The sequence below is a fragment of the Geotrypetes seraphini genome, chromosome 8, assembly GCF_902459505.1.
Source record: "Geotrypetes seraphini chromosome 8, aGeoSer1.1, whole genome shotgun sequence".
Classification (NCBI taxonomy): Eukaryota; Metazoa; Chordata; class Amphibia; order Gymnophiona; family Dermophiidae; genus Geotrypetes; species Geotrypetes seraphini.
The window spans coordinates 19,663,765-19,796,036 of NC_047091.1; the positions used below are offsets into that span (position 1 = coordinate 19,663,765).

General features: G+C 45.4%; 1 protein-coding gene across 1 annotated transcript; it reads left to right on the forward strand.

Moving 5' to 3' along the window:
* Positions 1-275: 275 nt before the first annotated feature.
* On the forward strand, positions 276-101,661 carry DLL3 (delta like canonical Notch ligand 3). Its single transcript, XM_033953878.1, has 9 exons — positions 276-384; positions 56,788-57,027; positions 58,303-58,360; positions 68,416-68,673; positions 71,123-71,484; positions 78,737-78,953; positions 83,830-84,502; positions 85,079-85,193; positions 100,561-101,661. The coding sequence occupies exons 1-9, from the start codon at positions 325-327 to the stop codon at positions 100,564-100,566; spliced, it is 1,989 nt and encodes a 662-aa protein (XP_033809769.1). The 5' UTR covers positions 276-324; the 3' UTR covers positions 100,567-101,661.
* Positions 101,662-132,272: the final 30,611 nt, after the last annotated feature.

The window sequence follows — 132,272 nt, forward strand, 5'->3', positions numbered from 1 at the left end:
TTGTTTTTTTTTTTTTGGGGGGGGGGATGTCCCCTTTCTGACCCCAGGGAATACGGTTTATACACATTTTCTGGAGTTGCCCGTTCCTCTGGGGAGAAAGTTGTCGCTTGCTGCCGGGGAGGGAGGGAGAGAAGGGAAGGGGAGGGGACATTCGCAGCTTTGGGGATGTGACCGTGCCTGGTATATAAAGGCTGAGCAGCTGTCCCGCTTAATTCCTATTCCAGAGTCCTGGGACGTGCCATAGCTCCCTGTCCAGCGCCCCCCTACCCACCTTTTGGACTAAAACGTGTCAGCTCCGGTGGGGGCCCCCCGGAAACCTGCAGCATGTCCCGGCAACTGTGCCTTGTCCTGCTCGGCTCCATCTCCCTGCTCTGCGTGCAACTGGTAAGTGGGAACAGAGTGGTGGTGGGGGGGGGGTGCGGCGGGGGGGTTACCTTCTTCTCAGAGGTGCCGGAATGGGAGATGCATTTGAGATGAACTATAAGAGAGAGGGAACCCTCCGTCCTCCCTCTCCCCTGGATTGTGAACTTTTCTCCAGGTTCCTTATACACAGGAACTTTCCATCCAATGACACTTTTTTACATGGCAGTGCTTTTGATACGCGGATACATCCTTTGATCCTGCATCTTTATCAGTTTATAACTAGCCCATCCCCCCACCTCCACACACACACACCTGTTATTGCACTGTCTGGTACTGGGGAAAAGTCTTAAAGGATGATCTAGGGGGGGGGTACAAAATCCATCTCAAATGACCCCCCTCCTTGGACAAAGAGAAGGCATCTGCTCAATATTTGGGGGTGCATAAGGTGGTGAAGGGTGAAAACTGAACGTCTTCCTACAATATGAACGGAATACAAACTTGGGGGTAAAGTGTATGAGTGTTGGGGGTCATGAGCCCCCCCCTCCCCGAAGCCTGCCTTATTATTTTATAGGAGGACCCGGGACTTGCCTTAGGATAGTGTAGTTACTTACCTGTAATGTAGGTTCTCTGTGGACAGCAGGATTAGTCAGCCACAAAAATTGTTTCATATCGTGTGTGGGTGGGGGGGGGGGGGGGTCACAGAAGCCCTGAGATGTAATGCCAGGAAAGTGGGCCAGAGTTTGAACGCAGCCGGCCCAGGGCTCTCGAACTTTGGTATACACGGGCCAAGTTAGCTCCAAGTGTGGCAGAATAGAACCAAAATATTTAAGTCTCACGCAGAAAGTGTGGAAGCATCTCTTCCAAGTATGTCTCTCAGCTTAAGACCTTTCTCCTGGGAATGGGAAAGCAGCAACTGGGATTTCCTGCTGCTCCATTTGTAGATTCCGTTCCCAATGTTGCAACATGTTTGGTGGGGTTTTTTTTTTTGTTTGTTTTGTTTTTTTAACATGGAATAGAAAGTCCAGGTATACTTCGGTATCTGTGAAGCAGTAATTTGAGGGTATTGCAAACTTATACATGTAGTTGATGGTATCCCTTTTAAGGAGAGGGAAGAACTCTGGCAAAGGGGAAACCTTGAAGAGAGATCTTACCTAGCTATTGTGGATGGGGCATAGAAAGACAGCCAGGAGGAAATACATAGAAATACCAGAGAGAGAAAGGAAAAATAAAGGGATGCTTTGTTTTATTGGGCTAACAATCTTTTGACAACCTGTGGAAGGCAGACACCTTCGTCGGGTCAGGTATGAGCAAAAGATGACCATATCAAAATATGTGAGACATGAAAAGTATTCCCATGAGAGTCTCGAGGGAAAGAGGGGGGTGGGTGGGGTGGGGGGTTGGAAGTCGTGAAGGATCACAATAAATTTGCTAGGTAGTGGAACCAAGTGTATCCTACTGTTTTTCAAGAGGGTTGTTTTATTGTTTGTTTTGTTTTTTAATCTATCAGCCTAAAAGAAGTCTGCGATCAAAAAACAGTATGAAATTATGTTTAGAAGGTATTATGTTAATCTCTCACATTACGATCGGTGCGACTATGTTATCTGCAGCGGGTGTAAAGTTGTGGAATTCCCTGCCAGGAATTTTGCATTTGTGTGCTACTATACTGAATTTTAAGAAAATGTTAAAAACCCAACTCTTTGAAGGCTTTTTTGAGTTGAAATTTTATATTCGAACTGGATTTGAAGATTTCTGATGTTTATCGACCATTTTTAAGTGGGGTTTTTTTTTTTTTTTTAACAACTGAACTATGTATGTTTGTTTAACATTTTATGCTTATTACTATGGAAACCGTACAGGTAATATACGGTATATAAATTTATAAATAAATAATATAGCACAGATGGGACTAGAATGAATAGAACAGATCTGGCAGCAGTGGTCGCGACAATATTTATACTCGGGAGTGAGGCTCTGGCATTGCCAACCACATTTCTACATTCCTATGTGTCCGCTCACAATACGCTGGGAGAGTCTGTCTCTGCTCCCTATACATTCGAGAGCAACAGTCTCTTCTGCGTACACCGGAGTCACAATCCCTGCTCTTTGTCAATTGAGAAGTGCACGGGAGAGTCTGTCTCTGCTCCCTATACATCGAGAGCAACAGTCTCTTCCGCGTACAACGGAGTCACAGTCCCTGCTCTTTGTCAATTGGGAAGTGCACGGGAGAGTCTGGCTCTGCTCCCTATACATCGAGAGCAACAGTCTCTTCCGCGTACAACGGAGTCACAGTCCCTGCTCTTTGTCAATTGGGAAGTGCAGTCTCTTGCTTCCCATAACCCAGGAGCCACAGTCTCAGGAACCGAGACCCTTCATACCCCAGGATCCCAGTCTGTGCTCCAGATGGGAGCCGCAGTCTCTTATCCCCCCCCCCCCATACACTAGATATTTAATTCCCCATGCATTCTAGTCACTGAAGCTGGTAGTCAGTAAATAGCAGTACCGAGGAAGAAGACATCACCCCCAGATCTATTTCGGCTCTATATGGTAAATCACGTAGTGACAGGCAATTGCTAAAGGCATCCTGAGGCTGGCAGCAGACACTTCTCAAATGCTGTGAAAGCAGGAGATTGCAGCAAGGGAGGGGGGGGACTCAATTCTGGATTGGAGACGCAAAGCTCCAGAAAGAGAAGAAAGGCCAAAGGAAGGACTGGCTCTTAGGAGCTGACAGGATGAGGAAGAGGAAGAGGAAACAACCGTTCAATAGGAGAGCTGACTGACCTCACAAAGCCGATCCGTGCCAGGGAAGAAAGCAGGACGGTGCCAGTTAGCTAAATGCTCTGCCTAGGTAGTAGCAACGCAAAATTCAGGCTGGCATCAAATCCCAAGACTTTACACACCTGGCCCAGAAAGTTCAGCACCCCCTACAGGCGGTTTGGAATTTTCTTCGTCTTCAAGATAAATGCAGATAAAAACTGAGACCTTTGCAACCCTAAAATTCAGCCCAGAATGAATCTGGGCAAAATGCCCATCTCAAGAAATTAAAATATCTGGGAATGTGTGTATCAAATAAGTTAATAGTTATATGACTAGATTAGGAAAACAATTCTCCAGCACCTCTCCCCCCCCTCCCCAGATATTAAAGGGCTCCTTTGATAAAAGTTTTTTTTTAACATTTTGTAAGAGTTTACCGGTCAATATGTAAAGGGCATTTCTGTGAACAAGTTGCATGCAAGTTTGGCTGGATCAGGGCAGGATTAATTTGTCGAGGGCCCCTAGGCACACAAGTACACTAGGTCCCCTACCCCGCCCCACCCCACCATACGCCCAGGCGGAAACAGGAAGCTGCGTCAGAGGGAAGCTTTGGGCAAGCAGCACCACTTGCACAATTACAGTTCCTGTTGCCTTTCTTACCCGCGTTGCTTGCTTGTCTTACTTTCTGTCGATGGGGGGGGCCGCGTTGCCGATCAGGGGGGGCCCGCATTGCCGATTGATGCTGGAGGGGCCCATCGCTGTTTGGAAAAAACAATGTTGATGCCCTCCTTCATCGGGCCCCCCTGACCATTTCGGGCCCTAGGCATGTGCCTACTTGGCCTATTGGTTAATCCTGCCCTGGGCTGGATGCTCCATCTGGCTTGGTTTTTGATAATTCCAGGTCCAATGCATAAGTTAGACATATAGGCACTCAGTATTGGCTCATATGTGTGTGGAGTATGCACACAGTGGGCATCACCCTACAAGGTTCAAATCAGAATTGGTACATCCAGGTTGGAAAATGAGTAAGAGTCCTCCACCTACAGTCCTACCAGTGGGTGGTGCTGTTTCACTATCACATTTTCAATAGTGAGGGAGGGTAAGCTACTCCTGACTCCAGGTAACCTGCCTGTCTCTAGCAATTGAGAACACAATAGTGAAGCACTGCCTCCCACTGGCAGCAATGCAGTTGGAGGACTCCCGCTCAGCTTAGAGACAACACAATGCTTCAAACTGGCCTTCCCTTCTCCCCAACAAGTTCAATGGAAAAAAGCTGAGCCTAACCTTTGAATTCCAGGGATCCAAAGTCTGGAATAGCCTACCTTTAAGTTTGCATCGATTCCCTTCTCTTTGTAATTCACTAGCACGTACCCATTTCTGATCCGAGAAGTCTTACTGTAACTCAAACCGACTGTCCTGTAATTATATCGTAAACCGTAATGAATCCTAGTAGAAAATTGCAGGATATAAGAAACTGCATAGTATGGTATGGATGTGTGCAATTCAGGTACTATTTTATAAAAGGAACTGCCAGCATAGAGTCTTTTATAAAATACATGCAGGAATAGACATATATGGGTTGGCTAGTGCTATAGCAAATACACATTTGGCAATTGTCAAGATCTATGGGCCAATAGTGGGGGCACTAATATTAAAATGCCATGTAAACTAGTAGAGCGATCGATGCTCTAACAGTTGTTAAGCTCACAGGTACGGGGGGGAGGGAGGGGGGGGAAGGAAACTGGGACAATAAGGCAAGCTGCAGCTACCAGCAGAGGAAGAGAGGCTACCCAGGCTTAAAGAGAGAAATGGTGACACCCCCCCCCCACACACACACACACACACATTCATCAACATTCATACTGATAATGGTAAGTTTCTAACTGTACAATGGAGAAGTTGTGAGGATAAGATGTTCATAATTCAGCCCCGGGTGTAAAGTTCAAAGTTCACTTTTTTAGTAGAAGCACTCAAAGACTTTGAGTCTTCGCAGTGCTTCTACCAATAAAGTGAACTTTGAACTTTACACCCGGGGCTGAATTATGGACATCTTATCCTCGTGACTTCTCCAGTTGTGCTGTACGTCCCTCGGCGTTGAGGCCTTTCTGGGTTTTCTCTTCAGTGTTCTCAAGGTTCCAACCGTATCACACAGCAGTGATTCCAAATCATCTCCCAACACTCACTCGATACAAAACGAAAGACAATTTTCTGATGTCAAAACTTCTCTTTGGATCCCAGACAAACTTGGAGAAAGTGAAAGGATCTCAAACAATATGATAACACCTAATTGCAGGGAAAACAGTTCAGTAGCAATAAGTAGGCATTTTAAATGTGATGGAACTATTTTGTGATAAGGTAATATTGGGCCTCAGTTGAAGAGAGGGGTTCAATGTGTGCACAAGATATGAGATACTATTCTGGAAACGGAGTTGTAGTAACAGAGAGACTTGGACCAAAAGGTAGAGCTCAGAAAAGCTTTGATAACAAGCAAAAAAAAGAACCCAAGAGATGAAAATAAAAGGACGGCCAAGTAATGTCAGAACATAAAGATTTTCCAATATATTAAGGGCTCCTTTTACTAAGGTGCTCCAGGGCTTTAACGCGTGAAAAAGCGTATGCTACATTGCTAGACCTTAATGCCAGCATTGAGCTGGTGTTAGTTCTAGAAGCGTAGCACGCGGTAATTTCTTGCGTGCGCTAAAAACGCCAGCGCACCTTAGCAAAAGGAGCCCTAAATTTAAGGGGTCAGAAAGGAAGGGGGGGTCACCCCACTGGACGACCAACAGGTTACAGCAGTGAATTCTGCTCCCAATCTTTGGGAATCACCGATGGGGCAAGTTTACAGGATGTCCTCATTGAATACGCATTGCATACAGTGGAGGTAGTAGGCATGTGCATTTCTCTCATGCATATTCATTAATTAAATATTACTCAAAAAAAAGCTATTAATATTCTCAATTCAAATAGTTAATCGTTTATTATAATCTTCATAAAATTATTTTATTAAATACTAACATGTACAAATCACTTCAACTACATGTAATAGATCACCAACACAGAGCCATCCCAGTTCATTCACCCAATAAAATGTATTATTAAAACTTCCATGAAATGTTCACCCATACAAACGGGTGTAGCAGCAACCATCAAAAGATGTTCTTGAGTTTGCAGTTCTTTATCAGGTATATCCAAAAGTCACTTCATTTCATATATCCAATTGATATCATAGCAGATGGTGTCCAATTCATTCAAGAAATCAAGCTCGACACGATTCCGTGTTTCGCCACTAGGCGTCTTCAGGAGCTAGATCTGATAACGGCTCTGTTTCATTCAACACACTTATTATTCATTATATTTGAACTTATGCAGCAGCATACATGGTCAGAGCTATTGAAAAGTTTTGATAAGTCCTGGTGAAGTTTATTTATTGATGCATATTCATTAGGGATACCCTGAAAACCTTATCTGCTGCTTGTGTCGAGCACAGGGAGTGAATACCAAGGCATTAAAGAGATTTCTAAAGATGACAAGGCTGTTGTGGGTAAGATGAATGATTTCTTTGTGCTAGTCTTCGCTATGGAGGATATCTGGGTGATTCCTAAACCACAGACTTCCCTTAAGGGTGTGCCTCTGTGGTGCTAAAGGACATTTCTGTGGAACAGAGGAAGTGCTACAAGTGTAGATAAGTTTCAAAATAACAAATGTCCTGGAATGAATATTACGCACTCCAGAGTGCCGAAAGAACTGAAAGTAGTGTAAATATATTTACACCGATCTCCAATGGTCAATAACGATAATTACTGAACTAGAGGATGGAAGGTGGCCAAGGTGATTCTATTTCTTAAGAAGGGCTCATGGGAGGAGTTGGAAAATTATAGACGTGTTAGCCTGACATCAACATTGATCAAGATGGTAAAGACATGTAATCAAGAATATAACCAATAAACATATAAGGGTCTTTTTACTAAGGTGCACTAACAGGTGTAGGGGGAATTCATCAACAGTCGCTAACCGCATTAGCGCATTCAAATTATTAGCATGTGCTAAATGCTAAAGACAACCATTATATTCCTATGGGCTTCTTTAGCATTTTACAGGCCTCCACTTGGGGGCCAAAACATGGACTGTGTCGGGTCATTGGCTGGATCCTTTCAATATAAGGACATTACGTCCATAAGACATTTTATACATGTTCTCTTATTTATGTGCGCTAGTATTTATTTTGTGGACCAGGAATACTTGTGCAGACCTCTTGGCATAGTCTTTCCAACCTTGGGATGACTTCTTTAACGTTTAGCATGCACTAATCAGCGCGCTCTAATGCGTTAGCGCCCGTTGATGAATTCCCCCCTTATTGTGCCGATGATTAGCGCATGCTAAATGCCGCACATCTCATTGCATACCTGTGGACTGCACAGCACTTAAGGCCTGATTCTGGAAACAGCGCCTGCTGCGGTAGGCGCGGTGTCAATCACCGGTAGGCGCCATGTCCAGAATCATATCTATTTTTTTGGGCAAATGCCTTAAATGTAGACCAGCGTTTTGCAGGCCTACATTTAAGGTGTGCGACTCACGCCTACAGAAGTGCCTAGGTATGCCTATGGATGCCTAAGGCCACCTCCGGTGTGAACCACACCTACGTCGGCCTTAGGCATCCATAGGTGTGCCCAGAAGCCTCTGTACGCACGTGATTGACACCTACATTGACTGCACCAATTTTTATTTTTTTTTAAAAAAGGTTCCTGATTGGTCCATTAAACAGTGGTAGGAAGCCCTCCACGGCCTACAATCAGGACACAGTTTTGAGAATCAGGCCCTTAACGCACACTAAATCCGTTAACGCACCTTGCTAAAAGACCCACATAGAAAGAAATAGTAGAATTAAGCCCAGCCAGCCTAGATTTTGGGAAGCAAGTCATGTTTCCTAGAATTTTTTGAAACCGTAACTTAGCACACAGTGAACACAGCGTATTTGAAGTCTAAAAGGCATTTGACAAAATATTGTTCAAGAATTAATAATAAATGTGATTTTTGAAACCGTTAGATGTCCCCCCCCCTCCTCCAATTTTTATTTTTTTATTTTTTTTAAATAACCTATTTAGACATCTAGGCCGCCAGGCTGTCCAACCCCGAGGGCACCTAATTTTATACCCCATATTTGACCAAAGGGTTTTGGTGAGAAAAACGTCCAACTGCCCATTTATGCTGTTTTTTTGGACATCTTAATGCAGGGATCTCAAAGTCCCTCCTTGAGGGCCGCAATCCAGTCGGGTTTTCAGGATTTCCCCAATGAATATGCATTGAAGCAGTGCATTCACATAGATCTCATGCATATTCATTGGGGAAATCCTGAAAACCCGACTGGATTGCGGCCCTCAAGGAGGGACTTTGAGACCCCTGTCTTAATGTGTTGAAAATGCCCCTATATGTCTCTATAGCTCTGTTGTGTAGGGTACGCCATGTAGCACTGGTTACCTCATCTCAAAAAAGGATGTGGCAAAATTTGTGAAGGGCAAATCAGAATGGTAAGAAAAGTGAAGCAAGACAAGAGAAGATAGATGGCTGAAAGAGTATGGGTGATAAAGAACGCATTGTTTGCCTTGGTCATAATTTGTAGGACCAAGGGACAACTAATGAAACAGTATGTTGGCAGTTTTAAGATGAACAAAAGCAAATATTTCTGTTCTTAAACTGTGGAATCCCGATAAGAATTTTCTTTTCTTTGAGCCTAAACAACTTTTAAGAATTTATTGGATCAAAAGAAAGGCTGGTAACCATGTCTAGTGATGTATGACCTTCCATCCGGCTGTAGTGCGGGAATCTAATGCCGTGACCTTAAGTTAATTTTCGTTATTTCTGATTGGAAGTTTATTTCTTTTCCTGATCCTAATTTTTGTGGACTAAATAAGTTAGTTAATTATTTCCTTTATATGTTATTTTACATAGTAACATAGTAGATGACGGCAGATAAAGACCCGGATGGTCCATCCAGTCTGCCCAACCTGATTCAATTTAAATTATTTTTTAATTATTGTAAGTAATTTCTAGATTATTTTTAAATTTTTTTTTTTTTTAAATTATTGTAAGTAATTTCTAGATCTGTGCCAAGTAGCAAAAAGCAATGCTTGTATGTAAAATTGAAAAATCTTATAAATAAATTAAAAAAAAACAAAAAACTGTGGAATCTATAATGTATTGGTGACAAGACGCTTAACTGGGTTTTAAAAGGGGTCTGGGTGAATTCCTAGAAGGCAATGACAAAAACCTATAATTAATCACTTAGGCCCACTTTTATCAAGCCGCGGTAGAGTGTTTTAGCGCTGCCCAGTGAAATAACTGCTACGATGGCTCGTTCAATTCCTATGAGCGTCGGAGCATTTACCTCGATGCCCAGCGCTAATGCGCTCTACCGCAGCTTGATATAAGAGGGCCTAAATTGGTCAAATTACCCATCTTCAAATTCATAACACATACTGCTGACATGTGAAGAAACTTTTGTGGGCCTCTTGGCGGTGGCAGTATTAAGTACGGTAAGCCTCTGGCTTGGCGGAAATACTGGACACCAGCAACTGGTCCAACAGTAGAACATTAATCGTTCAGTCATTAGACAAACATCTACTGTAGAAGCCTGAGAGCAAAAAGACACAATCCTTCCAATTCCAAGAGTAACCGTACTGCAAGACTTCCCCATTTTTTTTTTTACCAATGTCTGTGAGGCAAAATGGAATCCTTGTGTAAAATTGTCAAATGATTATAAGCGATCGTTCATAACTTCGAATAAGGAAATGCTCTGCTAACAGTGATTGATTAATGTTGATAATAACATTCCCCCCACCCCCTCAAATAAACACGAGAGAGGGGTGGAACCAGTAAGAAGTGGGGGGCTGCCCGGCTAAGAGCTACACCTTTCTCCCCGCCCCCATTGACTCAGATTCAAAAGATCCACACAGCCGAGGGCCACCAGGAGCCTCTTCCACTACAGATAAGTGACGACCATAATGTTTTTATAGAAGTCTGATATTATATGCACAAAATGACTGTGTCTTATGATGTTAATTTAACACCTAAGGTAAGGTTCTAAACGGGTATGTGTTATATTTGCTTATCGAAAATGAAAAAGCCACAGGAAGATGCATCTGATAATACATTTTATTTTTATTTTTAGCATATAGAAATAAGGTTTAGGAATAGTACTCATTGTCTTAGTAAAATGTTATTCGTTTTTATGTCACCCTAATTTGCAACATTTTTTTGTAAATCGCACCGAAGTAAGATTTTGCGATCAAATCAAAATTTTATTGAAACTTGAAACTTGGAAATATCAGAAATTTTCATGCTGCCATTAAGAGATGTGACAGGCATCTAGAGGGCAGGTCATTCAAGTGCCTAAAATTTGGCATCTAGCACCTTGCCAGCACAGAGCAACTTCCACCCTAGCCAGAGCAGCTACTGGGTCAGAATACATGGTCAAAGAGCTGAAGCCAGGAGCCTACTGCCATGACCGAGGGAAATAGGACCAGGGAAACACCACTGTGCTTGAGAAACCACTGCTGCAGGCTAGAGGGATGGAAGGAGTGAGAATGGATGGACTACGGGGTGGAATGGAACCAGGGAGAAATGGGAGCTAGGGCATGGGGGAAGAGAAGGGTAAAGGAAGTCAAAGCAAAGGCGATAATAATGATGCAAAAATACGAGGGGCTGCTGAAAAGTTCTCAGCCCAGCCATGAAGAAAATGATGTGGAGCCATGAAACGTACAAGTTATTCCACACTTTTCTTTGATACTTTTCATTTCATTGAAGCGAAAAGTGTCAAGAAAAGTGTGGAATAACGTGAACGTTTCATGACTCCACATCATTCTCTTCTTGGCTGGGCTGAGAACTTTTCAGTGATCCTTCATATTGTGATGTCATAATGCCTCATTCCGCCAATGCCTAAGAGCCAACTTCATTGATGATGTCACAATGGCTCGGTTTCCCTGTCCTTGTGCCCATTTACTAGATGCATTTGCCTCACTGAAACGAAAAGTGTGAAGAAAAGTGTGGAATATCTCGTAAGCTTCATGGCTCCACATCATTGTCTTCTTGGTTGGGTTGAGAACTTTTCAGTGGCCCCTTGTAAAAATATAAAAAGAAAACTATATTTTTCCCTGACTCCAAAAACAGAAAACACAGACAAATGTGGAGGGTCCTGAGAACAAGCAGAGAAATTGTAGATTCTCAGCTTCAGCCGGACCATGCGGAAAGAAAGCCAGAAGACTAGTTCCCCAATTCTATACATGGTATCCAAATTTGGGCACGCTGCTGAGATGTGCACACAAATGAATTGGTTAATGATCTCTTAACCATCAATAAAATGCCAAGTACCGATTCTTGATGTTAATCGGCACTCATTCAAATTTGCACATGCATCTGAGTCCTCGCTATTCTATAAGGCAGGGCCACCTAGTGGGGTTTTGGTGTGCTCATCACTGCGACCCTCCTATGCCCCTCTCAGACCCATGCCCCCCTTGAAATTGCACACTCTGGAATTTGAGCATGCAACTTATAGAATAGTGACTAGGGGCAGTTCACATGTGACTGCTTTTAATAGGGGTCAATAGCACCAATTAAGGCCAATAACAGCAAAAAACAATTTTAAACCCAGTTAACAGCTGATTATTGAATGAAGTTAAGCTCATAAAGTGTAGTTACTTACCTGTAACGTAGGTTCTCCGTGGACAGCAGGATAGTCAGCCACATATGGGTGTTGTCCCAACACCTCCCAATTTGCGGATAAGCTCTCCAATAGCTCAGAGAGATTTTTTTTTTTTTTTTTTTTCTCTGAGCATGTGCAGTGACCGGGCCCCACTGGGCATGCCCGAGCCCTACCCATTTCCCCCTGCTTCCCCCTAATCCCCAGGATGTTCCTAGCTGTGGCCGGGTCAGCCGTATGGGGAGGCGGGTGGGTTGTGTGGCTGACTATCCTGCTGTCCACGGAGAACCTACGTTACAGGTAAGTAACTACACTTTCTCCTAGGACAAGCAGGATGAGTCAGCCACATATGGGTGACTCCCTAGCCGAGGGATGTTACAGACTGGACCTGCGCCTTAGCGCTTTGTGCATCCCTCGCCTGGCTGTGGAGGCCGAGCCGGGCAGGGTAATCAGGCAAAGCAGGTAAAGTTGTGGAAACAAGGTTTTAGATAAAGTGCTGTGTTAACTGAACAATAATACTCACAGAACAATGAACTGGTCAATGACAATCAATGAACAGTGAGAAACCAACTGGTCAACAGTGACCATTCGTACTTGCATGTGAGAATTCATACTTGCCTATTCCACATTCAGTCTAGACAGGAGTGCTGGAAGACCTACTTAACTCACAGAACAGCGAAACTGGTCAATGACAATCAATGAACAGTGAGAAAACCAACTGGTCAACAGTGACAATTCTTAACTGGTCAACAGTGACAATTCGTACTTGCATATGAGAATTCATACTTGCCTATTCCACATTCAGACTAGACAGGAGTGCTGGAAGACCTACTTAACTCACAGAACGGCAAAAACTGGTCAATGACAATCAATGAACAGTGAGAAAACCAACTGGTCAACGGTGACAATTCATAACTGGTCAATAGTGACAATTCGTACTTGCATAAGAGAATTCATACTTGCCTATTCCACATTCAGACTAGACAGGATTGCTGGAAGACCTACTTAACTCACAGAACAGTGAAATTGGTCAATGACAATCAATGAACAGTGAGAAACCAACTGGTCAACAGTGACAAATCATACTTGCATGTGAGAATTCATACTTGCCTATTCCACATTCAGTCTAGGAAGGAGTGCTGGAAGACCTATTTAATCAATATCTATAACACCCTACTTGAACAGTGTTTGTCGATATTTATAACACCCTACTTGATCAGTGTTTGTCAAGGCTGTGCTAGTGGTTGCTGTCCCTCCCGGGAGGGAACCTGTGCTTGGTGAAGGTGTGCATGGAGGACCAAGTGGCTGCATCGCAGATGTCCCCTATTGGTGTGTGGTGCAGATGTGCCGTTGTGTTGGCTATGGTTCTGTGCTGGTGGGCGTTGGCTCCCACCTGCGGTTGATGCTGCGCTTTTCTATGGGTGAAGGGGATGCACTCTTATATCCAGCGCGTGCGCCTGCGTTTGGTGGCCGGAAGTCCTGGTCTGTTTTGGTCGTAGGAAATGAACAATTGAGGCTTGTCTAATCTGCTGCATAGTCAGGGCCCGCACACAGTTCAGGAGGTGTTGCTGAGGTGGCGGTGTGCCTCCCTGTGGGGAGATGTAGAGTCCCGGGAGGCAAGCTGAAGCCGCCTTCGGCAAGAATCGGGGGTGGGTTCTGGGTACCACCCTGTTCTCATGAGGGAGTGTGTCGGTAGACACGATGGTCAGGGTTTTCCCAGCCAGGAATACGGGATCTGCCTCCCCCAAAGGTTTGAAGGGGTCGAGGTGAGATGATGCGGCACCAAGTTGAGGTCCCATCTTGGTGGTGGTCTGACCGGTGGGTGCAGATTGGACAGTCCCTTCATGAAATTTTGTGATTACTGGATGCCTCGACACTTGTTTGCTGTCTAGGCCAGCGTGGTATGCCGTGATTGCACTTAGGTGGACCTTGATAGAAGTGGGTTTTAGGTCCCCCTGAGATAAGCTCAGTATGTACTGCAGGTTGTCCGGTATGGGGCAGTTGTAGGGGTCTCGCTGCGTGTCTGTGCACTGGTAGCGGAACCATCTCCCTTTCAACCCATAGCGTTTTCTGGTTGAAGGTCTTCTGGCAGCCATAAGAGTGTGCTCCACGTCTTGTGGTAGTTTCATCCTCTCATCATCCATGCGGTCAGGGCTAAGGAACGCAGGTCGTGGTGGAGGGGGTAAAGAGAACTGCACTGATCTGGAGCGGGGAGAGGTGGGTGAACCGCTATCCCTTGCCGGAACGGGAACCCTGGTTGCAGGAGTCCGATCAGGGCAATCATGATCACCGTTGCTCTGTCCTGAAGAATCTTCTGCAGGACTTAGGGTGTTCCAACTCACAGACAGACCGTCGGGGCTGAGATGGCGATGGGTTGATCTCTTTGCGCAGAAGGTCGAGTATTTTGAGTTCGGTTCGGTTGCAAACAGGTCGATGCTCGGTGTGCCCCAGGTGCTGAAGATCTTCTTCATCGCCGCTGGGTTGAGACACCACTCATCGGGATCCAGCTGGTGGCTGAGTCTTTCTGCCAGGTCGTTCTGCTCCCACAGGAGGTAAGTTGCTTGGATGGTGCATTGAATGGAGTTGGAGAACTCCCACATGTGGCAAGCTTCCTTGCATAGCGAGGTCGACCCTGTCCCTCCCTGTTTGCTGATATAGTGTGAGGCCACCTGGTTTTCTGTTTGGGTGAGGACTGCCCTGCCTGTTTGAAGGTTTCGAGGGCATTCCCTAAGGCCCTGAGCTCCAGTGGGTGGGTGGTCAGAGGTTGGGTACACTGGTCCCAGTGACGTCTGAGGTGCCCTTACAGGGATCACATGAGTAGTCTAGTGTGCTGCACAACAAAGACCGGAGCGTGCTGACGATGAGCTGCTGGCAGGGATGCACTGGGCCAGGGATGTCATGGCGTCGATCTGGTAGTCCCGATGGGACGGCCTTGGTCTGCGTGGTGTCGATGACTGCCCAGATGAACGATATCCCCTGGGTGGGTATCAGGTGGGGTTTCATGTAGTTGATGAGGAACCCCAGTTCTTGGAGGAGGGTTATGATGGTTGACGGGGCTGCCAGCTGTCGAGATAAGATAGGACGCGCACCCCTTGAAGGCGAGGAAGTGCCATTGCCACGCACTTTGTGAACGCTCTTGGAGCCGTTGAGAGTCCAAGGGGCAGGACCTTGTACTGGAGGCGTCTGTCTTGGCTTTAGAAGCGACGATGCCTCCTGTGGGCTGGGTGCATGGGATACTAGCCAATACTCGGGCTGTAACAGGGCCAAGACTGTACCCAGAGAGTGCATCTGGACCTTGTGTATGCATCTGTTGAGCTTACAGAGATCCAGGGACGAGCGTTGTCCTTGTCCATGGTGATGCGGGTGTTCCTGGAGTAGAAACCCCTTGGTGATCTCCTCTGTTCGTCACCGCCTCTATTGATTCTGCCGAAGCAGGTCCTCTCCTTGCTGCAGGAAAGTTGGGTCGTCAGATGGAGGGTGCCCCGCCTACTCGGGGGGGGGGCGGGAGTGGAGACGAATTCGGAATCCCTGCTTGATGATGCTGAGGGCCCACTGGTCGATGGTGATCCTGGGCCAAGCCTTCGCAGACAATCTGATCCTGCTGGGCCGGAGGGTGGTCAAGGTTCTGTTTTTGTCTTGGGGAGAGGGCTGCCCTTGGATGCCCCCGCCCCTCGGGCGGTGCTTGTTTGCGTAGCAGTTATGTTACTGTTGCGAGCGCTGGGGCACAGACTGCTGCCAGTGTGGACTGGCTCAGTTGTGAGCTGGAGTCTCTATTTTATTTTATTTATTTATTTCCTCTCACTGGCCTCCTGATAAAGCCGCATCTGGAACTGGAGCGTAGCAATTCGTGCGCTCAGCATTGCGCCCTCGAAGGTCTTTTTCCCCGTGGAAACCAGGGTTTTTCAGGTCCTTCCCTGACGGGGGTTGGAGTGGGGGGTCGTGCTGCCCTGTTTCTCTTAAGCTACCGCAATGTCCATGTATGGCTGCTGCGGGTTGTTGAATCCCTGGGCTGGAAAGATCTGGTACTTCAATCCCAGTCTCCTTGATGTTGGTTGCCCTGAGGAGGGAGTCAGCCAAATCTCGTCTCTGCAGTCCAGGAGGTTCTTGTGGACTGGAATCGCCACTGCCTGTGTGAAGTACTGGCACTGGTAGTTCAGGCCTTGTAGTACTCTGTCTTGGGTACTTGTTGTCCACCCACGTGGATCTTGAGAAAGGCTGTGAGTTTCTGGAGGGACTTGGGGTGAGTCCTCGTTTGTGGGGTTTTTTGTTTTGTTTTTTTTAGTAAATATTTATTTATTTTTGTGGGTGGTGACTCGCGGTGAGGCTGGAGGCTGGTGTGTAGCTTGTTCCTCCGTTGCTTGTGTGCATGGCATGCCGCTGAACTGCGCCATGTTGTTGTGCGTGGCTCCCTCTAAAGAGGGACATAGTGGGGAGTGTAGCCCGCTGAGAGAGGAGTGGGTCAGCAGGAGGATTAACTGTGGCTGCTGGTCCCACCCCTGGTGGTTCGCAGGTTCATGTGCTGCTCCACTTGACTGGTTGGGTGGCTCCATGTACCCCACCACCCTTCTCTGTCCTTCTTGAGAGGGGGGGAGAGCCTGCAGAGCAGGGGCAGGATGCACCCCTTCATCTGTGCCAGTGCACCTGGCTGCGTTTCCCACTGTGCCTGGAGGCAGAGAAAAAGGAGTGATAATGCCTCTTGAGTGGGCTTCTGCTGCTGTACTGCCTATTGTATATTAAACTGTACAGCGCTGCATATGCCTTTAGTGCTATAGAAATCATGAATAGTACAGAGTCCCTCATGCTAGCTGGAAAAGCACTCTGCCTAGGTTTTATGAAGAGCAAACAGCTTTTTAGACTGAGGAGTTTCAAACCCCCACCCTTGGAGAGGCATGGTCTGACATGCCGCATCTCTGAAGATATCAGCACCCTGCTGAGAAAGGCAGACTCCTCGTTCCCAACCTGAGAGGGGGAGGGGGGCGGGGTGGGAAAGGTGTGAATTGTAGACTCTGCAGGACCCCAAGAGGGAAAGAAACATCGAGTTGTTTTTTGTTTGGTTTTTTTTTTCAGCATGTCCTTTATAAGCTGAACTCTGGGGCAGCATGTCTCCTACTGGGGGGAGAGGTCTGCAGGTCCCCTCCAAGGGAAAGAAGCATGGGAGATTCTTTCTCCTTAAATTCAGATTGGGAGGAGGGTGGGGCAGAGCCCTCGGGGCTGCAACAGATTATCAGAGGTTTTCCCAAAAACAAGCAGATAGGACTTACCTTTGAACCCCAATCGGCTCCCTTCAGAGGCTGGCTGTAAGAGGCAGCATGCCGTCTGGAGGGTGAAAACCCCGATCTGTTGCTTGCAGAGGCTGTGGATTTACGCAGCAGCATGCAAGACTCCTATCGGCTGCCCTGCAGAGGATGGCTGCGTGGCAACATGCAGGGATTCCTGGAGAGATCTCTCGGTCTGGCGAGACTCCTATCGGCTGCCCTGCAGAGGCTGGTTCTAAGCGGCAACATGCAGGGACTCCGGGAGATATTTCTCTACCGGGCCAAGTGCAGGCGGGGGGATTAGCTGAGCCAGGGCATCCTGGAGGCTCCTTGCCACTGTAGCATGTGGATCCCCCGCTGCTGCATTCTGATGAGGATGGCTGCTGGAGGAAGATTCTCGGTCCTCACTTCTCTTCATGCCCTGCGTAGGCTGGCTGTAAGCAGCAACATGCAGGAACTCCTGGAGAGATCTCTCGGTCTGGTGAGACTCCTATCGGCTTCCTGCAGGGGCTGGCGGCTAGCGACAGCATGCAGGACTTCCGGGAGAGATTTCTCGACCGGGCAAGTTGCAGTCGGGGGGGTTGACTGAGCCAGGATGTCCTGGAGGCTCCTCACTGGATTCGTCTGTGGATCCCCCGCTGCTACGCTCCGATGAGGATGGCTGCTGGAGGAAGATTCTCGGGCCTCACTTCTCTTCATGAAGTCTCTCAGTGCCCTCTTCCTTAGCTTGCGTGCACGTGGTGACATGTGCGCACAATGCAAGCCACACGGAAACCTCGAGCGCCGGATCCAATCAGTGGGCGCACAATTCATGAGGATCCAGTGTGTTCATCCTCCTCCTGCATCCCAGTTGTTTCTTTAGATGATTCAGGCATCTTCAAGTTGAGTAGAAAAGTTGTAATGGAGAGCTGTAGAAAAATCCGACCGATGGGAACGGGCGGAAACTAAAGACTGGGGATTAGGGGGAAGCAGGGGGAAATGGGTAGGGCTCGGGCATGCCCAGTGGGGCCCGGGCACTGCACATGCTCAGAGAAAAAAAAATTAAAAAAAAATCTCTCTGAGCTATTGGAGAGCTTATCCGCAAATTGGGAGGTGTTGGGACAACACCCATATGTGGCTGACTCATCCTGCTTGTCCTAGGAGAATTGACCTTATCTGAAATTTGAGCATGCAAGTTTATAGAATTAGGAGGACAGTGGCCTAATTTCAAAAGCATTTATATATAAGTGGTGCTAATTCACTAACATAGATGAAAAAGTGGTTTTTTCCCCCCACTTTTCAGACGAAAATCAGAAATGGGAGATTAAGGAATTGTTAAGGATGTGTATTTGGGTTGTACCAACATTTCTCTTGTTTTTAACCCAAAACAAAAAGAATAAACCACAAAATGATAGGTTTCTTTTCAGTTTCATTAAGTTTCGGAGTCCCCTAGCCCCAAGTGCTAGGTGTCAGGTCAAAAGCGCGCCGGGACAAAGGCGCGCCCAGACAATTGAGCGCAGCGCGGAGGCGCGCGCCGCTCAAAATTACTGTTTTTAGGGCTCCGACGGGGGTGTGTGGGGGGGAACCCCCCACTTTACTTAATAGACATTGCGCCGCGTTGTGGGGGCGTTGTAGGGGCGTTGTGGGGGGTTTGGGGGGTTGTAACCCCCCACATTTTACTGAAAACTTCACGTTTTCCCTGTTTTTAGGGAAAAAGTTAAGTTTACAGTAAAATGTGGAGCGTTACAACCCCCCAAACCCCCCATAACGCCGGCGCGATGTCTATTAAGTAAAGTGGGGGGGTTCTCCAACAAAACCCCCCGTCGGAGCCCCTAAAAACAGTAATTTTGAGCGGCGCACGCCTTTGTCTTTTGCGCCGTTGTCTATGAACCCAAGTGCTAATGGCTATCAGGCACTAGACAGCCTTGAGATATTCTGCCTCTTGAAGGTCTGCTATTCCCACCCCATAGTAACATAGTAACATAGTAACATTGTAGATGACGGCAGATAAAGACCCGAATGGTCCATCCAGTCTGCCCAACCTGATTCAATTTAAATTTTTTTTTTTTTTCTTCTTAGCTATTTCTGGGCGAGAATCCAAAGCTTTACCCGGTACTGTGCTTGGGTTCCAACTGCCGAAATCTCTGTTAAGACTTACTCCAGCCCATCTACACCCTCCCAGCCATTGAAGCCCTCCCCTGCCCATCCTCCTCCAAACGGCCATACACAGACACAGACCGTACATTTAGAATCAGAAAATAATATTAAATATTGAACTAGGCCAGTTCCTGGGCAGACTTGCACGGTCTGTGTCTGTGTATGGCCGTTTGGTGGAGGATGGGCAGGGGAGGGCTTCAATGGCTGGGAGTAAGTCTTAACAGAGATTTCAGCAGTTGGAACCCAAGCACAGTACCGGGTAAAGCTTTGGATTCTTGCCCAGAAATAACTAAGAAGAAAAAATTAAAAAAAAAAAAAAAAAATTTAAATTGAATCAGGTTGGGCAGACTGGATGGACCATTCGGGTCTTTATCTGCCGTCATCTACTATGTTACTTTGAGTGAAGAAATATTTTCTCCAGTTTGTTTTAAATCTACTATTTCGTAGCTTCATCACATGCCCCCTAGTCCAAGTATTTTTGGAAAGAGTAAACAAGCGATTCACATCTACCCTTTCCACTCCACTCAGTATTTTATAGACCTCTTAATCACTTAAAAAAAAACATAAGCTGACAGAAAAACTCAGCTAAACTTGAGTCTTTCTTGAAATGACACGAATAAACCCCCCAAATGACCGGTTTCTTTCCAGTGTTGTTGAATTTTGCATATGATTCTAATATTAATGGCTACAATACTAAAATCAGCCTTGCACCAGTAACCTTTCTAATGGAAGACAACTCATTTCCAAGAAAATTTATCTCTTAAGGGGCTTGCTACAGCCGGCCTATGCCTAGCTGTGTCTTGAATTTCTGGTAATCTTATTTCATGACTAGCCCAAAAGGCATCAGCTCAGGGCAGACCTGTGCATTTCTGCCCTGCGTCTGTGCTTGTCTCCCGTTGCTTCAGTGTTTCTTGCTCAGTTGCGCTCTACGAAAATTTATTAAAACACAACAATTTCTAAAAACAAAACTAGACAACATAAGCAAGTCTGCAAATGACACACGAAACTAAACAAAATGATTATTTTTATTTTTTTTTTTTTTGCATGCATATCCCTAAAAACTACATCCTTAATTCCACATGTACCCACCTCTTTACAAAGCCGCACAAGCAGTAACAGCTTGGACGCTCATAGGAATTCTATGAGCGTTGGAGCTGTTACCGCGGCGATGGGTGCTAAAAACACTAGTGTGGCTTTGTAAAGGAGAGGGTTAAAGCCTTGGCCAAAACGAGTATTTTTATAAAGCATATGTGAGCTTCAGAGCTGGCAGGGATATTGTGTCTAATATATTCAGCCTGCCCTAGCCATGCCCAGAACACACTCCCTTGAAATAATGCATACTGTGGAGATAGCCTCTCTAAAATCACCGTAATTGCTTCTATAATGACCTCTTTTATCTATTAGATGACTGATAAATATTAGTAAAACTAAACTTCTTTATCTGTAATCCAAATCATTTGGCTGCAGTTGCAAAGAAAGTGGTTATCTCTTGAATTTCTCGGAGTGCGTGAACAATTCCATGGAAGCCTCTAATACATTCTTCAAGCACCCTTAAACTGGCACATATTATAAAGCGAGCATAGGGTCTGTTTTACTAAAGGTCAGCACATATTATCTGCCAGAGGATCCATTTTAATTCCTATAAGCCCCGCTGCACATCTTTACATATCTTTCTTAATTTTTCATTCTAAACACAGTGCATAAAGGAATGCATACAAATAATTTGAAAAACAGCACTTACATCCAGTTCATAGACAACCCCGCGAAAGACAAAGGCGCGCGCCGACAACTGAGCGCAAGACGGAGGCGCGCGCTGAAGAAAATTACAGTTTTTAGGGGCTCCGACGGGGGTTTTTGTTGGGGAGCCCCCCCAGTTTACTTAATAAAGATCGCGCCGGCATTGTGGGGGGTTTGGGGGGTTGTAACCCTCCACATTTTACTGTAAAGTTAACTTTTTCCCTAATAACAGGGAAAAAGTGAAGTTTTCAGTAAAATGTGGGGGGTTACAACCCCCCAAACCCCCCACAACGCCCCCACAAAGCGGCGTGATCTCTCACGCCCCCCTGTCGGAGCCCTAAAAACAGTAATTTTCTGCGGCACGTGCCTCCACGCTGCGCTCAATTGTCTGCGTGCCCCTTTGTCCCGGCGCGCTTTTGATCTGACACCCTTACATCTATCAATAAATACATGAGAAACCATTTTCTCCCCCCTCCCGCCCACCCTAATTCCAATGTATACAATAAAACCATACAACAGTGCATGCATGTAATGAATAAACAAATCCTATTAATTAATTGCTGCTTTATTTTGTAAATTGTTTGATAATATGTTGCACTTGTTGGTTTTTAAAATGAATAAAGACTTGGGATAAACAAATCCTAATATAATAACATAACATGCTCCAATCTTCAGTAAAAGATCCCTAAAGTCTCTTAAAATAATCTGATTTTGCAGCTAAGAATATGGTAGAAAATGTAATAGGAAAGGATGTGACCTTGCCTCAAATCTTGTCTTTCTTGCATTTCTTTGCATTTCTTTCTTGCATTTCTTGCATTTCTTTGAGGGGATAAGTAAACAATTGGACCAAGGTGACCCCGTAGACATCGTATATCTAGATTTCCAAAAAGCCTTCGACAAGGTGCCCCATGAACGCCTACTGAAGAAACTGTGGAGTCACGGGGTGGAAGGGGACGTGCACAGATGGATCAAAAATTGGCTGGCGGACAGGAAGCAGAGGGTAGGAGTAAAGGGGCACTACTCTGACTGGATCGGGGTCACAAGTGGTGTTCCGCAGGGGTCAGTGCTGGGACCACTGTTGTTCAATATATTTATTAATGATCTAGAAACGGGGACAAAGTGCAAAGTTATCAAGTTCGCGGATGACACAAAACTCTCCAGAATGGTCAGAACTGTTGAGGAATGCAAAGACCTGCAGAGCGACCTGAACAAACTGAGTGAGTGGGCAAAAAAATGGCAGATGAGCTTCAATGTGGAGAAATGTAAGGTCTTGCACATAGGGAAGGGGAACTCCAGGTACAGCTATACGATGGGAGGGAGGGTACTCGGGGAAGGCAGCCAAGAAAAAGATCTGGGGGTATTGGTGGATAACACAATGAAGCCGGAGGCGCAATGTGCAGCGGCCTCAAAAAAAGCGAGCAGAATGCTGGGCATTATCAAAAAGGGTATCACTACCAGAACGAAGGAAGTTATCCTGCCACTGTATCGAGCAATGGTGCGCCCACATCTGGAATACTGCGTCCAATACTGGTCGCCATACCTCAAGAAGGACATGGCAATACTCGAGAGGGTCCAGAGGAGAGCAACGAGGATGATAAAGGGTATGGAGAACCTCTCATATGTCGAACGGTTAGACAGGCTGGGGCTCTTTACCCTGGAAAAGCGGAGACTGAGAGGGGACATGATAGAGACTTATAAAATCATGAAAGGCATAGAGAAGGTGGAGAGGGACAGATTCTTTAGACTAGCAGGGGCAACTAAAACAAGAGGTCACTCAGAAAAACTGAGAGGAGACAGATTCAAAACGAATGCAAGAAAGTTCTTCTTCACTCAACGGGTGGTAGACACCTGGAACGCGCTTCCCGGAGAGGTGATAAGCCAGAGTACAATTCTGGGGTTCAAAAAGGGACTGGATGACTTCCTGAAAGCGAAGGGAATAACGGGGTACAGATAGAGGTTTACCTCACAGGACACTGAGCAAATAGGGTATGGACTTTTTAGGTTAGGTAGGGAACATTTTCAGGTCATGGACCTGGAGGGCCGCCGCGGGAGCGGACTGCCGGGTGCGATGGACCCCTGGTCTGACCCGGCAGAGGCAATGCTTATGTTCTTATGTTGTCATATGTTGAGTGAGTCAGTAACATAACATTTCCTGCCCCAGAAACTGTACTAGTCATCCCAACATAAAATTTTACTATATGGGTTTCTGCCAGGTACTTGTGACCTGGATTGGCCACTATAGAAACAAGATACCAGGCCAGATGGACCATTGATCCAACCCAGTATGGCTATTCTTATGCCCTTTAGCAAATTGATCTGGACAACCATCAAAGTTAAGCGGTCTCCTTCCGTATCCATTGTAAGAAACTCTGGCAAATTATTACAAAGGGCTTGATGCTGTTCATTGATATTTTTCTTGTAACTGTTGCATAAAGAAAATCGCACCATTGGTTGGATTTTCTTCACGCAGAAGCCACAGTAACATTGCAGAAGAAACCTCTCTGATTAAATCTGTTCAGAAATATTTCAGAAGGTCTTCCCAATAGCTGATAATACTGTATAACGATGCCCTAATGATTAGCCTAGGTCAGCAGCTTTTGGGGTAGGGGTTAAGGGCAGCAAGGAGCAACTTTTGTCACAGCAAACCAATCGGTCCTGAGGGCCACACCAGCTCAAAGGCACAGTCAGATCCGGACAAGAGCAACAACCAACAATTGGTAGATTGCAGACAAACTGTAGAAAGCAATTTTGGGCAAAGCATATATGAGGGGCCACTGAAAAGTTTACTATATGCAAGGTGTGCCTTCTGGGATTTTGGTTTAACTTACTGTATGTTTATCACTTTTTTGTCAGCTATCATGGATTTGACATTTGTGTTGTGTGTGTGTGACCAAGGTAGGGGCTGTTCTCCCTGGAAAAGCGGAGACTTAGAGGAGACATGATAGAAACCTTCAAAATCCTGAGGGGCATAGAGAAGGTGGACAGGGACAGATTCTTCAGACTGTGGGGAACCACAAGTACAAGGGGTCACTCGGAGAAATTGAGAGGGGACAGGTTTAGAACAAATGTGAAGAAGTTATTTTTTACCCAGAGGGTGGTGGACACATGGAATGCGCTTCCAGAGGTTGTGATAGGCCAGATCACACTACAGGGTTTCAAGGAAGGTTTAGATAGGTTCCTAAAGGATGAGGGGATTGAGGGGTACAGATAGAAGCAGAGGTAGGTTACAGAAATGGTCAGGAACCACTTCATAAGTCACAGACCTGATGGGCCGCCGCGGGAGCGGACTGCTGGGCGCGATGGACCTCTGGTCTGACCCAGTAGAGGTAACTTCTTATGTTCTTAGTCTGTTAGCATGATTTTTCTATATAGCATTCTGTAGTAAATTTGGCTTGTTCAGTTTTCTGGATAGCGGAGGAGATATTTATGAGAGGGGAGGGGAGACAGTTTTTGTTGACCCTTGTTCTGTATTATTTATGAGTTATAAAATGACGATTGTACGGACTATTGCTTCTTTTTAATCTGATGTCAATATAAAATCATAACTCTTCGAGGCGTGTGTGGGATGGGATCAGACAGGGTTCGAAGGGGGACAAATCTCACGGCGATGGGGCGAGGACAGGGACCGAGCTCACAGAGACAGGGCAAGGACGGGACAAACTTCAGGGGGGGTCCTTTACTAAGGTGCGCTGGCCAATTTAGGGGTGCTTTGATCAAGCCGCGCTAGCAGGGTTAGCGCGTCGGACATTTCATCACGCGCTTACCCCCGCGGCCGGCTAAAAAGCTAACGCCTGCCCAATGCAGGCGTCAGCGGCTAGCGCGGCAGGCGGTTTAATGCGCGGTATTACGTGCGTTAAACCCCCTACCGCAACTTGATAAAAGGACCCCTTAGTGCGCGCTAAATGCTAATATTTAGCGCATGCTAAAACGGCGAGCGCACCTTAGCAAAAGACCCCCCCTTTGTCCACCCTTGTCATTCTCAACCCCAGCTTCGCATTTTCTACCTCTCCTAGGATCCAATTGCATTCTTCAAAAGGTGTTCAACGCAGAGGTTCTGTTTATATTGAAGATCTTGTGTGCTGCCATTATTATTACCAATAGCAGAAAAGAGAGTCGGTGAAGATTTTAAACATTTTCCCCTCAGGGAAAAATTAGTCACAGAATGCTCAAATTTGTCACAGAGGAAGAAGTGTGTGCATAAAAGCAGACGGCGATTTCTCAATTAACAATAAAAGCTGCATCAACAGATGTCAGCTGAATTGTAATCATCGCACCCGATGTCTGTTCTTTCACTGATTTCTTTTTAAAGCACTTAGGATAAGAACATAAGAATTGCCACTGCTGGGTCAGACCAGTAGTCCATCATGCCCAGTCTAAGACCAGCGCCCTAACTGAGACTAGCCCTACCAGCGCACGTTCTTGTTCAGCAGAAACTTGTCTAACTTGGTCTTGAATCCCTGGAGGATGTTTTCCCCTATAACAGCCTTTGGAAGAGCATTTCAGCTTTCTACCACTCTCTGGGTGAAGAAGAACTTCCTTATGTTTGAACGGAATCTATCCCCTTTCAACTTTAGAGAGTACCCTTTCGTTCTCTGTACCTTGGAGAGGGTGAACAACCTGTCTTTATCTACTTTGTCTTGAGTCCCTGGAGGGTGTTTTCCCCTATGACAGACTCCGGAAGAGCGTTCCAGTTTTCTACCACTCTCTGGGTGAAGAAGAACTTCCTTACGTTCGTACGGAATCTATCCCCTTTCAATTTTAGAGAGTTCCCTCTCGTTCTCCCTACCTTGGAAAGGGTGAACAACCTGTCCTTATCTCCTAAGTCTATCCCCTTCAGTACCTTGAATGTTTCGATCATGTCCCCTCTCAATCTCCTCTGTTCGAGGAAGAAGAGGCCCAGTTTCTCTAATCTTTCGCTGTATGGCAGCTCCTCCAGCCCCTTAACCATCTTAGTCGCTCTTCTCTGGACCCTTTCGAGTAGTACCGTGTCCTTCTTCATGTACGGCGACCAGTGCTAGACGCAGTACTCCAGGTGAGGGCGTACCATGGCCCGATACAGCGACATGATAACCTTCTCTGATCTGTTCGTGATCCCCTTCTTGGTGTAACTGTGTATCGTGTAAGGCCCCCCCAAAAAATAAATAAATCACCGAAATGAGCAAGAACAAGAAAAAAAAATTACAGGTTTAAGAAGCTCTTTTGCTAACTCACGGTAAGCATTAATGCATGCATACTGCAGGTTAAAATGCATTACCGGGGGGGAAGGGGGTGCTCAGATGTCCCACAGTAGTTTTAGAATCGGTGTGTGTGACCCATGCACTAAAAAGATCCTTTTAGCAATGGGGGGAGGGGGGTTGTTTGAGGGGTGGAGAGTGGGCACAGCTATGCTAATCAGTTAGTGTGTGGGCATTGCTGCGTACTAACTGATTAGCGCAGGATTAGCTCGCAAACCTCGTAAACCCCTACAAAATAGGTAGCTGTAAGGGCTTACACACTAATGGGGAAATTGGTGAGCAGCTATTTTCAGCAAATAGAAATATCTTCCTTTTATCGGCAATGGACAAGCAGGTTTAGAACCAATGCTAGGAAATTATTTTTCACTCAAAGGGTGGTGGACACCTGGAATGCGCTTCCGGAGGTTGTGATAGGACAGAGTACATTACGGGGTTTCAAAGAAGGATTGGATAAATTCCTGAAGGATACGGGGATTGAGGGATAAAGATAGAGGTAGAGATAGGTTATGAAAGGGTATAGATAGAAGGATAAGGAGGATTATAGGGTTTAGACAAGGATCACCTTACAGGTCATGGACCTGTTGGGCCGCCGAAGGAGCAGACTGCTGGGCGCGATGGACCTCTCGTCTGACCCAGCGGAGGCAACTTCTTATGTTCTTACATAGGATCTCTAAGGGAGAAGAAAGGATAGCAGATGGTATGATGGGTAAGACTGGATAGGCTGTATGGTCTTTCTCTGTCATTATTTTCTCTGTTTCTGTTTTTCAGCTTCTCCTAAAAGTTATACTGAGGTACAAAGTGCATTTTTTAGAAATGATGAGTGAAACCTACCGATGACATTTATTCAATCAACTTCTAGCTTCAAATAGAGCAAGGTACTAGAAAAGGTTTAAAGCAGAACGACCAAGATGATAAAGGGGATGGGACTCCTGTTGTATGAGGAAAGACTAAAAAGGTTAGGGCTCTTCATCTTGGAAAAGAGATGGCTGAGGGGAGATATGACTGAAGTCTACAAAATCCTGAGTGGTGTAGAAACAAGTACAAGTGGATCAATTTTTTTTTTTAAACTCAAAAATTACAAAGCCTAGGGGACACGCGATGAAATTACCTGGAAATATTTTTTTCACTCAGAGAATAGTTAAGCTCTGGAACACATTGCCAGAGGTTGTGGTAAGAGCGGTTAACATAGTTGGTTTTAAGAAAAGGTTTGGACAAGTTCCTGGAGGAAATGTCAATAGTCTGCTATTGAGACCGACAGGGGGAAGCCACTGCTTGCCCTGGATCGGTAGCATGGAATGTTGCTACTGTTTGGATTTTTGCCAGGTACTTGTAACCTGGATTGACCACTGTGAAGACGGGCTACTAGGCTAGATAACCCAATATGGCTATTCTAATGTTCTTATGTAGTTATATTAATTTGCCAGCAAACAGGGAACTGATCTGAAAGGGAGATTTATCTCTACACAGCAGTGGCATAACCACAAGGGGGCCTTGGGACTCTGGGCCCACTCACCTTTCACTCAGGCCCCCTCTGCTTTCATGGCTGGTGGTGATGCCAATCCCCACCAGCTAAAGACATCTCCTGCATGAGTCCCACCTGTGCTGAACGACCAGCACATAATTCAGCAGAGGCGGTTCGACAACCAATGTTGGTTATCTCAAGCATTCTCAGTTACACCTGAACTGAGCATGTGCTCATTTATAGTTGAAAGTGTGAATCCACCAAAACCAACCAAATCCCTACTATACTGCCATATAGATGCTACCTGTAACCATGGGGGCTATTAAGGTAGTATTCAGGTGGATATAGTAGGTTTGGGGGGGAGGAGTTTTAGAGAGCTTACCATATATAGAAACATAGAAACATACACTCAGAAGTACTTTCTGAAATCACCATGAAACTTCCCTCCCCTGGGGGTTATGGTGAGATGTACTTTTGGCACCCTTTATGGGGTGAGGGGGTGCTGGAGGGAAGGGAGAGAGACACTGGACTGGGAGCAGGAGGGGAAGGGAGTGAGGGTGCTGGACCCTTAGGGGGGTGCTGAACCTGCAGGAAGGAGGAGAAGGGAAGGAAAGATGAATGGTGAGCATGGAGAAAGAAGAAAAACGTCAAATGGGCAGGAGACCCTGGAGAGCGAGTTAAAAGAAGACAAACAGAAATCAGATACTGGGAGCAACATGATTTGAATAATAAAATGACCAGACAACAAAAGATAGAAACAATAATTTTATTTTCTATTTTGTGATTACAACACGTCAGATTTGAAATGTGTATCCTGTCAGAGATGGTGTTAGACAGCGAGCACGAGCTAGGACCTAACAGTGTTTGTTTTGTTTGCATACGACAGTGCTGGTGTGGGAATGGAGAGGGCAAAGGGGGGTGGGGTGGGTGAAGAGACTGGCAAAATAAACCTGCCAGCTAATTTTAAAGCTATATCATAGAAAGTGAATCGAATCATATTGAATTGAAAAATCGATTCAATTGGCAAAATTGAATCAAATTGAATCGAACATTTTTTTTCCCTGTATGTTGTCCAGTCCATTACGACGCTGGCCCCTTCCACGTCCAAATGGTTTGGATTTGGACATTTTGAACTGCGGTTGAAAATGCCCCCCAAAATTAGGTATCAGGTTGGATGTCCTGATAGACAAGATAGGGTTACCAGATTTTCCATCTGGTAAAAGAGGACGTGTGGCCCCACCCTGTTCCACCCCCAGCCCCGCCCCATTCCGCCTCCCAAACCCAGCCCAACACAAACCTCGTCTCTTTGGGCTGGGGCCGGAGTGCATCTGCACAGCCCCGGCCCTGATCTCACCAGACAAAGTGCCGGGTTTTGAAAAGCCCTCTGGACGTGTCCTCTAAAAGAGGAAATCTGAACATCTGGTAACCCTAGGTTAAGAAATCTAAGTATGCGATTTTTTAAAAAAAGGACTTCTAGTGGTTTTAAAAATGAATGTTTTCAGAATTCGGATTTTGGACGTGCTTCTCAGAACGTTCAAAGTTGGACTTAGACGCTCTATCTAAAATGCCCCTCCATGGGTCTCCTTCTATTCCTAGGTCTATGGGAGCCCTTCTTACTACCCCTTGACAAGTCTCACAATGGTGACGGCCTGTGTGGAATTGTTGAACCCCAGGATTTCGGCAAAAAATAATTAATAATCCATACAATATGTTAATGGTGGCAAAGACCTCCCGGATAGAAATGACACCATCGTGTGATTGATTCACTATCGGGGGCCATTTCTTAGGCAGCTGACGATGACAACACCGTTTATAGAATCCGGGCCTTTAAGTCAGAAGTTTTGACAATTGGCTCTACTGTTTATCTCCACCCACAACAACATGATTTTATTTTTAGGAATCAGTGGCATATATTCCACTCAAACTGCCTCGGCCGTGCAAGGTGGCCCAGGGAAGGAGAGACCACTTATAACCACTCCCACATCTTCTGAGATGGATCCACCCCTGCACTGGAGGTCCATACACTTCTCGGTTCATAGACATAATCGTGGAAGACAAAGGCGCATGCCGACAACTGAGCGCAAGACGGAGGCACGCGCCGAAGAAAATTACTGTTTTTAGGGGCTCCGACGGGGGTTTTTGTTGGGGAGCCCCCCCACTTTACTTAATACAGATCACGGCGGCGTTGTGGGGGGTTTGGGGGTTGTAACCCCCCACATTTTACTGGAAACTTAACTTTTTCCCTAAAAACAGGGAAAAAGTGAAGTTTTCAGTAAAATGTGGGGGGTTACAACCCCCCAAACCCCTCACAACGATTCACGATCTGTATTAGGTAAAGTGGGGGGGGTTCCCCCCCACGCCCCCTGTCGGAGCCCCTAAAAACAGTAATTTTCTTCGGCGCGCGCCTCCGCGCTGCGCTCAATTGTCTGCGAGCGCCTTTGTCCCGGCGCACTTTTGACCTGACACCCACTTCTCCCTCCGTATTCGCTGTGATAGGGGATTAACAGAACCGCAAATACAGAAAAACCACAAATAACTTTTTCATATGTTATTCGCTGTTTTCTTTTAAAAACCATCGTGAACGGTTGTTAAAACTTTACTTTAAAAATAGACAAAAAAGTTTTCTTGATCACAAAATACAAATGTTTCCAGATTTGGCACGGGAGACGCAAAGGCGCCGCCGTGAATTTCTTCTTTTGAAACCTGGGGTTTTATCTTTGGGGGCAACTTTTTATTTGAGACACCCGTGTAAATGTATTGTGTGTTACCGTACTCTCAAATATGTTTTTTGAACCATCACAATTGACAAATTTTGTGGCAATGTCTCGTCTGAATGCAAATAATCTTTGAGCCCTATAATTTGGATATTGATGACCTCACCTCACTGCTATAGCTCTCAGTCTCTTATGTATTATTATGATTTTTCCTTATTATTACGCCAATTTTCTTTAATTCTTGGATCTTAATTTGAGGACTTGAGCATAATAGTATATCTGTTAATCTAGGATTTATATTTGTGTTGTATTCGATATCTATTCTATTCTTGCTTTCTTTACAAGTGTAATACTTGGAATTTAAATTGAAAAATAATAAAAACCATCATGAATATGGTGAAACCGTGAATAACATGGTGGGAGACCTGGGCTGTTCCTGAAGGAGAGGCAACACACAGAGAAGAAAGTGCTGGGAATCAGCGATTTCTCTATGCAAGCTGACATAATTGGGGGGAGGAGCCAGCAAGCTAAAAACCGTGAATAATCGAAACCGCGAATACGGAGGGAGAAATGTAATTTGAACTTCTGCCACTACTAGGTATTGAATTCCTAAAACTCGATTTTACTGAAGAACACAAAGATAAGAACCATGCACTGTATGCGCAGAATCTTTGGAGACATAATTATGTTTACTGCAAGGTACACAAGGAAGAGAAATTAAGCCAAGAAGTGACATCAAACTAGTATCATTAATTCTGGACAACTATTATCCTCAATTAATGCACATTGTACATCTGATTTTCAACTTTACCTTCCCCCCACCCCTGACATTCACTTTTCATTTTCGATCATGTGCACCATTCCATTCCAGAGTTGCCCTAAAGAGCCCAGTTAGATCATGAATTCACCAGAGGGGATAAGGTGACACAATCGATGAGGGAAAAAGCGATATTGGATCTGGTGCTCACAAAGGGGGAAAGTGTCTCAAAGGTACGAGTGGGCGCTCACCTGGGCAGTGGCAATCATCAAATGGTTTGGTTTCATACAGCAGCTAGAGTGGAAGGTGGGCACACAAAACTCAAAGTCCTGGATTTCGGTGTGCAGACGTTAGGGTTGCCAGACGGCCGGATTTCCCTGTCCGGGTTTTGAGAAAGCTTCCCAACATAATCGCATTGGGAAGGGGCATGCGCAGATGCTGTCTGGGGGGCGGGACACAGGCGGAACTGGGCGGCCCGGTGGGGGGGGAGGGGGGCTTGGCCATGGGCCCAGATTTTCACAAAAGAAACTCTGGTAACCCTATACTGAGAAGACTTCTAAGGTCTGGGGCCCAGAAATAACAAAGAAAAATACACTTTTTCATGAAATTGTAATGCGTGTAATTATAAGGCAGACTAGATAGGCCAGTGTTCTTCAACCACCGGTCCATAGAAATTTCCTGCCGGTCCACAGGGCCAGCACGTGCATCAGGCCCAAAACAGTGTTCTTCAACCGCCGGTCCACGGTGCGATCGATGCGGTGTTATCTTCGAGCCAGCTCCCTCTTCCTGATTCAGTGCACAAAGCCACGGGCAGTGGCTCCTATGGGCATCCTGTGCCTGAACCGGAAGCCTTCACTCTGACGTTGCAATGTCAGAGGGAAGGCTTCCAGATGAGGCACGGGACATGCAAGATGCAATTAGTACTATTATGGGGGTGGGGTCTGGGGTGGAGATCGGGTAGAGATGGGCGGGGTTTGGCCCATGATTTAGCCCAGTGTTCTTCAACCGCCGGTCCACGGACCGATGCCGGTCCACAGAATAATTCTTTTATTTCTGCCGGTCCATAGGTGTAAAAAGGTTGAAAAACACTGGGATAGACCATTCAGGTCTTTTTATCTGCTGTCATTTACTGCAAACCGTTCTGAGCTCTCCTGGCAGAACGGTATAGAAAATTGAATAAATAAATAAATACCGTGTTACTTTGAAAGCAGAAGAATGCCAATAGGTAGCGAGAGGAAGCGATACTAATGGTGAAGATGAGTGGAGGAAAAAAATGGAGGCTGACGGGCTGGTCGGGATGGTTGGAAGGAGAGACTGCTGGGAACCAGCTGGTACAGAGGGAGAGGCTAGTGGCAATTGACTGGGATAAAGGAGAGAAAGTGGAGGGAACTTGAATGGGGGAGAGAGAGAGACCTGGAGGGAAAGGAACTGATTGGGGGACTTAACGGCGACTGGTGAGGAGGGATTGGCTAGAGGGGAAACGAAAGAGTAGTGGAGACTGGTAGGGGGAATAAGCTAAAGAAGGTTGAAGGGAAGGACGGTGTGGATGAACTGTCAGTCCTTGAATGTTTTTTTAGAAGTTAACAAGGGTGCACACAACCCAAAAAAAAGGTTGGGAACCTCTGATCGAAACATCCCTGTTTTCAATCCCTTCTTAAATCTCTCAAGAATCAACTCACCCTGTAACTTTCGTAGCGTACCAAAACGTAAAAGCAGGGACTGCCTCTAGGAAAATGCTGGCAACACACATGAAGATTTTAGGTTGTTTTTTTTAAAATCAGTATTTTCTAACTGAAGAGGAGATCCAGCTACATCTTGAATTCTGAAGAACTAAACTAAACTAAACTAAGCCTTAAGTTTATATACCGCATCATCTCCACAGAGTGGAGCTCGACACGGTTTACAAAGCTTAAAAATACAAGAAGAGAGGGGAGAGAGAGTTTACAAGAGCATATGAAAAGAGGGGAAGTAAACAGGAGAAGAGATGTTATATATTAGAGAAAAGCCAGGTTTTCAGTTGTTTTCGGAACAGTTGGAGGGAGCCCAGGTTCCGCAGCGGGATAGTGAGATCGTTCCAAAGGCCCGTGATTTTGGAGAGGAGGGATCTTCCCAGTTTGCCTGCGTGGAGGATGCCATGTAGAGAGGGGAAGGATAGTTTATGTCTGTGGGCTGATCTGGTGGTGGCAAGCGTTAGGGCAAGTAAGAACAATGCTGGGTTTTTGAACTGGAGAATTTAAAACTAAGTGGGCCTCTGTGGTGAGACTGAACAGTAATTTCATCCTTAATCCTTGGCGTTCTGCATTACTGTTCATGTGTGTTACATTTATTTGCCAGTGTTGTATGGATATTATGAGTGGTAATGTACATTGCCATAGAGATAGTTCAAACTTCAGTCCATTCTGTAGAACCAAATCTCCTATTCTGATTGGTTCCCTGTTTGCATGACATCTATTTCTTGTATTTAAATACATACATGCACCCCATTCTTTGAAGCTAGAATATTCATCAGGTGATTTCAGCCATTTCAATGATATGAAATGAAGTGTCAAGAAAACCGTGGAATAACTTGTAAATTTCATGGCTCCACGTCATTCTCTTCTCAGTTGGGCTTAGAATTTTTCAGGGGTCCTTCCTATTGTGATGTCATAATGCCTCATTCCACCAGTGATGTCACAATGGCTCGGTTTCCCAATCCTTGTGCCCATTTACTACATGCATTTGCCTCACTGAAACGAAAAATGTCAAGAAAAGTGTGGAATAACTTGTAAGTTTCATGGTTCCACGTCATTCTCTTCTTGGTTGGGCTGAGAACTTTTTAGCAGCCCCTCGTAAAAGAGCCCCTTTGTTTTAGGACTTAAAGCATCTCTTTTACTTTTGGAATTGTTTTTTTTTAATGCATTGTGAACAGTAGTGATAACTATAGTTTGCTAAAATAAGCATTATCGATCAGTTCAACACTGTTTTCCTAGGGGGAGAGTGTTTGGCTTTTTTTTTTGTTTTTTAGCTAAAACATGGACTATTTGGGCATTGTTATTGTTGACAATGTAAATTTCCCCAGGAAGCAGCTGGCGAAGCAAAACACAGGCTGGTGATTTTCTGCAAGGTCGTTGACCTGGAACCTTTTAGAATTTGTTTCCTGATCCCCAAAGCAAGAGGAAAAGTGTGTGAGGGGGGGTGTGGGTACCCTCTTCTGCCCTGAACTGGTGGCTTTCTTTAAAATAAAATAAAAAGTATCACTGGAAATACAGCCAGCATCAGAGCCAGAGAGGTTTATAAAACGTAGCCAAGTTATACAAGGAAACAACTCTGGTGATTTAAATATCTATGCTTTTCTTGATTTTATTTATGAAACTGTGTCATATCTTTTTGGAACACCTATGACACACAATGACTCCATTGCAACAACTTTAAAAAGCAGTGGCATACCAAGGGTTAGGCAGTGGGTATGGCCTGCCTTAAATGCAGGCAGAAGGGGGTGCATTGAGCAGTCATGGAGTTGCAGTGTGTGGTAAATGTGTGTGGCTGTCAACTCTGCTGGTTCCCTGCCTCCTCTGATGCCAACTTCCTGTTCCGGGGCAGGGAACTGGCAGAGCCAACAATTGCATGCATAAAGACTATGGCCCTATGAGTGCTCAATGCACCCCCTTCTAGGGTTACCATATGGCTCCAGAAAACGGAGGATGGATTGAGACATCCGGATTTTGCTTCCGTTGCTTTCAGCTGAAGTAAAACCCAGATGTCTCTATCCATCCTCCTTACTTCCACTGCTTTCAATGGAAGTAAAACTTAGATATCTTAATACATTCTCTTTTTTATTCTGGAGCCATATGGTAACCCTAAGCTTGGAGGAGGGGGGTGTGATGCACCTGAAGGAGAAGGGTACTTCACCCTGAGTGGCAGGCATGCTAGACACACCACTATTAGAGAAACAGAGAAATTGGATGCGACATTCACAATTTTGCTGACATCTACTGAAATATTGGTTTTTATGTGAATGCTCCTATTTGATTAATTTGAGCATAAGCCTGACTTACATGTTATTATTTTCATTTTGGAAAACTATTTCCTCAGACTGCTATAATGTAACATATACATTCTGCAATTCCTTTTATTGTAAATCACATTGAACCTGTTTAGGCCTGGTGCAACTCAGTAATACTAGATTAGATTAGATTAATACCTATAGGGTCTGACTGCAGAGACTGTAGATTGCTTGCCACAGACAATATATGTTGACAAAATGGGCATCTGTATCCATCTTGAGATGGTAGCCTTAGATGCCGGTCTACCATGGCAAAAAATGATGGGACCATGTGCAAGGAAACTCCTGCCTCCATGAGCTTGAGGAAAGGATCTCATCCCTACATGACAGGGCTTGCAGCTCCAAGACTCATCTTGCTGACTAATGGCCATGAGGAAAATGGTCCTGATGGTAAGATCCAACAAAGACGACTCCTGAATAAGCTCATAAGGAACCTGACTGAAGCCATGAAAAACCACGTTAAGGTTCCATAATGGAAACTGTTGTTTTACTGGTGGTCTGAGCCTTAGTGCTCCCTTTAGGAACCTGGCTATGTCTGGAGGAGAAGCACGGGAAGCTTTGCATCCAAGGGGTTTGAAACATGAGAGACCCGCCACATGTACCCTGAGCGATGCCACTTTGAGGCCTTTATTGAGACCTGCTTGGAGGAAAGCTAGCAGCATTGTGATTGGAGCATTAAATGGCTCCACCTTCTGTTTCATGTAACAGTGTTCAAATGTCTCCCATGCTTTAGCATAAGCAGAGATCATCATAGGCTTCTTAGCCCTGAGGAGAGTAGCAATGGCTACCTCTGAGTATTCTTTGCTCTAATGTTGCATGTTCAAAAGCCATTCCATAAGAATAAAGTGATCCAGATCTTCTATGACCACTGGGCCTTGAGTCAGAAGATCCTGCTGTACCTGCAGTCTGAGACCCTTGTCCCTCTGAAGATGCACTAGGTCCATGTACCACAGCCTGCATGGCCAATCCAGTGCTAAGAGGACTTCTGTCTCTGAGTGGATGCTATTCTGTGAAGAATCTGCCCTATAATGGGCCAAGAAAGAAACATGTAAAAGAGCTCACTCTTTGGCCGCAGCTAGACTAGGTCATCCAGGCCTTTACTTCCTTGCTCAGATTGTTGACTGAAGAAGCAGTCTACCTTCTTGTTCCTCACCTCAAAAGCTGCTGCAGATAACATCCATTCTCTCAGGTCTAAGGTCTGTCTGCTGAGGAAATCAACCTGGACATTGTCCCCCACCAGCTACATGTGCTGCCCACCGGAACAATAAATGGGCTTCCAGGCTCAGCTGCAAATGCTTAATGCCTCCTTGGCGACTGACATATGCCACTGCTGTAGCATTGTCCATATTCCTCTCAAAAAACTTTAAGATCGAATGAACAACTTTTATTGGTTATTCCCACCCTTAAAATGATTAATACACAAAGGCAATACATTTTTACTGTTACAGCACCACAAACTTGGAACTCTCTCCCACTTTACTTAAGACAGGAGAAAAATTTTGATAAATTTAAAAGCCAACTCAAGAGCTTTCTTTTTAAAGACGCTTTCAATATTTAATTGAAATGCCAATTGCTCTTTATAGTTGTTGTCCATTTTGTTCAACTGTGTATAATACTCCCAATAAACTATTTTGTTTTCCCTTTCCCTTTGTATATTACCCTTAAATGTTCTTCCTTTCCTATCATAAAATGTATTTCCTTCCCTTCTATCCTAGTGTTTCCTGTTGTAATTTGTCTATTTTTAAAAGATTTTATATTTTTTATATATCTTTGTTTTTGTTTACCTTATATTTATATTTTATGTACATCGCTTAGTAACTGTGATAGGCGATTAATCAAATAACGAATAAACTTGAAACTTGAAACTTAAGACTTGGACTGCCTGTCCTTCCAGACTCTTCTTCAGTTTCTGTAATACCATTCAAATAGCTTGAAGCTCCGGTCTGTTGATTGACCACTTTCTCTGGGAGACCAACTACCACCCCTGGACTGGGCGTCTCTTGCAAAGGTCTCCCCAGCCAAACAGGATGGCGTCCATTGTGAGAATCACCCATGAAGATATTCTGAGGGGCATGTCTCGTAATAACAACCGTGGATGGCGCCACCAGCTCATACTGCGAAAGGATTCTGGAAACCACAGGAGAGTCATTTGAAAGGAGTCTGTTTGTGGGGACCACTGAGACAGTAGTGTGTTCTGAAGAGGACAAATATAAGCCTTTGCCCAAGGGACAACATCTATAATGGCTGCCATGGAGCCTAGTACTTGGAAGTAGTGCCACACAGACGGAGTTGACTTGGCCATCATGTCCATTATCTGAGCACAAAGCTTCTGTCTGCGTATTTCTGAAAGATAGACCCAGCCTTCTGCCATGTTGAAGAGTGCTCTCAGGTATTCCAGGGATTGAGACAGAACCAGTTGGCTCTTTAAAAATTCACTATCCAGCCCAGGCTCTACAAGACCTGGACCATTTGAGCCACTGCTTGTTCCCCTTCTAATAATGAAGGACCTCTGATTAACCTGCCCTGTGGGGATGTGCTGCTACCACCACCATTACCTTGGTGAATGTGTAGGATGCTGTTGCCAACCCAAAGGAGAACACCAAAAACTGATAATGTCTCTCCAGCACATGGAATCTCAGGAAACTCCTGTGTTTCGAAAATATGGGAATGTGCAGGTAGGCTTCTGCCAAATCTAGAGAAGCTAGAAATTCCCCCCAGAGCTACCACTGCGATAGCTGACTGCATGGTTTCCATGCGAAAGCATGGAACCTGCAGGGCCTCGATGATGTAGAAGGGGTCTCCAATCTTCTGAGCTTTACTTGGGCACTATGAAGTAAATGGAATATCTGTCTGAGCATGATTCGTCTGGCCTGATTCTTCTAGCTCTATAGCCTGAATTTCTACAAGTCTCTGTACTAATACCAAGACTCTGCATGACCTTTCTGGGCACCCCATCAGGGTATCTACAAACCAGTCTGTTAAGGGATGGGTGAACTCATGCTTCTTCCCTCACCAAATGATCTCCAGCACCCAGCAGTCTGACAAGATCTGCATTCAGACTTCTGCATAAGCTGAGAGCCTTCCTCCTATCCTTAGGGGGGAGACTTTGGCCCGATGTCTTTGCACTTTCTTGGAGACTTCATCTAGGTCCTGTGAATCTCTGTCTTGATCCTAAACCTACCACCACATGGAATCCCCAATTCTTCATAAAATATCAAAATTACAACCACCCCCTAAGTCCCCAAACCTTCACAAAATATTTAAACAGCAACCCTTTGAACCCACCTCCCACTCCCCAATTTCCAATCCTTCACAAAATATCAAAGTGACAACCCCTAAACTTATCTCCTATCATTTCAAAATAAAGCTCAAGTCCCTATGGCCACAGACCCCTGCCTCTGATCTTTTCAGCAGTCTTAAAGTAAATTTCCTTGGCTATACATAATATAATAGAATTCTATAAATGGTGCCTAAAATAACTGGGGTCCTCGTCATCTGTATTAAATGTAACAAAAACCCAAGAGTTTCCCTTCTTACAAATACATTTATTATGTCAAAAGATTCTAAAATTGTGGCATGTCTTCTAAGGACAAATCAAAATAACTAGCACAAACTTTTCCAACCACTAAGCTTTGGTTTTATTGGACATTTAAGGTGGCCACAGGCTACCATTTGGCCACTACAGAAATAAATTTTATGTACTAAGCCAGTGGTTCCCAACCCTGTCCTGGGGGACCCCCAGCCAGTCAGGTTTTCAAGATATCCCTAATGAATATGCATGAGAAAGATTTGCATATAATGGAAGTGACATGTATGCAAATCTCTCTCATGCATATTCATTAGGGATATCTTGAAAACCCGACAGGCTGAGGGTCCCCCAGGACAGGGTTGGGAGCCACTGTGCTAAGCTGTGATGGCTGTGACAACATATGTTCTCATAAACTGAGTATGAAAATCATCACCTGATGTGTCAAGGTGGCAGAAGATAATGGGACTCATTTTTGAAAAAGAAAAATGTCCATAAAGTGGCATAAAGGGGTTGATGGATGTTTTTCTCACCAAACCTTTCCAATTTGCTATTTTCAAAGCCCATTTTCTAGACTGATTTCTATGGGGATTGTCTGCAATGTAGTGGGAGGTTGGGTGCAGTTTGTCCCGGGTTCAGCCTATAAAAGGTTGCTCCAAGGGCCGGCATCATTGTCGGGAACTTCTTCTCTGCCGGCGTTGGGCCTTCCTCTCTTTCGGGTCCTGTGTTCACAGATGACAGGCAGAGAGGAAGTCCTGATGCCAGCAAGAGCAGCGAGTTGTGAAGGCTGCACTGCTGATGGGGAGGGGGTGACAAAGAAAGAGAGAAAGAGGGAGAGAGGTACCCCTTGGGGGAAGGAGAGGAGGAGAGAAATGCCTTACCTGATTAGAAGGAGCGAGAGAGGGAGAAGGAAGACCAGGGAAGGGAGAGGAGAGAGAGAGAGAGATGCCAGACCATGTGGAAGGGAGGTAGGGAGGGAAAAGAAGGAAGGAAAAGAGATGGCAGATAATGGAGAGGGAGGAAGGGATGCTAGGGCATGGGAGGAGGAAAGAGAAGGAGACAGTAATACCAGACAAGAGGTAAAGGAGAGAGGGAAGGAAAGTAAGGAGAGGAGATGCCAGATCATGGAGGTAGAGGGAGAAATGGAAGGGAAGGAGAAGAGGGAGATGCCAGGGATTGGAGGGGAGGAAATGGAAGGGAAGGAGACAGAGATGCCAGACCCTGGGGGGGTAGGGTGGGGAGGAAGGAAATGAGGAAAGGAGAAGAGAGAGATGCCAGAGCATGGGAGAAAGGGTGGAGACAGAGAGGGAAAGAGAAAGAGTAGGGATGAAGCTGAACTGAATCTTATATAAAGGAGAGAAGGAGCACAGGATAGACAGTTTAAGGGCATAGAAATAGGGAAGATACCATATGGAAGTGGGAGAGCAGACATCAGATGGAAGAGACAGAAGGGGTGGACAGTGAATGGAAGGGGCAGAAAGAGAGGGCAGACTGTGAGTGGAAGGGGCAGAGAGTGAAAGCGGACAAATGCTGCATGGAAGAGAGAGAGAGGACAGATGCTGGATAGAAAGAAGAGAGTGAAGATGATTAAAGCAGAAACCACAAAAGGTAGAAAAAAGAGTTGTGGGGTTTTTTTTTGTTGCTTTAGAATAAAGTAGTATTGTAGCTGTATTGATAAACTTTTATAAATAGAAAACAGAAATAAGGTAAACATTTTGCTGGACTCATTTTAATATATTTTTTACTAACTTTCAGAGACCAAATTCCCCTTCCTCAGGTCAGGACAGGATACCGGAACAATAGTATACTGTACTGACCTGAGGAAGGAGGTTTTGGCCTCTAAAAGTTAATTGAAAAATATATGTCCAATAAAATGGTAATTTCTTATTTCCACTTTATATTTTATTTCTATTTGTTAATTTGTAAAGTGATGATTATTAGTCATTTTTTTTTTCAAATTTACATCTGCTAACTTTAGATTTTGCATAGTGACATGTTTCACTGTTTCTGTGGTGTTGCATTGAACGTAGAGTCTAGCTTCTTAGCAGTTCAGTTTAACTTTTGTCTACATATTTCTATTTTTAGTTTGTGGTAACTTATTCCATACTGGGCGAGGGTGTATCTGTGTGTTTGAAAAGGACATGGTTTTCTGTTAGCATTGACTGTGCAGGATCATAGTCATATAATGCTTGCACTTTTACAAGTGAAATGCTAGCCAACATCGACATATCGGATCAAATCTGTGATTTTCTTGTGATTTGTAGTGTTATTCAGCTTTGCACAGAGCCACCTTTATTAGTTTTCACTTTTATGAGGAGGTTTTTTATGCCCATGAGGTGTCGTTACCACACTATCTCCTTCATCCAACCTCTGTAGGGTGGGGGCAGGGATCTGAGACTTTTTCCTCCTCGTTTTGGAAAAATTTGGTGACTCGTATGTGCACTGGCATAATTATACTTATTTACACACACATACACACTGTGATGGTATTTTTAGGTTGGACTTCATTTATATATATATATATATTAATACCTGTAACCCTGTTTATGATCTACTGAAAAGGGCTTATGATTTGAACACCAGCCAACAGTGCAAGTAGGAAGGCATTTTTAGTTTTGCTGAAACACGGCCCGTGTTGGGTCACTTGTAATTTGATATTTTATTTGTTTTTTTACTGTGTGTCTTTTGCGACTGTTTATATCCTTTGTGGATTGTTTTTGGGATGTTTATTCTACTACAACTGGTACATCCGATCCCGTTCCACAATTTATGTTGTTTTCCTGTTTCATTTCTCTTGGGGAACCCTTTGGTGCTATTTGCATTTTGTTGTTTTGTCTTTTGGAGGGGTTTTTGGTTGGTTTTTGTTGGGTTTTTTTTTTTGCAATATAATCAAACATTTTAGAAAACATCCAGGGCACAATTTGGACATTTGGGGATAGACCTTTTTTAACGAGTAACACTCTTTAATAGTGACTTGAATTTATCTTTCAAATCTGGCATACTTTGTTGCACAGAAGATGGTCCAACCGAGGGTTGCCTGTTCGTTTCGCTTTTCCTGCTGCTTCAGGGCAAATTGGACCAAGCGAACTGCAAAAAGCAAACAACCCATTTAAATTTATTATGTGCAAAAATAACAGTGAGTGATAACTCAGAATCGAACACGGTCCCTTTGCATAACCGTTCAGTACTCAGCTTTCAGTCCTCCGCTCATGTACCCAAAATGTTTAAACAGGCTAAAAAAATGACTGACAGTTTTCAAGGCTTCATAAGAAACAGTAGGCGGCATCAGCTAAATATCATTAGCGCTTTTACCCCCTCCTTAACTAACGCGTAGCGCGGGTTTTAGCGCTGGCAGCGGCCGTAACTGCTCCGACGCTCATAGGAATTCTATGAATGTTGGAGCAGTTACCGCTGCTGCCGGCGCTATAACCCCCAAAGAAAAAAATGGTTTCTTATATGTTTTAAACAAAACTGTGTATGACAAAATAAAAAAAAAAATGTTTTAATATTGGCTTCTTTCAAAGAAAACTTATGAACCAATCAGAAAAAAATAATGCCAGTCATTCTTATTATTTAAACCACCCGGCTCCTCGGTGCCCAGTTTAGAAATCCATTCTTGCTCACATCTCAAAAGCAATAATTTCATTTTTCAGTTCAAATTTCTTTTATTGAATTTTAGAATTATAGACAACAGCAACAACATACAACAATATCCCAATATAACATCCTGAAAATCAGGTCCCCAGTTTGCTCAGTAGATAGAACTCCATCAATCCCCACACCCTTTTAAAATGAATTAAGTTACACCTTTTTTATTTTTTTTATTTTACAGCAGCAGTCTCAGATAATACAGAGCTATTCTTCCGTTCAGTTAAAATATGTTGTATTGTTAACCCCATTCATATATCAAACAACTTTGCGTCAGATCTGTGCAAGATTTGGGGTAAAGCCACAGAACGCAAAACTAGGAGCTTTCAAGTAAGTGGAACCCTAAAATGAAAAGTACAGTAAAACCTTGAATTGCAAGTAACTTGGTTTGCAAGTGTTTTGCAAGACGAGCAAAACATTATTAAATTTTAACTTGATATACAAGCAAGGTCTTGCAATACAAATGCATACAGTATACACACATCACAACTGAGCCGATGGTTCTTCTTTCTCTGATGCTGCGGGAGTGTAGTGACTCTTCTAAATGAGCAAAGTCTTGTAATACGAGTACGTATAGCATTTTGTATTAAAGTTTTTGGGTTGTGGAACAAATCGTCCGAGTTTCCATTATTTCCTATGGGGAAATTCGCTTTGCTATACGAGTGCTTTGGATTACAAGCATGCTTCCGGAACGAATTATGCTCGCAAACCAAGGTTTGACTGTATTTTCAATTCTCATTCACACACTTATCCAAAACTGTTGCATATTGATGCACGCATATAACATTTGTTTAAAAGTTCCCACCTCCAAATGGTTTTTAGTCCCACCCCTTGACAACGTAGACACTTTATATGGTGTCCAAAGTAGAGGTCGGCACGGGAATGGGGATCACGGGAATCCCGCGGGAATCCCCCCTATCCCACGGGACTCCCACGGGGACCCCCCTCTAGCCAATGGGACTCCCACAGGGATGGAAGGCTTTGGAAGCAGGGTTCGTCCATATAATATAATGGACACGTCAGCCTTAGTAATAGAGGGGGTTTATAAGTTAATTACCTGAACAGAAAACAAAAAAAAGGTTCCACCAAAGAGATTCCACAAGGAAAACAGCAGCGGAAACACAAAAGAAACTGTGGAATTGATGATTCTGTCAGAAGTAATTGCTGCTTTTTATGGGGACGGGCGGGGATGGAGGTAATTCCTTGCGGGGATGGGTGGGGATGGAGAGGATCCTGACGGAGACGGGTGGGGACGGAGAGGATGCTGGCGGGGACAGGCGGGGATGGGTGGGATTTCTGGCCCCGCGCAACTCTCTAGTCCAAAGTGCTCGATGAGCTACATAAAATAAGGTTTGAGTCACAGAACCAGAAAGAGTTGGTCTGCAAACCCTTGTCCAAAAGAATATCTGGTGTCAGGTCAAAAGCGCGCCGGGACAAAGGCGCGCCCAGACAATTGAGCGCAGCGCGGAGGCGTGCACCACTCTAAATTACTGTTTTTAGGGCTCCGACGGGGGGGGGCGTGGAGGGGGGGAACCCCCCCCACTTTACTTAATAGACATTGCGCCGCATTGTGGGGGCATTGTGGGGGGTGTGGGGGGTTGTAACCCCCCACATTTTACTGAAAACTTCACGTTTTCCCTGTTTTTAGGGAAAAAGTTAAGTTTACAGTACAATGTGGAGGGTTACAACCCCACAAACCCCCCATAACGCCGGCGCGATGTCTATTAAGTAAAGTGGGGGGGGGGGGGTTCCCCAACAAAAACCCCCGTCGGAGCCCTTAAAAACTGTAATTTAGAGCGGCGCGTGCCTCGGCGCTGCGCTCAATTGTCCGGGCGCGCCTTTGTCTTTCGCGCCGTTGTCTATGAACCGAATATCCATTCCTCTTCATCAACAGTTTCTTGATTATCTTAGCTCTCTGACAATTCCTTATTCTCCAATGCGCATTCTAAGATCAGTACAAGATAACGGACTTGTCCTCCCAGGAGTAAGTAGAACGAGGTGGGAGTCGACGTGTGCAAAAAGCCTTTTTCCATTTAGCACATAGGGCTCCTTTTACGAAGGCGCGCTAAGTGTTTTTAGCGCATGCAGGAAATTGCCGTGCACTACGCTCCTAGAACTAACGCCAGCTCAATGCTGGCGTTAAGGTCTAGCGCGCGTGGCATTGTACCATGCGCTATTCCGCGCATTAAAGCCCTAGCGCACCTTGGTAAAAGGAGTCCCTCGTCTCTGGAATGGCTTCCCTAAAAACATCAGAGCAGAGACGAACATCAAGGCCTTTAAAACACTTCTTATAGCACATTTTTTTCCAGCGAGCTTTCGGGGCAGATGCTTTAGTAATAGATCGTGTCTATTGAAGGCTTTCAGCAGATCATCTTGAAAAAACACAATGTATTCTGTATTTTGTATTTTAAATTTTGATGATTGAAATTTGTATTTTTGTTGTTGTTTTCTGTGTGCTTTCCTATTTTAACTGGCGTTCCTTTTTGTATTTTATTTTTTATACTTAGCGTTGCTGTAAACCACTGAGAACTTTGAGAAAGATTCAACGGTATATCAAATCTGAATAAACATAAACATGCTCCCGTAGGTGCTCCAAAGCTACACAAGTACCAGCAGTCTTAAACTTAAACTTTCTGTACAATGAAGATGCCTTTTTTTCCTGACCAAACAATCCTACACAGAAATCACGCAAACCTGTATCTCCCTTCTGCACCAATCCAAACAATTTGGAACTCCGCAGCCAATGTCAAAGCTGCAACCACTGGTAATAATATGGCATTTCTAATTCAAATTCCTGCTCAGATTCACAAAAGACTTGAACTTACCACCACTCATGAGCTGAGTGACATATTATATACCCTTATCTTACCAATCAGCCCAATTTATCATATTTCCCTGAATTCATATGTCAGAATTGTGCCATATAGACAGTGGCACCTGGGGCACCTGGGGCGATGGCACCCCTTCCCCGCCCTCATCTCCGCACACCCCCGCTCCTTCCCCAATCCCCCCTGCTGCCGTGCATCCCACCTTCCCTTCCATTGCCCCGTACCTCATGTTCACCGCTACGAGCAACATGAACTTCAACGTGTTCCTCGCAACCCCGTTGTCTCTCCCACCGATGTCACTTCCAGCTCTCATTTTCTCTTTTTTGCATCTTTGTTAATATGTGGAATACATCTGGTCTGGGCTTCCACAAAGGTATTTTTTTAAAAACATCCACTCCTGGTTTACAGTCCTAACCTTTGCCACCGATCCTATTAGTTTCTTCTTCTTTTTTATCAATGAGAGGGGTGTTTTTTAAGCCTGTGACATTATTTACCCCCTGATTTGGAGATTGAAGTTTTACTTCTCCACAGGGGTTCATAGGCTTTTTCTCCTTTTAATTTTGTACAATAAATAAAAACAAAAAAGAAGTGCTTTTGATATTTGGTGAAATGTTTTTGTATATGGGTCAATCTTTATAAAACAAGAAATACATCTGTAGATTTTACTTTCACCCAAGCCCACCCACACCCCCTTACGATTTACACATTATCTCCTCATTCTATAATCTTGAGAGTATAGTTTTATGCTTAACGTTCACAGATTAAAGAATAGCTCCAGTTATGGTATTTAACTTAATTGATAAATCTGATACTAATTGACACTAACCACCAATAATTATTGCTGTTATTGGATTTAATTGATGCTAATTGCCAGTAATTTGAAGTTACACGTATAATGGCACTTTGTAATACTATAACCTTAGTGTGTAAATCCTATAGCACATAACTGCTAGGGTGATGTGGACATGACAGGCATATTGCATCAGAGGCGTGACCAGCATTTATGTCCTAAAATTATACAATAATAACATAAGAATAGCCATACTGGGTCAGACAATGGTTCATCAACTTATTTCCACAGTGGCCAATCCATGTCACAGAAGTTGGCAGAAACTCAAACAGAAGCAACATTCCGGAACCCCAAAGAATATTAAGATTCCAAGCAGAATCTCAAAGAGTAGCAAGATTCTGGAATCCCAAATAGTAGCAACATTCCATGCTACCAATTCCAGGGCAAGCAGTGGCTTCTCCCATGTCTGTCTCAATAGCGGACTAAGGACTTTTCATCCCGGAACTTGTCCAAACCTATTTTTAAACCCAGACATGCTAGCTGCTGTTACCACGTTCTCCAGCTACGAGTTCCAGGGCTTAACGATTCACTGAGGGCCAGATTCTGTAATCGGCACCGATATCTGTGGCCACCTTATAAGTGGCCGACGATCGCATGTCAGTCATGCATTGACGCCAGTTTCAGAATCGCGCCTACAGGAAAGCTAGGCGCCAGAAGTGTAAGCCAGGGTTTTACGGGCCTACATTTCCGTCTCCAATCTTTGCATGAATCACATCTCCATAGGCACTTTAGACCACCTAACACCACTTCCACTGCATTACAGCGAGTATCACATTTCCACTGCAACCATTGAAATGAGAAAAGAGTTCCATTTTTGTAATCCATGAAATGCCTTGCCTCTCTTAAGACCTAACACTGCCCAGTCTGGAAGTATGTTCCATGCCCAAATTCAGTCTCACTTAGCAGGTGTTATACAACTGAATTAAGATGGTTTGGGGAAATCCACTGCTTATTCTTAGGATAAGCAGTATAAAATCTATTTTATTAACTGGAATCTAGCTAGGTATTTAGGACCGGGATTGACCACTGTTGAAAGCAGGATACTGGGCTTGATGGACCTTCGGTCTGTCCCAGTAGGGCAGCTCTTATGTTCTTATGTGAGACAAGTATAGGATAATCAAGCCATTGTGACATCACTGATGAGTTTGGCTGTTAGGCATTGGTGGAATGAGGCATTATGACATCACAATCTCAGCTCTGGAATGTTGCTACTCTTTGGGTTTCTGCCAGGTACTTGGGACCTGGGTTGGCCACTCTTGGAAACAGGAGACTGAGCTTGATGGACCTTCGGTCTGTCCCAGTAGGGCAGCTCTTATATTCTTATGTGAGACAAGTATAGGATAATCAAGCCATTGTGACATCACTGATGAGGTCGGCTCTTAGGCATTGGTGGTATGAGGCATTATGACATCACAATCTCATCTCTGGAATGTTGCTACTCTTTGGGTTTCTGCCAGGTACTTGGGACCTGGGTTGGCTACTCTTGGAAACAGGATACTGAGCTTGATGGACCTTCGGTCTGTCCCAGTATGGCGTCTTATATTTTTATGTTTCCAACAGTTTTCCCAATAGATATTTCTAGCAGAGAATGAGGTGCAATCAGTTCTTTATCAATTTTGAGCAATGTGAATTTACTAGAATCATGGAGCCACTCTGCCAAGAATCTCAGATGACAAAGCAACATTGTATGTCAGGATATCTGGGTGCCCTGTTCCTTTCATTAATTTAATAGAACTAATCTTAGCTTTTTTTTTTTTTTCTTTCTCTATTAAACTTTATGATTGCTCATTTAAATTTGTTCTCATCTCATAAAAAGACAAGACTATTCTCTTTATAACTTACATTACCATTCTGACATTAATCTCATTTTTCAAATTGCACATCTACCGAGTAGAGACAAGTAATTGTCTACATAGTTTTCTCTATCTTTTCTAAGGTCACTCCAACATTGCAGTGATGCACCAGATTCAGGATTTTTGTGTGTTTGTGTAGCTCAGTTGGAACTAGGACTGGTCTTTGGTGCCCTGGGCTACCCAAAGATTTTTCCTCTTATCATATTTTTCCACTGAACCCCAAAGTGAAATCTATTGGTTAGATTTCCATTGTGTTTCCATCTGTTACATGGATCAGAAATAAATCTGCTATCAGTGCTTGAATGACCTATACAGGTGGATGGAGGATGGTACAGAGATAGCAATAATACTTAGATCTTACAGCAACCTTTGACACGGTCAACCACAAATTGTTGTTAGAGCAATTGGATGAGGCAAACAACTCAGGTACGGTTGCAAGATGCTTGTGTATTGCTTGAGTCCACCTATGCAGGGATCTCAAAGTCCCTCCTTGAGGGCCGCAATCCAGTTGGGTTTTTAGGATTTCCCCAATGAATGTGCATGAGATCTATGTGCATGAACATAGATCTCGTGCATATTCATTGGGGAAATCCTGAAAACCCGACTGGATTCCGGCCCTCAAGGAGGGACTTTGAGACCCCTGAGTCCTATGGTATATTGCTAGGGTTGCCAGATTGCCTCTTTGAAAAAAAAAGAGGATGCCTGGTCCCACCCCATTCTGCCTCTGGCTCCATCCTATTCCTCCCCAGCCCCACCTCCCTACAAACCACCCTGAGTTCGAAGGCCACATTTGGAAGCCTTTGCAGACATCGTTGCAATGATGTCACACGCATGCGCAAGTGAGTATGATGTCATCGCAGTGACGGCAACGCATGCGCAAAGGCTTCCAGACATGACCTCCGAGCTCAGGATTTCCATAACCCGCACAAACAGTCAAGTTTTGGAAATCCCTCCAGGCACCCAGACAGTCCTATAACAAGAGGACATGTCTGGGTTTTCCCGGACATATTTTAACCCTATATATTGCAGGGGTCCACATTGTCACTCCATCTGTGAAGGCTCTTGACAAAGTATTCAAAGGCAAGGAAAAAACACTCCAAACGAAGATTCAGACTTGTCTACGCACTCATTTTCTCAGTGGTTAAGTATGGATGCGAAAGCTGGACACTAGGGAAACAAGACAGAAAGAAGATTGACTCATTTGAGCTTTGGTGCCAGAAGAGCTAACAAATTGATCCTGGAAGAGATCAAACTGGCTATGTCACTAGAAGCCCAAATGATGAACTTACAACTGTCTTAGTTTGGCCACATCGTCAGAGATCGCTGGAGAAGGACATCATGCTTGGGAAAATCGAAGGAACCAGGAGAAGAGGGCAACCTGCAATCAGATGGTTGGACACGTTGAAAACAACCATGGGGATGACACTGGAGGACCCTACAGGACTGGCACGAAAGCAATTTCTTTTTAGATCTGTAATTCATCAAGTCGCTAGGACTCAAACACGAGTCAATGGCACCTAACTAACTATATCTGATATGTGAATTTATTACGAAGACCGGGTTTCAAAATCACATAAATGCAGATGATATTCAGATATTATGCCCATTGGAATCAGGCGATGACATAATCTTAGAATTCTTGTTCTACGGATGTCACTGTTTGGTTGGATGTTCATGATCTTAGCAGAAATAATGCTAAGTCAGAAGCATTATGGATAAGCAGAAAAAGGTCTGCCCTATGGAAAAGATTTAGATTTTAGGCATGTCATTACTATGGAGACCTTGACATTCAAATGGATTCGGGCTTGTCCTTGGTGCCTCAGGTGACAGCATTGACACTGTTTCTCAAAATTTCATGATCTTCAACAACTGCAGACTTATGTATCTTAGGAAGATTTAATTACAGTAGCTCCTTCATTTCTTTTTTATATCAGACTACTGTAATGCAGTCGATGTAGATTTTCTATTTGAAACATTAAGACAGTTCTAGATTGCTGAAACTACGATCACCCAGTGGGAGGAGGGGCTACAAAGACGGAATCGTGCTTCCCTTGTTTTAAGACATTGACTACCTGTAGAGTTATATTTAAATTATTAGGGTTGCTTTCCCCCTGAGGTCTGTGAAATCTGCCTCTGCAGCAACCCCATCTAACTTGGGGAACAGAAGGCCCAACTAGATGACCTCCAGCATGTAGGGTTAACATTCGCCCGGGTTTTCCCAAACATGTCCTCTTTTAAGAAGACTGTCCAGGTGTATTTTTTTTTTATATAAATTAGGAAAATTTGTGTTTCTCTGGGTTTTCAAACAACAAGCTGCCTGTCCTACAAGCCCGCTCAGCATATTAATGCATCCTACCTCCCTTCTGAAGTCTGGATCTCTTCCTCTCCTCCAGGCACTTCCTCTCTAGTCTTTGCCTTCCCCCACGGTCTTCCAAGCCATGGATTCGTTACCGGCAGTGTCATTGTTGAGGCGTCGGCTACCAGCCGACTCTTAAACTTTTCTGTCTGTCACGTCTAACTTCCTGGGTTGCAATTTCCTGTTCCTGCGCAGGCAGGACGCGGCAGAGAGAAGAGTTCAGGGGTTGGCCGGTAGCGGGTCTCTCAATCACTGACTCTGCCAGCAATGTGTCTGAGGAGTGGAAGACCACGGGAGAAAGAAGGAGTAGAGAGAAATACCAGACCACATGACGGAAAGAAGATGCCGCTCAAAGGGGGAGAGGGAGGAAGGAAGGAAGGAAACAGAGAGCTGGCATGGAGATTGGAGAAGAGGGAGCAGGGTGGAGCAGAGAGATCAGACGAGGGAAAGGAGAGAGAGACAGAGGCATGAGAGAGCTAGATATTATATTTTGTACAATATTTTGTGACGTGCTTAAGTATAAGCGGATTAAAAGTTTTTAAATAAATAAAGTATTCAATTTATTTCAAAAAGGTGGATTACAATATGAAAGCAAATCCTTTTAACAATCTGAGGAAACATTTCATAATATAGTTCAGCGCCAGCAATATCAAAAACTTGAGAGTTTCTAGATAAAAATATGTTGTTATAGCTTTGCAAAACCGTAAATAAAATGGGAGATCATGCCAAATTCTATAATTACGCTTGTAACCCACAGGAACACTCTCGATCCACCCTTGACCCTCCCATTTCCCTTCCCCCATGGGTAAAATTTAGGTGTGGATCCTGCACTTAAAAGCTAACGTGTGTGTCTTTTAATTAAAATTAATTTGCACTAATACGGTAATTGCTTGTTTAGATTCCAATTATTTGTACTAATTAGCTTGACAGTCATTTAATTTAGGTGCGCAAATTGGGTATGCGCCCAAACTTGCAGGCGCAAATTATAGTGCTTTTTATAGAATTGAAGGCAGATCATGCTCAGTATTTAAATTCTAAGCCCACTAAAAATAAGTGTGCATAACACATCCAAATGAAAATGCTGTCACTTTCTTTCTTAAAACCAAATGGTTCATAGACAAGTCGGCGAAAGACAAAGGCGCGCGCCGACAACTGAGCGCAAGACGGAGGTGCGCGCCGAAGAAAATTACAGTTTTTAGGGGCTCCAATGGGAGGGTTTGTTGGGGAGCCCCCCCCAGTTTACTTAATAGAGCTCGCGCCGGCGTTGTGGGGAGGTTTGGGGGGTTGTAACCCTCCTCATTTTACTGTAAACTTAACTTTTTCCCTAAAAACAGGGAAAAAGTTAAGTTTTCAGTAAAATGTGGGGGGTTACAACCCCCCACACCCCCCACAACGCGGCGCAATCTCTATTAAGTTAAGTGGGGGGGGGTTCCCCACACACGCCACCCCCATCGGAGCCGCGCGCCTTTGTCCCGGGGCGCTTTTGACCTGACACCAAACCAAATGCATCCTACACATTGCTCAAGGATTCCATAATTGAAAGGGCTCCTTGAACCTCCTCTCTGTAATAGCATTTATTAGAGGTATGCAGCCAAAATAATTTCTTTTTTTTTCATATATCTTTATTAATTTTCAAGTATGAACAGTGCAATATATATATACTAGTGTTTAAGCCCGTTACAATAACGGGTGCTAGAGTAGATGTCCGTATGTCTGTTTTTTTGTTTTTTATTTGTCTGTCTGTCATTGTTTGTGTCTGTGTCTCTCCCTGGTCCCCTGTCTGTGTGTCTTTCTTTCTGTCTGTCTCCCTGGGCCCCCTGCTTGCCAAAGCAGCCTCCTTTCCCTCTCCCCCTGTTGTGCAATGCCTGTCTGCTTAAACAGGAGCGGCAGCGGTTGGGGGGAGTCGTCGACTTGTTCCCTACCGACACTGCTGCGGCGCAAGGGGATCGGGGCCATGCTGCCAGCGGGACAGCCCCCAGCCCTCTCCCTCCTCCCCTCGCGGACTGGGCAGATAAGTAATTCCGCGCTGTGGAGGCGATCGTTGGCTGGCTGCGGTCCCGGCTTGGAGAGGGCAGGGAGTGCTAGCAGCCGTGTGAGGCCAGACCGTAAGCTGCGCATGCGCACTTCCTATGGGTCGCTACAGCTCACGGAAAACCGACGCACGCATAGGAAGTGCGCATGTGCGGCCTAGCGTTTTATTATATTATATATATACACGAATACATAATAAGCACCTTTAATTTACAGAATTTAAAGTCATCATTTTCCCCCAACCCTGTTACTAATCAATGATGTAAACAAAATTATTCATAATATAATAAAATACCATCCGCCTCCCCACCCTCCTAGATATGCATATGTATAATAAACAAACCTATATTAAAGAGAGATATCAATTATATAGATGCAGTAAAATCTGCCAGTGGGCCCCAAACTAATTTAAACACCTTATTAATCCCTAACAATTACATAGAAACATAGAAGTCGACGGCAGATAAGGGCCAAGGCCCATCCAGTCTGCCCACCCTAATGACCCTCCCCTGCCTTTACTTTGCGAATAGAACCCATTTGGCCTTAAAATCAGGCACGCTGTTGGCCTCAATCACCTGAAGTGGAAGACCATTCCAGCGATCCACCACCCTTTCGGTGAAAAAGAACTTCCTGGTGTCACCGTGCAGTTTCCCGCCTCTGATTTTCCACGGGTGTCCTCTTGTTGCCGTGGGACCCCTGAAAAAGAAGATATCTTCTTCCACCTCGATGCGGCCCGTGAGATACTTGAACGTCTCGATCATGTCTCCCCTCTCCCTGCGCTCCTCGAGCGAGTATAGCTGTAATTTATCTAACCGCATTCATTTTTTCATATTTGTAACTAGAGCATAGATTAGCCCACCAGAAAGGGAAGTCGAGACGATCAGAGTTCTTCCAATTTCGTGTTATCGTCTGAATGGCTATCCCTGTCATAATCAAAAACAGCCGACATTTATAGCGATCCAATGGGGGTTTGATATGCGACAAGGTGCCACATATGACCATCTCATATGTCACTGGAAAAGATGAATCAAGTATTTCGTTAATCTGTCCCCCAAATCGACTTCCAGAAGCTGAGCATCAAAGGACAGAAGAGCAGCTTAGTTTAACAAAGAGCGTGAACGTTTTCCAAAGAGCGCACAACATAGTACAAAAAAGACAAAATTTGAGGGGGGGGTAGAAGAACTTGAAAATCCGGAACTTTATTGCTTAAACTGTGACTATTTGTACTGCTTAGTTTTTTACTTCTTTTTTTTTATTATTATTATTATTATTTTTGCTTATGTTTTGATAGTTTTATGGCTGGTCTCCTCTCATGCTCATGAATGAATTGAAAAGGTTTCTTGTATCATTTTCTCTTTGGTCAACGTGGTTTTGATTTCGGTGGGGGTAACATCCCGAGCCCATCTGCTTCAATCCATCACCCCTGTCCTCTAGTTTAAACACCTGATGATGTGGTGTCTGAATTTCTCACTTAAGATCATTTTTCCGGCCACAGAAAGATACAATCCATCACTACAGTACAGCCTCTTGTTGTTTCATGTACCACCTACTGGGGCATGTTTACATTGGAGGAGGAAGATGGTATGGTCAAACCTACAAGGGGGTTTTCAAGTTTCAAGTTTATTAATATGTTTGATGAATCGCTTATTAAAATTACTAAGCGATGTACAAAAATCAAAATAGAGAATAATGCAAAGAAACTAACATTTTAACAATATACTTTCATAAAATACAAACATGAGTCGGGAGGGAAAAAGCAAAAGTTACAATTTTCAATTTTTGGTAGAAAAATGGAAAAAACAAGAGGGTGAGGGATGGTTAAACCATAGCATGATTTGAAACCTCACTAAAAAATTTAAATATTAAAAGCATCTTTAAACAGATAAGATTTTAAAGATTTTTTGAATATTGTGACATCTTTTTCGTTTCTAATATATTGTGGCAGAGCGTTCCACCATTGAGGGCCCATCACAGAGAACATGTCAGATCTTCCCACTAATATTCTACCCACTCAAACAGAAGATGTCCACACTATGTTTCAAAGCCAGAAGCATGCATGCACTTCAGGATTATAGCCACTGGTGAGCCTGGGCTCACCCACTTCAGGTTTAGGCCCACCCAGAAGTGGCATGGTGGTGGGGATCTCCACACTCTGCCAGCTGAAAACCTCCTTCAGTCTTCCGAAGACACCCAACAGCCCAGAATACCATGCTGCCAAACTCTGCAGTCAGCTCAGTGGCAGCATTTCTGAGCCTGACCTGGCACCTTCAGAGGACTGCAGGAGATCTTCTGCTAATGAGGCACCCACCAGCTTAGGTATTTATAATGTAGGGTTAGCAGATCTCTGGGAAAACCCAGACATGTCCTCTTTTTAGAGGACTGTCTAGGTGCCTGGAAAAATTTTCAAAACCTGGCAGTTTGTTTGGGTTTTGGAAGGCCCTAAGCTTGGGGCCGCGTTTGGAGGGTCTCCAAGCCCGCACTGAGATCACGTCGCATCTCTGTAAGCTCAGAGATCCTCCAGACACGGCCTGGACTCGGAGAAGAAGAGACAAGGTTTGTGTGGGGGCGGAGCCAGGGGTGGAACAAGGAGGGGCTACTGTGTCCTCTTTTTCTTGAACAAATCAGGTGAATTGGTGGAGAGACACCAGGTGCAGGGAGAGAGTGGAGAGACAGGGGGATGAGGAACAGATTCATTACGTATGAAGCCATTTTAAAAGTGCAAATGAAAGTAATTCCAACTCTCGAACATTTAAATAAGATTGATAAATAGTCACATAAAATGTTCCGAGCCCACAAAAAATTCTGAACTTTTGTGAGGCTCCTGCAGATTGTGAGGCCCTAAGCCAGTGGTTCTTAACCTTGTTGGAGGTACTGAACCCCACCAGTTTCATATGCGTGTTCACCGAACCCTTCTTTATTGGAAAAATAAAATATGATTTTTACAAATTCAAAACATAAGTATACAGTGAGGGAAAAAATAATATCAATTTTGAAAACAAAAAAGTTCTCCTATATTTCGAATAATAATAACATAATAATGAAATTTACTGCAAATCAGTGTGACTTCTGCTGTTGATTGATAGATCAAGAAACCGAGTACACGATCAGTCTTGATCAAAATCACTGAATAACTGATAGATGATTGAACGTGATCGAAGCGCTATATGAGTCGGAGGTGTGTTTTGACCTCCGCCGAATCCGCGAGACTGACTCACCGAACCCCTGGGGTTCGGTCGAACCCAGGTTAAGAACCACTGCCCTAAGCTGTAGCTAATTTAGGTCTGCTAATTGGCATGAACAACTAAATGGTTTTAATTGGTGTTAATTAGAGCTAATTGCCACTAATTAGCAGTTATGCACATTACTACCACTAGTAGGTATTCTTTAAACTGCTTGAGCAAAATCCAGAGTGAACAACTGCAAAGGGATGTGGACCTGGGAGAGATATTAGAAAGTCAGAGGTGTATCCAGCAGGCACGCAGCAGGCTATAGAATACTATCCATTATATGTCTGGCTTGGTTGCCACCTGGAGTGGAGCACCCCCTCCTCCAGGCATTGGGAGGGAGGGAGGGGGCGCGTGGTCATGGGACTGCAGATTGCATGTGTGCGATTGTTAACTCTGCTGGTCTCCTGCCCCAGAACAGGCAGATGACATCTTAGGGGCAGGGGACCAGCGGAGCCAATGGCTCCACACATGTGGACTGCGGTCCCATGGGTTCTCCATGCACCCCCTTACTGCCTGCACCCAGGAAAGACCATCCCCACTTGGTTCATAGACAACAACGCGGAAGACAAAGGCGCGCGCCGACAACTGAGCGCAAGATGGAGGCACGCGCCAAAGAAAATTACAGTTTTTAGGGGCTCAGACGGGGGGTTTTGTTGGGGAGCACCCCCAGTTTACTTAATACAAATCGCACCGGCGTTGTGGGGGGTTTGGGGGGTTGTAACCCCCCACATTTTACTGTAAACTTAACTTTTTCCCTAAAAACAGGGAAAAAGTGAAGTTTTCAGTAAAATTTGGGGGTTACAACCCCCCCAACCCCCCACAACGCGGCGCAATCTGTATTAAGTAAAGTGGGGGGTTCCCCCCCACGCCCCCCCCCCGTCGGAGCCCTAAAAACAGTAATTTTCTTCGGCGTGCGCCTCCGCGCTGCGCTCAATTGTCTGCTCGCGCCTTTGTCCCGGCGCGCTTTTGACCTGACACTGTCCCAACTACCCCACTCTTGGTATGCCAGTGCGCCTAACTGCTTACAATCAGGCGCAAACATTCACTCCAGCATTTGATATGGTGCTAGTGCCACTGATATTTCAAAATGCGCAATTGCTATTACAGACTTTGCACTTAGCGCTCATCTCCTGGCACCTAACTTTAGGTCAGTGTTTCCCAAATCAGTCCTGGAGCACCCCCTTGCCTGTCAGGTTTTCAGGATATCACCAATGAATATGCATGAAAGAGATTTGCATACAATGGAGACAAATGCGCATTCCTTCCCCCCCCCCCCCCCTTGCATTCTGCTGCTTTCACATGCATCTCTTTTGCTTTGTCTGCAGGTCAGGACTGCTGGCATCTTCGAGCTCAAGGTTCACTCTTTCAGCAGTTCTCGGAGTCTTTGCAGGAGTGGTCGTCCGTGCCGCCTCTTTTTCCGAGTGTGCCTGAAGCATGCCCAGGCTGTGGTTTCTCCAGAACCCCCATGCACCTTCGGAGCAGCCTTCAGTGACATCATCTCAGCAGACCCTGGCTCTATTGCAGCCAGCAACCCTATCCGTGTACCCTTTCACTTCAAGTGGCCGGTAAGAGAGAGAAAAAAAAAAAAGCTCTTGGGAATGGAGGCGTTGCCTAGCGGTTAGACCTGAGGTTGTGAGTTCAGTTCCCACTGCAGCTCCTTGGGACTCTGGGCAAGTCACTTAACACTTTATTGCCCAGGTACAAAATAAGTTCTTGTCTAAAATTAAGTTTTTAAGTTTATTAGGATTTTATAGACCGCCTATCAAGGTTTTCTAAGCGGTTTTTACAATCAGGTACTCAAGCATTTTCCCTATCTGTCCCGGTGGGCTCACAATCTATCTAACGTACCTGGGGCCATGGAGGATTAAGTGACTTGCCCAGGGTCACAAGGAGCAGCATGGGGTTTGAACCCACAACCCCAGGGTGCTGAGGCTGTAGATCCAACCACCGCGCCACACACTCCTAATATGCAAACTGCTTTGATTGTGTAAACCACCCAGAAAAAGCAGTTATATCAAGTCCCTATTCTTTTCCCCTACATGAGAAATAATTGCCTCCTTTCTCCAGGGGGAAGCAGTACTGAAGAATTTAAGAGCGTGCAAGAATTTAAGAGCAAATGGGATGCCCATGTGGGATCCCTTAGAGGGTTAAGCCAAGGGAACCTGTCACCAGGAGTGGGATCCCTAGGATAGTAGACTTGGGGGTGGGTCAGTAGAGTGGACAGACCTCATGGGCTATGGCCCTTATCTGCCGTCATCTTCTATGTTACTGGGTAGCCTCCACCTCAGAATAACTATCAGGGAGTGAAAATTGTTGTGGAGGGATGTTTGTGATGGATTTAGGAGTCCGTTCTTGAAATGATCATTGGGGAAACTCTCTGGCATGCCTTTAAGAGACGGAGATGAAGTGTGTCTCAGATGGTTCTTGGGTACAAATAGTTGTCGGAGTTTTCTTTGGTATGATATCCTACAGCATAAGGTTGATCTGACTGCTATGACTTAGAGATGGGATGGAGTTTAGGGAGGATAGATATTGGTGATAGATATAAAAGGGGTGGGTTGATGTGTTTATTTTTTTGGAATTGTCTGTAACACAATTGATATATTATTTTCTTTATTTGATGTTGTTCTTTTTATTTCTATAATTGATCCTTCCTTGTATTATTTTAGGATTGTGACCCACCTAGGCCGCTTGTAGAGTGTTATGTGGGATATAAATGTTGATTTAAATGACATTAGATGTGGTTCTCTCTTGCATAGCACTGGGTAGCAGGATGCTGATGGGAATCTCTCTGGGATAGTCTGTACCTGACTGTTTTATTTCTGTTTTCTACTTTTCAGGGAACTTTCTCCCTCATCATTGAATCCTGGAATACAAACACAGCTGATGCATCCACAGGTGAGGAATTCCCACTCTGGTCTTTTGCACGGGCATGACCTTGGAATTCATTCCACTAAATTAGGTCTGGTCCCCGTTCCCGCAGGGTCTCAATATCCCAGTCCCATTCCCCTGAGTTCTGTCCCTGCCCCATTCCTACAAGCTCTGCCTTAAGCGCTCAAGCCTCACTCACTTATGATTTTAAAGTGTTCGAGGCTTGTGCAGATAAGGACGGAGCTTAGGCATTGGTGGAATGAGGCATTATGGCATCACAATCTGAGCTCTAGAATGTTAATACTTATGATTTTAAAGTGTTTGAGGCTTGTACAGATGAGGACGGAGCTTAGGCATTGGTGGAATGAGGCATTATGACATCACAATCAGCTCTAGAATGTTGCTACTTATGATTTTAAAGTGTTTGAGGCTTGTACAGATGAGGACGGAGCTTAGGCATTGGTGGAATGAGGCATTATGACATCACAATCAGCTCTATAATGTTGCTACTTATGATTTTAAAGTGTTTGAGGCTTGTACAGATGAGGACGGAGCTTAGGCATTGGTGGAATGAGGCATTATGACATCACAGTCAGCTCTAGAATGTTGCTACTTATGATTTTAAAGTGTTTGAGGCTTGTACAGATGAGGACGGAGCTTAGGCATTGGTGGAATGAGGCATTATGACATCACAATCAGCTCTATAATGTTGCTACTTATGATTTTAAAGTGTTTGAGGCTTGTACAGATGAGGACGGAGCTTAGGCATTGGTGGAATGAGACATTATGACATCACAATCAGCTCTAGAATGTTGCTACTTATGATTTTAAAGTGTTTGAGGCTTGTACAGATGAGGACGGAGCTTAGGCATTGGTGGAATGAGGCATTATGACATCACAATCAGCTCTAGAATGTTGCTACTTATGATTTTAAAGTGTTTGAGGCTTGTACAGATGAGGACGGAGCTTAGGCATTGGTGGAATGAGGCATTATGACATCACAATCAGCTCTAGAATGTTGCTACTTATGATTTTAAAGTGTTTGAGGCTTGTGCAGATGAGGACGGAGCTTGCAGGAATAGGGCAGGAACAGGGATAGAGAGATCCTGCAGGGATGGAGAAATCTTTGTCTTCTCTTTCCCCAGCCATCAGAGGCATTTATTTATTTATCTACTTCAGTTATAAATCCCTCAACTCTTTGCAAGAACTCAAAGCAGCAAAATGACCAGACATATACACATAAACAATCGGAGCCTTGAGGTAGGCATCATTTAGGTGCATCAAAATTGCCACTAATTGACAATTAGACACCTATATGCACTAGGCACTGTTCTTTAAAGTAGCTCCTAAGTGCCATAGCACCTAACTTCAAGGGGAGACGTACAGTACATTGGTGGGACATTGGTGTCTCTCAGATAGGCACATACTCCCCGAATTCTGTCTATGGCGCCTTAAGTTGTGTGAACAAATTGGTGCGCACAGCTGATTTGCACGCACAACTTGATTAATTGGCCTAACCGGTGCCCCTAAATGGCGATTATCACTTCATAATTGAAACTAATTGGCTCTAATTAGAAGTTGTGTGCACAACTCAGAAAGTGCAGTTCCCGTGATGGAGCGGGGATGGGTGGAACTGGGTGGGCCTGAGGGCGGGTCTAAGGGGTCCGGATTTTCCAAACAGAAAATCTGGTACCCCTATATATATAGAATCAGGCCCAAGGTGTATAGAATACTGTAAATTACGCAAGTCACATGGTGCACTTAGGCCTACCAGCTTACACCTGTCATTAAGGATGTGCCTAAACGTGGTACACCAATACCAACATAGGTTAGTGTTCTGTAACAGCATCTTGGCACCAAGATGCCATTATACAAGGCGGTTGCCTAAACTGAGATGCCAATTCTTAATGTTGCCCAGATCATTAAAAAAAAAAAAAATCAGAATTTATATTTAAAATGGAAAGGGTAATTGCCATGCAGCAGGGGAATTTTTTTTTTTTTTATAATTCTTTATTCATTTTTGCATCTTACAACAAGTGAATTAAACATAATATAAACAATTTCCACATATCACTTGTATTTACAATCAAATATTCTTATATGATAAATTAAATACCCCCCTTTTTATTCGCAATCCTATTCCAAATGATATATATTCCCCAACCCACCCCCACATATATACTACCCATGTGCTATGATATCTGATCATTAGAATAAATAGTCAATGGTCCCCATATTTTTTAAAAATTATGAATATTCCCTTGTTGTAACGCTATCATCTTTTCCATCTTATATATGTGACAAACTGAATTCCACCAAAATGTATAGTTTAATTTAGTATAATCTTTCCAATTTTGAGTAATTTGTTGCATGGCGACCCCTAGCAGGGGAATTTTAAGAAATTTCAGGATATTTGGGAGCCATTAACAAAATACTGTAATGAATGAATATCATTTTTTCCCCTTAAATACGCACATCCAAGATGGAGGGAGAAGGGTGGGGGGGTATCTTATGAGTGCAAATAATGTGGAGAGGGGGGGTATTATCTGTCTTCTTATGTTTGATGAAAGTTATTGAATATGGGGGAGGGAGAGATATGGGATCTGAATTAGATTTTAATAGGTTATTAAGTGATGTATTTAAGTATAAATTGATGTTATATGCTGTTGCACTTATTGTAAGTTTTAAAAATGAATAAAGAATAAAAAAAAAAAAAAGAATTAATATATATATCTAAAACAAAAGTGGAACAGAATCCCTGTCCTTTCTTATCCCATACACCAGAGGAAACCCTTTGGCCTTAACAGCATCACAGAAGTCCCCTCCTATTGGGATAAGTGAAGTTGTGTGAGTGTAGTTGGTTTCCTGTGTCCATTCTTCCCTTCTGGAATCCTCAAGACATCCGGATTTACCCGGACATGTCCTCTTTTTGGAAGCCATGTCCAGGCGTCCAGACAGCTATTCAAAATCTGGCACTTTGTCCGGGTTTTTGAAAAGCTTCCAGCTTCCAGCGGGAGGGCATCTGCCGCAGACGCAGATGCAACGCGGTGATGTCATCATGTAATACCAGTACCTGTGCTGATGCCCTTCTTATTGTCTTCATCGATTCTGAGGCCAATGTTTTCATCCTGCTCCCAGAAACCCCTCCACATGTTAGCATCAAGCTTTCCAGCAGTCAACACCAGCAAGGTCACCAGCAAGGTCAAAACATCTGGCCTTCCCATGCTTATTGGAACATGGGTTTTAGCCATAGGGAAGTGTGTGGTACAGTGGTTAGAACTACAGCCTCATCACCCTGAGGATGTGGGTTCAAACCCCACGCTGCTCTTTGTGGCCCTGGGCAAGTCACTCAGTCCCCTGTTGCCCCAAGCACATTAGGTAGAGTGTGAGCCCACTAGAGAGTTGCATGGGAACAGAAATCTCGCCCGTCCCCGTCAGGATCCTCTCCATCCCCACAAGGAATTACCTCCATCCCCACCCGTCCCCATAAAAAGCAGCAATTACTTCTCACAGGATCATCAATTCCACAGTTTCTTTTGTGTTTGCGCTGCTGTTTTCCTTGTGGAATCTCTTTGGTGGAACCCTTTTTTTTGTTTTCTGTTCAGGTAATTAACTTATAAACCCCCTCTTTTACTAAGGCTGACCTGTCCATTATATTATATGGACGAACCCTGCTTCCAAAGCCTTCCATCCCCGTGGGAGTCCCGTGGGCCAGAGGGGGGTCCCCATGGGAGTACCGTGGGCCAGAGGGGGGACCCTGTGGGAGTCCCGTGGGTTAGGGGGGATTCCTGCGGGAAACCCGTGATCCCCGTTCCCGTACAGACCTCTAGAGCCCACCAGGACAAATAGGGAAATATGCTTGAGTACCTGAATGTAAACCACTTAGGCTATAAGTGGTATATAAATACTAAAAAATATATAGTCACTCCATGCACCTTCTTAGAAGCCTGAAACAGCCATATCGCTGCTCTTAAAACTAACTGCTGCTCTGTGCTTCCAAATCTATGACCTTTGTAGACAAATAGAGCCAGGCATAGGCAACATTCCCTGTACACAGAGAAAGGAAGAAACCAAGAAGCACACTGGCCATTGGTGTAATTTCATATGATTGATGAAAACAGGTGGTCACGCAGGTAGAAAACAAGCTTCAATATTCCTAGCCCTAGCCCTGATTCTTTGGGTATCCTGGCAATGTTCCCGCTCCTGATACCGCTGTTCCTTCCCTGTTGTTCCCGATTTCCTTGGTCCTGTAATACTGCTACTATTTTTTTTTTTGCCTTTGAGCATGGATTAAATTTTTAACTTAGTTGTCACCCTTCTTTCGTCTACATTCCTGCCGAGTCTGCTCCTCCCTCCCTATAAATATTGGGTTAGAAACTTGAATAAGATTGATCTTGAACCCATAAAGGGGCATTATTGACAGTGCGTCTAAGTCTGACTTTGGTAATTTCCCGTAAGACAGGGATGTCAAAGTCCCTCCTCGAGGGCCGCAATACAGTCGGGTTTTCAGGATTTCCCCAATGAATATGCATGAGCTCTATTAGCATACCATGAAAGCAGTGCACGCAAATAGATCTCCTGCATATTCATTGGAGAAATCCTGAAAACCCGACTGGATTACGGCCCTTGAAGAGGGACTTTGATGTCCAAAAGTCAGGGCAGGAAAACATCCATTTTCAAAACCGCTAGACATCCAATCCCTCCCCCACCCCCACCCACCCCAAAAAATGACCTATTTAGACATCTTGGCCCTTAGGACATCTAAATTTTATGGCCATTTTCGAATACAAAAATATTCAAGTTCAAAACATCCAAATCAAGCCCATTGGACGTGGGAGGGATCAGCATCTTAGTGGACTGGTCACACAGAAATGCCAACAGGGCAGTGAGGCATCTTAGGTGGTACTAGTGTGAACTAGAGGTCTGCACGGGAACGGGGATCGCGGGGATCCCGCGGGTCCCGCGGGGATCCCGCGGGTTCCCCCCCTGGCTCACGGGACTCCCACGGGGACGCCCCCTGGCCCACGGGACTCCCACGGGGATGCCCCCCTGACCCACGGGACTCCCACGGGGACGCCCCCTTGCCCACGGGACTCCCACGGGGATGAAAACAGCCTACCTAAATTCTGGCGATGCAAGATGCAGCTTACAAGTCTGGCTTCGCGTCGGGAAATAGCCATGTTGAGCAGTGAGCTCAGCACGTACACAGATGAAAGCCTTGCTTGCTGATTGGTCCGGCGGCCCCGCCCCACCGTGCCGCCGGACCAATCAGCAAGCAAGGCTTTCATCTGTGTACATGCTGAGCTCACTGCTCAGCATGGCTATTTCCCGACGCGGGCATTAGGCTGTTTTTTTGTCATTTCGGGTGGGGGATGGCAGCGGCAGCAGCAGCCTGAAAAAGAAATCATCCTGGCCGGGTTCGGTGTCATGCTCCGGAGCTTCTACAGCCTTCCTATCTCCCTCTCCCTTCTACCTGCGGCTCTCTTCGGCAACTTAGCAGCAACGATCGACACAAGCTTCTGGCGTCGGGGCCTACCCTCTGCGAGTCCCGCTTGTTTCAACTTCCTTTTTCCACAAAGGTGGGACTCGTAGAGGGAAGGCCTCGATGTCGGCAGCTTGTCTTGATCACCGCTGCTGACGAGTTGCTTAAGAGAGCCGCGGAGCAGGGGGGTGTTGCCAGGTGCAGGTAGAAGGGAGAGGGCCAGATGCAGGACTCGTGGGTGAGGGAGGAGAAGAGAGAGGGGAGAGAAACAAAAGGAAATATTTCATACTGGGCTGGGCCGGAGTGGAGGGAGGGTGGAAAGATTCTGGCTACAGGGTGCAGTAACAAAGGAAAAGAGGGGAAAGCTGAAAATGGAGATAGTGACACAAAGAAGAGAAAGGGTAAGCAGGACCTTCTGAATAAGGATAGAGATACAGAGGGGACATGAAGAGGAGGTGAAATAGAGACATAGAAGTAATGCTGAAAAAGTGTGTGTGGGGGGGGAGATAAAGACATTGAAAGGGCAAATGGTGAATATGGGGTAAAGACAAGGACAGAGACAAATGAAGATTCTGAAAAAGTGGTGAGATAGGGATATAGGTGAGATGGACACAAAGAAGGGTGATGCTGGAAAATAGGTGGAATGGTAATTCTGACAGACACAGAAGGGAAATGCTGGATCAAGGAGAGATGGGGCTCAGGCTGGATGGAATGAGGAGAAATGCCTTGTTGGCCCGGAACTTCCTCTCCTACGTCAGAATTGACGTCAGGGAGCGGAATGCTGGTCAGCGCGACGCTTCTGCAGGGAAAGCTTGGGACAGCGGTGGCTTGGGGACTATTCCCCGATGGCGGTGGCAGCAAACCGAGTGGCTTGGGGGAGGGCACGGAGAAAGAAAGAAAGGGGGCAGACAGAGAGACAGAAAGAAGGGGGAACAGGGAGACAGAAAGAAAAAGTTGGGGGAGAGAATGAGGTCTGGAGGAGAGGAAACATACAGGAGGCTGAAAGAAAGGAAGAAAGATTGGATGCACAGTCAGAAGAAGAAAGTGCAACCAGAGACTCATGAAATCACCAAACAGCAAAGATAGGAAAAATGATTTTATTTTCAATTTAGTGATCAAAATGTGTCTGTTTTGAGAATTTATATCTGCTGTCTATATTTTGCACTATGGCTCCCTTTTACTAAACCGCAATATTGTTTTTTAGCGCAGGGAGCCTATGAGCATTGAGAGCAGCGCGAGGCATTCAGCGTAACTCCCTGTGCTAAAACCTACTATTGTGGTTTAGTAAAAAGGGAGGGGGTGTATTTGTCTATTTTTGTATTTTGTTACCGAGGTGACATTGCATAGAGTCATCTGCCTTGGGAAATGTATATGGCAGATATCTTTGTTTTGTGTTCAAAAGAAAAGGAAATGCATTTCTGGTTTTATTTCTACAGTGTTGAAGTACTTGTTGGCCCTTGCTGTGACTGGTGGGGATCCCCAAGCACCGCCAGCAGAGGACCTCCTCTAGAGATGGTCAGAACTCCCCTCCACCAAGCGCAGCAGTCGCTGGCAGCATCCATGAGCCACTGAGGTGCCAGCATCTGTGACTCAGGGACGCTACTGCTGCCTGCCAAGCTTGGCAAAAGGGACCCCAACTGCAAAGGAAGTCCTCAGCTGACAGTTTGTGGGTTCTCATCAGCTGAGTATTTATATTTTATATTTACATTAGAGGTTCTGGTAGAAACCCATTTACAAAGTATGTATTCTTCCCAATTAATATTTCCAAATTAATAGTCTCTTTGCTTATTTGTAAATGGGTCTCTACCAGAGCCTTTAATTCAGTAGCATAATTAAATAAAATAACTATTTCTGAAGTTTATAGGGAAGGATGGTGACGGAGGGGATTCCTCGCGGGGACGGGTGGGGACGGAGGGGATTCCTCGCGGGGACGGGTGGGGACGGAGGGGATTCCTCGCGGGGACGGGTGGGGACGGAGGGATTCCTCACGGGGACGGGTGGGGACGGAGGGATTCCTCACGGGGACGGGTGGGGATGGGTGGGATTTTGGCGGGGACGGGTGGGGACGGGTGGGATTTCTGTCCCCGCGCAACTCTCTAGTGTGAACCTCACATAAAGGATGCCAGGTACACCTGTTTGCTGCTGTACTATGATGTCCCATAAGATCTGCGGCTGTCATAGAGGCTGGTATATGAGTGTCGGAGCTGTTACCATGGCAACCGGCGCTAAAAACACTAGCACAGCTTTGTAAAGAAAGGAGTTAGCTTTCTCACCTCCTCTCTTTCAGGATTTCCTAAGATAGTTCAGATGGATTTAAATTAAGAGCTGACAACTATCAATTATTCCAAATGATCTGAATTAACTTCCAGTAAGCGGGAGAATTAAAATGTTTGGAAAATTGGAATTAATTAGACCTCTATTCACTTATATTTAGGGGCCTACATATCACCTAGCACTGGGAAATCGAATATGTTTCCCCTGAGGTGACGCTACCCTCGGTCCCACAAGTTTTTCAGATGCTTACATTTAAGCTCCAAATAAAAGTACGCATCTAAGTTTAGGGGCTCACTGAGGGGATACCACTAGGTACCTCAGACCTTGAGTTCAATCTTTTGAAAGCAATCTGATCGACATAGTTGGCATATGAGAGGCCTGGCGAAAAGAGGATAACCAATGGGAGACCGTGATACCAGGGTATAAAATATATACTGAAATGACAGAGTGGGTCAAACTGGTAGCGGAGTGGTTGAAGGTGAATTTTTCTGAGTATGAATTAAAAATATCACCAGCCTAAGAATGATTGTGGCTCCCCTGTGAATATACAGTATATTAATGGTAGGAACTCAGCCCTCACTGTGTAATAAGGACAGGCCAAGAATGACACAGGATCTCAATAGCTCTGTCCCTCTCCCTGTCCCATTCCTGTAAGCTCTGCCTTAACCGCACAAGCCTCGAGCACTTATGATTTTAAAAGTGTTTGAGGCTTGTGCAGATGAGGACGGAGCTTAGGCATTGGTGGAATGAGGCATTATGACATCACAATCTGAGCTCTAGAATGTTGCTGCTTATGATGTTAAAGCATTTGAGGCTTGTGCAGATGAGGACGGAGCTTAGGCATAGGTGGAATGAGGCATTATGACATCATATCTGAGCTCTAGGATGTTGCTACTTATGATGTTAAAGTGTTTGAGGCTTGTGCAGATGAGGACGGAACTTAGGCATTGGTGGAATGAGGTATTATGACATCACAGCCTGAGCTCTAGAATGTCGCTACTTATGATTTTAAAGTGTTTGAGGCTTGTGCAGAGGAGCATGGAGCTTGCAGGAATGGGGCAGGGAAAGAGGTTGCAGGGAAGGGATGGGGGATAGACAGATCCTGCGGGGAGGGGGAAAATTTGTCCCCGTGTCATTCCCTATGAGTCAGATCCTACTGCACAGTAAAGGACAGCAATCAGCCCTCTCGCTTTAGGAAGACTAGTACCGACTTCCTGCTGTGCTATAGGAATCTCTCACTTTGTAATTAGTGCAGGAGCCAGGCTGTCACTGTTATAATAAGCACAGGACCTCCCACCCCCACCCCCATATCTGCTCTGTGACAAGGGCAGGGAATGACCACCTACTCTTTAATAATGAAAGGAACTGAGTTACTAGGACAGAGGTACTGGAGTCCAGGCTTCGAGTGTGCAAACAGCCAGGTTTCAGGATATCCTTAATGAATATGCATAAGAAAAATTTGTACTATCCATGTATATCTATCTCATGCATATTTATTAGGGACAGCTTGAAAATCTGGTCTGGCACTTCAGGCTCAGCTCCTATATGTATGTCCTAGGACAGGGATCTCAAAGTCCCTCCTTGAGGGCCGCAATCCAGTTGAGTTTTCAGGATTTCCCCGATGAATATGCATTGAAAGCAGTGCGTGCACATAGATCTCATGCATATTCATTGGGGAAATCCTGAAAACCCAACTGGATTGCGGCCCTCAAGCAGGGACTTTGAGACCCCTGTCCTAGGAGTTCCTTCTCGCTCTTATTCCTGTCCTCTTGTGCCTGCTACGGTGTCAAGTCAAAAGCGTGCCTGGACAAAGGCGCGCGCAGACAATTGAGCGCAGTGCGGAGGTGCGCGCCCCAGAAAATTATAGTTTTTATGGCGTGGGGGGGAACCCCCTCCACTTTACTTAATAGAGATTGCGCCGCATTGTGGGGGCGTTGTGGGGGGTGGGGGGGTTGTAACCCCCCACATTTTACTGAAAACTTCACTTTTTCCCTGTTTTTAGGGAAAAAGTTAAGTTTACAGTAAAATGTGGAGGGTTACAACCCCCCAAACCCCCCACAACGCCAGCGCGATCTCTGTTAAGTAAAGTGGGGGGCTCCCCAACAAATCCCCCCCGTCAGAGCCCTTAAAAACTGTCATTTTCTTCGGCGCGTACCTCCGTCTTGCACTCAGTTGTCGGCGCACGCCTTTGTCTTTAGCGGGGTTGTCTATGAACCGCCTGCTACTCTGAGGATGGAGTTCAGTCTCCATTCTGTGTTGTTCAGTTGACTGTGTTTGGGGCTTTGCTTCATCTCTGAAACATGCTTCCTCCCCACTGCACCCCTAGAGAATGCAGAGAACCTGGTGAGCCGTTTGGCGACACGGCGGCGGCTGGCCGTAGGTGAGGACTGGTCCCAGGACGTCCACTTGGGTGAACAGAGTGAGCTGCGCTATTCCTACCACGTGATGTGCGATGAATACTACCACGGCGACAGCTGCTCCGACTACTGCCGCCCCCGAGATGACCCCTTCGGCCACTACAGTTGTGCTGAAGACGGCACCCGGCTCTGCCTTGCTGGCTGGAGAGGAGACTACTGTTCTGAGCGTGAGTATCCCTCTAACGCAGGGGTAGGGAACTCCGGTCCTCGAGAGCCGTATTCCAGTCGGGTTTTCAGGATTTCCCCAATGAATATGCATTGAAAGCAATGCATGCAAATAGATCTCATGCATATTCATTGGGGAAATCCTGAAAACCCGACTGGAATACGGCTCTCGAGGACCGGAGTTCCCTACCCCTGCTCTAGCGTGTCCTCAGCGTTGCAGAATCTGCCACTTAGGGGTCCTTTTACTAAGGTGCGCTAGCCGTTTTAGCGCATGCTAAATAGCACGCGCTAAACGCTAATGTGTCCATTATAGTACAGTGGTACCGTGGAATCTGAACTTAATCCATTCCAGAACCCCGTTCGAGTTCCAAGACAGTTTTTCCCATTGAAAAGAATAGAAATTGGATTAATCTGTTCCTTGGTCCCACAAACTCTGTAAGATTGGGCCTATCTGGCAGAAACAGCAAGATCGGGACCCCCCCAGCAGCAGAGGAAACAAGACAGCAAGATCGGCAACAGCAGCCGCAAGTGGTGTTCAGCCCAAAGCTTCCCTCCCAGGCGGAAACAGGAAGCTGCGTCAGAGGGGAAGCTTTGGGCTGAGCACTGCTTGCAGTTCGGATTCCAAAGCAGCGTTCGGATTCCGGGGCGAAAATGAAGAAAAAAAAAAAAAAAATAGTTCGGATTCCAAATCGTTTGAGTTCTGGGGCGTTCAGATTCCACGGTACCACTGTATGTGGATGCGTTAGCGTTTGGCGCGCCTTAGAAAAAGGACCCCTTAGGCTGTCTTGCTCAGAGTCCTGCTTCTGACAGGGGAGATGCAGGGCTGCTGCAATCGCATTACACACACTAAAGCAAACCTAGCCTTCCCCCTCGTCTATTATCTTTCTAGGCCCCACACCGCAAGATTTTTAATAGCCGTAGTCCACAATTTTTAATTACCTGAGCGACATCTCTTCCAGAATGACCCTAGTTGGACCTCATATTTTAAGAATTAAACAATTCCCAATGATTCGCTGAATTTGCGTGACTGTCAAAATCTATTTTGCTTTCACCTCCACCCTCCCCCAGAAAGTGCTGCCCTCGGCAACCACCTGCTTTACCTAATGGTTAAGCCAGCCCTGGGGGAGTGTAAAAAGAGCAAGGTGTCCTGTCTAAAGGTGGCCGTCAAGTTTCCAGCAATTATAGAAACACAGAGAAATGAAGGCAGATAAAGATCATACATTAGTGTGACCATATGGCTCCAGAAAAAAGGGGACGGATTGAGACATCCGGGTTTTACTTCCATTGAAAGCGACCAAGATATCTCAAAATGTTCTCCTTACTTCCATTGCTTTCAATGGAAGTAAAACCCGGATGTCTCAATCCGTCCCCTTTTTTCTGGAGCCACTAATCATATTGCTTATCCAAACCACAGAGTTACCATATGGCTCCAGAAAAAGGAGGACGGATTGAGACATCCGGGTTTTACTTCCATTGGTTTCAATAGAAGTAAAGCCCAGATGTCTCTATCTGTCCTCCTTACTGCCATTGCGTTTAGTAGAAGTAAAACCCGGATGTCTCGATCCGTCCTCCTTTTTCTGGAGCTTAGATCCTATATACATAGAAGGCAGATAAAGTCATGACTCGGGGATCTCCTAAGTTGGGGGACAACCGATGGATGGAGCCTTCGGAGGCTATTAATCACAACTTCCACAAACTTCTCTCCCACCAAATATCGCAGGTTAACCCAGCGTTGTGTGAAGCACTTTCTTTTTTTTTTACTTTGTTCTGTTTCCTGAAGCTTGCATTAAGAAGCGGCAGTGAATAAATCCTTCCCCTCTGCCACCTCATCCTGTTGCTCATGGACATGCCATCCAAACAAAAGCAAGCATGGGCCTTTAATTACTGTACAAAGTGTCCTGAGCTTCAGCATATGGTGGCTGAGTTATCACACCGGGAAGGGGGGAGAGGGGGGAGGGTGTGCTGTATTCAGGCTGTGATCCCCTGAGACCCTCCTTCAGTCCCCCAGCAGCCTGTCTCCTAGGAAGGACAAAGCAGAGGGGTTTGGGGGAAGGAATGTTAACCAGCTTTCACATCACTCCCTTTTGTCTGAACTTGTGGAGGGAGGGAGGGGAAGATGTTTTCCCTGGCAGCCTCTGTTCCTGAGGCCTGCTTGTTAAGCTGAGTGAGTGGGATTGCAAAGGGGGTCAGTCGTTTTGCATTCAGGCAACTGCCCAGACCCCAGGCTGCCATTGTCCCTAGGACAATGGAGGTGGGTGCGCTGAATGAGGGAGCGTGTGAGCTCAGGCTTCCCTCCCCCCCCACCACCCCTCTTGTGCCCGCTGACATGTGGCCCCTTTGTTCAGGCACCAAAGGCGGCAGGTGCCAGATGTTGCCCTGTTTAACATGTTAAGATCACACTAAATTTCTCTCTCTTGTTCTTTCTTCTTTCTGTGTTTACTATGTTCACAGCCATTTGCTTGCCCGGGTGCAGTGAGAGCCATGGCTACTGTGAGCGGCCCGGGGAGTGCAAGTGCCGCATTGGCTGGCAGGGCCGAGCCTGTGACCAGTGCGTTCGGTACCCAGGCTGCCTCCACGGCACCTGTGTACAGCCGTGGCAATGCAACTGTCAAGAGGGCTGGGGAGGACTCTTCTGCAACCAGGACCTCAACTACTGCACCAACCACCGGCCCTGCAAGAATGGAGCCACCTGCACCAACACCGGCCAGGGAAGTTACACCTGCAGCTGCAGGCCTGGCTTCACCGGCATCAGCTGCGAGATCGAGACCAACGAGTGCGACAGCAACCCCTGCAAGAGCGGAGGCAGCTGCAACGTCAGTACCAGACCCTTTAGTCCCTCTCTGGGATATATCCCACCTTTCTGAGTTATGAATGTCTCTGTGATTATAAAAGAGCTGCCAAGTTACCCAGTTCTAGGAGCAGTGGCATAGTAAGGGTGAGAGGCGCCCGTGGTGATGGTTGCAAGCTGTGAATGATATGGGATCGTATCTATGAAAACTGTGCTTAAAGACACATTGTTTGCCATTTTTTTGAAGACTGCAATAGAGGAGTTTTTTTGACCAATGACTGGAGAAGCTCCTTTATAAAAATATATATACTGTATTTTTTGCTCCATAAGCGCACTTTCCCCCCCCCCCCCAAAAAAAAAAAAAAAAAAAGTGGGTGGAAATGTCTGTGCGTCTTATGGAGCGAATATAACAATTTTTTTAACACCCCCCTCCCCCGATACCTTTTTTTAATTCTGGTGGTCCAGCACTGCATCGGCAGGAGCTTTACACACTCCTGCCCCTCCCTCGCTGCCTTCTCATCCCTTGAGGCCAGCGGCATACAAGGCAGGCGCGAGCTTTTAGCACTCTTGCCTGGCCCCTGAATGGCTGCCATCAGTTCTCGCGGGACTCGCACTCAATAACAAACTATGGACTTTTCCATACATTTTTGAAGTTTGTTACTGTTTTTGTCTCCATCACCTCTCACAGGAGCGCATTCCAGGCATCTACCACCCTCTCCATGAAGAAAAAAAACAAACTTCCTAACATTACTCCTTTCTATCATAGTGCATTATGGACCCAGATGCCAATAATTCTAACTGGGTAACTTTGCAGTTCTATTACAATGACAGAACTGTGATACACTGGTTCATCATAATTAATGGGACGCTCTCAGGTTTCTCTACTGAATTACTGGTACTTCATTAACTCCCCTCCTATAAAGAGCTGCACTAGCATTTTTAGTGCCGGCTGTGGCGATAAGAACTCTGATGCTCATAGAATTCCGATGAGCATTGGAGGTCTTACCATCGTGGCTAGCGCTCAAAACACTAGCGTGGCTTTGTAAAGGAGGGCCCAAGGGAGCAAACCAAATATCTCCAATCCAGTCACAGAAAACTTTACAGCAGGGTTTCCCAAAACTGCCTCGAGGATCCCATAACCCAGTCTACAGGACACACCCAGACAACCGAGGATAATCACAATGAATAATCATTGTAGACACTTGCCTCCATAGTAAGCAAAGCTCTATCATGGATATTCATTGGGGATTCATTGCCCAGAAATAGCTAAGAAGAAAAAAAATTAAAAAAAAAAAAAAAAAAAAATTAAAATTGAATCAGGTTGGGCAGACTAGATGGACCATTCGGGTCTTTATCTGCCGTCATCTACTATGTTACAATGTTAATATGATATCCTGAAAACTTTATTGGCTGGATGAGCACCAAGGGCTGGGTTGAGAACCTTTGCCATAGCCAGTCAGATTTTCAGGATATCCCCAATGAATATGCATGAAAAAGATTTGTTTGTAAATTGATCTCATGAATATTCATTGGGGATATCCTAAAAATCTGACTGGCTGGGGCAGGTTTGGGAATCTCTGTCCTACTGGATTACCAGTTATATCAATTTATTTCTTACATGTTTTCTGCTTTGGGGGGTCTCCAATATAGCATTGTAAAGTATAATAGGCATGCCTAACCAAGACTGATAATTAAATTGAACAATCATGACCACCCCACCCCCTAGAAAAATCCTGTAATAAATTCACCTTAGTGCATCACTAGGTCAAATATTCAGCTGGGATGGTCAGGGATTGCTGAGACTGAAATAAATCCAGATCTTCAGCCCCAGTGTTCCAGATAGCAGCTGGAGCTAAATATCCAGATAGGGGGGTCACTGCCAGTACCATCCAATTAGTACAGTATCGATATTCAGCTCTCCATCTACATAACTCCAGGAACCACCCTTCTTCCATCCATGGATCACCCCAGTGCTATTCAGATAGTGTCATTGCAATCAGCAATGATTTTCAGTGGTATTATCCAGATAATGCCACTGAAAATCAGTGATTGAACCTGATTAGTCCTGGTTTTGAAGCATAGATATCATAATGAGGGCAGATCCTAAAAGACAATTAACTGGGTACATAGTTTATTTGAAAATTGCCCACCTCTTTTGTAGCTAAAAATATACAGTTGCTGTCAAGACCTATTATTTTTGCTTTGATTCCAGCTGCTTTTTGCCACTCTAGGTGACTACCTAGTCTGCCTAATGGTTAAACCAACCCTGACTATACCATATGCAGAAGTTGAAGTTGAGGACCACGATTGGTCGAGTCCTATAACATAGAAGGCATTGATTGGCTGTTGATGGTTTAGTTCTTGAGCATGTTGGGGAATGGAGTACACTTATTGGCTGATATATGGCAGTGGTTTATACAGTAGTTACTAGTGATAGAGAATGGAAAGTACTGATTTACTATGAATCCAGCAGTGGCTTATGGTTCTTACTGTTGAGGAATGCAGGGTGGATTAAGTGTAGTTACTTACCTGTAATGGGGGGTCCTCCGTGGACTGCAGGATAAGTCAGCCACATATGGGTGATGTCACCGACAGTTCCAATTTGTCAGATAAGCGCTCCAGTAGCTCAGAGAGGGGTCTTTTTTTCTCTGAGCTTGTGTAGTGCTGGGACCCCTTTGGACATGCATAGGCACTTCCCCTTTCCTTTGCATGTCTCTTTCCTTCTTCAGGTTGTTCCTAGCCCCTGAGTTCCAGGATGTTGATATGGAGTGATGTAGCTTGAGGGGACCATGTGCCCCCTGTGTGAAGATGGAGAAGATGTGCCTCTATCCATATTTGGAGGTGTCCATGGTGATGACTAGTTGGCTTGGGGGTAGTCTGAATAGTTTCCCCTTTAATATGTTGTCTCCGTTCATCCACCATGCCAGTGCTTTGCAAATGGATTGGTGTATTGGGACTCAGGCTGTCAGCGGCTTCGTCAACAGAGGTCTCATGTGTAATCTGGTGTGTTGGACCATGAAGATTGCTGCCACTGTGCCACTAAGTGGCCATGTTGAGCTGGAGGATGAGATACTTTGGGCAAGGATGGTCATGGTGTTGGTGCACTTGACTGGCAGGAAGGCCTTGGTCTCACTGGTGTTGATGTCTGCTCCAATAAATGTGAGTGTTTGCGTTGACTTTAGGTGGGACTTCTTGTAGTTTATGAGGAATCCCAGGTCCTGCAGGAGGGTGATGGTGGCCCTTAGTGAGGCTTGCATCTCTTGAGGTGAGTGTCCTACTATCAGCCAGTTGTCGAGCTAGGGGTGTATGCAGACTATCTGGAGGCAGAGATGTGCCGCTGCCACTGCAATGCATTTCGTGAATACCCTTGGTGATGTCGAGAGTCCGAATGGAAGGACTCTTTGTATTGGAAGTGTTTGTTCTGAATCTTGAAGCGGAGGTATTTTCTCTGGGATGGGCGTATTGGTACATGTATGTATGCCTCCTGCAAATCTAGGGTGGCTAGCCAGTCGTTGGGTTGTAGTAATGGTAGAACTGTTCCCAGTGAGTGCATGTGGAAGCATTCCTTGTGGAAGCATTTGTTTATGCATGGGTCCAGGATTGGGCAATTGATGATGTTCAGGACCCACTGGTTGGTGGTGATCTTGGTCTAGGCATTCACAAAAAATCTGATTCAGCCCCCCACTGGGATGTGTGACCCTGGTGGGCAGTCAAAGGCTCTGATTCTGCTTTGGGGTGTTGGTTTACCTCTATGGACCCCTGTCTCTTGGGCATCTCTTGTTTGCATAGGAGTTGTGAGCGAGGGCAGTTGGACTGCTGCCAGTGAAGCGCTGTCGAGTATTGCCTGGGGGGGGGGCAGGTGGGCTTGCAGAGATAGCTCTTCTGTATCTTCTGGAGTGTGCAGCCCTTTCCAGACCATCAGTGGCCAGGGTTTGGAGGGTTGTGCAATTTTTCTTGGAGGGGTTTGTGGAGGTCCTCGTGGAATGACAATCCTAAACTCAAATTCCCGATTACTATTAAAGATCATCCACTACAAGAGGTAATTAATATTAAAATATTAGGAGTTATTTTTGACCACAAACTTTCCTTTCATAACCATATCAGCTATGTTATATCATCATCTTTTTTTAGGCTTCGCCAAATTCGATCTGTAGCACAGTTCCTCAATAATAATTCCCTTAACATTCTCATCCACTCACTCATTATCTCAAAGATAGATTACTGTAACGCTTTGTTCAAAGGCATAGCCCAAAAGGAAATTAAACGCTTACAGATTATACAAAACACTGCCGTTAAGCTTATCTTCAAAGCAAAAAAATTCGATCATGTAACTCCACTCCTTAAGGAAGCTCATTGGCTTCCCGTTGCTCATAGAATCATCTACAAACTTAGCCTACTTACTTTCAAATCTTTATCTTTTAAAACTCCAGCCTTTATCTATAATCTTCTAATCCCTTACATAACGAATAGGACTCTCAGATCAACAGATCAACATCTGTTAACAATCCCATCTCTTAAAATTATAAATACACGACGTCAATACATTTTCTCTGTGACCGCACCACAAACCTGGAATTCATTACCTTACTATCTAAGACAAGAATCTAACCTAGAAAAATTTAAAAGTAATCTGAAATCTTTTTTATTTATTGATGCCTTTATAAGTCAACAATAATTTCACGATAAAATAACTTCAAGAATAGGTTTTCCCCCCAGCCTTATGTACTTTCCCTAAATGTTTTACCCCTCTTTTTATGAAAATGTAACTTCATTCCCTCCCTTACCATAATTGTTTCTAGTATTGTTAAATAAGTTTTGTCTGTTTCGTCCACATTCTTAATCTGTATCATTTTAATTTGTAATTTTAATTTTACTTTGTACATCGCTTTGAATTTAGATAAAGCGATTAAACAAATCCAAATAAACTTGAAACTTGAAACTTGCACAGAGCTAAGCAATACATTGGGCAGAGATGGAGGTTCTTCCTGTACAAGCTGATGTCTCAAATGCGTAAAATGCGGATTTGTAGAGATGTCTGCTGCATTCTTCCAGGTCGTGAAGGAGGGGTGTCTATGTCCATGGTTGCATTTGCGGCTGTGCCATGAGGTAAAGGAGGAGGAATGGTGCTGATGCCTCCTATGTGGGCTTCTGCCGCTGTGTTGCAATGTTCTGTGCCTGGGAGATCTGGTGGAATGTTATATGAGCCCATTTTGCCGGCTGTAGGTGTCTGCTGAGCCCAGGCTGCCGCACTTTGCCAGTATTTGTGAGTCTTCTGTGAGCAGGAAGTCTCCATTGGCTGCGGGGATTCTCTGTCCCCTTCAGGAGGATGTGTCAGAGTAGGCCGCATCATTGGTGATGTCAGTGCTGATGTGTACAGGCCCCTCCCATTGGAGTTTCCATCATGGCCAACATCTGGAGCTTGTGAAGTATGAACATGGGGGGAGGGGGGAGCGCGAGGCCTGAAGATGCGCTAGATGGGTTCTCTGATGGAGGGATCCCTGCTGACGGTGCCGCTGATGTAGGCTTGCGGTCTGCCTGCCAGGTGCTGGATTTCTCCTGGGCTTCTCTCCTTTTGAGGAAATCCTTCAGCACCTGTCATCGGAGCTTGCATGTGCATGGAGACATGCGGCCACAATGCAAGAAAGGCTGGTCCTCATGTGTCGCATCCGGGCAGCGGACGCATAAATCGTGAGGATCCAGCGTGCTCGTTCTTTTCCTGCAGCCAGGACACTTCTTTGATGATTCTGGCATTTCCATGAGGTGAGAAGAAGATTTGGTGGAGAGCTGTGTGACGAACTGACTGTTAGGAACATAGAAACTATAGACTGAAGAAGGAAGGGGAAGAGGAAGTGTCTCGGCATGCCCAGAGAGGTCAAAGTACCACACAAGCTAAAAAAAACAAAAACTTCTCTGTGCTATTGGAGTGCTTATCTGATAGATGGGAACTGTCAGCGACATCACCCATATGTGGCTGACTCAACTTTCTTGTCCTAGGAGAATGGCTCTTAAAAAGTTAAGTACCTGAGTGCCATCGAGGGGGGAGGGGTTGGGTTGGGAGTGGGGGAGCTGAAGATGTGTTCTTGCTGTAATGTTTGGTTATTTGAGGAAGTGCTTCACCAGTGGGTTTGCTGCGCACTGGTAGGTTGAAAGGGGAGGGGGATTTACACTGTATGAAAAATATTTTGAATGACACAGTTGCACTGTTTGTATTGATCTTCTGGCTTTATTTGTTGTCATCAGTAAAAACTGTTTAAACATAAAAAGTTAAGTAGTTGAAGCTACTAAAACTGGCTTGTAATTCTCAAAGTGCTAGGGCAGCAATTCTCAAACCAGTAGGATTTTCAGGATATGTCCAATAAATATGCTTCCTGGATATGCAAATCTACATCATGCATATTCATTGTGGCTATCCTGAAAATCTGACATTCTGGGTATGTTCCAAGGACTGCATTGGGAACTTGCTGTTAGGGAATATAGCAGAACTGTCAAGTTACCCAGATCCAGGAGGGAGACCTTTTGACTAGTCCTGATTTTATATGCACACCCCAAAGCAGTGTGGGATTTGTAGTCCTTGATCTCTGAAATCAATGCTTCATGATCCCAGTGTGCAGAGGTCCTCAAATCCAGTCCTAGAGGTCCACAACCCAGCCTGGTTTTTGGGATTTCCGCAATAAGTATGTATGAGATCTATTTGCATGCAATAGAAGCAGTGGATGCAAATTAATCCCATACTTATTCATTGTGAGTTGTGAAACTCGAGGATCCCTGCAAAAATGCATCACGATGAGGTTGGCAGAAATCCAGGACTATGCTAAAATCTCTCTCCTGGAACTGAGTCACTGAACCTTCATTCACATCTACTGCAGCACCTCCTCCTGTTTTTTTAAATTTTCCTCCCAATTTGGCCAACCATCATAGTGGCACTCCTTGGCTATAGCCCACAAACCAAGGGTCCTTCTAATGTGGACCTTGAGTCTGGCCATTAGGTAATGCCGTTAAGCATTGGCCAATATTTCACACCCGCCAGGGATTTAAATACTGCCTCTGCAGAATCCACAGCCCCCACCAATGTTGGGAAGTGCTGGGTGCTGATTGGCCAGTGGCTTAGTAATGATTTCTAGCTCTTAAATGTTAAGTAATTGAGGCTTCTGATCATGATATTGCTCTCAGCCCTAAAGGTGGGATTTGGAGGATTCCGATGGTTGGTGGTCCAATGATGTTGACTGGTGGCCCATTAATTGCTCCTCACTATATTAATGGTTATGTCTTTCTTCCAGGATCTGGAGAATGATTATAAGTGCACCTGCCCGCAAGGCTTCTATGGAAAGAATTGTGAGATCAGCGCGATGACCTGTGCTGACAGGCCTTGCTTCAATGGCGGCACCTGTGTGGAGAAACCCAGCGGTGGCTACACCTGCCGCTGCCCTGTAGGCTACCATGGCTCCAACTGCGAGAAGAAGATTGATCGCTGCAGCAACAACCCCTGCCTGAATGGTAAAGATCAGTTTTGTTCTCTCTGATGCCAAATATGGGTTGACGGACTGCAGAGCACCATGGAGGAATACACTGAGTAATAGTAGGGTTGCCCGATTTCCTCTTTTAAAAAAGGACACCTGGCCCCGCCCCATTCTGCTCCAGCCCCGCCCCATTCTGCCTCCAGCTCCACCCCATACCACCCCCGGCTCCACCCCCACACGAACCTCCGGTCTCCTTCCCCGAGCTCTGGGCCGTGTCCGTAGGGCCTCTGCACACGTCAACATAATGATGTCGCGTGTAGGTGGGCATATGGCGTCATCGCGTCAACATCCACGCATGTGCAGAGGGCCTCCAAACCCGGCCCCAAGCTCAGGGACTTCGGGTTTTGGAAATCCCTCCAGGCACCCGGATAGTCCTCTAAAAAGAGGACATTTCCGGGTTTTTCCGGCCATCTGGTAACCCTATGTAATGGGTACAAAGGACAATGAAATTCCATGCCATACAGGATCCCCCTTTTATACAAGTGACAAGCACTGTAGCATCTACCTGCAGTCATGAGATACTTCTCTTTCTGCCTTCTGCCTGACCATAAATTGTCAGAACAAGGGGAATACAATGCATACAGTACATCTGTGCATCGTCCGTCCCAGATCCAGGGAACCTGGAGTAGGAGCTTGAGGTGGGCAGGCTGGGGCGACAGTGATCCCTGCTATTTGTGTATCATTCAAAGCATATTAATATTATTATTCTTTTATACCGCACTTACTAGACAGGTAGATCTATGCTAAAATAATACCTTAAAAGAATGGAATGCCAAATAAAACAGGGCAAGTCAACAATTATTTAAGGTCAAATATAGAGAACATTTACGGTGCCACTGGTCATTCCACCACCAAGGGAGTGCCTGCTCACTACATCTTATAGGCTAACTTTAAAAAAAAAAAAAAAAGAGTCTTAAGTAAAATCTTAAATTTGAGTACATGGGTAGGAAGATTTATTTCCATAGCGTCCTTCCAGACCAGCACGGTACACCGACAAATCCATGCAGGCAAGTGCGCCCCGACAATTGCACACAGGACAATGGTGCCCCGTCAATTGCGCCCCGTGACTGAATAGAAACATAGAAAGATGACGGCAGAAAAGGGCTATAGCCCATCAAGTCTGCCCACTCTTCTGACCCACCCCATTAAGTCTGAGTGCTAATGACCCAGTTCCTTAACTCTACCCTCGTAGGGATCCCACGTGTATGTCCCATTTATTCTTAAAGTCAAGCACGCTGGTGGCCTTGATCACCTGCATTGGAAGCTTGTTCCAGTGATCTACTACCCTTTCTGTGAAGAAATACTTCCTGGTGTCACCATTAAATTTCCCTCCTCTGAGTTTGAGCGGGTGCCCCCTTGTGACCGAGGGTCCTTTGGGAAAGAAGATGTCGTCTTCCACCTCGACACGTCCTGTGATGTATTTAAATGTCTCAATCATGTCCCCCCTTTCCCTGCGTTCCTCTAGAGTGTAGAGCTGCAATTTGTTTAGTCTTTCTTCAGCCATAACTTTCTTCTGCCATACCTTGATATCTGGAAGGCCCTGATTAGCTCAGACTCCTCAGGCCCCTCCCAAGGGATGGAGCCTGAGGAGTCTGAGCAAATCAGGGCCTTCCAGATAAACCTTACCCTCAAAGAGACAAAATAGTATCCACTGTTGGGGTGCATTTGACAGGTCACCTCCCATCCAGTGCTTGCATTTGTCCTGCGCGCATTTGTCGGGGCACGCATTTGACAGGTCACCAACCAAGCACAGATGGGTATGTGCACCCCGACTAGCAGATAAAGACCGTGAAAAACTACTGTAAACTGAGATGCCTGGCTATGTACCAGCTGTGCAGTCCCTGAAACAGCCAGTTGCTCTCAGTCTGCAGAAGGTGATGGACATACCTAAGCAGCCCCAGTCAGGTACAGAATTACAGCCCAATAGGGGAATTGTTTTTGGTTACCTATATCAACTGCGACTTCCCTTTTTGTTCCAAATTTGCGCTGTACTGGGGTTCAGGCCCAAGGGGGCTCTCTAGCCCTGGGGGGTGCCAAACCTGAGTGGCCAGGTCCCTCTTCCCCTTTCCCCCACATCTCTTAGGCGATCGCTCTTAGTGCCTCGACTGGGCTTCTCTCCTGCTGGGCAGACAGTCAGTCTGGAGAGCTGGTGGGGGGCCTGCTCTTTTCCATTAGAAAAATCGATCCACTTGTACCCGCTCTACTCCACTCAGGATTTTGTAGACATTCGCATGCATTGTTTATCTTTCCATTGGTTAAAGGGTGTAAACCTAAAAGGTGACGGGACTAAATCGCGCGAGACAACGGCGCGCTGACAACTGAGCGCAAGGTTGACGGCGCGCCGAAGAAAAGCACTATTTTAAAGGGCTCCTACAGGGGGTGTGGGGGGGGAACCCTCCCACTTTACCGGATGCGGATTTAGTTTCTCTAATCGTGACATCTTGCTCTTACCAATTATTTAGGAGACATCTGAAAACGTACTTGTTCTCCAGATACTTAGGTGATTAAAACCTTTCATTCTGCTGTATTATTTTTATTTTGTAAACCGCTTAGAGCTTGACGGTAAAGTGTAGTTACTTACCTGTAACGTAGGTTCTCCGTGGACAGCAGGATAGTCAGCTGCAGAGCAGCAGCGCATGGCAGGGCGTATTTTGTCAGCCTGCCTTCTTAGGCCTCATCAGCTTTTAGAAGGGAAGCGTGGCTGGTATATTTAGTGCAGGGGTCTCAAAGTCCCTCCTTGAGGGCCACAATCCAGTCGGGTTTTCAGGATTTCCCCAATGAATATGCACTGAAAGCAGTGCATGCACATAGATCTCGTGCATATTTATTGGGGAAATCCTGAAAACCCGACTGGATTGCGGCCCTCAAGGAGGGACTTTGAGACCCCTGATTTAGTGGGTTGCTTGGCTATTCATGTGCTGGCTGGCTCAGGGACTGCACAGCTGGTATATAGCCAGGATTCACAGTTTAATTTTTCTCCGTCTCCACCTGCGGGTCAGAGTGCACATACCCATCTGTGCTGGTCTGGAGGGACTAAAGGAAAGCAAATTAGCAGGTAAGGTAATTTATCCTTATTTCCAAGTTTATTTATTTAGGGTTTACTAGACCGCTGATTGGGCAAGCCATATAAGCGGTTTGCAATCTAAATAAGAGCAATCGAGTACAGCAGGGACTTCATCAGTGGGGGGGAGGGAACAATATAATGAACTATTGTACAATATTGGATAGGAAAGGCAAGACAGATAGCAGGATAAAGGGAAGGGGAGGTCTACATGTATCCCACAGGTTGCCCCTGGAAGGAGCGTGGTGCCTAATTTAGCTGAATGCGTTTGTAAATAGTTGAGACAAAGTTCTGGAGGGAAACATTTTGATGTGACAAGATGAAGCATTCCAAAGAGTGGGGGCAATAAATGAGAAAACAGAGGGATGTGTAACATCGCAAGTGATCTGTCTGAAGGTGGGAATAACCAGAAGATTTTGTTGGGTGGATCTCAATGGTCTCAAAGGAGTGTAGGGTGTCAAAAACAGATTAGAAAAACTGGAAAGCCTGTCTGTCTAATTTTGAAAATGAATAGAAGTATTTTATAGATGATTCGATCATTTCAAGCTCTGAGGGATAGAAAAGAGAACTCCGACCTTCTAGTGCAGGGGTCCCCAAATTCCCTCCTTGAGGGCCCAATCCAGTCGGGTTTTCAGGGTTTCCCCAATGAATATGCATTGAAAGCAGTGCATGCACATAGATCTCGTGCATATTCATTGGGGAAATCCTGAAAACCCGACTGGATTGCGGCCCTCAAGGAGGGACTTTGGGGACCCCTGTTCTAGTGGATACGCATACCTGTGGAGTCCTTTCCCAAAATAGCTTATACTTCGGTACAGAGAAATGTAGAAACAGAGTAAAAATAACAGCAGATAAAGTACATATGGCCTATTCAGTTTTACCATCCTTACCATCTATTATCCCTTCCTCTCCCTTAGAGATCCTAGGTACTTGTTCCAAACTTTCTTGAATTCAGATACAAATTTCCATCTCCACCACTTTCACAGGAGGCTTTTCTATGAATTCACCACCCTTATTCTCGAGTCTGTCCCTTTCATCTTCATCCTCCTGTACATTTATACCATGTCTCCCTCATATCCCCCCTCTCTTCCCAAATATAAATACTGATGTTTTTAAGTCTCTCTCCATATGTTTTATAACAAAGACCACTGCCTTCTGGACTGACTCCATTCTGGTTATATCTCCAGAACTGTACACGTTACTGCAAATGAGGTCTTACCAGAAACGTAAACAGAAGTACTATCACTTCCTTTTTCCTGCTGGTCATTCCTTTCCCTACGTGTCCAGACATTCTTCTAGCTTTTGCCGTTATCTTTTCCACCTGTTTGTTCACCTTAAGATCATCACATATGATCACCCCCATGTCCTGCTCTTCTTTCAAGCACTGAAGTACCTTGCCCTCTATTCTGAACTGCTCCCACGGCCTTCTGCAGGCCAAATGCATGATTGTGCATTATTTTAGCATTAAACATGGAACCTATTTCATATCTCTGGGTCAATTTACTATCTTGATTTAGCGAACACCTTTTTAATACTAGCTCAAGGCAATTTACAATCAGGTATTTCTCTGTTCCTGGAGGGCTTACAATCTAAATGTGTGCCTGAAATGACGGAGGGTTAAGTGACTTGTCCAAGATCACAAGAGCAACAGTGGGATTTGAACCAGGCTGCTCTAACTATTATGCTATTCTTTCTAATCCCCAGACTCTTCTGACCTGGTATTGTATACTCTGTCCGTCAGAAAGCCTGCTGTAGAGGTATACTTAATTCCTTTGCTTTTGTCTTGGCCTAGGCGGACACTGCTTGGACCTGGGCCGGAGTATGGTTTGCAAATGTCGTGCTGGCTTCAATGGCTCCCGTTGCGAGCTGAACATCGATGACTGTGCAAGGAGCCCGTGCGCCAACGGCGGCACCTGTGTGGATGGGATCAATAGCTACACCTGCTCCTGCACCTTGGGTTATGGCGGCAAAGACTGCAGCGTGCGCATGGATGCCTGCGGCAGCAACCCTTGCTCCAATGGTGCTACCTGTTACACACATTTTTCAGGACACGTGTGCGAATGCCCTCCAGGCTTCATGGGCCCCAGCTGTGAGTTCAGGGTCAAGGACCCCACCCCATCCCCAAGCCGCCAGGCAGCAGACGACTCATTCCCAGTTGCCCTGTCTATCTCCTTTGCCCTGGGGCTGGTGACTTTAGCTTTGATGGTGTGTGCTGCCATTCTGGTCCTCAGGCAAGTAAGGATGAACCAAAAGCAAGGAAAAGGGATCAGCAAGGGTGGCCTGGAGACGATTAACAACTTGAAGGAGAGGGATTCTTTTCTTATTGCACCAGGGCGTTTCAAGATACCCAACAAAGAGCCTCGGTTCAGCACAGACTGTCTCAGTAACAAGTTCAACTACAAACAGAAACTCCTGGAGCGGAACATCACAGAGGGACAACCTGCTGGCAAAAAGAAGCAGGAGAAGTGAGTTTGCGCCCACGCCGTTGTCATCTGATCCACAGGCTTTCTTTACTGTCTTTTTTTCCCTCTCCTTATTTCACCTCTCTTCTGCTTTCCTAGTGTATGTCACTTTCTTCTTTTCTTGCATTTTCTTTTTTCTTTTCATTCTCTCTCCCTTATTGGCCAAAAGAAAGCCAGTATTCCTACATGTCCCTCTCCTCTCCTGCTCTTCTTGCCTTGTCTCACTTTTCCTTTTATGCTCCTTCATTTCTCTCCTGCTCTTATTTCCTCATCTCATCTCCTTCACCTCTTAGGGTTACCACATGGCTCCAGAGAAAGGAGGACGGATTGAGACATCGGGATGTCTCAATCCGTCCTCTGTTTTTCTGGACTCATATGGTAACCCTATCCACTTCTCCCTGTTCTTGCTTCTTCCTCCTTCTCTCCTGCTCCCGCTGTCCTTTCCACTCCTGCTCCTTCACTTGTCCATACATTTCCTTCCCTCCTAGGGTTAAGTCAGGCCAGATGCAGCTCTATTTCTCTATCTGCTCCTAGTCCTTTGTGAATATATTCTAACACACCTCACTCTTTCTATTGCAGTAAAAAGTCTGAGCAGAGACACTGCAGCTCACCTGTCGGTTACCCTAAAGAAGGGGGCTACCACCCAATTTATATCATTCCAGACCCCTCGGAACAGTGCATTTTTGCAACAGAGGTAATGAATCTGTATGTGCTTTAACTCCTGCTGTGACCAAAGCAGGACTACTCAGTTAATTCTGTTTTCTTTCAGAGTCTTGTGCAGAGCAGCCTTACCATGGCTGCCCAAGCTCCGATACTCTCTGCACGGATCCTCAGAATGTACTTGCAAATTTGGGATATTTGAGGCACTGGGGATTTGGGGGGGGGGGGGGTGTAAGGGCATGCTACCCATTGCTGTGGTTTCCAATCACTTCCAAAGACATGAGGCCCTCTACAGAATGGAATCACACCAAACTGTAACCCTACTCCCTTGGCCCCATTCCAAACTATGGAAAAGTTTAACAGCAAAAAATTAGTCAAACCAGCAGGTGACACCAGATCCAGAACTGATCCTCTAGTGGCAAAGGTCACAGGAATGGAATGCAAAGGTCAGGAGCTGGGTCTGTCGGGTAATGCTATCCGACTTCGGCTATTGCGGGAACTGGTCTCAGAGGTGAATGAAGCTAGAAAAACAGGGGTGTGTTTTAGTCATCAAGCTGAGCAGATATGGACTTGTTTCAACTTTCCTTTGAGGTTCAGCTTCCAACTCTACCCATCCTACTTTCCAGCCCCCCTCCTAGAGCCAAGTCTGCAGACTAATCACTATTCGTGATCTTAATGTAAGGCAGTGTTTATCAAGCCGGAACATGGATTAGATAAGTTTGCATGAGGTGCCTCCATTCCACGCAGATCAACCTAATGCAGGGGTAGGCAATTCCGGTCCTTGAGAGCCGGAGCCAGGTCGGGTTTTCAGGACATCCACAATAAATATGCATGAGAGAGAGTTGCATCTCAAGGAGGCAGTGCATGCAAATCCATCTCATACATATTCATGGTGGAGATCCTGAAAACCTGACCTGCCTGTGGCTCTCGAGGACCGGAATTGTCTACCCCTGTCCTAATGCATATTCAGTGTGGATATCCTGAAAACCGGACTGATGAAGGGTCTTGCTGATGTACCTGTGGGTAGCTGGGATAGTCTCCTCAGTTAGATCCTGACATCTATGTCCAACTGGTAGCATCCCTCCCAAAGAAGGGGCTTCTGGGAGGCCTTGAAAATTATCATATTATACTTCCATGCTGAGCACAGACAATGAGGATCAGACGTCGCAATGCATTAGGAGCTGTTTTCAAAGGGTTTCTCTCACTCTGTGTCCAAACCATAGCTTTTCTGAGAAAAAGTGCCCAGGTATAATGCATTATAGGGTCAATTCAAGAAAGACTGCATAAAATAAGGCTCTAGACTATCCCGCTTAAGCGCAACTTCTATAAGAGCAATCACGTGTATAATTGCCATGCTACAATACTGGCATAAGTTTCAACTTTATTATTACTTGATATACCGTCTATCATGGATATCTAAACAATTTACAGTAAAATTTTAAAAGAAAACAACTCTATTAAAACTAGGTACACCGACGAAAGCGCATCGACACCTGCGTGCAGGACAAAAGCACGCCACCGGTTCTGCTGCTTTTATGCCTTACTGTTAGAGTTCTGAGGTGAGGTGGGGTACGGAACCCCCCAGTACACTTATAACTGTTCACACTCCCATTGTGGGGGTTGGGAAGGGGGAAACCACCCCCGGTACAGTGAAAACTTCCATTCTCTCGCTATTCGGGAGTGTTCAGGAGTTTTAAGTGTAGCCCCCTCCCCCCCCCCCCAGTGGGAGTGCGAGCGGTTATAAGTATAATGGGGGTTCCCCCCACACATCCCCTCAGAACGCTATAGGTAAGGCGTAAAAGTGGCGGAACCGGTGGTATGTTTTCGTCCTGCATGCAGGTGTGGACATGCAATTGTCGGCATGCAAATGACCGACGCGCTTATGACATGCCACCTAAAACTATGGGGATATTACAGACTAATCAAAAAGATAATGAAAAAGAAAAATTAACCACAGGTAATCTTAGAGCCACAAAAGGTTAATCAAAGTAGAGAGAAAAAAAGCCATATGAATAAATGATTTAATTACTACCAAAATGAAGGAAAGAATCTCAGAATTGCCACTCCAAGGATCATAATACTATCATCCATATAAGGAATTGTGGCTAGGGTTTCTTTCATAGATCCAAAACCTTCATATATTAACTTGACTTATTCCGTCATTCATTTATAAATATATAACTTCACTACTCAATAATTTAAATTTTGATTTTTAACTTTTTTAGCTTAAATTAACAAAGCATTTTTTTAATTTAAGCGCCATTTTCTAAAGAGAGCTGTGCTATAACAAACTGATTGGTAACGTTAAAACCCGTAGCTCTCATAAACCCTGAGGAAGCCGCTGGCTAAGCGGCGAAACGGGTTCCCGTTGGATGTGATACACAGGGCTCAAAGCGGAGGTACTTCTATGCTGCTTTACTGCTAATGTCAAGCTGAAAGATAAGTGCTTTGCTAAGGCTGTAAAGTTTTTTTATATAAGTTATTTTGCCTTTTGCATAGTTATTTTGCACAACTTTGCATTTTTGCACTAATGTTAATGCTATTTGCACAGTTTTTGAATTTAAAGAGCTAAAAAAGTTAAAAATCAAAATTTAAATTATTGAGTAGTGAAGTTATATATTTATAAATGAATGACGGAATAAGTCAAGTTAATATATGAAGGTTTTGGATCTATGAAAGAAACCCTAGCCACAATTCCTTATATGGATGATAGTATTATGATCCTTGGAGTGGCAATTCCGAGATTCTTTCCTTTATTTTGGTAGTAATTAAATCATTTATTCATATGGGTTTTTTTTCTCTCTACTTTGATTAATCTTAACATAACTAACATGAAGCCAGGAGGAAACAGAGGGAAAGGATTACATAGTCGACATTTAGGTGCCAACGTTTAAGTGTGAACATTTATGCCATATCGACAGGGCCAGCTCAAGAGATTATGACACACCAGTCCATGCACTGCCTCCATTCCATGCCCCCCCCCCCTTGCCAGTTTCCTCCTCCCTCCTCTGATGCTACTGCCCGGTCCCTGCAAGATGCGGCTTTGTATGCCAGCCTCCATGAGTAGGGAGGGCAAACGTCAGTGTCAAGCAGTAGCGTCAGAGGAGGGAGGAGGAGGAGGAGGAATTAGTTTAACTTATGAGCCAGTGACATCACAGCCCCAGGCAGTTTGTGCCCTTTAGCGCCGACACCCTTGTCTACAGCCTCACCTGATCCGTAGCTTAAACCAGCCCTGCGTGTCAATAGCTGGTGTAAGCGCTTGCTCCTAAACGCAACAGTTGCATGTATAAATGAAATCATTCTATACAGTCAGGTGTAAGGGCTAGACACGCCCCTTCCATGCACATGCCCCTCCCACATGTATGCCCTCCCTTGCAATGGCGTGCTAACGTTACAAAAGCAGGGACTAAGTGCAGATTCAGGCATAAGTTTAGCTTAGTGCCAATTAGCGCAGATCAACAGCAACGAATACCAATTATCGATTGCTAGCTCCAATTGTGGCCTAATTAAAGGCATCTCGCGCATAACTGCTAGTAGGCTATCATGTGCACGTGCAAACTTAAGCACAAGGGCCCTGATTCTGGAAACGGCACCTGCCGTGGTAGGTGCCTGCAAAACGGGCACCTACCGCGTGTCAATCACCGGTAGGTGCTGCATCCAGAATCGTGTCTATTTTCTTCTGCAGACGCCTTAAATATAGGCCAGCGTTTTACAGGCCTACATTTAAGGCGTCTGACTCATGCCTATGAGAAGCGCCTAGGCACGCCTACAGATGCCTAAGACCACGGTCAACGTAAAACACGCCCAGGCCAGCCTTAAGCATCAGTAGGCGTGCCTAGGCATCTCCGTATGCAGGCAAACGCCTACATTGTAGGTGTCCTTCATCTATTTTTCTTTTTTTTTTTTTAAACACACACTCCGAATGGTCCAGTAGACATCGGTAGGATGCCTACCGCTCTCTATAATTGGGACGTCATTTTGAGAATCAGGCCCAAGGTGAGTAAATTTGCACACAAGATAATAGAACGAGTGGCTATATACATCTCACACAATACTTTGCTTACATTTTATGCTTTGCTTTGTACATAGGAACATATTTTCTTTCTTATTCAAAGGGTGGGATCCTATGCTCCCTGCAAACTCGTTCATGCCCACCGTTGGGCCCAGTGTAAAAATTGCCCAAGTAGTCTGTGGGGTTGATCTCTGAGGACCACCCCAGGCTCCTTGTTCAGAGGTTCTTCTCACCTTCAGGTATCAGTTGGTCCCAGGTGCTCTCCAAAGCTCATGCACACAATTGGCTTTTGATCATTTTAACATTTGTGTCCCATGGAAGGTAGCATAGTGGCCTCCAGAATCATTTATGATGCTGGGGCTTTTCAAGCTGATGCAGAATGAAAACTAAAGAGCATACATACATTGCAAACAAAAAAAAAAAAAAAAAGTCCTTTCAGATTGAGACTCATTCTGAAAATGTCTCACTGGGTGTTATTGAACACTGTGAATCTTTGGGTGTCAGGTCAAAAGCGCGCCGGGACAAAGGCGCGCCCAGACAATTGAGCGCAGCATGGAGGCGCACGCCCCTCAAAATTACTGTTTTTAGGGCTCCGACGGGGGGGCGTTGGGGGGGAACCCCCCCACTTTACTTAATAGACATCGCGCCACGTTGTGGGGGCGTTGTTGGGGGTTTGGGGGGTTGTAACCCCCCACATTTTACTGAAAACTTTACTTTTTCCCTGTTTTTAGGGAAAAAGTTAAGTTTACAGTAAAATGTGGAGGGTTACAACCCCCCAAACCCCCCATAACGCCGGCGCGATGTCTATTAAGTAAAGTGGGGGGGTTCTCCAACAAAACCCCCTGTCGGAGCCCCTAAAAACAGTAATTTTGAGCGGCGCGCACCTCCGCGCTGCGCTCAATTGTCCGGGCGCACCTTTGTCTTTCACGCCGTTGTCTATGAATCGAATCTTTGGGATGACAGCGACCTGTACAGCACTTCCCTTCCCCTACCCTCCCCACCAACTTCTGGAAAGCAGCAGACAAATCATTCATTGGCACCCACTTCCTTCCAGCCTAAATTCCAGACAGGATATTCATTCAGTAAATGTCCCTATCTAGAGTAGATGTTTGCTATTGTAAGCTATAATATGTTTTCTATTAGATTTTTTGAAAGGTCTTAAATATATGCTATTCTTCAAACAGAAGTGTAGATTAGAGAATGACACGGGGACAAATTTTTCCCCATCCCTGCAGGTTCTTTTCCTGTCCCTGCTCCATTCCTGCAAGCTCTGCCCTCATCTGCACAAGCCTCAAACACTTTAAAATCCTAAGTAGCTCAGATTGTGATGTCATAATGCCTCATTCCACCAATGCCTAAGCTCCGTCCTCATCTGCACAAGCCTCAAACACTTTAAAATCCTAAGTAGCAACATTCTAGAGCTCAGATTGTGATGTCATAATGCCTTATTCACTAATGCCTAAGCTCTGTCCTCATCTGCCCAAGCCTCAAACACTTTAAAATCATAAGCAGCAACATTCTAGAGCTCAGATTGTGATGTCATAATGCCTCATTCCACCAATGCCTAAGCTCTGTCCTCATCTGCACAAGCCTCAAACACTTTAAAATCATAAGTGTTCGAGGCTTGGGCAGTTAAGGCAGAGCTTACAGGAATGGGGCAGGGACAAGGACATCGACAAAACTCATGGGGACAGGAAAGGGGAAATTGAGTTCCTATGGGGCCAAATTTGTTCCTGTGTAATTCTCTAGTGTAGATCTCCTTAGCAATTAACTGTCTTTTGTGGCCTGGTGCTCTTTGCCCCAACAAGTCACTCATAATACAATGGACTAGTCCATGTGATGTCATTACATCAGTGTTTTCTGCCACTGCAGGCCTTTGATAGCCAGTGTCACTATATACAAACAAGTGGGTTCACCAGTCATTTTCTGTAATTGCACCATGGCAGACCCTCTCTTGGCCAGACTAGGTCATGATGAAGTGGTGTCATGCGCCCTGAAGGTAAATCATACGCAGTGTTTCTTACAACACCCTTCACATGACGGACACATCATGTCCCTCTGTTACTTTTCACTTCTTCCCTCTGTTACTTTTCACTTCTTCCCTCTGTTACTTTTCACTTCTTCCCTCTGTTACTTTTCACTTCTTCCCCTCTCTCTCCAGCTGGTTCATGTTATAAAGCAGAACCGAACCAATTCCTCAATTATTTTCTTCCAAACAGATTTAAACTAGCATTAGAGCTATGGGCCATCTCTGTATCTCAAAGACAGATGAGATAAGCCCTCTTTAAAGGCATCAGGACCCACTGGGTTTGTGTCAGCTGCCTCGGCTCGGTCATGGAGAGCTAGAAAAGTACTGTATATTTATTAGGACTGGTTCAGATGATAATTGTTATGCACAACCTTACAGAGGGTTCATCTGAAAACCTGGCTTTTCTCAAAAAATGTAAGTCTCCCTCCAACTTAGGAATCAAGGAAACTCTTATATCTTGGCATCCTAAGTCCTGTAAATTTTCTTCCCACTTCTACCTCTAACCCTCTGTTGTAGTTCCTTCCTATTTCTCCTACTGTAAACCGCGTCGAGCTCTACGAACGTGGAGATATTGCGGTATACAAACCTAAGGATTAGATTAGATTATTCAATGCCTGGGTTGGGAGTTTTGCTCCCTGGTTTGGCCAGGACCTTGGGGTGCTACAAAAGGAGTATTCCCAGCATCCCAAGGAGAGGTGGAAGAGGGAAGAAGTTGTGGTGATTGTATTGGAATGAAGCTCAACGACTAGACTCAGGGCCTATAGCGATAATGCTATGAAAGAAGACAGGATACATGGCCCTGGCCCAACCCAGGATGGTTGCCGCCATGACTCCCTACAAATATGATTAGGGAAATATAGAATAAAAGGACAGATATTTCTAATTATTATGTAATTATTGACCAAACTAGGTCAGTGGAGGGTGTCGGTGGTAGCGTCCGATTGGTATGAGGCGATAGATTGAATAGCTTTTCTAGAGATGTCTTAAGACGTCATTGAAACCAGAACACTCTTCTGGCTACTTTCTCTACGGAACAGGAGAAAATGAATTTACAGAAGCTTTATTTTCCAATAAAAGACCTACAGTTTTGCAGCCTATTTGGATATTTCATAATGTGGCACGAAACTCTCAACTGTGCAGGAAGGAGTTATGGAAATTGAAAGATACGATTGGAGGTTCCTTTTATCCACAGTTTCCTTCTAAGGGCTCCTTTTATAAAGGCGCGCGCTACGCCTTTCATCACGCGCTAACCCCCGCGGCAAGCCTAAAAACTAACACCTTGTCAACGCCTACCGCACCTTGATAAAAGGAGCCCTAAATGTTTGATTAAGGTTAATGATGTTCAATATGTTTATTTTGATCCACACCAGCTTCAGAGATTGGACGCTGATGGTTGAGAAGCAGTTAGCAGGATTTCGAATTTAATTTGGCAGTTGGAGTGGATTTGCATTGGTTTCTCTACATTTTTTTTGATTCACCTTTATCGTAGCGTTTCCTTTCATGTTAACTGCTACCATTACTGTTGACAATTTGTATTTCTGGATTATTTTAATGGGAATGTAAAAAGGAAAAAAAACCAAAACATAAAAAATTCCCAGGCAGTACAAATGAAGGCTGTTGGTTCCAATTCCCCTGTTGGAGCAAGAGACAGTTGTGCTCAAATAAGTCAAGAATGTTCTGGTTTTAACACTATGATTTATGGTGGGATATTTCATACCATAATTCTCACAATATCACTTGGTCTTTTGGGGGTCACTAGTTCAGCTTTGGTAGTTATAGATGACTCCTAAGGATAAGCAGGTCACTTCACTCGGGCAGATTTGTGTGGCGGAGTGGGAGTGTGGAGATTGATATCATCTAACATTTCTCATGGATCCTAGTGAAGGTTTGAAACCCCCTTGGGCAAACATGCTAGTTTTCAGGTTCCGAGGGCATGGGGGAGTAGCCTAATGGTTAGAGCAGTCAACTGAGAGCTAAATCCAAAATCTCTTACTTCCCCTTGATCAGTCTTTTCTCATTAGAATCCATAATCACATAAAAACATATAAGAACATAAGACCAATGGTTCATCTAGCCCAATATCCTGTTTCCACAGTGGCCAATCCAAGTCACAAGTATCCGGCTGAAACCTAAATAGTATCAAGACTCTGGAATCCCAAACCGTAACAAGATTCCGGAATTCTAAAGCCTAGCAACATTCCATGCTACTGATCTCAGAAGATGCAATGGCTTCCTCCATGTCTGTCTCCAGGAACTTGTCCAAACCTTTTTTTTTTTAAAACCCGGCACATTAACCGCTGTTCCCACATCCTCTGGCAATGAATAAGAACATAAGAATTACCGCTGCTGGGCCAGACCAGTGGTCCATCGTGCCCAGCAGTCTGCTCACGCGGCGGCCCTCTGGTCAAAGACCAGCGCCCTAACTGAGACTAGCCCTACCTGCGTACGTTCCGGTTCAGCAGGAACTTGTCTAACTTTGTCTTGAATCCCTGGAGGGTGTTTTCCCCTATGACAGACTCCGGAAGAGCATTCCAGTTTTCTACCACTCTCTGGGTGAAGAAGAACTTCCTTATGTTCGTACGGAATCTATCCCCTTTTAACTTTAGAGAGTGCCCTCTCGTTCTCCCTACCTTGGAGAGGGTGAACAACCTGTCTTTATCTACTTTGTCTTGAGTCCCTGGAGGGTGTTTTCCCCTATGACAGACTCCGGAAGAGCGTTCCAGCTTTCTACCACTATCTGGGTGAAGAAGAACTTCCTTACGTTCGTACGGAATCTATCCCCTTTTAACTTTAGAGAGTTCCCTCTCGTTCTCCCCACCTTGGAGAGGGTGAACAATCTGTCTTTATCTACTTTGTCTTGAGTCCCTGGAGGGTGTTTTCCCCTATGACAGACTCCGGAAGAGTGTTCCAGCTTTCTACCACTCTCTGGGTGAAGAAGAACTTCCTTACGTTCGTACGGAATCTATCCCCTTTCAATTTTAGAGGGTGCCCTCTTGTTCTCCCTACCTTGGAGAGGGTGAACAACCTGTCCTTATCTACTAAGTCTATTCCCTTCAGTACCCTCTGCTCGAGGGAGAAAAGGCCCAGTTTCTCTAATCTTTCGCTTAACTATTCTTTGAATGAAAAAAATATATATTTCCTCCTATTTGTTTTGAAAGTATTTCCCTGTAACATTTCCAAACTCCACTCCACTCCTTGTGCCTTACAATATTGCTTTGTTGTCGTCTCTCTTTTATGCAGCAGAAGCTGTGTCTTTTCCTTTTCTACTCTCTTTTAGGTTTTTCAGGGTTGTCAGTTGGCCACTTTTGTGTAGGGTTACCAGATTTTCCGTTCGGGGACAGGAAATAGAGAGAGATCTTACCAAGGAGGTGCAGGAAAGCTGTCCACAAACGTGAAGGGATATAGGAGGAGCTTTCCAGAGGTGGATTGGATGGATGTGACAGGCAAGAGCCTGGAAAATGTGTTCTTTGTCAGTACTGTTGGATAACATCACCACCAACATCCCATCACGACTTCTTATCCTTTGCCAGAAAATACAATACCCTTTACAAATAATAGGAACATAAGAACTGCCATACTAGGATAAACCAAAGGTCCATCAAGCCTAGCTTCCTGTTTCCAACAGTGGCCAACCCAGGTCCCAAGTACCTAGCTAGATTCCAAGTAGTAATATGGCCTATGGACTTCTATTTTAGGAAATTATGCAAACCTTTTATTTAAACCCTGCTAAGCTAACTGATTTCACCACATTCTCCAGCAACGAATTTCAGAGTTTAATTACACATTGTGTGAAGAAATATTTTTTCCAGTTTGTTTTAAATCTATTACTTAGTAGCTTCATCGCATGACCTCTAGTCCTAGTATTTTTGGAAAGAGTGAACAAGCGATTCACATCTACCCTTTCCCTCCACTCACTATTTTATAGACGTCTATCATATCCCCCTAAGCCGTCTCCTCTCCAAGCTGAAGAGCCCCATCTGCTTTAGCTTCTCCTCATAGGGAAGTTGTCCCAAACCTTTTATCATTTTCATTGCCCTTCGCTGTAACTTTTCTAATTCTGCTATATCTTTTTTTTTTTTTAGATACAGTGACTAGAACTGCACACAGTATTCAAGGTACAGCCATACCAAAGAGCGATTCAAGGGCATTATAACATTTTCATCTTTGTTTTCCATTCCTTTCCTGATAATTCCTAGCATTCTACCTGATTTCTTGGCTGCCACCACACATTGAGCTTTCAACATATCCTCAACAATGACACCTAGATCTGTTTCCTGGGCAGTGACCCCTAACATAGAGCACAGCATCATGGTGTCAGGTCAAAAGGCGCGCGCAGACAAATGAGCGCAGCGCGGAGGCGCGCGCCGCACAAAATTACTGTTTTTATGGCTCCGACGGGGGGGGGAACCCCCCCCCACTTTACTTAATAGAGATCACGCCGCGTTGTGGGGACGTTGTGGGGGGCGTGGGGGGTTGTAACCCCCCACATTTTACTGAAAACTTAACTTTTTCCCTGTTTTTAGGGAAAAAGTTAAGTTTACAGTAAAATGTGGAGGGTTACAACCCCCCAAACCCCCCCACAACGCCGGCGCGATCTCTATTAAGTAAACTGGGGGGGGGGGCTCCCCAACAAAAACCCCCATCGGAGCCCCTAAATACTGTAATTTTCTTTAGCGCGCGCCTCCGTCTTGCGCTCAGTTTTTAGGGGCTCCGACGGGGGTTTTTGTTGGGGAGCCCCCCCCCAGTTTACTTAATAGAGATCGCGCCGGCGTTGTGGGGGGTTTGAGGGGTTGTAACCCTCCACATTTTACTGTAAACAACTTTTTCCCTAAAAACAGGGAAAAGTTAAGTTTTCAGTAAAATGTGGGGGGTTACAACCCCCCACACCCCCCACCTTTGTCTTTCGCCGACTTGTCTATGAACCCAGCATCATGTAACCATAGTTCAGATTCCTCTTTCCCACATGTTTGCACTTGCTCACAATAAACGTCATCTGCCACTTTGATGCTGTCTTCCAGTCTCACAAGGTCTTCTTGCAATTTTTCACCATCCTCTTGCGATTTAACAACTTTGAGCAACTTTGTGTCATCATCAAATTTAATTATCTCACTAGTTATTCCCATCTCTAGATCATTGATAAATATGTTAAAAATCAACTTTGATTTCTCTTGGGATAGGTACCAAGATTTTCAAAATGATCGAGGGTAGGTACCAAACACGATGCAAATCACCCATCCCTGGACACAATGAAGGAGTTTGGTCAAAATTGGAGATGATCAGCTCCCACTGGCACCCACAGAATTGACTCCTCTATCTCTTGGTGTCCTCATTCATCCTTTTATGGCTCTCAGTAGTCACTCAATGGGCAGTTTCACTCATCTTTCTCTCTCTATGTGTCACAGCACTTTCTCAGTGACAATATCAGTGGTTAAAGCTATAACCTCAGCACCTTGAGGTTGTGGGTTCAAACCCACGCAGCTCCTTGTGACCCTGGGCAAGTCACTTAATCCTTGTAAAACACACTCAAAAATACAGGCTTGGTGCAAGAAACCAACAAATCAGTAACAAAAATACTCACTGCACAAAAATGTTTTTATATTTATGCCATATTGTAGCTTGGACATAGGATTGCTGTACTGAAGGAAAACCTCAGGTCCCTGTTTGCTGCTAGCTATTTCGACTTAGCTTGCAAACCATAGTGGGACAAACATCATTGGTTAAAACCTCCCCCTACCATTTACCAGTTTTATTGTAGCTTTTAGCTTCTAAACTTCTAAATTCTTCAAGATATATACTGTATAATTCAGTACTTAGCTTTAGCTTTTATGCCAGACTTTTTTGCCCTTGTTATAAAGTTGGTGCTTTATAGTCAACTCTCCGTTGCCGACGAAGGCCGCCCGCGTTTCGCTCTGCTGCGTCAGGGCTCCAGACAGAACAAGCAAATTCAAACTGGCAGTCATTCTTCTCTGCTCATTTCATGAGCATTATTCCAGCAATGCCTGCGAATAAATTCGTGTAAACCGTTCTGAGCTCTCCTGGGACAACCGTATAGAAAAATGAATAAATAAATATCTAGACCAGTGTTTTTCAACCTTTTTACACCTATGGACCAGCAGAAATAAAATAATTATTCTGTGGACCGGCATCGGTCCGTGGATCGGCGGTTGAAGAACACTGGACTAAGTCGTGGGCCAGACCCCGCCCATTTCTACCCAATCTCCACCCCAGACTCCGCCCCCATAATAGTACTAATTGCACCTTGCACGTCCCATGCCTCATCTGGAAGCCTTCCCTCTGACGTTGCAACGTCAGAGAGAAGGCTTCCGGTTCAGGCGCAGGATGCCCGTAGGAGCCGCTGCCCGTGGCTTTGTGCACTGAATCAGTGAGGAAGAGGGAGCTGGCTCGAAGATAACGCCGCATCGATCGCACCGTGGACCGGCGATTGAAGAACACTGTTTTGGGCCTGATGCACGTGCTGGCCCTGTGGACCGGCAGGAAATTTCTGTGGACCGGCACTGGTCCGTGGACCGGTGGTTGAAGAACACTGATCTAGACTCCCCTTTCTTTCTTATCTCTTCTCCTCTCAAAAGCAGTCATGATTGCCGATCGTTTTAATGAAAATGGCTGACCTTTGCTAAACTGAGCACTGTGAGTCATCGCTGCTGGCCCTGCCGTACAGTGGACAGCAGTGATGGCTTACACAGGTCTTCTCAGTGCTGCAAATGATTTGCAATGTCAAAGAATCTTACTCTGGGATCGAGTTTCAAGTTTATTTAAAATTTCGTATACCGCTCAATCAGAACTTCTAGGCGGTGTACAATACTAATGATACATTGAACAAGTACAATAAAATCAGATTTTAAAATTAGCAGAACTGGACATAACTGGGGAATGTTAGTACAGCAAATAATTTCACTTATAATAATAATAGCTTTATTCTTTTATACCGCCATAACCAAATGTTCTAGGCGGTTTACACTAAAAAGAGCTGGACAATCAGCGAAATACCATAATACAGTAAAAAATACAAATATTTATAAAATAGAATTTCAATAATAAAACTCACTAAGTAATAAACTTATCGAACAAAGTGGTCTTAATTAATTTCCGAAAGCTAAATACATTTGCCTAACCAAAATTGTTGCCTACCAGCTTGAAACGCTAGGGTCCTATCTAAGAAGGTCTTATATCTACACCCATTAATTTTTGGTTAAGCAAATAAGTAGAAGTTTCTAGTTTCTCTTGATGGTCTATGCAACACAAAATGAGGAAAAAGGTAAGCTGGAGACAATCCCGATATCAGCTTAAAGCAGACACAGGAAAATTTGAATAATACTCTTGCCTTCAAAGGCAGCCAATGAAGTAAACGATAATATGGACTAATATGGTCGTTCTTTTTTAAACCAAAAATCAATCGAACAGCTGTATTCTGAATTATCCTTAATGGACATACCTCAAACATACATATGGGGAAATGGGCGAGAACTACAATATTTGGAGAAAAGAACACAGAAAAAGGAAGAACGATAGGATGGATAAAAAAATATATATATAACAGAAGAGAATAGTATTGTCCTTGAAAGGATGGTTATTGTCCAAAAGCGTCATGGAACAAGAATGTTTTTAGCTTAGATTTGAATTGACCCTAATGAGAATCCTTGTGGGTGGGCAAAGGATGCTTCCATTTTAATTCTTCATGGCCTTTCATGATTTCCCACACTGGATGCTCATAACTTTTTCTCTTCATCGGTTCACCAGGTGACTGGGTTTAGCACATCTGTCACTGGGGGCGCAAATCACAAGGAGCTTAGAAAAATACTAATGGTTCCTCATGCTGTCCTGAGGTAAATAGTTATCATGAGTGATCCAGGGATTAAAGTCACCTCGCATTCTGAATGCAAAAAGCAAATCCATGAAATAATAAATCTTCTTCTTCCTCCAACAGATGTTCTTTTTCAAATATGTTAGCACTGATCTTTGGGGACTGCCAGGGGAGGGGGGTCACCTGCAGTTAAGTTAAATGATGTTAAGAGCATTTCTGGTAGGCAAATAAAGCAAAGTTCAGCTCACTCCTGAGGAAGCTGCATGGTTTGAAGGGTAACTATTTCAGCCCTTCTGATGGTGAGGGATTGATCCCAATTGGTTAGTCATGATAACACTGTATTCCTATTTCAGAGTAATGAGCAGTTAGGTTGCTGAGAATTTATTGAACATCTGCTTCCGTTACCCAATTTTCCAAATTTTTTCTGTAGCTTTCTAATAAACCATCAGCTAGCATGAAGAGAGTTATTTTAAGGGTAACCGTAACGTCAACCACAGAAACCAGTGGAAATGGCGACATTTTACCTATTAGGGTTGTTTTCTGTTACAGTAATATACCAGAGACATATTTTCAGTTGAGAGAAATGCCAGCAGCAAATATAAAAAGGCCAAAAGACATGATTTAATTTGAAACTTGTATAACGTCATTGATGATGTCACTTGTAAACAAAATGGCTCCCCCCCACCCCCCACCATGATGCGTTGCATAAAATTTTGGAAAATGGGATCGACTTTAGTTTGACTGCATACTTCCAAAGAAATGCACACCACTCTCACCAGGAAAGGTGGGACTTTAAATCCACAGTGCTCTGAGGAGTTTCACCTTTCCGCTCCAGGGCTAAACACTGATCTGTCCAGTCAAGTCGTGTAGAGTCTGGAGGATCAGCAGCCACTGGCAGCATGACACATCTGGAAATGTGCTGTCATACTAAAGAGATGATCTTGTTGACCACAGAATCAGTCTACAACAGTGGTCTCAAACTCAAACCCTTTGCAGGGCCACATTTTGGATTTGTAGGTACTTGGAGGGCCTCAGAAAAAATAGTTAATGTCTTATTAAAGAAATGACAATTTTGCATGAGGTAAAACTCTTTATAGTTTATAAATCTTTCCTTTTGGCTAAGTCTTAAAAATAATACTGTAATTTATAGCTAAAGAGACATATGATCAAGAAACTGTTTTATTTTACTTTTGTGATTAGGATAAACATACTGAGGGCCTCAAAATAGTACCTGGCAGGCCACATGTGGCTCCCCGGGCTGCGAGTTTGAGACCACTGGTCTACAAGGTATACTACAGTGGTAGTGGAGGGAAAGGGAAAGATTCCTCTCCTTCTCAGACATTTAGGAAGGACCATAAGGGACAGAATAAGGTTGACAACTGATTTCAGATTTATATGACACGGTTGATCTTATGCTGGGTTTATCCTTTGCATGCTGGGAATTGTAGTTATGGTTAGCAATTCTAGAAGAGGGGCTCCTTGCAATGTTGTGAATTTTGTAGAAGATTTTTTTTTCTCATGTCTGTTCTTTTTCCTAGGTTTGAAGATCCCACTTTGGGTCTGAAGCCATCTGAGCTCCCCAGCTAAAGAATGTTTACAGCCTTCCTGGACTTGGGAGTTTTATATGAAAACAGACTTTTTAATATTTAATATTTATTTCTGCTGCTATTTATGGAACAGATGCACCATCTGAAAACCCTGGCTTGAAGCTCACTCTGCTAAAAGTTTGGATATGTGGTGTAGGCATCAGACAACAGGTGGACATGTGGTGTCTGAGACACCAGGTGGTTATCCAGTAAGTGTTAGACAGCAGGTGGATAAATATGGGTTATACTGGACTTGTAAGACAGAAAGTGTATGGACAGTAGGTCTCTTGGAGGCATGAGATGGTTGAAGAACGGATATGACTGTCCACGTCAATGGCCGATGGAGCATCTGGAGTTGCACGGAGCTTCAGGAGACACAGGTGAAGGAAGGCTGGGAATAAGTTGCACTAGGAGCACAGTTCCAGAATACTCCAAGGTCTCATCAGTTCTGGCTTTGAGAAAGAGGCTGGTCCTTTTTCGGCAGAGGTAGCAATGGAACCAACCCCATCATGCATTCTGTCGGTCAAGGCACGCTGCCTGCTGCTCTTTCAACTCATTGAAGAAGCAAGAAGCCCCCCCACCAGAGCGTTTGCTGGTGCGGGGGGAGGTAGAAGGAGAGTGGGGAGTGCAGCGAGCTCTTTTTCTTCATTATGGAGGAAAAAGGATGTTGGAAGCTGGTGGTGAAGCAGTGCCCCCTGCCTCTCTCCTTGAGACAGAGGGGAAAACCTGGAACCGTACCATCGAATGCAAAGTGTCAAAAGCAAAACCCAGGAAAAAAAAAAAACAAACTATTTTATATAATGAACAAAATTTTTATTGTTGGAGAGAAAAGCTCAATTTTCTTTTTTTTTTTTTTTAATTATTATTATTATTTAAAACAAAACAAAATGCAGTGTACAGAGCTTCAAAATGCCCCTTATTATATCTTCTATATAAAGCTATTTAAATGTGTTCATATTTATAAGACATGTGTGTACGAGTTTGTTCACATCTTCCAGTCTATCTCTTTCTGTATGTCCATTTCCTATGAACAGGAAGCAATAAAATATATATTTTGCCCAAACCAAAAAATGTCTACATTGTCAAATGGGTTTTATGTGTCTGTCGAGGGAACATGTTTGCTTCTCTGTTGTGCTTCCCTGCCTTTCTTTTTAGATTTTCAACGTGATTAAAACCACCTTTTTCTTTTGTTAAAGAAGGACCCCCCCACCCAAAAAAAAGGTTAAAGAGCCATAAGCAAAGCTTGTTATCCGTCAATACAGGAGGCTTTGCTTTAGAAAATGAAATCTGTTTAAATCATGTACCGTATTTTCACGCATATAACGCGCGCGTTATACACGATTTTTACAAACCGTGCATAACCTTGCGCGTTATACGCGTGAGCGCGTTTTACAATGTTTTTTTTACATAGTTCCCCCCCCCCGACGTCCGATTCACCCCGCAGGACCGCTCGCACTCCCACCCCGAAGGACCGCTCGCACCCCCACAGCCTCCCCACCCCCCACCCCCATCATGGAGAAGCTCCTACCATTCTCCTGCTGCTTCCTCTGCCGGCGGTCCCGGCCCTTCTGTGAGCCCTGCGTCTGAAATGCTTCCTCTTCCGGCGGTCCCGGCCCTTCCGTGAGCCCTGCGTCTGCGCTGCTTCCTCTTCTGGCGGTCCCGCCCATTCTCTGACATCAGAGAAAGGGCGGGACCGCCGGAAGAGGAAGCAGCGCAGACGCAGGGCTCACAGAAGGGCCGGGACCGCCGGCAGAGAAAGCAGCAGGAGAACGGTAGGAGCTTCTCCATGATGGGGGGGGGGAGGCTGTGGGGGTGCGAGCGGTCCTTCGGGGTGGGGGTGCGAGCGGTCCTGCGGGGGGGGGTGAATCGGACGTCGGGGGGGCATCAGGCTTTCAGGGTGGGGACAGGACTTCAAGGGGGAGAGGAGAGTCGGGGCGGGCCAGAGGAGAGTCGGGGCGGGCCAGAGGAGAGTCAGGGCGGCCAGAGGAGAGTCAGGGCGGCCAGAGGAGAGTCGGGGCAGGCGAAAGAAGAGTCAGGGTGGCCAGAGGAGAGTCGGGGCGGGCGAAAGGAGAGTCGGGCGGCGACGGGAGAGTCGGGGCGGCATGCGCGGTATACGGGTGTGCGCGGTATATAAAAATTTATTACATAAATTACAATGAAACAGTATATACCTGCCTGTATGGCAACTTCAGTTGTTATGGCCAATCCTAGTTAAACAGCAAGCAGCTTCCTGCAGTAACCTGGTGCGCGATGTAGTGAACCATAGAGATGGGGACCAGGTCAGCGAATGGCATGAGGACAAATTTGTCCCCACCCCTGCAGGAACTCAATTTCCCCATGGGTTTTGTCGCTCTCCCTGTCCCTGCCCCATTCATATAAGCTCTGCCTTAACTGCACAAGCCTCGGACACTTAAGATTTTAAAGCGTTCGAGGCTTGTGCAGATGAGGACGGAGCTTAGGCATTGGTGGAATGAGGCATTATGACATCACAATCTGAGCTCCAGAATGTTGCTACTTAGGATTCTAAAGTGTTTGAGGCTTGTGCAGATGAGGACAGAGCTGGCAGGAATGGGGTAGGGACAGGAAAAGAACTTGCGGGGACAGGATAGGAAAATGAGTTCCCACAAGGATGGGGAAAAATTTGTCCCCATGTCATTCTCTATCTCAGGCCACTATCCCACTCTAACTACTGCACTGTGAGCCTTCCAAAACCCACCCCAATCCCACTGTACCTACATATAGGTGACACTTGGAGGCATAAGGGCTAGTAGTGAGTTTACAGTTGGGTCCAGTAGGTTTTGGGTGGATTTTGGAGGGCTCATCATACAACATAACGGGGTTATGGTGAGATGTGTACCTGGGCCTTTTTATGTGATGTTCACTGTAGTGCCCCACTTCTCTGCTGGGATGTTTGTGTGACAAGTCTACTAAAAATGCTGGCCTCTCCCAAATCCCAGTGGCTTGTATTGTGCAATTTTCTTTTGGATTTTTTATTTTTTTTTCTTCAAATTTGGTTCTAAAAGATCAACGCACTATGCACAAACGCATCTCAGAAATGGCCATTTTCGAAACAAAAAAAGATGGACGCTTTTCTGTTTTGAAAATGGTCATGTTCGCTACTGGTTTTTTAGTGTGCGTTGCGCGAAACGTCTAAACTCGGATTTAGGCGTCGTGTCAAAAATGCCGCTTCACATCTCCCACCCGTGCCAAACCCTAAAAGTAACAGTGGAGGGGGGGGGGAGGGGAAGCTAGAGTGCAAGCAGAAGAACCAGCATTGCTGTTCTGCCATCACCCCCCAAATTCTATTGATGGTGCTCACAATTGTACGTGCAATTTAATTGTTCAATGGGCCTGTTAGCGCCCATAATTGGGCGCCAGCAATCAGTTAGTGGCATTAATTTGCAACAATTTGGATTTACACATGCATCTTGCCGAGGGTTATTCATGTACGGCGACCAGCGTCGGACACACACACACAAAAGCAGGGTTCTTGGGCTGGGGATTCTCTGAACTCCCTGAAGGCCTGATCTGAATTTGATTGGCTCAGCAGCATCTGCCTGTTGCCTGCTTAACCAATCTTAATTCAGAGCAGTGCCCTCAGGGCCTTTTGGGGGGGGAGGCGGTCGAATTCCCCAAAGGCCCTGATCGTGATTGCACACCACTGAACGACGCCCAACTCGGAGCACCGTTCATCAAATGGTGCTCAGCATGCTTTTTTTTTTTCCAGTGCCCGTCTGGGCTCCATTTACTGAATTTCGTTTCATATCTCCCAGCCATCCCAAACCCTAAAAGAAACACTGATAGGGGGGGGGAGGGAGGTTCTCCAAAGTGTCAACATAAGAACATAAGCAATGTCTCCGCCGGGTCAGACCTGAGGTCCATCGTGCCCAGCAGTCCCCTCACGCGGCGGCCCAACAGGTCCAGGACCTGTGCAGTAATCCTCTATCTATACCCCTCTATCCCCTTTTCCAGCAGGAAATTGTCCAATCCTTTCTTGAACCCCAGTACCGTACTCTGCCCTATTACACCCTCTGGGCACAAGTAAATGAGTAGAATAGTGGTGTAAATACTAATATCCACGCTAAGCGCTATTCTATAAAAAGTTGTGTAAATGCAATGGCGTGCTGTCTGAAGGTTGGCAGTAGCATACACATAGGCAGAGCACACAGTTTTACACATACTGTAAATGATAGAATATTTCTTTATTAACTGTCTTTTTCATGAAGAGATTCACCCAAAGCAGTTTACAATGCAATGAATGGTAATCAAGAATTTTCCCTATCTATCCGTGCAGGCTCACAACAATCTAACTGTAGTACCTGGGTGGGGCAATGAAGAGTTAAGTGATCAAACTCACAACCTCAGTGTGCTAAGTCAACAGTTCTAACCACTAGGCCACCCCTTCCACCATTATAATGTAGGAGCATGTTCGAGCAATTTAGGATCCAGCCACGTCTGGAGGGCCTGGGGCATGCCACGGATGTGTTGTGACGTCGTCCACGCGGCTGGAGCTCATCGGGGCTTTTCCAAAACCTGGACAAACTGCCGGGTTTTGGAAAGTCCATCCGGAACCCCGGACGGTCCTATAAAAAAAAAAAAAAGGACACGGCTGGGTTTTCCCAGACATCTGGTAACCTTCGGAGAACCACATTTAAATTCAATTTGCAGCCATTGTCGGCCTACGGGTTGTTTTCTGCACTAGTGCCTTCTGCGCACATTAATGCTGGCGCTAGTCTGGCAATAACTGTCTCTAGTACCGGCGTTAGGTTCTGAGCATCAGGGTCCAAATTTGTTATAGCGTAAATTGGTAACGATGCACCTAATAGAGAATGACACGGTGACAAAATACTTCACCGTTCCCATCCCCACAGATAACTGCAGGAAACCATCTTCGTGTCATTCTTTAAGGAGAGAGGGAAGAATCGGAGTATGAATGGCCACAACCACTGACCCACAAGCTTTGCTTTGAAGAATGCTGGTGTAGAAGGACTGAGGTTGAAACAGACACTACAGAATGACAGTCTCTGGTATCCAGAGCAGATATTGTGATGTCATAATGCCTCATTCCACCAGTGCCTAAGAATCAATCACATCAGTGATGTCACAATGGCTTCATTATCCTTGGCTCACATAAGAATCAGAGCATGAATGGCCACAGCCACTGACCCTCAAGCTTTGCTTTGAACAATGCTGGTGTGAAAGGACTGAGGTTGAAATAGACACTAAAAATTGACATGGGATTATTTCCCGCAGTTATCCGCGGGGACGGGAACGGTGATGAATTTTGTCACCATGTCATTCTCTAGCACCTAAACTTAGATGTGAATGCTATAGCAGACATCAATGCAGGGGCGTAGCCAGACACCCAATTTTGGGTGGGCCTGGTTCCCAGTTGGGTGGGCAGAAGGTCCCATCTCTCCCACCAAGCGAGGCAATGTGGTGCGGTGCGGTGTGACCCCACCCCCACCCCACTGCTGCTGCCTACCTTTTAAAGAACTAATCTTCACCGGATGTAAGCAGCATGATTGATACACACTGCTGGGAAGGGGTAAAATGCGGACCTCACGGACCTCCCGGATCTAAACCCGCACGTCCTTAAAAATCTGAGGTCCGTGTCACTTGTAGTTAGTTTCTGGCTCTAACAGACCTCGATGACAATTTAGCGCTGACGGATCCGTCTCAGCATAGGGAGGGAAAAGTATTAGGATCTGTCAGCGCTAAAACGTCACCGAGGTCTGTCAGAGCCAGAGACTAGTGCTGGAGCGGCTCTAAAACGAATCTTTTAAACCGGTTTCCTGCAGCCCCGGTAAATTTAAAAATCTGAGGTCCGCGGCTCTGACAGACCTCGATGACATTGTAGCGCTGACGGATCCTAATACTTTTCCCTCCCTATGCTGAGACGGATCCATCAGCGCTAAATTGTCATCGAGGTCTGTCAGAGCCAGAGAGTAACTACAAGTGCCATGGACCTCAGATTTTTAAGGACGTGTGGTTTTAGATCCGCGAGGTCCATCAGGTCCGTGTTTTACCCCTTCCCCACACTGCTTGCACCAGCCCCACAGCCTCCCTTCTGATGCAACCTCCTGTTTCTGCAGAGACGGAGTACCGTCAGAAGAAAGGCTGTGGGGCCATCGTGCGTGTGTCAGTCACGCTGCTTGCCGCCAACAAAGATCGGCCCTTTAAAGGTACGCGGGAGGAGAGGTTTTGGAAGTTTTTAGCTGGTGGGGCTTGGGGATCCCTACCAGCTACCTTATAGATGTGCTGCTACTGGGTGGTCCTGAGCCCACCCGGGCCCACTCGTGGCTACACCAGTGCATTAATATTTATGACTAAATGCAACTACAGTTATGCGTAGGTTACCAGATTTTCCAAACGGAAAATCCAGACCCATGGCCCTGCCCCAGGCCTGCCCCGTTCCGGCCAGCCACGCCCCTTTCCACCCCCCACGCCCCACCCCCTTGACCTGCACAAGCAATGAGTGACGTCGGACAGCATTTGCGCAGGCGCTGGTGTGATGCCATTTACATCATGCGCAGGCACGTGACATCATCACGTTGCATCCGCGCCTGCGCCAATGACGTCCTGATGTCACCGGTTGCCAGAAGCTTTTCAAAAGCCGGACAAAGTGCCGGGTTTTGAAAAGCCGTCCGGATCCCCGGACGTGTCCTCAAAAGGTGGAAAAGTCCGGGGAAATCCAGACGTCTAGTAACCCTAGTTATGTGCTAGAGCAGTGTTTCCCCATGCCAGTCAGGTTTTCAGTAAATGAATATGCATGAAAGAGATTTGCATGCAATGGAGGCATTGTTGTGGTGTCTAAGTGAGGTTGTCGCCTAATTGGCATCTAACTTTCGGCGCGCTAAATAAAATTAGGGGGAACACTGCAATAGAGGTCTGCACGGGAACGGGAATCCCGTGAGTCCCGCGGGGGTCCCACGGGAATCCCCCCCTAACCCATGGGACTCCCACGGTGACCCCCCTCTGGCCCACGGGACTCCCACGGGGACCCCCCTCTAGCCAACGGGACTCCCACGGGGACGGAAGGCTTTGGAAGCAGGGTTTGTCCATATAATATAATGGACACGTCAGCCTTAGTAAAAGAGGGGGTTTATAAGTTAATTACCTGAACAGAAAACAAAAAAAGGGTTCCACCAAAGAGATTCCACAAGGAAAACAGCAAAAGAAACTGTGGAATTGATGATCCTGTCAGAAGTAATTGCTGCTTTTTATGGGGACAGGCAGGGATGGAGATAATTCCTTGCGGGGACGGGTGGGGATGGAGAGGATCCTGACGGGGACGGGTGGGGATGGAGAGAATCCTGACGGGGACGGGTGGGGATGGAGAGGATTCTGACGGGGACGGGTGGGGATGGAGAGGATCCTGACGGGGACGGGTGGGGATGGAGAGGATTCTGGTGGAGACAGGTGGGGATGGAGAGGATCCTGACGGGGACAGGTGGGGATGGAGAGGATCCTGGCGGGGATGGGTGGAGATGGAGAGGATCCTGGCGGGGACGGGTGGGGATGGAGAGGATCCTGACGGGGACGGGTGGGGATGGAGAGGATCCTGACGGGGACAGGTGGGGATGGAGAGGATCCTGGCGGGGACGGGTGGGGATGGAGAGGATCCTGACGGGGACGGGTGGGGATGGAGAGGATCCTGGCGGGGATGGGTGGAGATGGAGAGGATCCTGGCGGGGACGGGTGGGGATGGAGAGGATCCTGACGGGGACGGGTGGGGATGGAGAGGATCCTGACGGGGACGGGTGGGGATGGAGAGGATTCTGACGGGGACGGGTGGGGATGGAGAGGATCCTGACGGGGACGGGTGGGGATGGAGAGGATTCTGGTGGAGACAGGTGGGGATGGAGAGGATCCTGACGGGGACAGGTGGGGATGGAGAGGATCCTGGCGGGGATGGGTGGAGATGGAGAGGATCCTGACGGGGACGGGTGGGGATGGAGAGGATCCTGACGGGGACGGGTGGGGATGGAGAGGATCCTGACGGGGACGGGTGGGGATGGAGAGGATCCTGACGGGGACGGGTGGGGATGGAGAGGATCCTGACGGGGACAGGTGGGGATGGAGAGGATCCTGACGGGGACGGGTGAGGATGGAGAGGATCCTGACGAGGACAGGTGGGGATGGAGAGGATCCTGGTGGGGATGGGTAGAGATGGAGAGGATCCTGGCGGGGACGGGTGGGGATGGAGAGGATCCTGACGGGGACAGGTGGGGATGGAGAGGATCCTGGTGGGGATGGGTGGAGATGGAGAGGATCCTGGCGGGGACGGGTGGGGATGGAGAGGATCCTGACGGGGACGGGTGGGGATGGAGAGGATCCTGACGGGGACGGGTGGGGATGGAGAGGATCCTGACGAGGACGGGTGGGGATGGAGAGGATCCTGGTGGGGATGGGTAGAGATGGAGAGGATCCTGGTGGGGACGGGTGGGGACGGAGAGGATCCTGGCGGGGACTTGCGGGGATGGAGAGCATCCTGACGGGGACGGGTGGGGACGGAGAGGATCCTGGCGGGGACGGAGAGGATCCTGGCGGGGACAGGTGGGGACGGAGAGGATCCTGGCGGGGACGGGTGGGGATGGAGAGGATCCTGACGGGGACGGGTGGGGATGGGTGGGATTTCTGTCCCCGCACAATTCTCTACACTGCAACTCTATCCCTGTTCTAGCCAAACTGTACCATGGGAACACCTACACTCATCTCGTACATAAGTACACACGTCTTATTTCCATGTGTAAAAGAGCTTTTCATGTGGAAAATTCTTTAAAAACTGACAATCCACTTGTTTTACTGTCACTGTTAAGCCCAGTACTTCCAGTGCTTTCCAAGTCAAATGTGGGAAAGTTAATCCTAGAAGGGGAAAGAGCTCCTTGCACAGGGACAGGACAGCCTTGGGTGAGAGCGGAGAAAGGACGCTCGTGCAGCTGTTTCCTGCAAAAGCAGTTCTCTCCGCCAGCGCAGAGGAGAAGTTTTAGTGCCCCAGGAGGGCGTTTGTGGAGGTGAATAATCGTAGAATGGGGTTTTATGTTCAAACAGCTGCATAAACAGATCATTTTTCTCTCCCTTTGCCTTACGTATCTGCCCTCACCCTTTTCCCATTCTCCCTCTTGATTTGGGAACACTTTTTTTCCCCCAGTTTTTTCCTCTTGGCGCAAAGGACACCCACAGTTAGCAGAGAGTTGATCCACGCTAAGCTGATATTCTATAAAGGGTGCCCTACGCCAGTGTTCTTCAACCTTTTTACACCTATGGACCGGCAGAAATAAAATCATTATTTTGTGGACCGCCATCGGTCTGCGGACCGGCGATTGAAGAACACTGAGCCTAAGTGGTGGGCCCTCTGGAACCCTTCCCCCTGATGTTGCGACATCAGAGAGAAGGCTTCCAGTTCAGGCGCAGGACGTGCGTAGAAGCCCACTGCCCGTGGCTTTGTGCAGAGTCAGTGAGGAAGAGGGAGCTGGGCCGAAAATAACGCTGCATCAGTCGCACTGCAAACCGGCGACGGAAGAACACTGTTTTGGGCCTGATGCACGTGCCGGCCCTGTGGACCGGCAGGAAATTTCCGTGGACCGGCACTGGTCCGTGGACCGGTAGTTGAAGAACACTGTTTTGGGCCTGATGCACGTGCCGGCCCTGTGGACCGGCAGGAAATTTCCGTGGACCGGCACTGGTCCGTGGACCGGTGGTTGAAGAACACTGTTTTGGGCCTGATGCACGTGCCGGCCCTGTGGACCGGCAGGAAATTTCCGTGGACCGGCACTGGTCCGTGGACCGGTGGTTGAAGAACACTGTTTTAGGCCTGATGCACGTGCCGGCCCTGTGGACCGGCAGGAGATTTCCGTGGACCGGCACTGGTCCGTGGACCGGTGGTTGAAGAACACCGCCCTACGCAAAGCGTGCTGTATGGATTATTAGCTTTTCAACTAAAAAAATGTTAGGAGTGTCAAATTACTAAATCACTGGTAGCGCTAGACTAGTCAATCAAAAAAATTTTCACTTTTATATGGAGAGATAAATTGCTTAATAAACTGTGATAATATAATCAAACAAATACCTACTATAGTCACAGTTGCACTCACTAAAAAAAATTTTTGTGAAAATCTCAGACCCTTAACCCGTGACTGGTGATGTCACCAAACTGGGGTTCATTGGGGGACCATCATCGTTTTCCACTGTCCCCTTACCATCCAACTTGATATTACTATATAGATACAGATTGAAAAAACTTATCTGTCAGTCGGATGGTTTGATCCCAGTAATGATCCTCAGCGGTGAATAAATTATCTCGTGCTTGTAGTGTACTAAAAATGACTGCTGTTACTCCTCCATAATGTGTCCATGTCCCCCCGACTCGAGTTTCGAGAAAGGTCTTCCTCAGGGAAGGACTCTGTTGCTAGCTCCCCATACAAACATGGGGCCGAAATCTGGAAAGGAATCCAGGGTTAAGGGTCTGAGATTTTCACAAAAAAATTTTTTAGTGAGTGCAACTGTGACTATAGTAGGAATCAAAACATTTTTCCAGCTTCTTTTTAAATATTAGAAATAAATATTTAAATATAATAAATATAGAATATATAATTTTTTTAAAATAAATATTAATGATGGAAAGTGCTCAGTGTCATATTTCTTGCAAGCGAGCCACGTAGAGATTCAAGAGGGACCATAGAGGAGTATAGTTATCCGACGCAGAAGTTGTACATAGTCTGGATTTTGCACTGCTGTTTGGCACAAAACTCTTTATGAGTTTCACCATAATGCACTTGATACGTTTATCTGCAGAGCCACGACAGCAAATCATCGCATAAGATAAGTATAAGACTCTCTTAGCTTTATCATTTGTATTTGCATATTTACTAAGCAATATACATCAACGAAAAGGGACTGAAAAGTGATATGATGGTCCCTCTTGAATCTCTACGCGGCTCGCACGCAAGAGATATGACACTGAGCATTTTTCATCATTAATATTTATTTCAAAAAAATTATATATTCTCCATTTATTATATTTAAATATTTATTTCTAATATTTAAAAAGAAGCTGGAAAAATTTTTTGATTGGATTATTAGCTTGCCACACATTTCCCTTAAAATCTGTGCACGGCGCCATATGCTTTGCGCACAAACTGATGCATACGGCTGATTTGCGTACCACTTAATTGTTTAACAAGACCAATTGGCATGGATAATTAGCAATTAACACCTCATAATTGATGCTGATTGGCACTAATTAGAAGTTGTACACACAACTTGGAGGGCGCATTCTATAAAGTGGGTGCTTCACTTCTAGTGTGCAAATTTCAAAAGGGGGCATGGTCAGGGAAGGAGCCTGGGTGGCTCATGGGCATTCCTAAAAGTTACGTGCAGTAGTACAGAATACGCCTGACCCGTGCATAATTTAGGCACCTAGATGTTAAGCCGTGTACAGCTGCTAAGCGTGATTCTATAGATGGCGCATGCCTTTTATAGAATCACGGTAAGTGCCGTTATGATCACGGTTTTTTTTAGATGCTGTATATAGCAGACTCAGGCCTTTTGGGCCAGATTCTATAAACAGCGCCTTTGATAGGCGTCGCTAGGTGCCCTGATCTCGGATGCCTAGCAAAGCCTATGTAGCATTCGAGCGCAACCCAAATTGTGTTAATTAGCTTAAATGGACTGGTAATTGACCGCACCATTAAAGTTAATTGATAAGTTTTTAAAAAAGATTAAGAGTTTTGTGTAGAACTCAGAGAGATGCCTAGCGATGCCTAAATCAAGGCATCCTCCGACGCCTACCTGAAAAGTAGGCCTAGTTAGGGGCGGACAATAGGCATGGTTGAGTTAGGCATTACTAGACGTCTGAGTTAGGCATCGGTATATTAAAACCTGACCCAAAACACCGGCGCCTACCTCTATGACGCCCAGCGATGCCTAGGTGTGAGTCTACAAGTGACACCTAGTGGTTGATTGACAACTGCGCGGTGTGGCACCTACAATGAAGGCGCACTTAGACGCCGTTTATAGAATATGGCCTTTTGCACCTAACTTTAGGGGCAAGCATATACACCCGCCACAGGATGGCGTAAATACTTGCACGCAACTGATAGCAGTTAGGCACGCAAATGCAGGTAATTTCTGGGAATGCCCCTCCTGTAGTCATACCCCCTTTGGAATAGTGCGCTACTGTAATTAGCGCTGCTCGTGGCTTCCTCAGCACTGTTCCTCTGCCGTGGACCACCCACAGGAAGTTACATCAGAGGAGGCGGGCTGTGGCAGAGGAACACTGCCGAGGAAGCCATGAGCAGCGCTAGAGAATTACTGCCACACCAGCGACCCCGTTGCATTTAAGAAGTGAAGGGGGGGCTTCAGAATGGGATGGGAAGAAAAGAAGTACATCCTGGCCCACTGGGCCCCCTGAAGCAGCTGATTTTTAGATGAAGAGAAGGATGCAGGATGGGAGGGCATTTGGTTGACCCAGGGGTGGCGTAGGGAAAAGGAGGAAGGGAGAGATGCTGGATGTGAGGGCGTTTGGTGGGTGGGGAAATCGGGGGGAAGGGCAGGGAGGAGAGGAATTGGGGGGCCCCCTCCTTAATTTCTGCCCTGGGCTTCAGCATGTCTAAAACATGGATCCGGGATCTCCCACCCAAATGCGGGTGACCTATACAGAATCTGGGGAAAGGGGAAAAAGACCCCTCGAATACTGGGTGTTTGGTTTCCTCATGAAATATTTTGGCTTTAATCCCTCAGATTCCAGCTTGGGATAGCAGAGCTGATAAAGTCTTGCTAAAAGGTGCCATCTCAGTGGGTGCAGGGGGTCCTTGAGCACCTCCAATACTGAGAACATTCTTTCACTGTGTCCAGGGAGGAATCATTTCTGTCGTGGCGCTCGTGGCTCTGACTATGTGGCTACAGAGTCCTCCTGATTCTGCCCGGACAGCATAACCTGTAAATGCTAGTCCAGAATTTGTTCTTGGTGTCGATTGGTCCCTCTGGCTGCTGGGGCGAACAATTCTGGCCTATTTGTGTAAAGGTGACAGTAATAAATAACTACAGTCTGCTCCCTCCCCCCACTTCCCCCTCGCCCCCCCCTCCCCCCATCTCCTGTGCACAGTTCCATTTTCCCACAGTCCCAACCTTCGAAAACAGGAAATTCACAGCAGCACAACAAAAGAAAGCTGCAGACTGGGACCGGGAGACCTTGGTCCATTACAGTTCCCTGACTCATGAAGAGTGCGGCTGCATGCACAATAAGTCTGTGCAGGTCGGCACTTTTACATTAACCCAGCACTGCACTGCACTGCACACTCTTCACTAGCAGCAGAATGGAGCAGTGTTAATAGCACAGCACTGCAATCCAATCCACACCCCTCACCAGCACAGCAGTACATACACTGCACACCCCTCACTAGCACAGCACTGCAGTGCACACCCTTCACCAGAATAACACTGTAGTCCACTGCACACTCTTCACTAGCAGCAGAATGGAGCAGTGTTAATAGCACAGCACTGCAATCCAATGCACACCCCTCACCAGCACAGCACTACAGTACACTGCACACCCCTCACCAGCATAACACTGTAGTCCACTGCACACTCTTCACTAGCAGCAGAATGGAGCAGTGTTAATAGCACAGCACTGCAATCCAATGCACACCCCTCACCAGCACAGCAGTACAGTACACTGCACACCCCTCACTAGCACAGCACTGCAATGCACACCCCTCACCAGCATAACACTGTAGTCCACTGCACACCCCTTACTAGCCCAAGATTGCAATCCTCACCAGCATAGCACTACAGTCCACTGCACACCCTTCACTAGCCCAGCACTGCAGTCCAATTCACACTCTTCACTAGCAGAATAGAGCAGTACTAATAGCCCAGCACTGCAGTCCGCTGCACACCCCTCACTAGTAGCAGAATAGAGCAATATTAATAGCACATCACAGTAGTCCACTGCACCCCCTTTACCAGCGCAGCACTTGAATCTACTGCACACCCCTCACTAGCAACAGGATGGAGCAGTGTTAGCAGCACAGTGATGCAGTGCACTGCACATCCCTCACCAGCACAGCTCTGCAGTCCACTGCACACACCTCACTAGCAGAGGGAAGTAGCAGTGTTAATAGCGCAGCACTGCAGTTCACTGCACACACCTCACTAGCAGCAGGATGGAGTAGCATTAACAGCACAGCACTGCAGTCCACTGCACACACTTCACTAGCAGCAGGATGGAGCAGTGTACAGCAGCAGAGGCTTCATGAACTGAGTACTGTAGCCCCTCCCCCCCAGCACTCAGGTATCTTCAGCAATACAGCAATGAGATACTGTACTTTGCACATTTCTCACTAATGGTACTACAGAACTACACGAGTAAGGGTCTGTGAGATACAGCTTGAATCAATTCTGGGACAATCAGTTTCAAAAAGAATTTATATAACAGATAACTAAAAAGGGCCCCTGAGGCAGTCCAAGAGTCGAAACACTGGCAGTGTCGGGTCTTTTACTGAATAAAGTTCTGTTGGCGTGTACACTTCTTTGTGAATGTCATTGACTATTTTGTGTATTTTGATCCCTTTCTTTGCATTGTTCTAATGTATTTGATACATTTAGCGGTATTATATTCAGGGTACTTTTTCTGTCCCCAGTGGACTCACAGTCTTAAGCTTTTTGTATCGGGAGCAGTGCTCCTCAAAATTCAACACTGCACCGTTAGGCTTCACATCCCTCACAGAGTACTGCAGTCCTCTCACTTAGCAACACAATGCAACTTTGCACACCCTTTATGGGGTTAAGATTCCGGAATCCCAAAGAGTAACAAAAGATAGTAACAACATTCCATGCTATCGATCCAGGGCAAGCAGTGGCTTCCCCCATGGCTTTCTCAATAACAGACTATGGACTTTTCCTCCAGGAACTTGTCCAAACCTTTCTTAAAGCCAGCTACGCTATCCGCTCTTACCACAACCTCTGTCAACGTGTTCCAGAGCTTAACTATTCTCTTGAGTGAAAAAAATATTTCCTCCTATTGGTTTTAAAAGTATTTCCCTGTAACTTCATCGAGTGTCCCCCCCCCCTAGTCTTTGTAATTTTTGACGGAGTGAAAAATCGATCCACTTGTACCCGTTCTACTCCACTCAGGATTTTGTAGGCTTCAATCCTATCTCCCCTCAGCCGTCTCTTTTCCAAGCTGAAGAGCCCTAAACGTTTTAGTCTTTCCTCATACGAGAGGAGTTCCATCCCCTTTACCATCTTGGTCGCTCTTCTTTGAACCTTTTCTAGCGTCACTATATCTTTCTTGAGATAAGGAGACCAGAATTGAACGCAATACTCCAGCTGAGGCCGCACCATGGAGCGATACAGGGGCATTATGACATTCTTAGTCTTGTTAACCATCCCTTTTTAAAAATAATTCCCAGCATCCTGTTTGCGATCTTGGGAAAATCACTGAACCATCCATTGATTCGGGGGTTCATAGACAACGGCGCAAAAGACAAAAGCGCGCGCCGACAATTGAGCGCAGCGTGCGCCGCCGTGCCGCTCTAAATTACAGTTTTTAGGGGCTCCGACGGGGTTTTTTGATGGGGAACCCCCCCAGTTTACTTAATAGACATCGCGCCAGCGTTATGGGGGGTTTGGGGGTTGTAACCCTCCACATTTTATTGTAAACTGAACTTTTTCCCTAAAAACAGGGAAAAAGTTAAGTTTTCAGTAAAATGTGGGGGGTTAGAACCCCCCACGCCCCCCACAATGCCCCCACAACGCGGCGCGATGTCTATTAAGTAAAGTGGGGGGGTTCCCCCCACGCCCCCCCCTTCGGAGCGCTAAAAACAGTAATTTAGAGCGGCGCGGCAGCGCGCACTGCGCTCAATTGTCTGGGCGCACCTCTGTCCCGGCGCGCTTTTGACCTGACACCGATTCGGGTACTAACTTAGATTTAAATCATCTGGAGACAGGAAAATGAATGCTGTACCTAAATGCAACTTGCTTGGAGCTGCAACTGAAAAAAGGCGTTACTAAATTCAAAACTCCTGTACATACTTACTGCATATAAAAACAGGTAGTTGATGAAGTAGGTACAGTGATTCTGTTTATTGGGTTGGAACAGGCAGGTCCACACTGTTATCACAGAGCCCACTGCAAATTACCATCTGTTTGGAAATGAAAAAAAAAAAAAAAAGATAAAGCAGGCCTAACATCCCAACTGCACTTCAGGATTTGTACATGCTTTACTCTATCTAAATCTCGCCCCTTTCTCAATTGCCCTCTGTATTCCCTCCTTGACCCCCATAGAAACATAGAAAGATGACGGCAGATAAGGGCTACAGCCCATCAAGTCTGCCCACACTATTGACCCACCCTTTTAAGTCTACTGACCCCCTTAAATATAATTGTAATTATACTGCCACTCTACTGACCCTCTCTTTCAAGTCTATACCCTAGTGACCCTATCCCTTGGCATGACCCTCGTAGGGATCCCACATAGGTATCCCATTTACTCTTGAAGTCTGGGATGCTGTGTGCCTCGATCACCTGCACTGGAAGCTTGTTCCAATGCTCAATCACTCTCTCCCTCTCTCCACTGGCTAAGGATCTCTTCCTCCCTTCGCATCCCCTTTCTGGTCTTGGTCACTCTCTCTTCCTCTGTCAACCCTCCCCCCCCCCTCCACTCACTTGCAGGTCCAGCATCCATGTCCCCTCATTCCACCCGCCACCTCTCTCACTTGCACCCTGAATCCCTTCCCTACTCCCCATGATCTGGCATCTCTCTCTCTCTCTCTCTCTCTCTCTCTCTATGATCAAGTATCTCTTCCTTCTCACCACCCCATTTCTGTCCTGAGTTTCCTTCTCATCCCCTTTTCCATCTACTTACGGGTCCGTCCAGTATCCATGTCCCATCCCTTCCTCCCCCTATAGATCTAGCATCCATGTCCCCTCTTCTCTCCTCCCCTATTTACAATGCAGCATCCATGTCCCCTCCACTCTTCTCCTCCTCCCTTTGACGGAGACTCTAGTAGATGGAACCTATGCACATTATTTATTTATTTCTTCCATTTGTGCATCACACATATCAATACAAGCTCTTGGGGACATTACAGAGGAAGGGGTTAGAATGTAATGTAATGTAATGTAATGTAATTTATTTCTTATATACCGCTACATCCGTTAGGTTCTAAGCGGTTTACAGAAAATATACATTAAGATTAGAAATAAGAAAGGTACTTGAAAAATTCCCTTACTGTCCCGAAGGCTCACAATCTAACTAAAGTACCTGGAGGGTAATAGAGAAGTGAAAAGTAGAGTTAGAGGAAAAATAAAAATAAAATAAACATTTTAAAAAGACAGCATTGATCTAAAGTGAGTTACAGCAGAATAAAATATACATTTAGACATACTATTTAAAATTAACAGAAGAGGGTAGGGAGCACAATGGAGGGCAGGAAGATACAGGAGGAGAAGAGGATACAAGTGATTAGGTGTCAAATAGATGAGTGTGGGTTTCTGTCCCAGAAATATCTAAGAAAAAGAACAATATAATTTAAATCATTAAATTTTAGAGTGTTTGGGCAGACTGGATAGGCCATTCGGGTCTTTATCTGCCGTCATTTACTAAGTTATTATGTATTACATCCTTTTTCCCCCTACCCTATCTGCTCCTGTCCTATCACAGCTTAATTTTGTCATGTGGCTCCTTTCCAAAACATTGTGGCTGTTTGTCCATCCACTGTGATCCGCGTTATGCCTAGGATTGTGTGAATGGTGTGGCTAAACCAGACATAAACATGGATGGATAAAAAAAAAACTGCTCCCAACCCTCTGTCTCCTCTCCTTGGTGGTGGCTGAGCAGGTGGGGGAGGGGGGGGCACCAGTGGGTGAGTCATACAGGGCACAATAGCTCATTATGGACCCACCTGCCTGTGATTAGGTTCATCTGTCTTTCTCATTCTACCTCTGTAGCTTTTCCCTTCCCTACCTTCACTCCTTCCCCAGCTCTCTCTGATGCAGGAAGTCTGCCGACTTCTTTTCATTCTCTCCTAAACAAAGACGCATTGATGCCCCAGAGTGATGCCGCTTTTTTTGCTTATCAACAGGCATCAAAGGGCACTGCATTACCACACAGTATGAGACCCTTTCCGGCAAATTATCACAATGAAAATAAAAAGGCTGCCACTGGAAAACCACCTCCCCCCTCAGTCCCATCACTTCCCCTCTCTGCCTCTGAGCATTGTTACTGCTTTGGGAAAATGCATCTCTCTCTATATGATAAGGATAGGAATTTGATATACCGATTGGACAGCGGTACTCAAGCATTTTCCCTATCTGTACTGGCAGGCTCACAGTCTATCTAACATATATCTCAGTGGTCAGTGAGTCACACAGCAGCAACCCCTGTGGCACCCCAGTCCTGTCCTGTGGGCCGGATTTTCCTATAGGCTAACTAGGCTTCAGCCTAGGGCCTCAAGATCAAGAGGGGCCTACATTCAAATTGTTAGCAAAATTAAAATTACACTATTCTAAAAACAGTGAACACTAAAACACTGAACCGAAAATAAGGAGAAATTCTACGCTTTGGGATCGGAACCGGCTCCGGCCGCAACGGGGCGCCGACTCGGCTTCTCCCTTTCTTTTCCTCGCCCTGGGAGGAGGATCGGGGAGGGAAAGACGTCAGTCCGGAAACAGCTGGGCAAAGCCCAGCCCCGCGGGGAGAGAGGCAAAACTTGGATCCGTCAGGACAGGGCGGCCCAGACTGGCATCGGGGGGGGGAGGGGTTTCAGTGGAAGGGGGATGGGAGGCAGGCAGGCTGGCATTGGAGGGGGGTGGGGGGTTTAATGGAAGGCAGGCAGGCAGGATGGCATGGGGGGGTGTTCAATGGAAGGGGGATGGGAGGCAGGCGGGCATCGGAGGGGGGGGTGAGATGAGGAAGGACGCACTGGGGGCACTATGGCCATAGGAAGGGGCAATGTTGTGTGTTATGTTTGATTAGTTATTGTTACAAGTACTATATATGGTGCTGAGAATAAATGTCCAAATAAGTGTTCTCGACTTTTTTTTATTTATTATCCGTGCCACAGTTTTTATAAAGGTTAGTACCAATAACAACATGTTTCATTTAACATATTGATATATATCACAGTAATGATATATTTTATTATCTCTCATGTAATTTACAACTTAAAAATGGGAGGTGAAAGGGCCTCATAAGTGGAATAGCCTAGGGCCTCTTTTCATCTAAATCCAGCCTTGCCTTGCGGCCCTTCTTACTAGTATAGCTACAGGAGTAACATTAGAAAATATTTCCAGGGTGTGTAAGTGTTGGTAGCTCATTATTGTACAAAAGCAGAAATCCTGGGTCAGGCTACTGCCCCCCTCCTCAGCTAACCAGGCTTCTGCCCTCCCCCCCCCATCCCCCAGCTAACCAAGAGGGGAAGAATAATGAGGAGGGGAGAAATGCTACAGAGGCAGTAATGGCCTACATTTACGTGACTGACTCTTTTGTGGAAAAATGTCCAATCACCTAAGCACTGTTCTGCGTGGGTGTAAGTAGCATAGAGTGTACATGCAAGGGAATATTCACATAAGCGAAGCATGGGAGGAGTAGGGAAGGGCGGGACTTGGAAGGGCATGGGAGGGGCATAGAAGGGTATGGGTGTGATGCGGAAGGGCATGGAAAGCATGGTCAGGGCTGCAGCTTATAGAATATAGTAACTTACCTGCATCCGTGCTGAATTTAGGCACCTGTAGTTCGTCAGGTCTAGGGTCAGGGTCATCTCAAAGCATTATGGTGCCCTAAGCCAACTTGCTTCAACATCCCCTCCCCCCTCCCCACCCACATCCTTTGCTTGCTTGGTCCAGTATCTCTCCCCAGCACCCTAGTCCAGTCTCTACCTTCCTCCCTCTTCCAATGCGGTCCTGTAAATTTTATCTTGGCGGAAGAGAGAAGGAGTGAAGATTTAAGCTTTTCCTATCGTAATAAATTTTACGTTACGCTGGTTCCAATCGTAATTATTTTAGCAAAGTTTTGTATTATTCACCGTTATCATTTACGGCTATTGCAAACATAATGTAAATAAGTCATAAGTCTGAAAATTCAAATATTTTGTGTTCCAGCCTTGTACTGTATGTCCCATGCCATTGGACATACGATGGCAATGACATTTTTGGAATGTCCCGTCAGCCGGGACACCCGATAGGAAAAGGTTAAGCTTTAGAACAGGTGAGGCACTGTGAGGGATTGGAAAGTTCTATCCAGAGTACTATTTCTAGAACATTCTTGTAACTTAAATGGTAATTGTAAAAACCCATTTCTAAACTGTCTAGGGCAAATCCTGGGACATAATGATGAGCCAACAAGACCTATTTGAACTTGTAACTATGTAGACTTAGTAGATAAGGACAGGTTGTTCCCCTCTCCAAGGTAGGGAGAACGAGAGGGCACTCTCTAAAATTGAAAGGGGATAGATTCCGTACAAACGTAAGGAAGTTCTTCTTCACCCAGAGAGTGGTAGAAAACTGGAACACTCTTCCGGAGTCTGTCATAGGGGAAAACACTCTCCAGGGACTCAAGACAAAGTAGATAAAGACAGGTTGTTCACCCTCTCCAAGGTAGAGAGAACGAGAGGGCACTCTCTAAAATTGAAAGGGGATAGATTCCGTACAAACGTAAGGAAGTTCTTCTTCACCCAGAGAGTGGTAGAAAACTGGAACGCTCTTCCGGTGTCTGTCATAGGGGAAAACACCCTCCAGGGATTCAAGACAAAGTTAGACAAGTTCATGCTGAACCGGAACTTGCTCAGGTAGGGCTAGTCTGATGAGGATACTGATCTTTGATCAGAGGGCCGCCGTGTGAGCGGACTGTTGGGCACGATGGACCACTAGTCTGACCCAGCAGCGGCAATTCTTATGTTCTTATGTATTTGTAACTATGACCTAACTGTATTAACTGTACTAATCCACTTGTCTAGAGAATGACACAGTGACAAAATTTGTTACCATCATAGTCCCCACGGGAAACCATCTCCATGTCATTCTTTAAGGAGAAAGGGAAGAATCAGAGTATGAATGGGCACAACTACTGATTCTCAAGCCTTGCATTGAAGAATGCTGGTGTAGAAGGACTGAGGTTGAGATAGGCACTAGTGAATGACAGTATCTGGTATCCAGAGCAGATATTGTGATGTCATAATGCCTCATTCCACCAATGCCTAAGAACCAACCTCATCAGTGATGTCACAATGGATTCATTATCCTATATTTGGCTCACATAAGAATCAGAGTATGGATGGGCTCAGCCACTGACCCTCAAGCCTTGTATTGAAGAATGGTGGTGTAGAAGGATTGAGGTTGAGATAGACACTAAAGAATGGCACGGGATGGTTTACCGCAGTTATCCGCAGGGATGGAGACAGTGGCAAATTCTGTCACCGTGTCATTCTCTATGCCAACTCTATTGAATGTCCGTGTCAAACTGTCCATTGCAACTTCCTGGGTAAATGACCCAACCTCTTGTAATGTAATCCAACCTTGAACTGAATAAGTAAAGGCAGAATAGAAAACTTGATTAACATAACATAAGAACCCTGGATAGTCAGTCCAATATTAATAACACTAGTGCATTAGTATCCAGAACTCCGGTGGTAATGCTAACATACTTGCATATTATGTGCCTTAGCAGCCCTAGTAAATGGGCATTACCCATTGGTATATAGCAGTGAGACCTCCACACATGTAACACTGCCAATGCACCATAGCAGTGACCCACAGATTTCAGAACCAGATTTCTTAAGTTGTGGCAGTATGAATCTTCAGGGTCTCCAACTCCTGAGAGCAAGGATTTTTAACCCAGTCCTTGACTTACCTAACTTTGCTTACCTAACTTGGTTGTCACTAAAGGCAGAGTACCCCTCTCCACCAAGCATGTCACCCCCCTTGCATATGCCCTCCCTCCAGTACAGGGGTGCATTGAGAAGTCATCGAACTGCAGTCTACAGGTGTGTGGCTGTCAGCTCTGCCGGTCCCCTGTCTCATCTGTCAACTTTCTGTTCTGGGCAAGGGACCGGCAGAGCCAACAGCCGCACACCTGTAGACTGCGGTTCCATGTCTCCTCAATGCACCCCATTCTGCCTGCATCCGGGACAGACCATACCCACTATCCCACCCTTTGTACACAACTGCTTGGCACATATCCAGCTGGACAAGTTTTCAGGAGACCCATATGAATATGCATGAGATAGATTTGCATACAATGGAGGTAGTGCATGCATATTTACTGTGGATATCCTGAAAACCTGACTGGCTGGGTGTGTTCTGCAAACTGGGTTGAGAGCCCCTGCCATAGAGGAATGATTACAGTGAGGTTCTATTCCCAGCTCAGGCTCAGACTTGCTGGGCTGATTACACATGGGTTCCATTCCTGGCTCATCTTCCTGAGGTGCTTAGCTGTAGGAAGCTGGCAAGGGAGGGGTTGTATGTGTGTAAGGTGGGAAAAGGAGGGGGAGGGGATGCAGAAAGTAGCCATTAGCTGTTACCAACTGTTTCCTGTTTAGGTTTTATTTTTAGTCAGGAGATGAGAAAGGAAGTGATCTTTCTTCCAGCACTGGATTCTTCCATTATTTGCCGTAAGAGGAAATGAAGTTTCCCCGACTATAAAGAATCGTGTCCTGGTGTGTCTGTTAACAGCATGCCTTCCTCCTCTCTCTTTATGTGGACAGAAGGGCTATGTTGTACTGTAGGTGTTTGCTATTCAATTTATATCTCTTTTGGAATTCTATCTTGATGGCACATTAATCTGTGGAATCAGATTGTGATGGCCGAAGACTTTATTAAATCTAGTTATCCATCTCAGTCCATCTCTTCACTCATCTACATCCAATCAATGATCCTCAATCCATTAAATGAACAGCCTACCTGTCTGTCCCTTTATCCATCATCTATCCAATCAATAATTAATCAATAACCTGCTTATCCTTCTGCCAATCCATCTATCCAATTAATGATCTTTCCATCTGATAATCATCAGCTTACCTGTCCATTCATCTGTCTAGACAGGGGTGCCCACACTTTTTAGGCTTGCGAGCTACTTTTTAAATGACCAAGTCAAAATGATCTACCAACAATAAAATAAAAAAAAACCAAAGCACACTGTACGCATAGAAAATGTTAATTATCATTCCTATTCCAGGGTTTTTCAAAGAGGTCAAAGCAGATGACTCTATGCACTATCACCTCAGTAACAACCATACAAAATTAGACAAATATACCCCCCTCCCTTTTTACTAAATCACGATAGCAGTTTTTAGCGCAGGGAGCTGCGCTGAATGCCCAGCGCTGCTCTCGACACTCATAGGCTCCCTGCGCTAAAAACCTCTATTGCGGTTTAGTAAAAGGGGACCTTAGTGTAAAATATAGGCAGCAGATATAAATTCAGACACATTTTGATCACTAAATTTAAAATAAAATAATTTTTCCTACCTTGTCTGGTGATTTCATGAGTCTCTGGTTGCACTTTCTTCTTCTGACTGTGCATCCAATCTTTCTTCCCTTCTTTTAGCCTGTATGCTTCCTCTCCTCCAGACCTCATTCCTTCCCCCAACTTTTCCTTCCTCTTCCCTGCCCTTTCTTTCTCTCTGCCTCCCTTTCTTTTTTTTCTGTTTCTCTTCTTTCCTTCTGTCTCCCTGCCTGCCCTTTTTCTTTCTTTCTCCCTGCCCTCCCCCAAGCCACTGCCATTGCCATCGGGGACCAGGACCCAAACACCACCAATAACAGGCCCCAAGCTCTCCCTGCTTCGGCCAACCAGCATTCCTCTCCCCGACGTCAATTCTGCCGTCGGGAAGAGGAAGGCTGATCAGCCCAAGATCGTGATCAACCTATTGGGGGAAATGCTGCCGGGTCCTGCCTTCGCGGAAACAGAAAGTAGGCAGGACCCGGCAGGAAGAAGAACAAATGCTTCACTAACCTGTCTCCCGCCTTAGCCCGTAGCGAACGCTTGCTTCAGGGCTCTCAACATGTGCGTGCCAGCTTCCCTTCTCTCCCCCCCCCCCCCGGACATAACTTCCGGTTTCGGAGGGAAGAGAAGAGAAGCCGGCACGCACACGTTAGAGCCTGGAGCATAAGTTCGCTACAGGCTGAAATCTCCAAGCCGGTTTTTTGGGGGTTTTTTTAATGTTCAGCAGCGGCAGATGACAGCTGGGCGAACTGCCCAGCTAAAGGGCCCTAGGGAGAACACTGGAGAGGAAGGCTGATTGGCCCGTAGGTCAGGACGGCAACACGAGTCTTTCACGGAGCCCGGGATGGGCTCCGCGATCGACTCACGTTGCCTTCCTGAGCTACTGGTCGATCGCGATCGACGTATTGGGCACTCCTGGTCTAGACCAATGGTTTTTCACCAATTTTTCAGTCAGGGCCACTTTGGACCCAAATGAGCTGAAGGAGAGCCACCAAATATCTTCCCATCCAAGGCTGTGAAACTGCCAACCAGTGTGTGTCAATGACATCTGCCCCACCAACCCAGCTTCCAAACTTTTTATTGAGGGTATCCTAAAAGAGGTAGGCATTTTAAAAAGCATTCTCCTCATCTATTGAGAAATGTCTTGTTTTTCAAGCAGGCAGCTTTTCCCCCCACGAACTTGGGTAGAGAGGCAAAGAGTAACAGACAAAAAGCCAGAATGATGATGAAGGCCACCATTGACCGCTGGGCCTTGCACTGAAGAACATTGGCCTAGATAATCAATAATTTTTTTCAAACAGCCTACAAATGCTTCTGTCCATCCATCTATCAAGGCAATGATTTCTCCATCTGTTTTCTCAACAACCTACCTATTCATCTATATGTGTCTATCCATTTAACAAATCAAGGACTTTCTCATCTATTAATCCACAACTAATCTATCCTTCTGCCCATCCAATGATCCTTCCATCTGCTAATAAATCTTGTACCTATTAGTCTATCCAGTAGAACATCTTTCAGAAGTTAATGTAATTAACATTTATAGACTGCTCCATATCCCCAAGGAATCTGAGGATATACATAGAAATATAAAACACGATGGCAGAAAAAGACCTAATGGGCCATCTAGTCTGCCATTCGCAGTAACCATTATCATTCACTCTCTCTCAGAGATCCCACGCCTTCTTGAACTCAGACACACTCCACCACTTCCTCTAGAAGACTGTTCCACACATCTACTACCCTTTCTGTTAAAAAAAAAAAAGTATTTCCTTAGATTACTCCTAAGTCTATCACTTCTTAACTTCATTCTATGCCCTCTCATCCCAGAGCTTCCTTTCAAATGAAATAGACTCAACTCATGCGCATTTATACCACATAGGTATTTAAACGTCTCTATCATTTCTCCCCTCTCCCACCTTTCCTCCAAAGTATACAGATTAAGATCTTTAAGTCTGTCCCCATATGCCTTATGATGAAGATCATGCACCATTTTAGTAGCCTTCCCCTGGACCGACTCCATCCTTTTTATATCTTTATGAAAGTGCAGCTTCCAGAATTGTACACAATATTCTAAATAAGGTCTCATCAAAGTCTTATACAGGGGCATCAATACCTTCTTTTTCCAACTGGACATACCTCTCCCTATGCACCCTAACATCTTTCTAGCTTTTGCCATCACCTTTTCAACCTGTTTAGCCACCTTAAGATCATCACATATAATCACACCCAAGTCCCGCTCTTCTGTCATACACATAAGATCTTCACCCCTTAAACTGTACCGTTCCCTTGGGTTTTTGCAGCCCAAATGCATGACCTTGCATTTCTTGCCATTAAATTTTAGCTGCCAAATTTCAGACCATTCTTCAAGCTTCGCTAGGTCTTTCTTCATGTTGTTCACACCATCCAAGGTGTCTACTGTATGGCAGATTTTGGTATCATCCGCAAAGAGGCAAATCTTACCCAACAGCACTTCAGCAATATCGCTTATAAAAATGTTAAATAGTATAGGCCCAAGAATAGAACCTTGAGGCACACCACTGGCAACATCCCTTTCCTCAGAGCGATCTCCATTGACCACTACCCTCTGTCGCCTTCTACTCAACCAGCTCCTGACCCAGCGCATCACTGTGGGGCCCACCTTGAGGGCACTCAGCTTATTTATTAGATGCCCATGTGGAACATTGTCTATGGCTTTCCTAAAATCTAAATCTACCATATCTATCGCACTCACTCTATCTAATTCTCTGGTCACCCAGTCTGGTGAATCCATGTTACCTTCTTAAAGTTAGGTACAACATGGATATACAATTTGTAAAGATATTACCAAGAGAGGCACAATTAGGGGTGTGACTCCAGCTGTGGTCTCTCTACTGTGAAGGTTATGAGCACTTCTTAGAAATTTGCGTGGAAAGCTGAAACCATTGTGTGGATGACCTTTTTTGTTTGGTGTATTGCTAACCGTAGGTGCACTATATTTATGGCAGAGTTTTCTTGGCCTCAGTGGTTTCGCCAAAACAGGCGCCTACATGAACAATACAACCACGATCCGTCCCTAATCATGCCTACTTTCTGGTAGGTGCCTTGGACTCAAAGCAGTAGGCGCCTATCAAGTTAGGAACCTACCATCCAATTAAGTGCAATTTATGTCAATTATGAGGTGCTAATTTTTAATTATAGGTGCTGATTAAGCCTTTTACATAAATAAGTCAGGCACCTAACTTTAGGTGTCATTTATAGAATCGGGGCTTTTAGGTCTTGAGTTAACTGTTCTCTCTTAATTTTATCACACTGGTCTCTAGTGAATAAATATACATGCATTAGATAACTCACTCTCTGAGGCTGGTAATAAGCACTGTGACACCACCAGTAGGAAAAAGGAGGTATTGATGCCCCTGTATAAGACTCTGGTGAGACCTCATTTAGAATATTATGTACAATTCTGGAGACCACACTTTCAAGAAGATATAAAAAGGATGGAGTCGGTCCACAGGAAGGCTACTAAAATGGTTGGTGGTCTTCGTCATAAGGTGTATGGGGACAGACTTAAAGATCTCCATATATTTTGGAGGAAAGGAAGGAGAGGGGAGATATGATAGAGATATTTAAATACCTACATGGCATTAAATGCACACAAGGTGAGTCTCTCATTCGAAAGGAAGCTCTAGAATCAGAAGGCATAGGATGAAGTTAAGAGGTGATAGGCTCAGGACTAATCTAAGAAAATTCTGTTTTACAGAAAAGGTGGTAGATGCATAGAATAGTCTTCCGGTACAGGTGGTGAAGACAAAGCCTGTGCCTGAGTTCAAGAAAGCGTGAGATAGGCATGTGGGATCTCTTAGGGAAAGGAAGAGAAAATGGTTACTGCGGTTGGGTAGACTGGATGGGCCATTTGGCCCGTATCTGTCAACATGTTTCTATGTTTCTATAATTATAAAGCTCTATAACCTGACAATGCAAGTGTTAAGCCCCTTAGCTTATAACAATAATGCTCTATGACCTCACAATGCAGGTGTAAAGAGCCTTAGCCAATAGGGAGAAGAGGAGATAATGGATGCTGCAGATGGGTAGATTGGATGGGCCATTTGGCCTTTTTCTGCCATCATGTTTCTATGTTTCTATAATTATAAAGCTCTGATAATGTATGTGTTAAGAGTCTTAGCATATATCAATAATGCTCTATGACCTCACAATGCAGGTGTAAAGAGCCTTAGCCAATAGGGAGAAGAGGAGATAATGGATGCTGCAGATGGGTAGATTGGATGGGCCATTTTGCCTTTTTCTGCCTTCATGTTTTTATGTTTCTATAATTATAAAGCTCTGACAATGTATGTGTTAAGAGTCTTAGCATATATCAATAATGCTCTATGACCTCACAATGCAGGTGTAAAGAGCCTTAGCCAATAGGGAGAAGAGGAGATAATGGATGCTGAAGATGGGCCATTTGGCCTTTATCTGCCATCATGTTTCTATAACAATGCTCTGTGACCTCACAATGCAGGTGTAAAGAGCCTTAGCCAATAGGGAGAGGAGTAGATAGTGGATGCTGTGGATGGGCAGACTGACTGGGCCATTTGGCCTTTATCTGCCATTATGTTTCTATGTTTCATATGTACTTAAAAGACCTGCAATGTACTGATTCTAGTAATAAAGAGTGGACAGTGTAGCCTCATGGTGTGAGCACTGACCTGTGCAGCCATGAGGCTCTGCTTTTTCTATTCTCCTGCTAACACTGATCTGACCCTCAGCAAGTTACTTGACCTGCGTTCAAAATTCAGATCATAAACCCTGTAGGACATGTGATTTATTCTGCTCATCAACATCACTGCAGAGATGATAAACATTACTGGCTTGATGAAAAGTACTTAGGACCTCCAGTGTTTGGTGCCCTGTTATCATCAGAAAACCTCTTCATAAAGACTAACCCCTTCAGGCCCCCTTTGAGCCCACCTTCCCTCCAATGACTGAAAGTGTGAACATGTGTGTGAAACCAGAGCTACTGTGCAAATCTGTCTGATCTTTGCAAGGATTAATGCATCTAACAGCCCTGAGCCCCTGCAGAAGAGGGAGAGAGTCATAGCACAGGGCTGCAGCTATATTTGCCCATGGCCTCTCCCCACCCCTCCCCCCCTCACCGTAATACAAGTCATTGATTAGATTTACAGACAGGGGAGCAAAAGATTAGGCTAGGAAAAGAAACCATTTCCTCTAACCTTCCTATACCCTCAACATGAGTCTGGTCTAACAGAAGCTTTGTAGATTCAGGTGTCCCAGGGATGAAAAGATTCATTCCTTGGGATCAGCTTTGATATCAGAACATTATTTGGTGGGTTTTTTTAATTGTTTATTTATCAATTTTCATAATTTTAACAAGCATGAAAATCTTGTACAGAAAAGATTGCTATTATAAACAAAACTTCGGGATTACAGAAGGAAAAATAAAAATTTAACAAGTAAACTATATATTTCTTTAACAATCTCCAGTCCACAATTTGAGAAACAAGACTATTCAATGAGTGAACCTTTTATTTGAACTATCAAATCAAATTTAGGAAAACAAAGTAATTGAAGGCTGCGATTGGGTGTCCCTTTATACTCGTCGTTCCTTCCTTTTCAAGACGCTTCAGAGATAGGAAACTTGGGTGTTCAGGTTCAAAGAAAACATATTTATTCATTTCGTATCTAACTATGCATTTACAGGGAAATCTAAGGAAAAATACAGTACTCCCCTTATCGAAATTACCCTGGCCTTCATCATTAGGAATTGGCGTCTTCTCTTCTGGGTCTCATTGATGTCTGGAAGTATCTGGAATTTTAAACCTAGAAACTCCCTGTGTCTGTTCTTAAAGAACAAACGCATCATTCAATTTTTATCGGGTAGTAAAGCCACTGTTACCAATAAAGTTGCAGGCTTAACAAGATCAGTTTGTAGAATCGCAGTTAAATCTAACTTTGGATCTTGTTGAGCCTGAACTTGATCTTGATTTTTGTTCAATCAACTGTTGATTGAATGCTCTACTAGGCAAATAATATACCTGAGTGAAAGGTGGAATGGATTCCTCAGGCACATAAAGAATTTCTTTTTTTCTTTAATATTCTTTATTCATTTTTAAAACTACAATTGTGCAGAAGAGATGATACATTTATATAAAATATAAACATAATAGCACAATAAACTTAATAGAAATAATTAGAAGACTTATTTCCCCCACCCATTTTCCAATTGACCAACAACTCATAAAATTACCTGTAAACAACCTATCTATACCTATACTTTTTCAGCTTCTCCCTCGGTGGTATAGAGAAGACTTTGGAGAAATTTAATTATTCATAAACTAGTATTTTAGTCCGTTACATTAACGGATGCTAGAATATATGTCTGTCTGTCTTTATTTCCGTCTCTCTCTCTCTGTCCTGATGTTTTTCTTTCTGTCTGTCTCTCTCCCTGGTCCCGTTTGTCTGTCTGTCTTTCTGTGTCTCTCCCTGTCCCTGTGTCTTTCTTCTTTTCTTTCTGTCTCCCTTCCTCCCGCTGGTGCTAGAATATATGTCTGTCTTTCTTTCTGTTTCTCTCCCTACCCCTGTCTTTTTCTTTCTGTCTCTCTTCCTCCTGCTGTCTTTCTTTCTTTCTGTCTCTCTCCCTCCCTGGCCTCCTTTGTCTGTCCGTCTTTCTGTCTCTCTCCCTGCCCCTGTCCCTGTGTCTTTCTTCCTATCTCCTTCCCTACTTCCCTGTCCAGCAGCCGCAGCATTCCCTCTCCCTCCATTTACCGTGAGAGGAACCTGCACGGACCTAACAGCCCGAGCCCCCAGCAGTGTAACTACCCGGCGGCTCCTCTCACGATCGCCGCCTTCTCCGACGCAGGAGCGGCTCGTGAGAGGAGCCGCTGCAGCGTCTTTGAAGTTAAAAAAGAAACTTCGGCCCAGCTCCATGCTCGGCCGCCGCGGCCTGCAGCCACCGACAGCCACCGCGGCCTACAGCTACCTCTTATTTGAAGTTTAAAATGTTACTCAAAAAACATCTAGTTACCAAATCCTTTGGTTCATCTCACTCCTAACTGTCCTGCCCACCTTTGGTCTCCTTCCCCAACTATATTTTTAATTTTGTAAACTGCAAAATTGCCTTTGCGGAGGGATATCAAACCTTGGAAATAAAATAAAAAGTGTTCAGCCACACTGAAGTGTACAGGCTTCCGAGAATGCGCTCGGGCCCCCTTTTCAGGTGTGAAACTTTTAATGAATGAATTTAGTTGTATTTTTAAAAAAAATGTCTTATATACCACATATCTACAAATCTGGACAGTTTACAAAATACATACACAGTCTAAAACAGTGGTCTCAAACTTGCGGCCCGCCAGGTACTATTTTGAGGCTCTCAGTATGTTTATCATAATCACAAAAGTAAAATAAAACAGTTTCTTGATATTATGTCTCTTTAGCTATAAATTACAATACAGTGCTCCCCCGCGAAATTGCGGTTGGCGGTTCGCGGTCCCGGTCATTCATGGTATTTTCTGACCGTGAATTACTGGGCAGGGGAGGCAGGAGAGGGCAGCCGGAGCGTCGGCGAGTGAAGGAAATCACTCGCTGTACGCTCCGACCGCCTCTTCCTGTACTAAAGGCGGGCCTTACCAATCAGGAGCTGCGTGTCAAATTTCAGGGGAGTACTGTGTTATTATTAAAACTTAGCCAAAAGGAAAGATTTATAAACTACAAAATGTTTTACCTCATGCAAAATTGTCATTTCTTTAATAAGACATTAACTATTTTTTTCTGAGGCCCTCCAAGAACCTACAAATCCAAAATGTGGCCCTGCAAAGGGTTTGAGTTTGAGACCACTGGTCTAAAACATATAATCAAATCCCACAAAACAAACTGGAGGGATGGCCTAGTGGTTAGAGCGGCTGCCTCGACATCCTGAGGCTGTAAGTTCAACTCCCACTAGAGCGCCTTGTGACTCTGGGGCAAGTCATTTAAAGCTTTACTACCCCAGGTATAAAATAAGTACTTATCTAAAATAGTAAGCCACAAAGAAAAAGCAATATATCAAGTCCCACTCCCCCTTATAATATTGAAACAACCAGGTATAAATTCAAGAGGATGCATATAAAAATAAATATGCTTTCAGTTGTTTCCTAAATGCAGACAAAGAAGTAATAGCCCTCAGTTCATTTGGTAGAGCGTGCCACAATAAAGGACCAACCACCATAAAAATAGAATCTCTGGACAT

Coding starts and splice junctions, on each gene's coding strand:
- DLL3 (XM_033953878.1), top strand. CDS start 325: ATGTCCCGGCAACTGTGCCTTGTCCTGCTCGGCTCCATCTCCCTGCTC. Junction 385..56,787: donor CCCTGCTCTGCGTGCAACTG/GTAAGTGGGAAC, acceptor CTTTGTCTGCAG/GTCAGGACTGCTGGCATCTT. Junction 57,028..58,302: donor CCTTTCACTTCAAGTGGCCG/GTAAGAGAGAGA, acceptor TCTACTTTTCAG/GGAACTTTCTCCCTCATCAT.